General features: G+C 29.3%; 5 protein-coding genes across 7 annotated transcripts; 3 read left to right on the plus strand and 2 right to left on the minus strand.

The window, feature by feature from the left end:
* Positions 1 to 1609: 1609 nt before the first annotated feature.
* On the minus strand, positions 1610 to 3155 carry LOC148230304 (uncharacterized). Its single transcript, XM_088195191.1, has 2 exons — positions 2996 to 3155; positions 1610 to 2635 (listed from the first exon to the last, which is right to left on the minus strand). The coding sequence occupies exons 1-2, from the start codon at positions 3035 to 3037 to the stop codon at positions 1790 to 1792; spliced, it is 888 nt and encodes a 295-aa protein (XP_088051317.1). The 5' UTR covers positions 3038 to 3155; the 3' UTR covers positions 1610 to 1789.
* A 22624-nt stretch (positions 3156 to 25779) lies between these two features.
* On the minus strand, positions 25780 to 101314 carry LOC148230305 (neuroligin-4, X-linked-like). Its single transcript, XM_088195044.1, has 12 exons — positions 100953 to 101314; positions 45009 to 45165; positions 38140 to 38329; positions 37759 to 37877; positions 37539 to 37691; positions 35337 to 36196; positions 34170 to 34449; positions 33796 to 33942; positions 33304 to 33505; positions 28634 to 28794; positions 28463 to 28566; positions 25780 to 26178 (listed from the first exon to the last, which is right to left on the minus strand). Exons 2-12 carry the CDS (start codon positions 45121 to 45123, stop codon positions 26104 to 26106), a joined length of 2406 nt encoding a protein of 801 aa, XP_088051170.1. The 5' UTR covers positions 45124 to 45165; positions 100953 to 101314; the 3' UTR covers positions 25780 to 26103.
* LOC148230306 (esterase E4-like) lies at positions 84718 to 86484 on the plus strand. Its single transcript, XM_088195201.1, has 3 exons — positions 84718 to 84925; positions 84987 to 86245; positions 86306 to 86484. The coding sequence occupies exons 1-3, from the start codon at positions 84791 to 84793 to the stop codon at positions 86472 to 86474; spliced, it is 1563 nt and encodes a 520-aa protein (XP_088051327.1). The 5' UTR covers positions 84718 to 84790; the 3' UTR covers positions 86475 to 86484.
* On the plus strand, positions 88078 to 89952 carry LOC148230307 (juvenile hormone esterase-like). Of its 3 annotated transcripts, none has more exons than XM_088195046.1 (3): positions 88078 to 88237; positions 88299 to 89557; positions 89618 to 89952. In XM_088195046.1, exons 1-3 carry the CDS (start codon positions 88085 to 88087, stop codon positions 89784 to 89786), a joined length of 1581 nt encoding a protein of 526 aa, XP_088051172.1. In that variant the 5' UTR covers positions 88078 to 88084; the 3' UTR covers positions 89787 to 89952. The 3 variants fall into 3 exon arrangements, with proteins under 3 accessions (XP_088051172.1, XP_088051174.1, XP_088051175.1); XM_088195048.1 differs by having other exon boundaries at positions 88098 to 88237; positions 88286 to 89557; XM_088195049.1 differs by having other exon boundaries at positions 88104 to 88169; positions 88286 to 89557.
* Positions 91217 to 93165, plus strand: LOC148230308 (juvenile hormone esterase-like). Its single transcript, XM_088195045.1, has 3 exons — positions 91217 to 91497; positions 91559 to 92817; positions 92878 to 93165. Exons 1-3 carry the CDS (start codon positions 91345 to 91347, stop codon positions 93116 to 93118), a joined length of 1653 nt encoding a protein of 550 aa, XP_088051171.1. The 5' UTR covers positions 91217 to 91344; the 3' UTR covers positions 93119 to 93165.
* Positions 101315 to 141405: the final 40091 nt, after the last annotated feature.

Raw genomic sequence — 141405 nt, forward strand, 5'->3', positions numbered from 1 at the left:
TGACACCACTGTTTTAGAAGATAAAAACGATATATTAATAGTTTTAGATATTAAGTGAAATGTGCGCAAATTAGCACTATCGTATTTTTTCTTTATTTTGATTTTTTTACCTTGTTTATATAATATGTTTTTGCCTTTTAAATTATAACCATTAACATTTTTTTTAAATTAAATTACAGCTTATATTTATTTGTAAAAATTAAAATGGTTATGTAGTATATATGATTGGTATGTCTGTAAAATTATTTATATTATTAAAATCATGAACAGAGAATAGAAACAATAAAAGGGCATAAGTACATATGTACAACTTAAATAAAATAAATGAGATTTATTAAACAATTTAAAAAAAATCATTTATTTATATGAAAAAAGAGAAGATGATCAGCAAAATCTTTCTGATCCAAAAATTAGCTGTGTAACATAGTAAATTTCAGTTATGATTAAAAATATAAGAAAAGAACGTTTCAAAAAAATTACAAGCATTATGGAATATATACATAGAAATAGTTGCTATCACTTTAACCCAAAAAGTACACGTCCAAAATACAGATCGCCCTACAAGATTAAAAAACAATTTTGGTAAATTTATTAATTATCCACTAAAAATGCGACTTTTCAAAGCTGCCTTATTTTGATAATATTGTGCTTAAAAATAAATTTATTATTTTGCAATGTGATATTTCTTTAAATTCCAGGATAAATAATTTTTCAAACTTATTTGCAAAAAATACACAACTTGAAAAAATATGCTATGAATATTTTAATTCGTGTTTTGGATCTACGTATTTATGTGATTCAGCATTTTTATATCTTGAAAAAATAAAAAGTCACACGTAAGTTTCATAAACGTGGTTGTTAACTAACTATTCTCCTGATTTTTTTTGTCAAAAAAAATAAATGCACAATCATTTTATTGAATATTTCTTGGTTTTGTAAATTTTGTATTGAACTTTAACATAATAAATGTAGTACTAAAACTATTTAAAAATTTAATATATTTAAAAGCTGAAATTAAAATAGGTGACTAAAATAATATAGTTAATTGCAATCATGAACAAGTTGCCAATCCATGGTATTTATGATCTAACGAAGAGGAACAGCTGAAACACAATACCCTGCGGGACTCTAGCTGGATTTTTACGCAGTATCGGGATTTTATTATTAAGCGAAACAACGTAGCTTTGACGTTTTAGGTTTGAGCGTATTATGTGTAATATATAAGCAGGGATTTTATTTTTAGATAATAGAATGCTATTACTATGTGACCACTAATAATACTGTACTTTTTTCACGATGATAAAACTGGAAATGTGCTCATTAAGCTGATTAAGTTGTCAGTCATCGAATGCATAACGCAAAAACCACGAGTTCATTTATAATTTTAATACTAAAGATTATTTAAGGTGGGATAAGACTTTTTTTTGTTTTACTAAGTGAAAATAATGCACTAGTGGTAGGATACTTGATGAAAATGCTACGTTTATTCTGAGATTTTTCCAAATAGTTTTTATTCATATTTTTTAAATATACTTTTTATTGATTAAAAATATAAAAAAAAATAAAAGATAATAATAAAAGCACACAGAAGTAAATAAAAAATATGTAATATGGTAAATAAATTTATTAGGAAAAAAGAATATAAAATAAATAATATAAAATATTCAAGCCCTACGAATGCCATGATCAAATTCAATAATTTACTAAAATTAAATCATGAAACTATTTTTTTTATGTGAAACTATTGTATGTATGTAGTATTGTAACAATACTATTGTATTTAATCAGATTATATTCTGACATGCGCGTTTGCTGATGCTCTATGTTTCTCGCTGCTTCCAGAATCCTTTTCCTTGCTTTCTTTATGGAACTTTTTCTTTAAATTCTCATTTGAAGAATCATATTGTTCAGAACTTCCACTGTGTTTAGTGTGTTTTGTCAAATGATGGACCAAATCACCATAATCTGATATATGTAAATGATGTTCGTCATCTTCATATTTTTCATCCTGTCCACTGAAGTGCTTTTTGTGTTGATATAACGCAAAATATTTTTTTTTCCACAACTCGATTTCTTTGTTGTAGTGTGGTTTAACATAACACGATTCTGGCTGACAAATTCCTGGTGGACCTGGCGGACCCGGTGATCCTGGTGTTCCTGGATGTCCATGTGCTCCTGGTGCACCAAAAGCTCCTTGTGAACCCGCTGGTCCTGGTGCTCCTGGAGCTCCAGTTGTACCGGTTGCTCCAGGTGCTCCTGTTGTTCCCGGGACTCCGCTTAGTCCTGGTATACCAATGGGTCCATCTGAACCCGGCGATCCAACTGCACCGGCAGTTCCTTGTGAACCGGCAGGTCCAGCTGGTCCCGCTGGCCCTGTTGGACCGATAACCCCAGGATAACCGTTAAATCCATTTGCTCCAGGAGCTCCTGCGGAGCCAGTATCTCCTGGTGCTCCAGTAGATCCGGCTGAACCGGGAGCTCCAGTAGTTCCGGCAGGTCCTGCTGGACCGCCGGGTCCTGGTGCTCCAGGAGAGCCAGCAGGACCTGCAGGACCAGGAGCACCGGTATCTCCTTTGTTGAGTCCTGGTGGTGCCACAGCTGGTGTTCCTACTGTAGTTTCTGCATTAGCCCATACCTAAAAAAATAAAAACATACATGTATTTTTTGTATTGTATCAATATTCAAATTATATAAGCTTATATTTAATAATGAAATACTTATAATATATATTTGAAAATGATAGATTTTATTCTTAAGACTACTTTATAACCATTTTTTTTTTATCAAGAAAATATATAGCACCAAACTTTATTTTAGCTTAAATAATTAACACAAATGTCTTAACATGCAGTTAATTTACATTTAAATTTATTAAAAACCAGATCTTTGACTAATAATAACTGTTTAATTTTATTAAATGCTTAAAACGCATGTAAATAATTTTAATTTTATAAATTTCAATACCAATACGAATAAATTAATGGTTTATACTTACAAATAATAACGATAAAGATAAAAACACTTTTAATAGCCACATGGTTATTTTGCTTAGAAATCTATTCTTCTTTCAAATATCACCAGATGAAGAATGGATACTAATTGTGCGAAATTTTTACTTTATATAGTGAAAGTGCATCGAATACGTCATTGAAAAATTATCTTATATGTTTTTAGTGTTTGTATATTTAACGAATTTATTTTTAGCACACTGTATACAATATTGTAAATTCAACGAATAGCAATAAGTGAAAACCATTTTCAAAAAACATTCTATTTAAACAGTTGTATTTTAATTTTAACGTTAATTTGAATATGCAGATAATTTTTGTAAAAGATTAGTATTGTAGACTTTGAGAATATATCTTATAAGATCAGAAAAAGTTATTTTGTTATCTTCACAAGTATGATATTCGTTTTTTATTATGTTAAAATTCATTAGTTTTAATTTATTTTTAGTGATTTAAATACTAATGTTCTTAGTAATACAATTGCTATAATAATCTTACTATTTATTAATTTAATTTACAGTTCTAACTTATCATTATCAAATATACCCTTTTATACATATTACTATATATAATTCTTAGGAATAAATTAAATTCCTTGTATTTTTTGTATGTAAATAATTGTTAATATTATTCTTGAATCGAAATTTGTAAAAAAAATTAAACAATATTTTGTTTGTGTATTTTTAAAATTTTAATTTATATTGTTAAGAAATATATATTAGCAAATATTTTTTTTTATTCCTATGTAATTTTAATAATTGGATTATTACCCAGCAAAAATAGAAATGTTTAAAGCTATTTCATTTTTTTAATTACTTTATATAATAAACATATTTTTTTAGATAATTAATTTCATATATAACATTTTTAACTTTATGACTATATTTATTATATATTCTTATATTTTAAATATTTGCAAAAGTTTCCATTTTAAAATAAAATAGTGAATCAGCACGGCTAGTAAACATAATTTAATAATAAATTTCGACAATTTTGCAACAACAAAAAAATATAGAGATCTCATAAAGATTTTTCAAGTTATCGTACCACAAATACCACATGAACTTATAAATAATACATATTTAATAATAATATTTATCTTAATTTTATTTTATTGCGATTAGTATTACAAAATAAAATTCTAAGACAAATACTTTTTTTCTGCGTTTTTTTTATTGGAGTTAACTGCCATTTAAAAACATGCTAACAAACTTTGCCAAAATAGGAAATTTTTTAGTATTTTTTTTAGTATAGCTATTTGGAATAAATATTTATTGATATTATTTACAGGTTTTACCCTGACAAATTTACCATATATTAAAAAACTTACAAATATAAAATACAATTGAAAAAATTGTGTCTTTTAAAAAAAATTTGAAAATATATTGAAAAGAATGCTTAAAAATATTTTAGAAACAATATTGAAAAAAATCCAATATAAATGAAAAAACATATATTTATATTCATATATTATTTATTTAAATTTTAGTCATTTTCTAATATTAACAAATATTATTTAGTTTTAAAAGTACTACTTTTAAGATATTCCCCATTTTCAAACAAGTTAGCAGATTAAGCTAGTAAGTAAAAGCTTATAGTATTTTATAAAGTATTTCCATTAACAAAAAACAATAACAACCTTACACATGCTATTTTTGCATATGTATATAAATATTTAATTTATATAAATCTACCATTGTTTTTTTTTTTAATTAAAAAAAAAAGAAAACGACAATTTTATTCATTTTTAAGAGATTTTAATTGTTATTGAATATTTGTATGTTATTACTTAAGTGTACTTCTTAGTAAATTTTACGAAAAATAAATACGAAGAATTAGTTTACCATTGGCAAAAAAATTTAAATAAAAAATTTGTTTTGAAAACAAATTATTTTGCTTTTCTCAGATAAACATATATATTAATAAATTATAATATTGACTTTAAACCGTTTTTAAGAATAAATAATATATTTTTTTTAAGTTAATTTGTATTAGGTAAAAATAATTATACATTAAACATTGTTTTTATTGTATGTTAAGTAATTCTAAAATAAAAGACATATTTTTAAAAGCTATGATTTGGCAATTGATATACCTATTAGTGTGTTAGTGCAAATCTGGGCTCCATATTCTGATTAAAAATTAATGACATGAAGTTTATAATTATTAAATTTTTACAAAATAAAAAAATTATACTAAAATGTAAATAGATTTTTTAAAAATAAAAATGGATAACTACGGCCACTAAATACATTTTCGGAGCACTAGGTAATTTATTAGTAAATGGTTAAAAAAATTGAAAGGGAAATTACGATATGAAGAATAATCAAGATTATATATATATATACATAATTATACGTTGATATTCTGGCTGCAGGAATGAAAGCAAATCCTACTTAAACTAGTTTTAAGCTATATGTAAAACTAAGCTATAATAGTATGATTTAACAGTGCATTACACATTAAAAATATTATTGTGAATATTAATTAATATGGATTTCACACAAATCAGGAGAAAAAATAAAACTTTTAGACATTGATTCTGTTGTACGATAACAATTTTCGTATAATACAGTTGTTACCCAAAAGTCAATTAGCAAAACCTTAAAACCCTGGTCTCACTGAAAAAATATATTTTGTATATAGGGTGGTGTTACGAAACTCTTAAATCTAGCATAACAATAACAGCAAAGTCTTAATGTGATCAACTAGATCGTTTGCAAAAGAAAGTAAAAACAATTGGCATACATTTGTTAACATAAGTCATATAGTTTTAAAATATGACAATGCGTGACTGTCGATTTTATTCCCATCCAACTTATTTTATAGACCTTGCTCCTTTTGACTACCACTTATTTTGATCGATGCAACATTTCTTATAAGGAATAATGCCTATGATGTGAATATCAGAATATTTTGAATTATAGCTTTGAATAGATTGTGCTAATGGAATATTAATTATTATCTAAAGGTGGAAGAAGGTTATATTTTTAAAAATAATTTAAACGTAATTTCTTTAATTCATTAAGTGAATGATATTAATTTTAAGATATTAAAAAAATATTTATAAAATAATAATAATAATTTTATAAGCCTAATGATTTTAAAGTAGACATCAAATTTTTAAACTGATAAAAATATCGTTCTTATCAGTAAGTTATAATAATGACGAATAGGGCTAATCAAGCGCGTGATCAGAATCGGCGCCAACCTGTTCCGACCGCCTAATGAATGCTAAAAAGCTACGCTCTTGACTTAATTTTATTATCAATAAAAGCCGATCAGGTTAATAAAATAATAAATAGACTAAAAGTATACTATGTAATTTTATACTCTATGTTAAATTATATAAAAATATTAATAAATTATTTGGTTAATCAAATATAAATTCTTTCACTTATTTATCAATTAAATCATATATGTAATGGTAAAATTGAAAAATATTTTTTTTTTATGTAAGTTGCTTGTAAATTGATTAAATTATTTGCTCAATTTTGTTATTAAAATTGTAGAGCCAAAAAACAATTCTTTTTTAAATTGTTAATATATTATTAGGACTGATTTCACAAAACGATACTTAGTCACTGAAAATTGTACTGATTTTTTTGGTAAAATACACACCGTACGCAATGAGTTAAATAAAATATTTTTTAAGACTTAATTGTAGAAATTAGACAATAAAAATAAATTACTTATTTACATATTGACGAGAATACCTGCAATTTTTTACGCTGTTATAAATAAACATAAAAAATAACCTAATTCATATTTTTGTCCACAAAAATAGTTTATATTCAGATTTAGAATTTTGTATACAATTTCATTGGATGGTAAAATATGCTTTAGTAATTGCAACATTGTGATACAATAGTATGTAAAAAATACAATTGGATGCCTTTAAACTCAGCAATAAACTGCTTCTTAATCGTACGGGATTTTGTTTCGAAAATATGTGCGGTCTTTAAGTATATTTATTTTGTAGACAATATAAGTTGTTTTTTATTATAAGGCACTCTAAAATTTTGAATACATGTATGTAAATGTACCAAAAATAGACTGGCAAATAACTAAAAAAATAAAGTTGAATCAATACCTTAAATTATATAATTTAATGTTGTTTGCTAAATTATATATTTTTTTACATTTTCTATAACGGGTATATTCATCTTTTTGTATACATTTACTTAGCTGAGTTAACAATTATTTATTTACTGACATTGCTGATCGGTGATGCTGATAAATTTACGTAACTGCAGCTGGTCGTAAAATAGATAAATTACAAAATCATTAAGCTAATAATTAATAATTTAGGAGCTCAATCAATTATAGGTGCTCTTAAATAAAAAATAATCTCTTGAACGCACATATGTACATATGAATATACCTTTAGCAACGTCTTTGCAATAATAATTGTTAACTATTATAACCATAAACTAACAAGTCCCATTAACTTAAATCTGAGAAGCGGCAGTTAATATAGGTTGTAAAAGTATTGGAGCTGTCATAAATGAATATGTTTTTATTTAAAAGCTTTTATATAAAATATATACATCATTTTAATGATTAGTATAATAAAAGTATCTTAGTTCACCACCAACGTAAATACATTTATGAGATAGTATTCTAGGCATAAACATATTAAGGTGAAAGTCAAGAAAACTCTTTCAATTTAATTAACCAAAGTGCCGAGTTTAATATTGCGAGAAAATTAAAAGGGACTAAACAATTTCGCTTTGCTCCCTTAATCGCCGTAAGATTTACCTTTTAGATTTTGCATTTTAAATAAGGATTCCATATTATTAATAAATACATTGCGAGAGTGACGTGCATGCCTTATCAAATTTTTATATCCATATATTACGAATACGTGTGTTTTAAGATCTTAACAGTTTCCAGCTGCTCTTTAGTTGTTTTCATTCGTGTTTGATTTACTTTGGACCACAATGCACTCTTATCTAATAATAGAGACCCTTGATACGCGCTTGGGCCTCTTTGCAAACTACATAAAATATGAGCACTAAATGTCTCTCGGGATTTAAAACCGTTGTTACTTCGGAAACCTTACTTTATGGTATTACGATATTATTTTAAAATACATTACACAATACATATTTATACACCTTGTAATATATATCGAACATCTTTCTTTCATAAGAGAAAAAGCTCCTAAACAAGAGGACAGAAACTACAAAGGGATTCTCTCCGATTAGAATATGGAAAAAATCTTTTATGATCATATAAATTTTCGAAAAGGGCATGCGCATGCAAAGGAAATTGGGTAATATTGACTAAATAGCCATAACACGTACCGCTCTCAGATTTTCCTCCAACGGCTAACGCATTTTTTTCTTATGGGATTCCATTCGCTTTTTCGTAACATGAGATACTTTTAAGGGATGTTCAATAAGCAGCAAAAATTTGTGATATTCTTTTATAAATGCGGCTCTTCTTTACAAATATTTGGTATTTGTTTATATTTTTTGTCTAAATTTTTTTACATCACAAACTATGCACTAATGAAATCAATAAAAATATATTAAAACTTCAAATATTATCGTCTTTTAAATTATTTAAATAAAAATGCCTGAATAAATAATATATTAAAAGTTATTATATTTGCTTATTATTAAAGGAACATATTCAAATTGTTACCCGTATGTTTTAGGGGAGCGGGGGGGGGGGTTCTTTGTGTTTCCTCTTTGCGTATGAGTTTGACACCACTGCTTTAGAAGATAAAAACGATACATTAATAGTTTTAGATATTAAGTGAAATGTGCGCAAATTAGCACTATCGTATTTTTTCTTTATTTTGATTTTTTTACCTTGTTTATAAAATATGTTTTTGCCTTTTAAATTATAATTATTAACATTTTATTTTAATTCAATTACAGCTTATATTTAATTGTGAAAATTAAAATGCTTATGTAGTATATATAATTGGTATGTCTGTAAAATTATTATTATTATTAAAATTACCGTTTTATATTAAAAAAATGTATATATTGTCCTAATTTGGGTCCTAAGTCTGAATAATAATCTGAAGCTCCTTGCGATTGTGCATGAGTCCATTGGCGTTCCAAGCTATTATTGTTAGATTATTTCTGATTTTTAAATTTCCGACCTTGAGTGGGACGGCTTTCGATATTCTTCAATTGCTGGTCCATGTTGATATATTGATTTTTCAGACGGTCAAGTTTGTTCATGATTTATTTAAACATGTTTTTAAGTTGATATGCTACGGGTGTTCTTTGTTTTATTACATTTGTTTGTATTTTGGTTGTTGTTTTGTTGTTGGAACTCTTTTGAAGTTCTATAAAAAAATTCTATTTTATTTGTTGCGTATTGCTTGCAGTACTTTTGCAACTTAACAACCGCGATAGCTTGCAGGGTGACCTTGATTTATTACGGTTTTTATATCTAAACCAACTAAAAATGGTGAAATTTAGCTTTTTAAAAGTGGTGCAGCTTCATAGCTACAAAAACAAGGGTAAACAATTAGTTTCACCTGAATATAAATTAAGGTCGCCTTAGAGATCTAAGCAAAGGTTGGAAGTCTATCTATATAAGGCTGCTTTTCGGCTGACGCACATTTTTTATATTTGCTTTTAATATTTGACTGAATCTGAAAATAAACTTTTAAACAGTAATTTAATATTAAATGCATATAAGAATAATAAATAAAACCAGCTGTCGGTTACTCACTATCGTGAGGTACCGCAGCTAGTCAATGTGTGTAAATACCGGACACGCAACGACCTCGGTTTTTTTTAATATTTTATTGTTGAAATAAGATATTAAAACTTTTAAATGTGGTGAATTTTAAATAAGATGAAAATTTTTTTTTTGTGTTTTTTTTACTACACTTTTTTGATATCTGCATATTATTTTTAAGATGCATTAAGTCTTCAGATAGGGTTTGTCACTACTTAACATATATATTTGTGTCTCTTTGGAGTAGTATCTTTCTTATTCTGAGTTTCTCGCTCTATTAAAGTGCTAAGATTCTCGGTTTTTTAGTTAAGGTGGTTCCTTATTTTTCATTATACATGGAGTTTATTAATTTAAACCTACTTTTAATTTGGTTTACATTACGGTAAAATTATTTACTGTGATTGCTTTCTTTTAGTTTGTATTTTTGGCTTTGTAGATTTTTTCGCCTCAGCGCAATAATAAGTAGTTTTTAACAGAAATTTTTGTATAATTTTTTGCCGCATTATTTTATACGCCTGGTTTTTATTTCTGGTTGCCTTTTGACATTCTTTATTGAACCACGCTTTGTTTCTATTTCTCTGTGCCTGCTCTGAGACATTTTTCGATACTGACGTAACAACATGTTTTTTAATACTGTGTATACATATATTTTATAATACTGTCAAAAACATATTTTTGCCTTATTCAAATATAAAATATTAAAAAAAAACTATCACAATTTTAATAACTAAAAAATTGAACTTTACAATATAAAAATTTCACAGAAAGGTAAATATATCAATATATTTGACGCAATTGATATCCCCTTTGCTGATGACGTCACATCGATCTGTCTGGTCTTGTATTGTATTAAGTGTTAATTTAACGTCATACGTAAGACCTACGGTACGAAATCAAAAATACTTGCAACGTTGTCAATATAAAATTGCATAAACCAGAGATGTTGTATTTTTATTTCTTTAGAAACCAAACTATGTTTTACATGTACGTATATTTATTTTCTAATAAAAGCCCAAATTTGTTTATAAGCCTCACATTACTAAGCCCTGCTCTAGTCGATGAAACGACTCTGTACCCTACCTTCTTTCGAAGCAAGATCAACAAACATTCAGTATCAATGCGAAAACTCATCTCAATGTATTTATTTTTTCCGGAATTGAACCCACGGGTGTATTCTGCATACAAAGAGTAAAAAAAAGTATTAGGTATCCTATATAATAATTAGAGGGTCCAAAGTGTTAGCGTCGTGCGCTAAAATTACAAAGCGTCCTTGGCTCGAAAAGGGTTATACCCGCGGGAGTGTAAGTTTTATTTACTTTACCGCCGCGTTTATATCCACTTTTATGGCCTTTAATATCTGAGCGAAAGCTCGGGAAAATTCGCACACGTGTTCCGTGGGCGAAACTTTTCAACGGGCGATCAAATGCTCAAAGAGCTGAGGACTGTGTACCTTCATAATAACCGATGGTCCTTTAAAAATGGCGTATTTGAACTTTTTATGCCACGATGACAAAACAAAACACTCAAATAACCTCTTATTAATACAAGGGGTGAACTTAACTATAAAAATATTATTATTTTTAATATGATATGCATAAACCACTATATCACACATTATGTTAAAGTTATTCTATTACGTATTTTTTTCTTTCGAGAAGACTATTAAAAATAAACATTTTGTATTTAAATAATTAAGTTCTTAATACAGGGCACACTAAATGTATTAATTTTTATTTAACCAATCATCACAACCCCTTCAAACTATTCAGCATCTTTTCATAACAAAAAAGAGTATTTCTCCCGGGTGTTTCTTTATTAGCGAAATCATTAGGGCCGCTTCCTGATGCTATCACAAAATACAAGTAACAATACTATTACGCACTAAGAGTTTTAATTTTTTTAATATTACCATTATTATTGTGTTTTTGTTTGGTGCAGCACATTTTATTTAATGTCACTTTTTACTGGAAATTTATGTAAAAGTTTAACAGAGAAAATATATTCTGAAAATTAGCTCGAGTATTGTTTGTATTTTGTATATAAATAAAATTGTATGTGTAGTAATATATAGTAAAGTTAATTTAATTACGTTTAATACATTAATTAAATAAAAAAGTCAAAGTTCAACAAATGTAGTAATGTAGTAAATGTGCGGAATAATAAATTAAATATGACAAACAATTCTTAAAAAAACAGAACTAAAGTAATTTTATTAAGTATTAAAAAATAATAAGGAATATGTAAAAGTTCTAATTGATGGGTGTAAAATAAAATTTATTAATAGAAAATTAAGTTTTAAATATTTATTATGGATTTTAATTTAAATATATGCATATTAAATATACTTTTAAAAAATTAAAATCTTAACAACATTAAAATTATTTAATAATAATATATTAATATATTTATTTATTTAGATAAATAGAAATGCTAAAATATTTTAAATGGAAGTTAAATTTTCGTGGCGCCTATTAGTTAAATTTTATTATCCAAACATAGTCGTTGCAACATATTTGTTAAAGCTAATAAATACAGCTACACTGATTTTGTACAGTGAAATTATAAATAATTGTTTTGCTACATTTTAACTAACCTAGTCTCTCTGGGGGTGTGACTACGTAGCCAGTGAGACGCAAGGTAGAATCTGATGATAAATGGCGAGGTGTTTTCCCCGAGCGATGGTGGAGAAGCTGGCGCAGGGATGATGTCCATGGGAGGTCCTTAAATGTCTTGTAGCTAGTTTACTGATTTTATTTTTAATAATATAATTTATAAAAATGAAATCAGTAAATTCATTTTAAATTACTTTAATAAATGTTTACATTTATTGAGAATTGAAAATAATCTATAAGTAACGAATGTATCATGCTATGAATAAATTACTAGTACATATGCATATCTAACTAATGTTATTTGTATAAAATCAATACTTAGTAAAGCATCGACATAACTCGTTCCAATTTTATTTTATATATTATATTTTCGATGATGATATATGGGTTCATGGAAAAGCCGAATTAATATCAAAATCTATATTATTTTATATCCTTTCATTAGGTGTATTATTTATTGCCGTGTTACTTAAGTACTATGTATATGGCATATTATACGTGGCAGTGTGCGTATGATGTATAGTTTGAGGATAATTAATGGGATCCGTGATAAGTAGCCGTAATATTCCCAGGAGCTAAACATCCTATTAACGGTTATTGTGATCAATGATGCTTCAATTTGTTACTGTTATATATAATTTGGATACACTTTGATATAGATGTATGTACTTATATATGTAATGTATTGTAGTGGTGTGCATTATTAAAAAAATAGTAACAAAATATATTTGTAGTATTCTTTTTTTATTTAATATTATTTTCAACATAGAGTCGGCTCTGCTTTCGGATAGACTACGTTATGAATTGCTTATGATCTTTAAATAATTGTCGTTATAAATTTTTGACAAGTTTAGAAAAAAAAATTATAAGGATACATTTTTAGTATTAATTGTAACTGTTAATAAATTTAATTATAAAAATATATTCTATTCACATTTAATAATTGTAGCAATCTGAATAAATTAACTATGGCAATAGCTCATGAATTTATTATCTCATTAATGGTAGATAATATTTTAGAACACCACAGAATTGCATGTTTGTTAAATATTGCTATGCAAAGGTTATATATTACTATATGATTATTTTTGCCCTTGTGTAATAAGAAAATTTCTATACGTTGATTTATATTTACTTAGTTATATTGATTGATTGTATAGCCTAAGTGCTGTATATACATTGATAACATTCTAAATCGCCGTGGTTTTAAAAGCCCGCCCCGAATTCAGCTCAAAGAGGAAAATGTGTCCTGAATTTAAACAAAGTTAATCCCTTGCCCTTGCGGGAATACAAAGTGGCTAGTCGCCCACACCTGTTTATAATCACCTGCCTCCCCACAGGGACCAAAAAAATGCACACAACCCTTAAAGTTAGGGGCTTTCGAAGGCAAATTTTCATATTTGCCGATCAATTTTATCGTATTACAAGAGGTATATTTGAAAAGTAAAGATCAGATAAGATAAATAAAAATAAATATAAGCTCTTAGTCAAACATTGTTTGACATTTGTTCAATGATCATTTTTTTACCTATATAGAAAACGTGTATTTTTGAAATGACAATTTTTTTTAAAATGCTATCATAAAGTAGAAAGAAGTAAGGTTCATGACAATAAAGTAAAGATGAATCGGTGTCAGTAATTTTATTTATTTGTCAACTAATATTATGTTATTGGTTAGAAAGCAAATATGATTTTTTAAAACGACTTACAAAAATCAACTAGGAATAATTAAAAAAAAATAAAAAATATTTTTTTATGAAATTCATGAAGTTGTTAAATAATACATATATCAAATTGTTTTAATATGATATGCTTCATATTTTAAATTTTTTAGTTGTTGTTTTTAAATTTATTAATAAATAGTTTAAGTGTATTTGTTATATTTTCCTTTATGTATACGTATTAATTTATAACTTAAATGTATCAAATTTTAACCGCAAAATAATTGTTTTTTACTAATTCGTTATTACGAAAATAAATAAAAAAAATATTTCTATGCTCTCGAAGTCAATAAATTCGTATACATTACATTAACATACACAAACACTTAAACAGGTGTTTTATTATTACAAATGCGAAAAAAACATGTTGGTAATAAAAAAATGTTAAACAAATTAAATTACGCAGTACAAAAATAAATTTCTGTAGCTAACGCCAAAATAATTTTTGCGTTTGACAAGCTTGTAAAAGTCTGCATGGCTTAAATAAAAGGAGTACGATTTGGATCTTCAGGACAATCTCTTTAGGGCACTCAGTTAAAAAATTCTAACATCACCGGATTGTCAACACCACCCCTCAGGCGCTTTCTAAGTTTCTTTACTGAATACTGACTACAATATTACAATTAATTGTATCTCAACGTTCCAATCAAAAAGGTACTAGATTACAAATACGAATATTCTCCATATTGTAAAGATCTGAGAACGTTTCTCTAAACCCTTTAAAAACATTAACTCTGCTTAGCTATAATTATTGACAAGAAAGCAATATATATTAAGTATCTTCGGCTTTTATTGCAAACTTTTGCATTAAAGCCTAAGCTTTTGTCAAAAATATTTATGATTAAAACATTTATTATGCTAATCGGTAGTCGATTGTTGATTAATCATCTTTATAACAACTCTTGGTCTATTCGTAAAGTTAACGAATCCGCATTTGTACAAAAACACTAAAACACTTATTTAATAAATATTATAATCAGTTCTAAGTTATTAAATGTACATATACAAAAATATTTCTAATATAAAAAATAAAGAGTAGAGGACGCAAATTCGCTTCCTGCGGTATATTATATTTCACATGTTGAAGGTAAATATTTAAGCATCTTAAGTATTACATGTCTAAAAATAAATTAAAATAACAGTTTTGAATATCCCTTCTGTTTGTATAACCATGTGCGTATATAATCCACATTCACTTACCTGTAACTTGAGTAGTACTAAGGTTATATTAATTTGAATTTGTTATAATTGTAATTACAAGGCGGTTACGAATACCGTCGACAGACTCAAATTCACTTTGTATGTTGAGGGTTTTCAATTAAAACGACGCCGCAGGACGTCACGACTCAGTTTTCTAATAGCTTTTGGTCCATAACGATTATATTATAATTAAATTGGAAATGAGAATCATTTAATAAATTAAAATATCTTATTCAATTATAATCAAATTCTAGTTAAATAGCGAAATAAAATTTAAATATTAAAATATATACTTATCTATTTTTGTAACGGCAGCAAAGAGGAACAGAAGACCCCATTGCCGTCAGATGGCGTGCCAAGCGACGCGACGCATACCTCAAACTCTCTCAGTCTTTCATCGATCTACTTATGTAAGAACCGGCTTTTCAAATTTAGTTGACATTAAAACTAAACATTAATTACAAATGAACCTTGAGAAATATCTGCGGCCTGCAATTTTAAGCAAAACCCCTAATAAATAATTGATTCTTAATACTTTATAAACCTAATTAATAAAAAAAAATTTATTTTATATTATATTTATGCAAGAAAAAATGCGATTTATTGTTGCTTTTTTTTTGTTTACGTTTACATTTAGACGTGACCAATGATTTTTAATTTTTACGCAATTTTTTTTCACTAAACTTTAATAATAAACTAAAATGTTATTAACGATATTTTATTAACGATATTTTACTACTCTGAGAACAGATATAAAAATAATTATTAATTGCCCATTATTTTTATGAAATATTATTAATGTATTCTTTGAGAGTAAAAATTGTTATCAATAAACAAAATAATAATGCTTTCCATGTACATATTTTTACTATCAGGAATAATTATATTTTTATTTACACTAAATATTAAAATACTATATGCCTTTTATTTACTACTATTCCAGCCATTAATTTAATTTAGTTCCACAATAGTTCGACGTTAACTTATATTATCACAGCCATCGTTTTAAGTTTGCGCTAAGCAACGAGCATTTAAATTAGTTCAAATCGACATCAAAAGGCAGTCCCGAGCGTTTCCGCCTGCTCCAGAATGGAAACTGCATCTGACATAAGTAATTGCATTCAACAAACACCAAACTGGAACACATCGGGGTAAGATATTTCGATCGGAACGTCCGAGGAAATTATTATTCCCTCCAGTCCATAAATAATGAAGACGATTGTCGTTTTTATTTTTTCCTTCCCGTACATAAAAACGTCAACGCATTTTCACTCCATTAAACCTTCGGCACTCGGCTTCCTACGAAATAAAAAAAAGGACCCGGGAAGACCAGATGCATCAAATGGGATGCCTTTGACATCTTCCCGAGGAAAATTTACGTGACTGCGGGTCTTGTGAAAAAAAATGAATTTTTGTGGCGGAGGATAAAATATACGACGTCGTATAAAGTATTATATAATGTTCACAGTATGTATGCATATATGTTTGTATTTATGTACATGCTATAAATACACAGAGCCGTCGTATGTTACATGTAGGTATTTAAAGGGAAACACCTAATGTTGAACCAGAGTAAAATATCAATACCATGTATCTTATGTTATGACACGTAAATCTTATATATTTTATATACTAAGAGGTTAGCTTGACATTTAATAGGAAAGTATGTATGTTATATCTAGAAAGTAAAGATAAAGAGATCAAGAATTTGGAGAGTTTTTTATTTATTTTTCAATAGGGTCACTTAATAACTTTTTGATTCCACTTAATGTCATTGCTTAGAAAATTCATTAACCATTAACTAAATAATTAATGAAAGAGATTTCCTAAAAAAAAATTAACAAAAAACAATTTTAACAATATTATATTAATACACTTTTTAATAATTGTTCATTTAACATTTGTTGAAATAATCAGAAAAAAGTATTTCTATAACTAGTTTTAAAGCTGATCAACGTTTGCTATATGTGTTTAATAGAGTTTTATTGTATACTATTTAGTTAAAGCCATTATTAGGCACTCTATGATATTTGCAATATTATTCTCTAATCTGTAAGAACCTTTCAGTTGCAGCTTCATATATATTTCCATATTATTAGTGTTATATATTTTACTAATAATATGATAATATTTATAAATCAAATAAACCATCCTTTCACTTAACAATTGGAAACAGCCAATAGAGGGATTAAATTAAAAGGTCTAAAAATAATCAAAAACGCTTTTAACAATTTTTTTTCAAATTAAGACAAAAATATTCTTGAGTAAAATGGGACACCAACATGAGAAAACTTTTTTGCAAATTATGGTTTAATATCCGCTATGAATCAGAAAAAAATAAAATATTCATCGCAAATGCTTTGAGAAATAATTAAAATTTATAACAAAGTAAATTTGTAATTGCCATCTTTTCTTTAGTGTCTAACAGATTTTCTCTGACATCATGACATCTGAACTTCAAAAGCTCAGAAACTTAGACCCGTTAAGTTTGTACAAACTCTGACTCTAAAAAGGCTAACTAAATCTTAGACCATCGAAGATCGCAAAAACCGCCGCTTCTCTCTTCGTTTTACCTGGCCCAGCTCTACGACCGTAATCTAGAGTCACCTTGTTCCAATGACACATAGAGTCTACGGGCACACCCACTAAAAGCTTCACGTGTAACTATCATACATAAATTATTCGTGACGCTCTCCTTCATAATAATTCAAATGTAGCGTAACACAATTTACACAATACTGATCTTATGATAAGAAATAAGTTGTGTAACAAAAATACCGGTATGAAATATCCTCATTGATAAAAATAATTGCGATATTATCTTGCACTATACAAACTAATCTACATAAACTATTTTCATCTGACTGATAATGCACACTCTACTTAACCCTAAATCGCTCTATTAACAAACTAGGCAGCAAATCTGAAATTCAATTTCATAATCGCTTAATTCATCACACATCTCCGTTATGGATACGCCAGATTACCTATTTTCACACAACACATCCTCATACCTATAAAACCATTGTGTATCCATTTTCCACGGCGTGTTTGCGCGAAGCATTTCCGAAAGTTTACATCGTAGTCGAAACAATTTTCCATCATACACCGAGTATGTAATATATATATATATATATATATACATATAATCATAATGCGAATTTTCGCGATGGCATCACACCGCGATACGTTTCAGAAAAGCTTCGAGACATATTGCCTCGGCGTAACTCGATTTTCCGGAAAAACCGTTTCAATTTTCTTTCCAGAGTGCTTTCTTCAACTATTCTACTTTTCAGCGGCGATCGCTGTGCAAGAAGTGAAGTAAAAACGCCTTTTTGATGTTAGACCTTTGACATGTACAGTTGCATGTCACTCGGTATCGTGCAACGTCAATTTTAATGCTACAATGTTTTGGAAAATTTAAGGTTGCATAATATCAACGTTGGAAAATTCATGTTATTCAATATACAAAATTTCCGTAGCATAGTTTATGCAAAATGTAAAAATGTATCTATAAATTATATGACCCGTTTCGTCTAATATACTTTTTTTATTAGCAGTAGTAAAATGTTAATACAATTTTTATGTGAAGTAATTTAATCCTTCCTTACAAAAAAAACAATAAAAAGATTTTATATAATAAAGAATTCAGTATAAATATCTTAAGAAAGCACCCTAAAGCTTCATTTTAGATTTGAAAACACTCCTTTACTAAATTATTTGATAATTCCAACTATGTGTATTTATATAATTTTATCTCTTTTTTTAATTACTGCCAAAACTGACATGAAATATTTCACTTATCTAATATTTTAATTAATATCATATTAGCTATCTGCAACATCTAACATAAATAGCTTTAGGTTATTTAAAATAATATTGTATTATTTTTATTTAATACGCCTTTCGTTATGTATCTAATCCTATAATACCCTGTAATTCCAACCTTTTTTCTAAGACATTAATAAATTATGAGTGTACCTATCGATACATAATCGCCACTTTGTGACGTTTTTCTCTTTCTTTTCGACAATAAAAACACCTCAATATATACAAGGCTCGCTCGCAAAAATCCGACACAATGTCACAGTGGCTCACACGACACTGAATACGTGCCATTGTGGTGTTGTCTTTTTTTTATTCGCGCTGTGGCTATCGGGCCCGAAGTGAGCTTTATTGAAAAGCTCTCGTCCGGCCAAGCCATTGACGGGGGTTCTTGTGCTCACTTGTCGTCTTGAATAAAGTATGAGACGTGCCCAGTCGACGGACAGGGGGTGTTGCCACACCGCAACTAGGGGTGTTGCCAGACTTTGATTGAGTCTCCACATGTTGGCACTGGCCCAATACCTCAATTGATTTTTTGCAATCGGTTTTCACGGGTTAACGTGTGCCGATGTAGGGTGCATAATGGTTGTGATTTTATTCAATAAAGTTTTAGTTTAAAAAAAAATTTTGAATAATAATATTTAGTAGTATTTATTTATTTAATAATTAGTGGTTGAATTTGTACATTATTATTTTTTAAATTGTTGTGATGATTTATTCTTGAAGCTTTTTAGTAACTAACTCGAGGTAAAAGGTTTTAAAAATGTATTTAAAAAAAGTATAAATCTGCTCAGTCTTTGGTGGTGGAGGCCCTCTGGGCGTAACTGCTTATGGGGTTTTAATCACTCAAATGCGCATCTCTGGCAGTGCGGTGGCTTAAACTAAACGTGTACTGTAAAAACCGTAAAATCCGAAATATATTATTGTATCTATAAAAATCATTGTTGACGTTCTGGCTGCAACGTTAAAGAACATGGGACGCAATCATGACTCTCTATGGTACTTTACCGTATTTGGTTAACTTCTGCATTTAAAGGTTTAATTAACGTTGAATTATTGTTTACATTTAATTATACTTTTACAATACGAAGTTCATTAGTGATATTGAAAGATTCACATTGTCATAAATTTAAGTTTGTGTTAATAATAATTATTCGAATCTCAAAATACACGCTGATGTATTTTTTAGTAAATTCATTTGAATCATAGTATTGCAATTTTATTACAACCCACATAAAAATATATATTTTGTAATAATTCTTCTCTGCGCAAAAACGTGCGCAACGTAAATAACTCGTAAACCGACGGTTTATCACCGACGTAAATTTTATATCGTCACAAGAAAGCGTCAACTTTTTTCCATGCTGCGAAAAATAACAGATCAAAACACAAAAAAAACGCACAACACTACTTTTATTGCGTGCACTGCTAACAGGTGTAGTTAAAATACCACTAGAGCAAATTGCACCTGTTCCGCGCATTGTATTTTTTGATCATCCTGTACGTGTACGAGCGCAAAATAGAGACAGGGATAGACAACTCTTTCATGCAGAGAGACAAATGGAAAATTTTATTATTGTCCCGCAGCGTGATATACGTGTTTGTGCCCTTTGTGGCGGGACATTCCTTTTGTCGAGCATTTTGTTCCGATAATTTTTATGCAACAAAAATATATATATAAGTGTATGTATATATATGCACACTATCTAGTATGAGGGGCATTTAAAAGTACTTTAAATATTAAACATTTTTAAGACATAATGTAAATTCTTAGTAGAAAGCAACAATCGAACAAAAGTACTTTGACAAAATGTCGTCATAAAAAAATAATATTAAAAATTTTTTTAAAAATGTCTAAACTTACAATCATTACGCAAACTTTTGATTGTCATTAAGGGAGATTACTGTAAATAACACTGTTTAATCGCACGAAATACTTATACTCACGCCCCCGTTGTATGTGCCGGTGCTAATAAATAATGTACGCTTACATTTATTGAAGAAAAAAAATTCAACCATTGTTTTTTTATGTAATGGGATTTTTTAGATTTTTGCATATACAATTTTTAAAGATGTGCTTTAATGTTATTTTTGTATTGCTGCTATGATGCTATGTTATGATCACATTATTTTATCAGTCAGCTTTTTATTTGTTTACCTTTCCAAAACAAATTTTAATTCTAAAAAAGTTATGTTACTTTAATGTAATGTAATAAATATTGAATTTTTCTGATTTTAAAAATTAATATATTTTTATATTAATCTAAATATTTTTTTTATTATAAAATAACTCATACTGTGCTAAAAGCTTTAAGTGTATAGATATTATATTAATTTTTGTTTTTTGTAATTTTTTACAGAACCAGATTTACCATTTTCACGGTAATAGACGTTTTCGCATTAAATTTTTAAACGATGTCTCGTTAACCCTTTGAGTGCCAGAGTCACGGAGCTTATGTCGCGATGCACTTACCTTGAGATCTCGTTACGACGTCCATAAAAATCGTTCTACTATCCGAGAAACATCAAATTGTCACTTACTAAGTATACAATACAGCGGTTATAGCGAGCTGATGTTGTTTAAACGGTTATGAGAACTTGCTGAAGCTTGAAATGACCATGTGTTACAAAGTAGGTTGACGCAGAGTATATTATATAGATTCATTTATAATAAACATAGGTTCATGATATCAAAATATCCAAGCGAGATTATTTTAGGAACATTTGAATATGATTCTCAATGATGTAAACTTTATTTAATATTGCTTTTGTTTTTTTAACACGCTCTTGCGTTGCTATAGCGTTGCTATGCGTAGCATTATTATATTTGACTAACAATTATTATTGCTTTAATGTGCAAAGCTTATTGAATATGACAAGTAAATTTATAAGCATACAAATATATATAAAATTTAATCATTTACCAAAATAAATATGTCTTTATTAATAAAAGGAAGTCTGTGACATTTATAAATGTGAATAAATCATCGATCCGTGAAATTGCGAATCAAAATTTGATAAAAGAAAAATACACTTCAACACAAATATATGAGCATATAAAGCATGGTTTCTTTAACATAGTTTGCTTATATTTTTATCGCTACAGCTAAACTAGTAAACAATTCATTAAACATTGTTTTTTCAAATATACTTAAAATCTCAACTGTGTAATGTAAGTAAAACTTATATTTCACGAACCAGTCTTTAAAATAACAATTCATTTCATTAATGCTTTAGTTTTTGATTTACAACGGCAAATGTAAAATACATATATTTTGTTATTTTTACGTCTGCAGATGAGGCACGGTAGCAGAATTGAAAATTTCAGCAGCGCAGACATGACGGTTAAAATTTTGAACTATTTTTTTAAACACCATGTACCAACGAGAGAACACGTCTGAAACATTTATATTCCGAACGCAGCATTCCTCCTCGACTCTGACTAAACTTGCTACCAGTTACAATTTATAAAATGTATTTATTTTTATCAAAAAAATAAACTTTTTGTTAAAATTTTGTACTATAAGCTTACTATTGTGATTGTATTTTTACAAATACTTACCTTTTTAATCTAAACGCTTAAATTAAACACAACTTTTTCAAATAAGTAGGTACTTTAATAAGATTTTAATTTACATGATTACAGTTATACCACCACTGGATCTTAAACCGATGTGTGCTTTGCTGCTAGTCAAAAAAAAATAGCTCTAGGCACGGACCATTTAGATCCAGCTTATACAGAATTGAAGTTAATCATAACAAATTAATTTTATTGGTTCCCTTAACTGATAAATTTCACATCGCAAGTTCAAATTTAAATATTTTTGCTGTCAACGTGTAATAGTTATTATGAAATGGTGCTAAATTTGTGGTCACGAATTTACTTATATAAAAGGAAAAATTATTTATATTATAAATTTGCGTATTTTCTTTACAGTAAAATCTTTGTCTTTCTGCTTTTTTCAAAATTAATTGCTTAAGAATATTGGTTTAAAATATGTTTCTTAGACATGTGGCTGGACCAGAATTTGCGTTAAATAGAAAGCAGCTGCTTCCTCGTTTTTCTTAGCCGCGGTCGATGCTCGGCGTAACTTATGATGAACTCTCGTGTATTTCAAATCTAAAGTGTCTATTGAAAGCGTTGATAAAATTATGTGATGTACTCTATGTATTCACCTATATACACTTTTTAAAATAATGTTTTTTTAACTTTAGAAATTTAAACTCGTGCGACGATTTGGGAGTAGAAACATATTATTATTATAATATGTTAATTTTCTTATTATGAGTAGTGAATTAAATATACCTAGTATACACCTAGTATACACCTGGGAGTGAGTTAATTTTTCGTATTTGTTTCATAATGATTTTTATTGTTATTTATTTATTATAATTTTATATTGCATTTATAGTAAATTATTGAAAAAAATCAATGATTTTAAACGTTATATTGCTCAGATTTATTTTTTATTTTAACGCTTTTCTATTTTTAAATTTTACTTATTTATTTTACATTTTTTTAATATAATATTCGCTTTTTGTGAATTTTTTTATAGCAATTCAGAGGCTCTCAATATTTTCTATAAAATTAATATAAAATATTTTTTGTTAGGCTCATTTATTTTGTACTCTTTATTTTACTTATATTATTTTCTATAAAAATAATGTTTTTTATTTTGTATTTTTTTAGTTATATATGTAAATGTAGAACTATCTGGGCTACCTCAAAACAGTGAATGATCGATCGCCATACATATACGGCAATATCGCTCAAAGGGTTAAGTAATATCATAATTTGAGCAGCTAAAGATTTGCCAACGCTGTTATGGGGCACTTTTTGCCACTTGTCATTATATAAATATTTGTAAAGACAACGACTGGTCTTTGTTTATGGATCTTTTAGAAAACAATATCGTATGCACCCAAACCTACATATGTTGGCGTTACAAATACACTTGTTTGGCAAATCGAATATTTAATCTAATAATGTTTGGAATGTTTATTTATTTAAATCTATTTGTTGTCGTAAATAAGAGTAGAAACATATTAAGAGTAGAAATTTATTTTGTAATAAATTTAAACAAAAGTCCAATCATTTGAATGAAAGTGCCCAAAAAATCAAGACTAAAAAAAGCACGTCAGGTTTAATCGAATATTAAGGTTTTTCTAACTGTTTTTTTTTTCATTAAATTAATATGATATATTAAAAAAGAAACGCAAAACACAGTTTACCGCAAATTTTATAAAGCAACTAAAACAACAGAAAAAAATCTGACGAACAACTCTTATATTTTTTACCACAATAACACAAATCATTTTATTTACACGCTACTAATTTAATCGTAATCGTAAGGGCATTTTCACTGGTTTTACCAGTTCCTGTAGATAAGTTCACTAAGAAGATACTTTTTTGCAATCATTACAGAGATCGATGCAAAATAAAATACAAACTACCATCAAATTCGATTCCACAAATAATTTGCGATTTAAGATGGTTAGCCATAATGACTACATCTTCATAATTGTATTAAACGTATATAATAAAAAAAATTGTTTAATACTTTTGTATTATATTGACATTGTAAAGTTAACCTACTCTAAATTTGTATGTTAAGATTTTCAAGTCTGCGACTTGTTAAAAAATATATTCTTTAGGGATCAAATTATATTTATCGCTTTAGTTTTTCTTTAAAAAATATTGAGTGTAGTTAGGGCTTCCAAACCAGGTAGAGCCCCGGGTACCTGAGTGTTTTTAAAGGAACCGAGGACCAGATAATTTTAACAAGTACCCAGTTCTTTTTATTTCAATATAATGTTTAATATTTTTAAATTCAACATCTGTTGTCACACGGTCTTCAGAAAGCAAAATTCTCCGACTTTTTTTATTTATTGTAAAACCAAATTAGAGATTAGTTAAGCCCTTCCAGTCAACGATATATGTTTTTTTAAAGAAGTACGTTAAAATCACAGCTATATACAGAGTAGGTAGTGATAAGCGGGGTATCAAAAAGGTAAAATGAATTATGATTAAAATTCAAAATAATTCAAAATAAAGTCCAAGATATATATTATTCGTTAATTTGAACTCCGGGTCAGTATTTAATAGTTGACGAAAATTACCCGGAACCAAACCGGGTACCCGGTTCCTTTATAAAAAATCCCTAAAACCGGGTGATGAATTTGGGCGGGTATTGGATGCTTTAAGTGTAGTTTATATGATGAAGACGATCTTAAAGGAGACAATTACTTTCGTTATTTGTTTATTTAAGGACAGACACATATTTAATAATAAGTATTTCTTCGGCTCTAAAATTTAGATTCTTATTTTCGAAAAAATTGTAAAATAGCCTATGCAATATTAATTTTTTAGATATGATACTCATTATTGAGATTATGATAAAGAACAATTTATTTTTTAAAGCTGTGCTAAAATTTTATATAAAATATATTATTATTAATAAGCGTAAGGTTTTTTCTAATAAAAAATTTCAAGACACGTTATTGAAATCGATATTTCAATATCACATTATCAATACTCCCAAGTTATTTGATATACTCATATGTATATGATATACATACATATATGAACATATCATAACATAGAGGAATTCAGGCAATGATATAATATATATTCCTAAAGTGCGCACTTAAATATAATTTAATATAGGACTTTCGCTGGATGAATAAAAAGGATATATGGTGTTTATGTTTATAAAATCGTTTTTATTGTTTTAAACAACAAATTTATATGTTTTTCAGTAATATTATTTTCATAGAAAAGAATAATAGCTCAATACGTTCAGTACAATATTATTGAAGATATTTGATTATATTATTATGTATTGTATATTAATGTCACCGGAAAGTAATCCATCTTTTTTAAAGTGATTAATTTCCGGCATTTTCAATATTTTATTAAGTATCTATAACAAGATATAAGTTTAATATGTATCATTGGGGTATATTTATTATTTATTATTTATTACATACATATATTTTTTATTAATATCACATTATTCACACATATCACACGGATATTTCTTGAATCTGCACTCTCTTCTTCGCTGGTTTTTGAAGCGAGTCGTGACATCCAGGCCCCTGCTAAAACACATATTAGTTAAATTTTTTTAAGTAGTGAAGAAGATGAAAAATGCATAATATTGGATATGCAGATGACATGGTTATTTTGTCAGAAACCAAAAATGAATAAAATATTTTATTATAATATCAGATAAAAAATAATTGTCTAATAAGTGACATATTTTGGTCTATAAATTAAATAATATATTATTCAAGTTATCTATCTTTCTTTTGTGCATAATATAGAGAGAGAAATCCAGAAATTTGCCATCGGTCACGTAATTAATTCTCGAAGATTGAAATAGTGATATTTGTCGTGGAGAGGAGGGAGTTAGTCTGCGCAGTTGGCTAACGAGGAGTTCCATCGTATGGTGTTGTGATGAAAACTTTAATGCACGTAACCAAACTTCAATATACGCAATTTATCACGAGAGCCGAAAGTTTAACCGTTTATTCGTTACCGACGTTGCTGGGGCGAGAAAAGCCCCGTAAAGTTTCTCTTCTCGACTCGATATTCCTATTAGCGTCATATTGAGAGCTCCTCGTCATAATTTTCTCTGTGTTGCCCAAGAGAGGTACAAACTTGATCTCAACCTTTTATTTAACACGTTATTTTATTTTCTTTCGCACAAAAAGATGTAGTGTTAATAAAAAATAAATAAACAGATTAAGGACCAAATTCGTGGTTAAAATACATTCAGATTAGAAAAATATTATTGTGAACGAATCCATCATTATCGAGACTACTTTGCCATACGATAAATCAGTATTAAAAAAAATGTAAAATAAAGCCAGTATACATTGCAAATTTTTTCCCTAATCAAAGTATGAAATTGTCGCAAAATTATTCGTGCAGATCAGCGGATTTATAAGAGAACTTACGCGCTTTTAGAAATCCAATGGGAATCATAAGTAGATAGATTATTTATTATTTAAAAAGGACTGGCGATAAAATATGCTAGCGATCATTTGTAAGCTTTTGTTTATGTGATCAATTGCCGCGGCGGTAAATTGCTGGAAGTGAATTACGGGTGATAAAAATTCCTATACTCATAAAATGCAATATTTATATATGGATATAGGGCGGTACAATTGTAAAACGTGGAGCTACACCGAGGTTAAGGGGCAGTAAAAGACTGCAAAAAAAGAACGTTTTCTGGCAGTTAGCACCTTGCTGATCTAAAAAACCTAACATATCATATAATCATTTAACCAGTAAATATATATTTGCAATGACTTAACTGCAGATATTTATTTTCGAATCGTAGCCATACATTTGTTAAATTATGTTCAAGCTACAATACATACTAATTATTTTACTATCAAACATCAATACAATATTTATTTATCTAAATAAATAAAAATAGTAATACTTAATTAATTCCAGATTATTGATATCAGATCCGATGGCACGTAATTCACTCAGGTTGATGAATTAAATTTAAAAAACTGTTTTTTTAACATACATAAGTGTTATTTTTCTTCTTTATATTTTATTTTTTAATATAAAAATATTTTGTTCTTTTATGTCGATTTTTGTGCAAATATTTTTTTTAATAATAATTTTAATTTAATTAAATCTTGTATTCTTAAGCGTTTCACATTTTTTTTTTATTTTTTTTTTACAATAAAATTTGGACTTTTACATTTTTTACTAGCCTTTATTTTGCAACAAAATATTTACAAATTTTTTTTTTTTTAATTAAAAAATAAAACCAGTTTTATTTTTTATGTAAATAAAAATAAGTAAAAAAAATAAAACCAGTTTTATTTTTTATGTGAAAAAATGGAAATTTAATAATCGTAAAAAATTATTGCTACAGACAAACGTTTAACTTCTATAGAATATACAAATAAAGAGAAATCTTATCTTAGCACATATCAAAAGATGAATCGTACGAGAAGTTTCACGATCTGCGCTCAGGTGATTATTGCTGTGACACCAGTTGGAAGCACTAAATGTTTACTATTACTATTGAATTCGTGCAGGAGTCACTCTCTGTCAGATCCAACTCATTTTTTCAAGATTTTTTAAAGATGTGAACCATTCGTGTCGAGTACTTAAATATTTTTTTAAAATAAATGTTGATAATTAGTGTAAAAAAATATTGTACATATGCAATAAATTATTTTTTAAAGATGTTTTTATCAACATGTTTTTTATAAATTAATAGTAAATAATATACTTTAAAATATTTACATCAATGTCATACTAGTTTTAATTTAGCTGTATAATACGAAATCATAGTAGGGGTAATAAAAAAAAAATTCTTAAAAAATCACTGAAATATATTAAATTAAATACCTGTTTGTCTTGAATAATTGGCCTGTAGGTCGGAGGTGGTTCAACCACAGTATCTGGTAGCACTTGAGTGATTTCCAAGGTAACGTTCCTATCCATACCGTTATCTATAATAACAACATGGTAAGCTTATGTATTTCGAAACATATTATTAAGCGTAATGCTTTTGATTACCGTCTGCATTGTTGCCATTGTTAGTGGTTACAGAATTTCTCCTCCTTGGCGGGATATCTCTCCTCCTTCCTCTCTGATAATAAATGCCGGCGAATATTAGCATGTTGAGGACCAGCAAAAAGCATCCAATTCCGACTGTTACTCCTAAAGCCGCTGTGTAACTAAATAACGGAAATATACTTTGGATTAAACGGATTAGTAACGGTTGACGAGCCTCAGCTCTGTTTACCTTCATTTTATATATATTATAAATTAATCAAGGCTTTTGTAGGTGTATTGTAATTAATTTTGATAGAGAAATAAATATAAAATATACTTGATATAAATTTTTATCCTTTTATCTTGAAATAAGTCAGACTGTTTGCTGACAACCTGAATCTCGCGCAATATCAAAACAACAGTGAATTCGTTGCTTTTGCCAACAGTCAATAAGGAAACACTCGAGAAAAGCAAACACACGGCTCTGATGACGCTGTAAAGTTAAACTTCAGAGCACGAACAACGTTTCAGGAATACGGCCAGAATGAAACTCATATTTTAAATGAGTCTTGCTCTCTTGCTCTCTTTCTCTCGCTACTGATGTAAAATTTCCTTCGTCGAATATTTACAGAGACTGAAAATGTCATTTTTCGTATGCTAAAAGCCCTTAATTAACACACATGCCTATGTGGCGTATGTCTTACATAAATGTGAGACAATAAAGTGTTAAGAATATGCGATACCAACAAGTCTAAATTATAATTTATAAATTCGTTGAAAACAATTTATATTAAATTTTATAAATGTATCGATCGTTTCTGGGTATTTTCAAAGATTGAGATAATTCCTTTGAAGCATTTCTTTGCGTATGAAGTACTGGCAAAGAAAAATAAATAATAGGCTACCCATTGGTTTAAATCTTTATCCAATAAAACAAATTATATTAAATATGTTTTTACTTAAGTATGCTTTAGTGACTTTAATCTTTTGAGTAACGACAAAAAAAATTATATATTGCTATTAAATGTATGTAGCTTACTTTAAAAATAATTTAAATATTTTTTTTACATATCTAACATTATGATTTTTTTATATTACATATATGCATATTATTTACAATTTACCTTTATTGTTCGAATATCTTATAAAAGTCTTAATTATCGTCTTAGGATATATAAGAATAGTGATTAGCAATCATTATATTTAAACGATAAGAAATTAAAAAATATTAAGGAATATTTGTATTGCTAAAAGCTAACATAAAACATACCATTTGTTTTTACGTCTCTTTTTCAATTTCATCTTTAAAGTAATATATTTTTCAAGCAATGTCATTTATCACATAGCCGCTAAATTAATCAGTGACGAACGAAAATAATTGAAATTTAAGATACGCCCCTTGTTCCAATATACTTTTTTATGGTCGCCTTTTTTTGTACTTGGAAATAAACTGAAACCGCAATTCCACGAGGAAAGTAATACAACACCCAATTACACAGCAAAACGAATTGCAAAATCACTCTGGAAATTCATACAAATCGACGGAGGGAAACGAGGCGCCTCTAAATAACGCTTATTATTTTTAATGTATTTTTTCATCAACATAATACAGGACCGATTGAGTGTTTTAGATTTTTCAACATTTTTAATTTCCTAATAAAATAAATTCATTTATTTATTTGAAATCTAATGCTTTTAAACAATGCCAACACAATCAATAACCACTTTGAAAGTAATGAGACACCAGACTTAAGCTATCAAAATGCACAAGCTTACTCGATTTTATTTTAATTATTTATTACGATAATCATATAAAAGATTAGCAAAATCTTATCTGTTATAAGCGATCGAAATTATATCCATATAATAATCACTATTTAACTATAATTATATAATAATTACTTCCAGATACAACAAATAATCACTGACTTACACGTGCTAGTCAATATTAAAAACATCTAAAAAAAATCATATTATTATTTGTTTTGCAGTTTTTATACTATGGTTTTATGTTACCATTTTTTTAAAATACATTTTTATGTGATTTTAAATTTATTTAGTAATGTTTTTTATTTAATTTAATAAAATGCATAAGAAGAATATACATTCTTGTTATATTTATTTGCTAATAAACAATTACTTACAACTTGGTTGCAAAATAAAAGAGCCTATATGCAATAATAATTTATTGTTATTTTTTCGCAAATTGCAGTAAATTATAAGCTACCCGATTTAAGAACAACTTTTACGTCAGCTAACTTTTTATGTGGTTGGAAAATAAAAATAGACAAGAGGCAAGTTAATAATAATAAAAAAGTAATTAATAGCAGTCCGTGAAACGATTTTAAAGGATCTATTAGAAATGAAGTCATTTCCGGGGCTTAGCAATTGGGAAGTTGCTGAATAATATTTCCCAGTTTGTGAGTTGGTGAAGGATTTTGACTGGTAAGCTTTAATTTGTTTTGAAAAATATTTTAAGGTCTACTATACTTAACTGCAAAGAATATATTTGATACTAAAATACATTAAAATAACATAAAAAAAAATTATATCCCACTAGCTGATTAAGAAAACATTACGAATAAACCAAAAATGGACACTTCGAGATTGTTAAATTTTAAGTGTTTTTAATGCATTTTTTATGTGTTAAAAATTTTTGCTCCAAATATATTAACCTATTTAAATAGTTAAACTTAAATTAGAAAATCAATTTATTTTTCCTTGCAGGGACACTATGCATTAAGTTAAAATTCTTTATAGCTCAATTTAATATTTTTATAAACATTCCTTATGCTATTTTTTATATTACGTTATAAAAAACCTTCTGAAAATATATTTATTTTTTTAATATACATTTACACTTTAAACATTTGTGACTCATGTAAAGTAATTTATTGTTATTTCAATTAAGGTTTCACTACTCATTTCCTAATAAACACATATTTGTCCCAGCAACAATATCGAATCTTCTTTGCTCAAACATTATTTTATTTTTTTAATATTTATTTAAATTAATAATGAATTAACCTATAAATACTGCAATTTTAATTAACAATAGCTATTTTTAAAACATACTATTTTTAATTTTTTTACAACCTTTTAATTATCGGTCAAGTATATAAATCAGACTAAGGTATTTGCGTTTGAAATATTAGATTAGGGGTCGGAATAGCGTAATTAATAAGGCCTAGTCTAGTAACTGAAGGCCCATGGGTTCCGTTCCCCACAGCAGACTTAAATATATTTTTTTTAAAATGCACTTTTACTAAAAATCAGCACTATTAAAGTGACATAAATTAATTGTAAAATAAAATATACATAATAATTCATAATGAACTATATTCATGGACTTAGAGTAATACTATAAACTTGTTTTTTTATACTTCTTAAGTCTACTTGAATCATCCAGTTGGTACTGATTCACCTTGTAACACACTGGGCTAACATCCATCAGTATACGGCAAAAGTATAAATAATCAGGAATTATTAAATACCCTTTTCTGGCCAAGCATACAAAATGTAGAAGGTCTTGTGATATGTGTATTTATAAAATTAATATTTTTTGCAATGTAAGAAAAGAGCAAAATTAATATTATTTATGCAGTAAAAAAAGCCTTAAACTTATATTTTATTTTTTACTGATACAAATAATCTAGAGATAATTTTTCAAAAATAAAAATTATCTAGAGATAAATTATGTAAATTATAATTTAAATGTGACAGATATTATCTTTTAGGATAGCCTTGTATTATTGACTATTAAAAACTTTAAAATAAAAAATTCAGATTTACATTTGCTTTAAAATGTTAAGACTTCAGATATCTTCAATTAAGTTGATCCAATTTAAAATATTTACTAAAAATCAATGCCTTTTATTTTTTGATAGAAATATAGCTCTTTTATTTATCTAAGGTATATTATGACAGTATATAATATATGTGTAATACATACTCACATATGTATTTATTTCGGGTAGGCACGTGAAGTCGTTTTGACACAACGTCCAAAACAAATGATTCCTTTCTCTCAGCGTTATTTTTCCTGTCCGAGAGTCGCAGTGGGAGGTCCCTGTCTTTGTCAACCCTTTTTCCAAATATCTATATTTCTTTTTGTATAATATTAAGATATGAATTTCCAGCGGTTTCGAAGGGCGAAAGAATAGATTACGGCCGGCTCCCGGCCAGAATCCCAAAGGCTTAGTGGGAGCCTAAATGGGGTTCTACGCATACAATTGGGTTTTCCGACGTATTCGTTATCGATCAAAACAAACGTGATGTATGTGAACCCAGATCTGTGCCTAATGTAAGGGAGGGCTGGATCAAAAGGCGTCATGTAAGCTTACCCAAGAAATTGAGGCGTTTCTTTTATTCCCTGTGTATTCATGTTTTGATAAATAAATGTCAATAAATATGCTTCGCAGATAATAAATACGTAAAGACATAAAGACTCTAGAATTGACATATGGTGACATTAAGTCAAAAAAGTTGACTTCAAGACTCTTTTCAGATCTGCACCTTAAAGTTTTTTTCAACATTTATATAGCTTAATTAAATTGAAATTCGATGAGAATAAATAAGTATGTGGTAATTGGTTTTCACGCCGAATAGATTGAAAGTAATAAATAAAGTGCATTTGGCACCGTTTGAACCAAACCGTCTTAAAAAGTAGAGAGTAGAAGCTAGAGTATTACCTATAGTAATGTTTATCGGCCAACTTTTGCAGTAAATCGGCTTCTTTTTCCGCCGGAAGGGTCGTTTCCAGCTCTAACGAGTCTTCGTCCTCGTCGATCTCCAATTCGTCCATTGTTGGCTGGCACTCGGTCGGCGTTACTTTGCCAACGACCCTCTCGTTCCTGCTGTAAATCAGGGTGAACGACTCTGGCCGAACAGGACCTGCGAAATTACACTAGATATGCAAAATAGAAATTGAAAATGATAATAATATATAGCTCGAAATCCTGAAAAATTGCAGATACACTGCAAATTTCTATAGTTAATATTTTTGCATCTTTACCTAAAACATTTATATAAATCATATAATATTAAAAGAGCGTAAATATATTTGTGTTCAATTTTTATTTATTTAAATATGAAACTTTTTATCTTACTAGATCATGCACCTTAGATTAGTTATAGTCTAGTTCAGGATATCGAATTTATGACATACGCCAAACATGCATTACCAGCATAAAAATGCGGATCCCTCTCCCTGAAGTGGTGGTGTCTCATCGAAACGTCCGAAGCGCCAGGCTGATGTAGCTGTGGTATGAGGTTGAGCCATAAAGCCATTTTATGACCGCGATAGTGACTTTTCATCTTGGGCTTTAGTCCTGAAAGAAGAAAAAATTCACACCCCCTATTTAGTCGAATCATTCCCAAGTCGTCAATCTCGTTAGGGAGCTGTTTGCGAGATCGCATCTGCTTCATTATCACACAAACGAGCGAGAGACTCGGATTGACGGCTCTCGGACATTACTCGTTTTCCCTTAGTGGTCGCGTCATCCATTACCGAATGCCACACAATGTATTATTCATGAAGTGCAAAAATAAAACTCACCGAAAGATAAATATCTCTGCGTGCCCGGCTCATACGGCTGCCACGTAACTCCTTTAAACGTGGTCTTTTCTCTGCCGTAGTCGGTGTACTGAGGCGGAGCAGGATCTCCAGGACGACCGTTAGGATCACCCACTTTGGCAAACGTGACTATTAATGACAAGAGAGCCTCGGCTACCGTGGCATCTTGACGAGAATAATTAGCCGGGAAAAAAGGAAGACCACCGACTAAGGGTAAGCCGAGCACGTAAGCAATTTGCTCCCCGTGCACGCTTCCTAACCTCTGGATAAATAAAAAATCTTAAAACCTTCTTTGACAATACATATACAAACAGATCCAAAAGCATCCGGCTCTATTTAATAATAATATTTTTGTCGTTGAGCGACGACGATATGTGGTACGATACATGTTTTATATATTAAAATAAAGCATATAATGACAAGCACAAAAGTGATACAGTTACGTATTTATTCTATTGAGTCCTAATAAAATATTCTTTAATCAAAATAATAAAAAAATATAATAAAGCACCAAACAACTTAGACACGTGATAGACAGTGAGTGTTCTTTTGAACTTTCTTCGCCTATTATTCTATCCAATCTATCTTAAGGAAATGCATCTACATTTTCAAAGCATAATTAGTGAATTCGTGTAGCAATAAAGCACAGTAATGAAACGTAAACTTTACCTTTTTAGTTGTGTCTCATCTCTAGCCTCTATATTTTGCAGCAACAAAATCTGTGCCATGAGGGAGATCTAATAGAATATAAATATTTTCTTTCCTACCAATTTTTTAACCCATCACCTCAATAACAAAGAATATGAAGACGAAAGACTGTTTATATAAATGTAGTAAGATTAAATAATAAAATAGGTAAATAGTCTATTATTATAGATTCCATGAACCATTATTTTTATATATGAATATCTATTTATATTTTTCTATATTTTTGTAGAAGAATATTGTTGTAAAATGTGCCTAAAAATATATTATGTTACAGAAAAATATAGTTGTGGCTGTGTTGAGAGAGCAACAGAGCAATATGACACTTCCTAAATATGTACCGACCAGATCAAAAATGATTACTGAATCTTCTTAATTAGATTAGAACAGAACCGGATAGCTTTGGATCTATATATATATATAACACATTAGCATTATTATAACCTGTGGATAATCTCCTTCTTTGGTTTGATAGGCAAAGTGATACAAGTAAGTAGTAGCACCTCTTCTAGAATGCAAATGGGCTATCCTTAACAACGGAGCAGCTGTGTGTCCATCGCTTAAAGCTTCCATGGTCGAATCCCTAATATTTATAGGATGTTGTATAGGCTTATCCCAATCTGTATACTCATTCCTAACAGCTGCGTAAATCTCGTTCAAATGATACACATAACTGTTTCTAATAAAAGTCCTCAAAATTCTGTTTCTATAGTCTTCCTCAAATCCGTATTGTATGTCACTAGCACTAAAGTCGTAATAACTCTCAGTCGTGGCGATGCCCAACATTAAACTACTTGTTATAAAACTATCACTGGCAACCTCCATGGCGTGAACAGGGTCCATAGCGTCCGTTTCGAAGGGATGATAGGGACCCCATCTAGGCATGAACTTTGCTTCGTCTATCCTCACGTCCAACAATGCTTCCAAAGGCTTGTTCCGAAGACACGGCGTAACGTCGTCGTCTTCGATAGGCACACCCTTGGCTTCAAACTCTATGTTGCAACCCAACTGCTCGGCGACGGCCGCTCTCTGAGCGTCAGGATCGTGAACCATCGCCCAAGGACTTAGGGAGGCTCCACTGAGCAGCACGAGTCTATGGACCAAACCTTTAGCTTCAGTCGTAAGTAAAACTAGATTGGCTAAAGCAGCACCAGCACCGTGTCCGATGATGGTCATCCTAGAGGGGTCGCCGCCGAAAGAATGCAGGTTATTCTTTGCCCATCGTAGGGCGCAGATGATGTCTTTCAAGGCTAAGTTGCCACCAGTGCTGCTGGGACGGTTACCAGACCGCGTTTTCAAAAAACCTGTGAATCATATAAATATTTACAAAAAATAGTTCAAGCATTCAAAATATAGTTGCTGCATAAGTCTTGTCTTGTTATTAGAAAAAATGCTTTTTTTTAATTGATTTGATTTTATATTTTAATATAAATATATGCAAAATCAAAAATTGTTTTTCGTGAATAGTCGTTGCGTTACAAGACCAAAGGCCAAAGAGTGCTGCGTGGAAATCACTTCAGGCTTGCAAAAGTACAAGAAAACGTAAACTTTTTAGAGGATTTTAAAAAAATTTTAAAAGGATTTAAAAACAGCAGTTTTTACCCATTCTCCTCTCCCCGTTTCCAAGTGACTCACGAGCTATATCTATAAAAAATAATGATCAAAATTTGACCCACTTCTCAAAAAGGTTCGCCATCACTGTTCTAATTATTTTATTTTTTTATGAAAATTTATAATCAGACAATAATAACGATAATAGAGTCTAGCAGAGACGCTCCCCCATCGACAACACGATTATCGCAGCAAGAGAAACTGACCTTTACACACTGTCACTGCCACCTTCAAGACCCCTGAGGATCTTACACGGACATTATCCCTGCGCCAGCTTCTCCACCACTGCTCGAAAACAACGATACTCGCCATCATAGTAGCCGCAATATATGTAATTTAATCTAACAATATTTTCACTAGTTTTCAATTGCGTTTTACTGGCTGTGAAGTCACACCCCAAAGGGTTAGAATCCTTAACAATATTTAATTTTTATATAAAAAATGTAATGAATAAAATATTTTTTTGTACAAAAAAAAAAATTAGATTTATCCTTTTATAAAAAATGCTTTTTGTTACATTTTTTGTACTTCAAATAAGGTCTTCAATCAAGGATTATGCGATGTAAATGTTTCACAACAGTTTTTGACACTTTTTGACTCGCATCTTCTTGTATTTTAAAATAACGTAATGCCCAATAACTATCAACTTATCGCGATTAGGTTTCAAAGGTTACTTATTCACTTATAAAAAATCTTTGGACCAATTGTTTTTAAACCACCCTTATGTCAGTTGAATGTTAGTAGCATATTTTCCGTACACTTGTCACAGTTGACTTGATTTTTTCGACCGACATTTAAAAAAAATGTTATGTCTCTCTCGCCAGCTTAGCTAAAAATAAGCAGTAAGTAGGAAACAAATGTCTGTTATACAATGGAATAGTTTTAAGACAAATGTTATTTTATCAATTCAGAAAAAAAAAATGTTCGCATTTAAAAAATGTCAAAAATTTAGCGTCAACCCAATACGTACGTACATAAATTTCGATAAAAGTGACATAACTTATACAGCAACTAAATATGAATTAAAATCTTTACCTAATAATCCTAATCTAAAATTAAGAGTTAAAACAATAACATGGCCATGAGCTGCCAAAACCGATCCATCGTAGGGATTTCCAGAGCCCCACTCGTACGAATCCCCGTGTATCCAAGTTAAAACCGCATACGGCGCTTCGACGCCACGATTGCCTAAAATTTGCGCAAAGTTTGACAATAACGCTCATCAGTATAATCCCGAATATATTTCAATAATTACCGCTTCCTGGCACGTAAATGTTGAGATACAGGCAATCCTCGCTTTGGTTGGTTAGAAGAGGTACGATTTTCTTCAATTGCTGGAATCGACCTTTTGGCATTCTGGTCAGCGCTGCAGTCCTATGAAATACAGACAATATACAATATAGTTTGTGAATGAGAACTTAATTTTAAATATAGAATAAGTATGATATTTAATAAAATCAATTAAATGAAAGACATCAAAAGCTAAAATGTAACTTGAAATAATATTAAGTAAATTCAATGCGGTTTTACTGTATATTGAAATGTAACGGTTTTACTGTATATTAAAAATGTATCATGATTTTATTACTCGGGTGCAATTGGCTGCAAAAAAAACGAAAATGCATTTTCTAACTACCTGTTGGACACGTCGGGGTACTTTTGGGGGCAAACGGGTCCGAACGAATCGGCCAGTTTAGTGCCGTGCCAAGTTGCCGGGGGCTGCGGGGGTTGAAGTCTCTCGGCCATGCCGTAAGGTACCCCTAGGAAAGCTTCCACGGGCTCCAAGTGCCTCGAATTTGGCTCCAGTATAATTCCTCTAATAGCACCTAGCAATAAAAGAAGACATTATTCAATTTTGTGTACGTTTGTATCTTCTGGAAGTGAAATATTATTAGATTTAGGGTTTGGAGCATTATAAATTCAAGACTACTTTGCAGTTATTATTTTTTTCAAATATATCACTGCAGCTTGACATACATATATGCTTAGCCAAAATGTACATTACACATATTATAAAGTTAAATTTTTTTATGATATAAATTAAAGTGTTATAGTCAATTACAAAATAAAATTTTTGCTGAAAACTTGATTAAAAAAATGACCAGTTAAGAACAAAATGTAATTTGAAATAATTTGAAAGAAAAAGTAGCGCATTAATGACGATATTTATTTATGTAAACCGCTTTTCATCGTATTTAAATCGTAACCATATTTTAACCGTTTAAACGCCAGTGACTAACCGGTGCGTCATTTGTTAATTATTTATTTTTTACAAATTATTTTTCTAAAACAAGCTAACGAAATATTTGCAAATTATATTAACTTAATTTATCAGTAAACCAAGTATTTAATATTTATTTTTTAAAAAGAAATACTGAATCGTGAAGACAAAAAAGTCACTGGCGCTTAAAGGGTTAAATCAATTCCACGAGCAAATTTAACAATAGTTTTTAACAACAAAAGAAACCGTAAATACACAAAAAGCATTGAAATCGTCGCTGCAATAAATATTTTTTTCATTTTGGACCACCACATAAATCCAGCATGGCTTCTCTGCTCTTTTTGCTTTTCATCAATATGCGGCGATTGTGAATTTAGACTAGTTAAAACTGGCAAGTTAGATAGTAAAATGTAAATTGCTTTAATAATGTAATAATAATTAGACGTGTTCTTGTAAGCGAGCACATAATATTAGTCACAGTGTTAATTTTTCAGGATGTGAATTAACCCATTGCGATTTTGATGCTGTGCTTGGACTTGGAATCTCGATTATTTTAATCTGAGATCTCAACGATTGTTCCGGTGCAAATCAATCCAAAATGATTTTTTTCTAACTATTTATAAAATACAGATACAATTTTAAGCTTTTCGATATCTACAAACGCTGTTAATTTTATATTCTGTGCTTGTTAAGATTTCAGATATGCAATGTATCATTCTCCTGTGTGTTTAGACTTAAAGGCAAGGTTGCAGTTATTCTTAATCAATGCTGATTGAAAGGGTTTCAATAGTTTTAATAAGTTACGTCTAGTAGTTGAACACCAGAACTTCACTCCTTCTGATACTAAAAAAATTGATCAAAATAAATTGCAATATAGTAATAGCAATACCTACGTGTAAAAATATATATTATTAAATTTAACTCACTTTATTATTAAATAAAATTAGAAAGCAGTGTAAAATAAATAAAATTCTGCATTTTTTTAATAAACAATTACCATATTCGATTATTAAAAATGAATTCTAGTCGCGTCAATTAAAAAAAATTTAAAAAACAAATAATTTAATAAATATCTAAAAATAAACACATAGAAGTTCCTCCGTTAAAAGGACAAAAAAATTATAGCTAATACAAACCAAGAAAGGGTAAAAATGATAGCTAAAGTAATATGTGAAAAATATTAAAGCATTTTCAGTACATAATGATTTAATGAGAATTTAAAATAAGTCTGGTATCTTCAAATAAGTTTGTAAGTTGCATGTTTATAATGAGCAATAAACTTTTCGTCTTAATTATTTTTATTTTTTTGTCGCCGATTACTTCAAGGTCACATAAAAATATTACTCCAAAGATAAAACATTCTGTATGTATGTCCAAAAAGTGATGCAATTGGCCGCCAACATCCTCTTCTGCGATTCGTTAGAACAGTCTCGAACCAGCAATATAAAATATGTGACGCTTAATCTCAGGAGGGCAGATTTTCATGCAGATAGAGATAGAAAAAGGCTTTAGAGACTTGAAGCACATCAGAGGAGTAGTACAGCATTAACTGCTACTTGCTTTTCCGGTTTTTATTTGGGTGCAAAGTCACTCCCTCAAAACATGAAATAATATATAATGACCGCTTGATAATTTTTGATATAAATATTTTTATTTTAATATTTATATATTCAATGAAGATATAGGTATATACTACTTTAATAAAGTATCAAAAAATGCAAATTTAATATAATATATTTAACAAATATGTTTAACAGAATATTAAAATATAGATTTATTGTTTAACTGACCGCTCCTAATTTTGCTTGTAAAGTGTTAAATCTGAAATATACGTTATATCATAGCCAAATAATTATCGTGCAAGCTTTCAAATTTAATTTTACAATTTGCACGATTTGAGTTTAACACAGTCATAACTTTGAGCAACTCGAAGAGTTTGACGACGGTGTAACAAAGTTAAATTTAGTGCTTTAATGTGGCATTGGTGGTATTGACCGGTTGCTGAATCACTAACTATAATAAACTAATCATGATAAAAGTTTTCTTGTGTTTTGTTTCAAAACAAATTAAAAAGTTAACTTTAGTAACAAATTTCATAACCAGGATTCATTCAAGTTAAATTCAATATTATTTCAAGAAGCGGAAATAATGTTACGTTTTAAAAAGCTATCAATCAATATTTATAATTGTAAACTTTCAACTTATATCGTAGGCATTTCGCCGCTAACTTTTCCTATTTTCCCTCTAAACATTTTATATTTGTAAAACATAAATCAAGGCACTCTTGAACGAAATATAAAAAATTATGAGCTTTAGTGCATGAAAAATATTCAAATGCTATTATCATCCCAAAAAGAGTATTCGTTTTGAGCTTTTAAGCTAATTTTTATATAAAAAGCCAACATTTATCTAATTAATCGATTCGCTGGTCAAGTGCTCGCGCACGCTCGCAAAAAAACAAAATCGGCGAATGCGGTCGCCGTATTTGCATAACGACATTACATCCACGAAGTGAAAAGTTCTCTTTTTTGCTAAAAATGTGTGTTTTTCCCCTGTCGACGTTAATTTCAATTAGGGCGTCGGAATTGCGAAGTCGACGTCTATTTGATTTCGAGTTTGATTCAATTGAATTTTTGCCGCGTCTCTGACGTCCACGCTTTTGATTCAAACACAATTATGTAGCGTTTTCAGTTAAATTAAATATATATCTCATCTATTTGTAGCTGGTAGTAGAACAAATTAGATTTCATAATAATTCAATTGGGGATATTCTCGTCAGTACTGTAACTCAAAAGTCATATAAAAAACACCATTGAGATCTACAAAGAATTAAAATATAATATAACATTCCAATCAATTCCAATAAAAGATAAATTAATATGTATAAAAAAATAACCAGTACTTAACCAATTTTTTTAAATATATAATGAAAAAATCCTATTATATTTATCTATTGGACTAAGACACACATTTACTTAGATGATATATGTCAAAGTAATTTTTTTAAATAAAAAGTTATAAATTGTGCCTAACTCAAACCATATCATTGATTAATAATATTATATATTATAATATATAATAATATCAGTCTATGATATTGTTTTAATTAAGTCTTAAGCATAATTTATAAATTTTTAGTTTAAAAAAATAATTTATCTAAATAACTGTACTTGATGAGCTTTTAAAAAGTTGTATAAAATAAATCAATAATTATTTCTGTTTATTTTTTTTAAAAATGGTGTAAATTCATACCTTTTGTCAATATCTTTTACCCTATTTTTAGTAGTAAGTAATTCGATTCAGAATGCTCTCGACACGATTGCTAGTTGTTATTGTAACATTGTTGCGATTGTAACACAGCTGGAAATTTATCGAGATTGCAATAAAAATGTGCAACAAATGTAACGATATCTGAATTAATGGAAAACGACAAAGAGACGTTTTAAAGAAATGCTTTGTATATAGAAAATGCTTCGCTAACAAGGAAGATAAACTAAATCCTGGATGTAACTCGTTTGAGGACAAAGAATGCACTGCAGTGGAATGAGACAAAGAGAGCCAATTATTTATATTCGGTATAAAAATAAATACAAACTGGAATAAAACTGGTTCATAATAGTTCGCTACAAAAATAAAATAACTTGATTTATATGTAAAATCGCACTAGTTTTTTTGTTTTTTGAGTATTTATTTACATAAAATTTATTTACGTAATATTAAAAGCAATACATAGTATTTGCTAAAATAAAATAAGAGCAAAAAATTCGAATTAAATACAATAAGCTAAAGATCTATAACCATTTAAATGCATTTTTCTTTCTCTAAATCATTCATACTAAACCTTTATTTCATTAAGGCCAAACACAGATGTTTGCTATGTTACATGGGCCGCAGTATAATTTAATGATGTAAAAATAAGGGTACTTTATAGTTATCGGGTGGCAGATTTATTAAAAAATATTATTTTATACATACATTTGAAACTTTAATATTATTTATATTAGTTCAGCTTTCGAATTTGTTTGGAGACAAAAAGTCAGAGGCTGACATCTCATTTATAATTGTATATAAATTAATAAAATGTATAAATAATGTTAGAAATTTATTTTTGTGAAGGCCAACAACGTTTAGCTACATAAATTAAAACATGATAGCTGCGAACAAGCGGCAGCAAAAAAAGAACAGCCCAATATTTAATTAACTAATTAACTTGAAAAGGGATAATAATATAAATTCTTACTGGCTTTCAATGAGTCATTTAAAATGTATATAAATAAATTAAATGCATAACCTATGCAATAACTATTTGCAAAATAAATTTGAGCGCTGATAACAGGAAAGTACTAAAATAAAATTCTAATAATTTTATCTTATTTTTTAATTGGCACGTGCCGATCTACAGTTTTAAAACGCTATTATATATTTGTTTATTTAAAAATAAATGTGATTTTTGATGTGACAAGCTTTTAGCTTTTTTGAGATTTTTTTTTAAATGAAACACCGTAGGAGACCATTTAACAAATTAAAGTACGCGCCAAAAAGCATATAAAATTATATAGTGATCGCCTTGAAATTAAATAACATGCGCAGTCATTTTAACGACAAAATATATGCCTTGTGTTACTCCACACTGAGCAAGCATATTTTAAAATTGTTCTGAATTATTGCTCGTATATTAGGATTTTATTATTTATGTTAAGCGCACTATCTATATATTACATATATTGCTCTCCAGGCTGCAAGTTCGTAATTAATTTAACTTCTAGGAAATTTTTCGAACGCGAAATTTTTTTTTCAATAAATCAATTATAGTAGAATCATCTTGTCGTAAAATTTATTAAAATATTGTTTAATAAAAAATTAAATGCATTACTAGATTCCACCACATTAAAATAAATTAAATTTACTAAATTCTTGACCAGAGATTGCTTTTGATAGAATTTCACATATTTTATGACTTCAACCTATTTATAAAATGTAAAGTATTCTTGAACTAGGATTGATTCATTTGTAATAAAACATTTTATAAAAAGTCAATATTATATTTTATATGATATTTTTCTTTACAGTTTGGTTAACAATATTTTTTATTTTTTTAGCCATATATATTTGTCAACATTAAAAGAAAACATATTTTCTCCAATCATAAGTAATACATAACTAGTAAGTTATTGTCTAGAATAACTTGCCATTTGTGTTCATCATTAACAAGTTTGACGCTTTCTAGAAAGTCTGAATAATTATATTAAAACAAAAACAAAAATTTGTTGTTATACTTCTATCTAAAAGTATTATTATAACTCCATTTATGAGAGAACATCCCAACTTTTACGTGAGCCAATATTTTTCGTCGTTTGCTTTTATGTGCTTTCGCAGGAGCTTTTGCGCGATCAGCTCGATTTTGACACTCGCGGCGCAATAAACAAGGGGATGATTTCGGGGGGATAAAATGATAAATTATACATAGGAGCGATGTTCGTTCGAAGGTTTTACACGACCGTAACGTTTCAAAAGTTTCGCCAACTGTAATTAGCGAGTGTCGCCGCAGCTGCCTGCCAACAATTACCAGCGCCGTTCTGTGTCACTTGCTAAACTTACTACCACCTAATGTTTGGATATTTTGATAAGCTCGCCTTTTTAGAAGAGCATTAAACGTGAATTTTGCTAATTTAACAATTGAAAACAAATTTTTTTAATTGTCAAATTTAAAAAGCTCGGCTAACTTTCAATATTAAAGAATATACCAGAAATAAACTGTTTACCAATATCATGTTGCTAAGTATGCTTTAAAGAAAAAAGTATAAATAAAAACAAGATGATTTTAACGTACTTAAAAAAAAGAAACTCTAATAAAAAAAACACCTTTTAAAGGATGCTTGATAGACAATGCGTCTAACCTGCATAAAAATCTATTGTCATATACCGCTTTCATTAACGATATTTGCAACGTGAACATATTTCGTTGATTAAATATTCAAACGATGCAATTGGCCCACCAACATCTGCATCTGTGATTCGTTAGAGCTGCCTCAAATTCAAAGTATAAAATATGTGACACTCGTTCACATCGGCAGACAATAACACAATCTAAGACAAGACGATTAAACAATGCGAGACAAGAGAATTTATAACTTAACTGGTAATACAAATTTACTGTAACATATTTAAGTTTTTAGAATTGTTCCTGGCTCTTTAAACTAATTCGTCAGTCATTCACAATTATAAACTGCGACTCTGATTTTTTTTATTGTTTATATGTACATATATTGTTATTAACATCTCACCTGATTGAGTATCGACGATCCTAGAACTATATCTCGGTCCAGCCGCTGCGCGTGCAAATAGCAGAGGTACAAACAGGAGCGACCATGACAGCCTTCCCAAAGGCCTGCCTGCCATTCCGCCATCCTCACGCCTCCTTGCCACCCCTCACCCACTTATCTGCAAAAAAAGCATCAGTTAGCCGAGATAATTTATAGAGTAGCAGAATTGTCTTAAACATGGCGTAAAAACCTGTTGAACATACCCTTATGTGATTTAATGGTAATTTAGCTGGAAATAGTAATATTGCACAGAATTAATCTGTTAAATTTTTAATAAAATAATTAACGATTATAAACATAAAAAGAAAAAGTTAAAAGAAAACCTATTTTTTTGTTTAAAATGAAACACCGTTGGAGACCACTCAACGGATTAAATACGCGCTATAAATATGTATTGCCTTAAACAAACATATCGGCCAACGAAAATATATCTCAAATAAATGGATTGTATGAGAAAATAATCGTTGTTTGTCTGCGTTTCAGTATTTTTAGCGATAAACATATCTATAGAAAACTTTTTTCCACTCCTATTGGTTAATTGAAAAAATTACAAATGACCATTGGGTAGTTTTTTGAAACAAAGTGCTTAATCTTAAGAAAGGATTACACGTGCAATCCCAAATACACGTGTTATCTCTTCTTTAAGTGTTTTAGGCGGATACTTTTAATCATTTTGATTAATGACGGGTACTTTGACTTAATGTGTAGAAAGGATTTTTCACTGTGGTGTTTTATTTTAACAAATAAGACACGTTTAAACCCTGTCTTTGTAAGTCACATGCTAAAACTGATTTTGTCACCAGTGATTACAATTTAATAGCAAAATATTTAGATTCTCACGATTTTTAATTAAAAGGTAGTTTAAAAATTGCAAAAAAAATTTTAACTGATTTTTTTATACATTTTTTACTACTGGATTTTTTTTTATCCATATTCATTTATTTTGTTTTTATTCTATATATTGTTTCCATTTCCATACATTGTTTAAAATGACTTTTTAAATTTTAATAAATTAATCATAGATTTATACTTAATAAATTGTTTATAATATATATACAGATATTTTTTTATTACTTATATTGAATTTAATTTTTAAATATTTCTCTCACAAACCCAAAATCAAAATTTTATAATGCAATAAAAATAACAGTATGCAAAAGGTTGCATTTATTTTTACGCTTTTATATGTAAATTAAATAAATATATAGCGGTAAATTGAGGAGGTGCTATTTGGGTCTTAGCAGTAGATTTATCATTCAGTAGGTAATAAAATCATGTCTATGGAACATCTATATAAAATACCTATTGGCTATAAAATTGTTTAACTATTCCAGAAGATATACATATATTGAAAAATGAGCGTTACCCTATTTTTTCGTCTACGTTTATTGCCCATTATGGTATTAGAGATATTTTATACAACGAAACCCTTTCCGTTGAACGCCTCTTCCGAAAGATGCTAAGGCTCTCAAACCGTGTCGGCCACCGTACATCAATCGGGCAATTTTCCCCGTTCGGCTTTTCTCGGCTTGATTAAGCAATTTAGCAAATCAGATAAGCCCCGGATGTGCCGTGCGGTTGTTTAGTTTAGAAATATGGCCGAACCGCCCACCAACTTCTTGCCAATTTGGTCGGGTAATTTCATTACTGCGGGGTCGAGACCACCCCTGCCCGGGGCAACTCGCGGGGCGGATCAACCGAAACCGGATTACATCAGCAGGGTTGATTTGATTTGCTCGACGAAAGACCGCGGCCACCCCTAGAAATATTGTTTCTAATTCGTCATGGCCGAGACGTGCGAATCGCTTTTGGCACGTCTGGCAATCAAAGTTAAAGGCACACAAATTTACTTCCGGCCCTTTGAGGGTTAATTGTTTGTAGATGACCTGCAAATATTTACTGTTGAATCTAAACTTTGAAGCGCCAGGGTTGAAGGTTGATAAAGGTAGGCAAATCATACCTTTTGACTATGATATTGCGTAATTGTATTATATTTTCAATATAAAATCTCTTCCCCGGTGTTGATAAACCTTTAGAAGCCCTATGATAATATCACTATATCACATGTGATATCCAGATAATACACAAAAAAACAATCTGAATATTTTTCTTTAATGTTAGCATGCTAACTTTAAGTATATTTTTCTTTACCACTGTCTTAGATATACATGTAATAATATTTCAAAACTTCTGTTGAGGGTTCTTAAGGCAATATTTTATTTTTCTTTTACACTCTCTTCTATATTTTTCATTCATATATTTTAATTGGTAATATCACTTTGTCCATCCAACTAATACAGAGTCTCTAGATTCACATTTCAAAAGCTCATAAATCATCTTATTCGTGAGCACACTTCTACTTCGTATATAAGACCAAAGAACATCAGGTCTTACAACCTGAACGTTCTAAAATTAGCTTTGCGCATTTTTTAATATTTCTTTTATTACATATAAGATATTATATACAAGTGGAAGTAGCTAATTGAAAAAAAAATACCTAATATATACAATATATGTCTGTTTAAAATAATTATTATGCTATTTATCCGTGTGCTTATAAAAATCTAGGTGAAGCTAATCTGTCATAATCGATCAAAATTATAAATATATATATAAATCATTAATTTGTATACCCAAATACTCAAGAAATTGGGATTCGAACTGAAGTCTTTTAGGTCAATAGTCAGCTACTTATATTTTTTTGCTCAATAAATTTAAATGGTTTTAAGTATTTTTCCTTTAATTTAATATTTTATTATTTTCATCGCTGGAACTATTAGTACTAAAGTATAAAATAGGATAACTAAACCTAAATATTTTTAATTTTTTAAAGTTTTTTTTTAAAAAATTAAAATATTAAAATTATATGTTTTTAATATTATTATAAATGTAATTAATAATATATTAAATACAAAAACTAAAAAAAAATTACACATTGAAAAAGAGTCGTATCGATTTTTACGTGTACCCATGTCGGTGACAGACTGTCCAAACCGTTTATTTTGCCAGTTTAATTTATTTCCAGCATCTTAGCAATTCTTTCGTCATAAAAGGCACTGCAAAATGAATCGTTTACTTTTATGTTTTATGCCGATAAAATCTATTGTATTTCGTCAAAGGAAATTACGATCTCCTGGATTTATTTATGTTTTAGAAAAGAGAAACAAAAACACGACACACAAAAAAGGCAAATTTGACGCTATTTGCTGGAATCGAAAAAGATAAGCATCTAGCGTCACACAGCAGAGAAAAAAATCGTTTCCCATTTTCCTTCAACCTTATCCCGTAGCATTTTCCCCGGGCACCCGGGGGGAAAGTTTTGAATTATGACAGGAGATCCCCTCCGGGGCGGAAAATATTCGGGGTGAATTTTTATATTTTTCTCAAACATTTATCCCAAAACGATATGCATCTGGGTGAAAGATCTGAATGAAAAAATACAGGCGCCCAAGTTACGCAAAGTCGACCTTACGTAAATTATTCCGAAAGGGCGAATATTCGGCTATGGGTCTTTAAAGCTATTTCTAAGAATAATATCAGTGAGTAAAAAAATCAGCAGAAAATTGCCTTCAAAATTTGTTAAATTTTATAAGTTTTATAAGATATTAAAAAAAAAAAAATTTCAATTCTATATTGAAAGACCAAAATAGTGATTTAAATACATATATAAATACAAAAGCGTTTTGCGCCCTTCGAAAAGTTGCTTCAATCAATATCTAGTTTATATCACAAATAGCTCGATTACATCTCCAGATGGTGACCATATTAAAAAAAATCTGTATAATGCACGCCAGGATACAACTTTCTTAATTTTAAAAACGAAAGCGTTGTTTAACTTTTCAAACAATACAATAACTTCCATGAACTTAGCTGCCTGTTGCACACCATTAACTAATATATCTATATTATACTATCAAAGAGTGATAATAAAAATAGTATATTACAAATATGTAGCTTTAACGAACAATACTTATATAATTGTAATATTATACCTAAAAAAACGTTTCTAATTGCTTATATCGCTTTATATTAAATATAATATTTGCAAAATAAACATCACATTTGTTTTTAAGTAACATGTAATGAATTGATCATTTTTTACCATTCTAAAAAAAATATATATATATATAACATATTTATATTGTATTTAAAAGTGAAAACAATTAATTAGTCCATCATCGATATTTAATCAAAAATAATATATCACTGGTCAATAACCCCAATCGCCTTTAGAAAATACATTTGCTCCTAAGAGCTTTTTTACAGTTGTTTAAAAACTCATTGTGTAGTTTCAAGTGCTAGTTTTAATCCAATTATTAAATGCTCTGTAAACTTCAGTCCCAATGGACCAAAGCTCTTTCTAAGTTGTAATTTTATAAAATTGCTTTAATTTATTTAAAGTTATACATATTCTAAATATTTCATTACACTTAATTTTAAAATACATAAATACGTATATAAATCCATTTTTAAAAAAAATTTATATGTATTCACTCTTTTTTTTATATAAAAAGTTATATTTGTGTGAACTCATTAATATAAAACGTAACTAAAAATTGTTTTTAAAACTTTCGATGTTAATGTAAACAAATCAATTTATCAACATACATTTAATAGATTAAACAAGTAAGAATTCCATAAATTAACTTAAAAAATATATTGATTTATAAATAAATATCATGAAAAGAAATCGCTGTTTTTAGATTTCATGACAGATGATAAATATAATATATAATACATTATTGTAAGCTCAAAAAATAGCTAATTTATTTTAATATCCTTAAATTTATCAATTTTGTACATTCTCTTAAATTTAATAATTAAAATTAATTATATATAACACAAAAAAAATATTTAATAATTCACAGAAAATTAATTGTAAAATTATCAGTAAGCTTTAAATTACTTATCAAATTTTTAAATATAGAAAAACGTTTTAAAATTGACAAAAGTAAATTAAAATAACTGAGAAAAACTTAATTTGTCAATTACAGGTATCCTAGATAGTTTTCAAATCAAGGCTCACTAAAAAGTTTAATTTATTTAAAAACAGTAATTTAATACCATTTAATGAGAGCATATTAAAAAATCTGAAAGGTATATCTTTAACAATTAAATCTAAATATATATGCAAAAGTAAAAAAGAACGTAATTTTTTGGTTTAAATATATTTTTGAATTAAATACATATATGATATTTTCTATTATATTTTCGTGGTTAAATTTTTTAATAAATATATAAAATACATCTTATTTAAAAAATATTTTTTGCCACATTTTTTGTATTTTAATATTGCTTTTTTCTAGGAATAAAAATATTAATGTATAATATTTAGATGAACTTCATATATTCATGATTTTAATTCATATTTTTCACTTACATGTAAATTGTATTTGGCGATTATTGCGCAAACGAAAATTCTACTACAAAAAAATAGTGTGTGCGCAAAATTCTGGTCACCGTAAATATTAATGTTATGCTCATTTATAATGAAAATTAAAACAATTGTATTTTGTAGCCTCGACAAGATAAGAGGTGACTCATCATTAGTCAAAAAAAAATGGTTTTTCAAACCTCGCCAGATACCTGACAATAACAAATTTAATGTAAAGTCGCCGCCAGGGCTTGGCCTTTAAACAGTTGATCTCACCACAAAAAGCACCTCCCCAAAGCCTTTATCGATGCCCTTAGAGATTGCTGTCCCTTAAGCTGCACCATATAGCTTACTAAAACACAATGAAAATAAACTATAGCGCCCTCAGTGACCGCAAAACCTAAATGCCACGTCACCAGAAAGCCTGCGCTTTATGTATAAATAGCTGCAATAATTTTATGTCAAAATTACAATAAATATGTAACTAGTTTTCATTACTTTTCTAGACAAATTATGGGGTTATATTTTAAAACAAATCTAAATTAACTACAAATTGTTATTTTTGTGCAATAATTTTTGTAAAGCTAGAGATTATTTTTTAATTTTAAATATCGTATCTGGATCAAGGTTAACCTGAAGAAGAAAACTCAAATTTAGCTAGCTAGCTCCACTTTGTCATAATTCAGCGTCCCAAGCGTCTATTGCGTCCCAAATCATAAATATTTAGTGAAAGTTTTTAATGAAGTGCTGACAAGTGTTAGTATATGCGCTGTGTGTGCATTTTTATAGGCTTGGACTGCCTGGGGAGAAGTTTCATGTTTGCCTTTTTTTGTTTTGCCGGACGATTACTATGATTTCAGGAAGTAATTGAATTTTTTATTTAATTGTACGTGTAAATTAATAAATTTTTTGCGCGTGTGTAAATGCACCGAACAGTTTCTGAATAAATAATAATATTATAATTGCACTATTGTCACGCACGGTATGCACTAGTTATAGCATAGTCTGTAACGTTGTGGGTTTTAGTTTGTCTTTACTTTGTACCTGCTTTAGTCAAAAAAAAACCTATGCATTGTTCGTTTGTAAGACAATTACTATATAAAAAAAATTTAATTTGAATGATGACATTTGATTTGTGGTGCTTTTAACGCATAAAATGCGATAATTTTTTTTTCTACTATCTTTTTTTTGTATCTGTTTATTAAATACACGTTGCTAATATTAAATATGTAACTTATAAGCGATAAATTAATTATTTTATACATATTTATATTACAAAAATAAATAAAGAAAATTTTATATCTAATATGTTCTCTCGAAAACAAATCAATTTCGACTGAAAATCTGGCAAAAGATTAATGGTCCGAGTGGAAGACATAGCACGGCAAATTGTCGATGCACCAATAGACTAATGCCTTCATTTAGTTTCCTTCCCGGTAAGAGGCATCGCTGGAAAGAATAAATAAATTCCACGATGAAAGCAAATCGATATTCGATTAAAAAGGGAGTAGTCTGAGGGTGGCAGTTTCGTAACCATACTGTTCGAAAAGCATTCTCGTAATGTGAGCATAATATAATAATAAAATTTCGCGGATAATATGCTAGATGGGATAGAACTAGGAAAAAGCAGGTAATCATAAAATTTTCTCTCCGGAAGAATCGTAAAATAAAGCCATCGCACAGTAGTTGATTCAACGATTTTACGATGAGAAAATATATCCGTATTAAAAACATTGTTCTTTTTACAAGACATATTATTTTTCAACATCAATTCCATAAAAAATATATTTTTTTACTTTATCAAATAAATAAGCAATTTGTTTATAGTGACATTTTTATAAGACATGCCACTTACCACCTGTAAAAGTGACTAGTTAAATGCGGAGATATTTTATGGTGTCTTTCTACGTACTCTTTGAACATTTAGATCCAAGACACGGACCCGCCTCAAACGAGACCAAAGCAATTAAGAGCGCCGACATTTACAGTGAAGTCAGCGACCTTTTAAAAGTTAGCAGACGTAAATTTAGCGTGTAGGGTTGACATGTCAACGAAGGTACTGCTTTACTCCGTCCATTAAGCTTTCTAATATGAATCCTTGCAAACCGCAGAGCTGCATAAAATTAGTCTCGAAAGCACCATCGACCTCGAGCTTTACCACGTTTTCTACTCAAAGTGAAATTTTAAACGTGTTATACATAATTTATTTTAATTACACTAATCCGTATACGTGCCCGTTCACCTCTATACTTCCACACTACAACTCTATCTAACTCGTATTATTGTATAAAACAGTGGTAATATAATAATATAATTAACAATTAGCTTAAAATATGTCATATTATCCATTAAATGATTGTATTCTGATTGTTAGAAAAGGACTTGTAATTGTGTATGATAATCTAATATATAAACTCGTGAATAAGAAGTCTGTATAATTTTAATTTTAAACAAGAACCATAAAAATGTTAGTTTTTTAGCTTGTCAAGAATTCAATAATAAAAAATTTCAAAAATCATTACATTGTGTTAATCCTTAAAAAATGTATAAATAATCTAGATTTACTAAATAGTTTTTAAAGGGCTAACACTATTTATTTTTAATTAAAAATCGAAATTAATATAATGACTTAATATTCTTGCAAGTTGCAAGAAATTCTAAAGTAATAACTTATTATATTATGTGGCAATAAATATAATATATGCAAATTAATATTTGAGTTAATATTACGTATATGAAAATTAATGTATCTTAATTAAAAGTTAAATATATGTTATTATTATGAAATTTTTGTAACAGAAAAAAGTTTATTTTTTTAGATTTGGGCTGCATTGCAAGACAAGAAAAATCAAAGACTGCGTTTAAAACTATGGGTTTTACAGTACCCACATTACCAATTCGCCGTTGGCGGGATGATTGCTACATAATTGAACTGAACAATGAGAATTGACTCTGAACTTCGATGAGGAAAAGGCAGAAACCAGCACCCACTCGAAGAGTCAACATACTGTTATTGGCGCTCACATCCCGAGAGGAACTCCTGCATATCGAGCACCACTGTAGCAGAGAGGGATCAACTTCCGCTGCCACGACACGACCTACCACGGACATCACACATGCGCCAGCTTCTCCACCACCGCTCGGAGAAAACATCTCGCCATTTATCGTCTGTTGCAACGGTAAACAGACATTTGCTTTCGCGACAATTGCTCCTATGACAGTTGCTCTCACGGACACTTTTCTTCATGTTTTTTTAATTTACTGCATGTTTATCTAGACTATAAATATCAAGCTAAATTAGCATGTTAGAATTCAAACAACAACAATCAAGATCTATGGATTTAAAAAAAAATATTTTAAATCGATGTTTTGCGTATATTGTAAAAACCTAGACACATATTGTGAGCTTCAGGGAATTACTAAGCTAGTCTCAAGTAAATGTTTGTTTTCCGCATAGGTGACTGAAATTTTACTAAAATAGGCATTCAAAAGACCGCTATGATATAAACATAAACATTTTATTGGCAGATGATTTGTGTGGCACTTGATCGCAAATATGCGCGAATTTAAAATTTCTTATTGCTTGTATTTTTTAATACAATGTAAATATTTTAATGATTTTTTAAGACATATTAATATTGTAACAATGCTTCGATTTTAAAAAATATTCATTGATTTTTAATAAGTTGTTCTTAAAAAATAGCAATTAAATTAGATTTTAAAATTAATTATCTTTACTATTTAAATTATGAAACGTACAATTTTATTATAGATGCACATGCAGTACAATAAATAAAAACACGAGAGCAATTGTCCGTGAGATCAATAGTCCCTGAGTGCAATTGTTCCGAGAGCAATTGTCACGGAACATATGTAAATAATGTAATAACTAGATTCCACTAAGCGTCTTACTGGCTAGGAAGTTACACTCCTTGGGTTCTAAAACCATAAAATTTTATTAAAAATAAAAAATATATATTTATAGTGTACATAATAAATGGCTAATGGTTGAGTGCCCTACGTGAGATTTAATCATATAAGTATCAGAACTAAAATACTGATAAAGATGATAAAACCACGATTTTTTATACCATCACAGAAATGGAATAGAAATTTTATTAACGAAAAGTGTAAACAGATTTTTTTTTCGTACTCAGACAATTATTTTAACTTAAATCCTTGATGGGAAAAAAATATTTTTTTTTTTTTTGTTTTTTTTTTAGATTAAATTAAGACCATCGTGGCCTAACAGGTTACCCCAATGCGCCACAATGGTCAAAAACAAATTTTAAATTTATAAAACATAAAAAACGTATATATACATAAATATAACAATACTTAAATATAACAAAAAAATATAAAATATTAAAATTAAATGATATAAACTGGATCAGATCCTCGTAGCTAACATTGAATAAATCAATATGTAATGCCAGCGTATTAAGGAGCCGGATGGCCACAGCTATAGGCGAGTCGGCAAGTGCGGATGTCCTAGCCCTAACGGCCATCAGAAGAGGTCTTGATCGTGATTCTCGAAAATGTTCCGGAACCCAAAACTGGAATTCCTCGAGAATAGCTGGATTGTCGACAGCACCTTTTAGTAATTTGAAAAAATGCTTAGCGACATACAGCTTTCTGCGAGAACTCAGCGAATCATATCCCAACGCTCCTAAAAGAAAGGCGCTGGGATATAAGTACGGATAATAACCAAATATCTTTTTGTACAGGTATCTTAAATACCTTTTTTGAATTTTTTCCACTAAAAGGGAATATTTGGCTATTCGGGGATTCCAAATTATAGATCCCGATTCAAGAATGCTACGAACTAAGGTGTCATAGAGGATGCGAATAACTGACGGATCGTCAAAGTAAAAGGCATTCCTCATAACAAAGCCGAGCATCTTGAAAGATTTATCACAGACGTCGTGTATGTGTAGAGAGAACCTACATTTGCTCTCGAAAGTGATTCCGAGATCTTTAGTGGAAGTTTCTCTAGTCAAAATGTTACCACCGAGATGTTAGAAATAAGCTGATGGCGAACGGGATCGAGAAAATGACACAGTATGGCACTTTCCGACACTAAAGGGCAGACGGTTAATGGAAGCCCATCTCCACAAAGAGTCTTAATCCCTTTGTAAAGAGAAGGAGTCCACAACAGATCGAATGCATTTATATAATTTTAAATCATCTGCGTACAGAAGAAAACTTGAATTTTTAATTGCTGTATTTATGTCATTAATAAATAACACAAAAAGCAGAGGTCTCAGATTGGATCCTTGAGGAGCCCCCGAAGGGGTAAAATATTCTTTTGACAATGGTACACCATAGGTTACAAACTGTCTACGATTGCTTAAATAACTCGAGAATAACCAAGTTAAATTATCTGAGCAACCGAGGTTCGACAATTTTTTTAATAATAACCTATGACAAACTTTTTCAAAGGCTTTCTCAAAATTTGTATACACGACGTCTACTTGAATTTCCGCATCGAGAGAAGTTGTCACCGTTTTGGTGAACGACAGAAGGTTAGTAACAGTGGAACAACAGGCAGGACGAAACCCGTGCTGTTGGTCTACCAAAACTTGCCGAAAGTGATTATAGAGATATTTGTGAATAATTATTTCAAATAATTTAGCAGGAGCTGACAACACTGCGACTGGTCTATAATTCTTTATATATAATTTGTCACCCTTTTTATGACTAGGGGTGACTTTTGTGCATTTTTTATAGATCAGGAAATGACGATGTTTTGAGAATCAGATCATAAATACATTTTAGAGGAGCAGCGAGACTGACTTCGCCACCCTTCAAAATAAAATCGGGAATTAAATCAGGTCTAGAAGAACGTCCTGTCTTTAATTTAATAAATCCGTATTTAAGATCTGAGTGCTCAGTTTCTTTGATGGTCAGTACTGAAGACCAAGAACATGAAGAAGGAAGCGACTGAGCAGAAGGCGAAAAAGATAATACAAGTATATTCCCGTAAAGAGACATAAAAACAATATAGTCCAAGACAAAGAAATTTAGCCAATTAAGCCAAGAATAAAAAATGGTAATAGCCAAAACTTTTTACAACCTCATATATACACCTAGAAATCATAATTTGATTTTTTTATCATAATATTGTAAGTAACAAAACAGAACACAAATTGTTTCTGAATAGCTAAATAAATATGTTCATCAGTAAAACATAACAGATATTTCATCCGGTCAAAATAAAAATTGCAATTATTTTCCTAGCAACCTTCTATTTTTTGGTATCAATAATACCTTCACCCAAACTATATTTCTTCTTAAAAACAATTTATATTTCAGGCGTCACTCGACTACAACTTTATATGAATGCAGAGTCGAATCGAGCAAAGGAATCACGTTGTTGTCGCTTCGACCCCTGACTCCTGAACGTGCCGTGGAAAAAAATCACGTCCGCCAACAGGGACAGGGATACGTCTGCGACATGTTTTATTCATATCATAATCGCGTATGTAAAATTCACTTTTTTTGCCGTTTTCCAACCCCACCGTTCTTGCTGCGATAATTTCTGCTCAGCCGGGGGTTAAACGCACCCCATGCCAAGAACACCTGTCACAACCCGGTTGTTACGCACACAACAACAACGTATGGTTTTACCTATGGAGTCTAAAACCGACGAGCTGAATAATGGAATGTGTGGGAAACCGTGTGTGCTTAAATACGTGAGTAAGTAATGCGTCTTGTAAGACTGCGGAATGAATATGTTAATGACGCATGAATTTTAGATGAGGGTGAAAAATGGGCGAAAGGGCTAATCTTGAGATAAGTAAATTACAATTTGATTAGTGAAACGGGGGCAATGGGTTAATGCTCTGGATAACATGCATGAGTCGCAAGATTGATCACCGCAACGACAATTAATTAGCATTTATATACCCTTAGAGATTTTCTCTTAAATACCAGTAAACAATTTATAAACGCATATAGATAAAATTCTTTAATTAAAATTAATTTATATTTCGAGTGTTTAATCTATGTTTATTTATATTTAGAGAGCATATCAATAAGTAAACTCATTCAATAAAAAAAAACGTTCCTCGTACTTTTGCTGATTCATCGCCATAATGGAGAAAAACACATTAAAAATGAGAATTAACTTAAAAACCTTTTTGTTGTTTATTTTTTTATTCCGGTGCTATAATGCGGCACCGATAATTTTCTGGCAAAGTTTATTGGTTTATTTTCCATCTCGGTAATCTACCGCGAAAAATTGCTTATTACACGATAAACCTTTCATTATACAGCGTCGGTTACAAAAGCGATTTTTATCACTTCTATAAAAACGGGATAAAGAAGAAAAACATTACAGGTCCCTTTTATATTTCGCTTTGTTTGTTTATCTCGAAACTTGCGCCGGGAGAACGAGGAGTTTAAGCGCAGAAACGAATCCGAACGATTTTTTCTTTCGTTATTTTCATAAAAAAATTCGTACCACTTTGCTTTTAAAACTTTCCGTACTTAAAACGGTCGTTAACGATTTCCTTGCGGAATTGAATTACTCCTCTGGGCCAAAGCAGTCAGTTTTCTCTATTACTGATTTTAAATTTGAATAAAATAATACGTACTTGACAGGTAGCAACTCTCAATAAATAATAATATGGTATTTAGAAATAAATAATTAAATCAATAAAAATATGTTTTATAATACATATTTCCGATTGATATTAAAGTGAGAGCTGACAATCTATTCTCACTTTGACTATTTCTAGTGAATGTATTAATTTTTTTCATTGTAGAAAACCATCCACGCGTATGCTAAAATTAATTTTATTAAATTAAATACTTCCGATAAAATATCTTTTAGTTCATTTTTTATATTCAATTTATAGATTTTAAATGAAATTCTAGTGACAAATACATATAAATAAGTTCACTTTTCAACCCAATAAAATTTAAAAATATTCCATACGAGTATTGAAGTGATATAAAAAGCGGTTCTGAAAATTCTTTTCGTATTTCTTAAATTCAGAACACAATCATCGGGATGTAAAGTGTACGAAATAATTCACAACTGCCCAGCTATTAGTATGGGAAGCCAGCAGCTCCCACTGCAAAGCTGGAGAAATAGACAGATTCAAAACGTCAACCGCATGAACGGTTAATGACGGGCGACTGTAAACACGAGCACGAGTAACGGCTAAAGTTCTAGTGCACACGCGCGACTAATTCAATTCCTGATAAGCAATTCATGGCTCACGCGTCAGTCAGCCCGCCCGCGCTACAGTCGGCTTTAGCCGCTCTCTTGGTATCGTTGTCTTTAGCCGATTTTCTGAGTGATTATGTTTCATAATTACTTCAAATAAAAAAAAAAAAAATTTAGAATCGTTGTACAATCCCAAGGCATGCGCCAGAAATCATCATATTAGCCATACGAGATTGTGAAAGTATTAATATTTTTTTAAAACTTGCCTAGATGATATGTTTCAAATTATTTAAACGGTAATCCTTACACTATCTTGGCAACAAAAAGTGGGCAAGCACTGAGCTTCCTTCAGGCTAATTATATCAATAATTACGCTCAAGATAACAATATCTATATTCTAGAACATCAACCGAGCTCTATAATTTGCACTTGCTGAGTTTATTCAAACTCATACTAAGTGGAGCCACCGAGCAACAACAGATAGAAAAGATTGAACAATCAGCCGCTTCCCTCTTCACACCCACTCTAGTCCAATTAGATTTAATAATCAAGAATTCAACCTGCTTCAGAGATAAATAGTTCATTCGAACGAAAATACAATATGACTTCACGTATACATTGACATTAAAATTAATGTACAAATTTTTTAGTACGTGACTCAAATTTTTCAATAAAAATAAGCACTCCTGACATTGAAAAATTATGTTCATTCTTCGTCTTCTGATATTTAGATTTAATGACATTTTTTATTATTTCCATGATTTTTAAGAATTAATAGTTTACTATATCTAATGCTTTGCTTTAATATGTATTATTAAAGTTAATCTGAATATTACAATTAAATGGTATATGAGTTAAAATATTCTTAAGACTATTATGTGAGTGATTAAAACTAATGTTTAACAATTTTATTTTAAGATATAATTACATTTTAAGTAAAATACTATTGGAAAATAATAAGAATGCTTTGTATTTCAGCAATTTGAACATTATTAATAATATTTAATAAAAATAATAGTCATATATAATACATACAAAAATTATTGTAATTAATCCAGATCACCTCATTTACAAATTGTTTATAATAGAGTTCTAAACGATTGGAAAATTGTTAATACATTTACAAAACCGTGGAGCAATCGATGGGAAATGCTGCGGAGTATAACAAAGATTACTTTATTTGCCCTTTGTCGATTACAAGAAGCCTTTGACTCGATATAACCGCAAGTCATTGCTTCTTTACATACATGTATGTATGTAAAATTGATCAAAGATACTTGGAGCTGAATGAAGATGAATTTAGCTCAGCATACAAATGCACAAACATACTTGTAATACATAATATTACACCAAATCAAATATCTTAATCTCAAAAATAATTTTTATTTTTTGATGCTTACCAAAATGACCTTCACGGTGAATTTTGACATTTAAATGTTAATATTAATACTATAAGGCTGATGTCACATTTTGGTTACCTGCTAATATAAAACACAAAGATAATAAAAATGGGCAAACATCCAATAGAAATAAATAAATGAAATTTATGATACTGCAAGAATTGAACTTGAGAACAGATTCTCGAATTTCAGATTATTTAAATAAAGTTCTAATAATTTATTTAATTAAAGATCAACTTAATCTATTGATTCAAGTGCCTGTCACTGTATATACAAAAGCTAAACTGAAAACTCAAATAAATTTGATTACGTCTTTCGCGCTTTCGTAAGCTTTTCTCGCTTGAGCACTCCACTGTCAATTTCCATCGGATTGTTTAACTTTAGCCCGGAGCTAATTTGTATAATTCGACATAATACAATTTAGCTTCACACCGTACCTACAATACACAGCCCGACCCGTATTTATGACAAAAATATTCATATTCATGGACCGTGTGAAAGCAACGACGGCGGGGGGCAGGTTTTGAATTAATCGTCAACGATTAATTCAAAAGACTTAAAGGCGAGGATGTCTCTATGATAAAAGCTACCCCTAAAAGCCTAATGATTAAGTAAACTCTGAGTTTGGAAAGGGTGGATGAACAAATTGAAATTTATATTGTTTCACTCTGCGGCGCGGAAATCTTATTTAGAATAAGGCACTAATAGTGAAAATTCAATATTCAACTGTAATAATTTACTGCCTTCAAAGGACTTGAAGCGATGTACTAAAATCTGAACACTATTTATAGACTAGACTTAAGGATTTAATACAAATCAGAGCTCAGTAAGTACCTGACAAAAGGATTAAAAAAAAAATATGTTTTTGATTTGTGGGGGGCGATTTATGAACTGTACCAACACTGACGTGGCGGCTGCGATAGCAACACTGATACCGTACCACATAGTTTTTATTTAAACTAAAAATAGAATAAACTGCTGTTATAAGAATTTTTGTATATTAAATCTTGTGCTTAATTAAAAATAAACTTAATTTTAAAAAACTATTTTTTTAAATAGCAAATAATTAAAATATATATTTAACTTATTTTTGATAAAATGGACTACAATAAAAAAATATACAATAACTATTTTTGCAGTTCAATCGAGTTTTAAAAACACCTTTTATTTTGCATACAAATTTATGCAAAAAATAAAGTTTAATCATAAAAAAATACTTATATATTAATATAAAATACTTAGCTATTTAAATTGACTTAATTAAATAACACTCGAATTACATTTTCTTATCAAATATTAATTTCTGAATATATAGCTACTTTAAATAAATTACTATATATTTATAAACTTGCCATTAAACAATATATTTCACAAAGCTATCGCAAAGATTTTAGCACAAACTTAAAAATTTAGCATATGACTTTTATTATTGGTGATCTTTAAACGACCAGATCGCTGACAAGGCAAATATTCATCTTTGGTGGCTATAAAATACTTATTCTAAAATATTTTACGCAGCTGTTTACTTTTATTATATTTAATGTGCTTGATATTCAGTGAATAAAAGCAAGGTTGTAAATAAAGATGAAAAATAGTAACAAATATAATTTTTTACGAATCTCGCCAAGAGCTAGAAATAATTTTATAATTTAAATAATTCCATACTTCAAAAAGTTTAAAATAATGGTATTTGCAATAAAATAATACTAACAGTATTTTAGTTATAAATGTTACCAATAAAATAATTTGATAATTAAAAAATAATAATTATAAAAACATTAACAAATTAGTTAAATAATTCAGATTAATAAATCATTGATTAAAATGCATTTAAACATATGTAAAAAAAAATAAAAAATTGCTTAAATTAATAACTTTTTCTATAAATAAAAGTTGTATTAATATAAAGATAAACAAACATTATTGATTTGCAGAGCACCCTTAACTGCACAATAGCCACGCAAAATTTTGAAAGGAATCAATTTCTACTAAAATACTTTAAACCCCTAACTAATAAGCTTTAGAACTAAGCGGGAAGAAGCACTAATAGCGTTGCATCGAATAAGCATTGTTTGAACAATCCTTTGCAATTATCAGACAGTCGCTAAATGTGAGGATTTTAGAATATTTACTTTCACAGATGATTGGATATGGAAGTAAAACTAAACCTTAATGGAATGGACTGTTTTCCTATTCATCCAGTTTTCGGTAACACCATTTTAAAAAATCATTTGCAGGCAATCACCGCTCGCTTGTAAAAGTAAAACTTATTAACTAAATACAGACAGACTTGTAAATTTTATATTTTGTACATAAACTATAAATATCTCTCACATTGTCTAGCTGTCTGCAAAAAAAATACCAACCATGTTCTACAGTATTTGTTTATAAATATAGCAGAGTGTCGTATTTCTTAATACATCTTGCCAATTTTAAAGGTAATCATAAAGCATTAATTAAGTTAGAATCAATTTCTTCTAAACTTAATAAACGTTCATTAAAGAGGGTTCAAAGAAGGCGCCTCTTCGTCGCCTCGTGGAAAGGTCACGTTTCATGACTCATTTTGCACAGAGGCGATAACGTCGTAAATATTGAAAATTTCCCTAAATAAAAATCTTTTTCAGCTGAGACGTAACTCAGCTCTTCTTATCGTGCCTTATGCTAAATTTGCTTTACGTTTGAATAAGTAACGGGGGTGGATTTAAATATTACATCATATCTATGCACCCAGAAGTTATGAAAATATAATAATAAATAATACTATATCGCCCTATCAATATGTCTACAAAAACTTAAGTACCTATGTATATACAATAGAAGAGTAAAATACTTATGTTTTGTGACTTAAATACCACTTTACTAAGCTACGATAATCGTCAATTTTTATATGTTGAACAATTTACATACACATCCTCAACGTCCAAACAATTTTAATAGTGAAAAGAAGACTAGCTTGTGTATTTTGTATTGATTCTGTAACATATATAATACTGGAATATAAAATGATATATGTATTAACCAGTGAACATATTTAATACATATATTATATATCCAATTTACTTCGATTATATATTATGTATTTTGGGTCGCGAAGTAAGTTAAGGTTTGTGTTACAAAGTGGGTCTCTATAGTAATTAGTTTAAGAACCTTAGCTTTAGGGTGTCATTATATAATTTTCCTAAATGATTAGTGTAGTATTTAATACTACCATAATCATTTATTTACCGTAACATTAGAGTTTCATGAATAATATAATATAGTACCCCAGATCTTTTCTTCAAAAATAATTTTCTGCTGAAGAGTGTTTTTGACAATCAACATGAACCTTCAGATGAATACGTGACATCCAAATGTAAGAATAAACAAAAGTTAATAAGAAATATAAATGCCTAAGGTTGAAACTAAGCCGACGGTATATAATTTTCGCTCCATTTAAATTTGCCAGGGTCGGAATAATACAACAAAATCTTAATTAACCATCAGCGATTTTTGATCATCAACTGTAATTTAACCCGAAACGACACGGACGCGAAAAAAATATCGTTTTTCGATAGGCTAAATGGGCAATTTCGTGTCGAATTGTGCCGGTTCGTGTTTAATGTAATTTTCATCCGGGCGGCCGTTATTGCGGGTCGCCACTTTCGGCAACGTATCATTTTGATGTGTAATATTTTTCAAATTATCAATTTCGCGCTTTTCTGATACGTTAACGTTTTATTTATGCATGAGAACGAGTCACGTATACTGAAAATTAATGTGCACTTTCAGGTTATATGATCCACTGTCGATCACGTGGAAAGAGGTAGGTGTTATATATTTTTTTTATGATCGGATGAAATTTCATCAATTTTTTATTGGAAATTGAATAATGTTACATGATATACATTTTTTTATATTTTATAATTAAATAAATTTTAAATTCTAATATATTACAAAACATTATATAATTTATTTAAATGTAACAAAACACGCTACTAAAGACAATTTCAGAGCACATTATCTTAAGCCACAGACCCTTGACGACGCGCTACCTATTGACCGTTGTAAGCTCTTAAAAGAGGATGCCTTAATTAAAGTAATTTTTTTTAATTGGGGGCCTCCGGCCAAAGACGTGCTTCTGTTCTAGATTTTTATGTGGCCTGCATTGGCAACCCGATAAATCAAAAATCATTAAAATCTTAATGTCAAGCTAAGAAAAAAAGAAGAGCAGTGTCCACTCTATTGTGCTTGACGACCCAAAATTAACTAATAAGCGTGGCATATAACAGTTGCTCACCTAACGCCTGTAAAAAGGTTAAATGTTTTTATTTTTTAGAGAACTAACATTAAAAAAAAAAACACTTTAAAAGTTCTAAAAAAACGTTTGAAAACCAAAAAAAAATAGTTCTATGAAACGTTATCTTGTTTAGAAAAATAAATCATATTTTACTTAATTTTTTGTAAAAAGTGTCATCTTATTTCATTGCGAGGCAATGCAATGAAACGTCGCCCTTTTGGGGCACGTGATTATTTTTAAGAAATGTATGGACCATAATTATTTATTTATTATAAAAAATATTTTTTTATGATACACTTCTAAAACAGAAATAAATTTCAGGATCAAACTATCTGTCTATGTAAATATAAAACAAATCAAATCAAAATAAATCAAAACATCCCGTTTGATAGTATATCAATTAACAAAGTTTTTTAACCTAAAATTTTGTATAATATGTTATTGCAAAATTAAAATACACAGTAATCAATAAACTTCCAAAAAATATCATCCATTAACTCACAAATATTTTTACCGGATATTTGCTATTTTGAAATTTCCTCACTATTCGGAAAACCGCAATGATTCACAAATTAAAAAACCAGGAAAAAAAGCTACAACCTGGATCAATAATCGCTGTGTTAGTTTATTGTAAAATAATTGAAAAAAATAATTATTGCGCTTAAAATATTCTCTGAGGAATAAAATCATGAACGAATAAATATATATTTTTCATTCCTAATATTTTGTATAAATTGAAAATGCTATGGGTACAAACCAGTTATTTATAATTTAATAATATGAGTGTTTGAATGCTTCTATAAATTTTAGTATGAACGATTTATAAAAACTATCCGATTATAATAATATATAATAATTTGCACTCACCAAATTTTTTGGCGTCCTTTTTCTGCTTACAACTGTCACAGACACATTTATTTTAATCATTACACTTATGAACTACACTATATCTCTATTTATATTTATTATTATTATTTACACTTTTTTTATCTATTTCAATATTTTTAGATACGTATAAAAACACTCAATATGTAAAGAAATTTCACAAATTCTGCACATGTATGCTGTATCTTTTCTTATTCCACGTGCGAAATAAACACGACATTTTCTTCTCACATATATTTCCACACTTTATATTTTTATTGGCTAATGGTTTTTCAGCTTATCCGAAAGCTTTCCTGGTGGATCGACAGCACAGTCACAGCAAGATATCTTCAAAATCGATAGATTTTAATGAATTCTGCATCCATCCTTTAGCCATACTCAAAAGAAAATCTTTGAGTTTAATTTTGCCGTTACGATTCAAATTTTGATAGACACTGAACGAATAAAACAATGCGCATTAAAATAATTAAACAACAATTTTTTTGTATATTCAATTGTTTTTCAAAATACATATTAGGTAACTAGGTATCGATCGGCGCGATCAACGCTTCATATGCGAGATGTTTGCCGATGACATAAATTCGTTTCCGTAACTATTATTTCGAACAAATCATCGCCAATAAATAAATGGACCACTTCGATGCTTTAACTATTATTAAAAAGAATTGTTCACCTGGAATAACTTCGAAATCTTGATTATCGCTAGTTTCTAGGATAATATCACTATCACACTCATCACCACTGAGTAAAAATAATTTCATCACATGCGGTCTATGCTCACGTACACTTGAATTAGAATCACTTTTGCACATATCACTATATTCACAATCACTGGACAACACGTCTTAAATTTTTGCCGAAAAGGTTTCATCTCTTTCGATCATTTTGGGGTGATTGAAAATATTTTTTTGAATTAAAATTACAATCACAAGAGATCGCAGAGAGAAGAGCAATTTTTGCGATACTTTTGAGTCGATAGTTTAGAAAAGACTATATACTGTATTTCTTTAATTATAAAATGCATTTTTTATCTGTGTGGAATTCCCGAATTCGAGGTGCGTCATATACTTTTAATTTATGTCTCAATATATTATTAAAACTACTTAATAAATTTTAGTTATATATCTTAATTGTATTACAAGTTATAGGAAATTTACTAAAAAAGATAATTGTTTGCCATTATTCTGAGAAATTGCCCGACCACCAAGAAAAGTTTGGTAAACAACCCCGGGCGGTAAGCTGTTAAAAAAATAAATTTATTATTAAGGATAAAAAATATGTTTGGTACAAATAAAAAAATATAATAGTATTATATTGCCTCACTTTAATTATTGTGCAACAATATTTTATGTACTAAATATATAAGAAAAAACAATATTGCGAAAATTCGAAATATAATAAAATAAAAATATATTTACTGGTTGTAAAAGTATGATTGATAAATTAGAATGATTGGAAGTTCAATACATATTGAAAATTAATGTTTTAGTATTTATTTATAAGTTATAAAATAATATGTTACCAGAGTATTATATGTATTTAATAAGAAATAAAGAAAAACATAATTATAATGCTAGAAATAGCGACAAATTAAAGATATTTAGGTATGAGAGAACGGGTACGGCCAGGGGAATATTATACGGAGGTGTGAATTTGTATATTATTATTTTTAGGACATTTCCTAGAATTAAAAATGTAGCTGGTGTTCTTAATGAAACAGAGAAACACCTTCGTGCATAAGGAAATATTTTTATTTTGTTTATGTCTATTTAAGTTTCGATTAAATTTGCTTAGTATTTAAACAACATTAGCTTAATAATTTATTAGAATAAAATAAATATTTAAATAGAAAACCGAAGAAAAAAATTTACACGCGTTTCAATAAAAAAGAGACGATCAAGTAAATATATTTGCTAATACTTTTTTTTCCTTACTAAATAAAGTAAGGTAAAATAATTTTATAGGCAATATATTATATATTTAAATATATTTAAAGTTAAAGATGACAGAAATACCAGATCGCACAGCATCTCCATTAAGTTAGAGCTTAGTTTTCGGAATGCAGAGAGCCTGCGACCCCCAGAGGTGCCACGTCTTAGTAAGGGTCTTATAAAAATATGACTAGCGTGGCTTTAACGTATTAATATAAAAAACACATATTATAACACAAAAATGTATTGGGTATAATTATTAGCATTTGCTATCTGCACACACAATTTATCTTTTTTAAGGAACGATGCCTTCAAGACTGTTACATCATCAGATATAAGTGCATAATTAAAAACCGCCGAAGGTGCTCAATTAAATTTTAATTTCATCATCCCTGGCATGGCGTAATTGAACAGTCCGGAATTGGCTTATAAAAAGCGCCCGGGGCGCGTCTGTTAATTTGCCGATTCGTGGGGCAAAAACGTCCGCACAAACACAGGTTCGTAATGCCCTTTACGATGTGCAAACACAGAGACGCAGAGAGGGTCCGAGGTCTGGCAGCTTTACAATTTTCGATTACCACTCTTAGCCCCACTTAATTATGATCCTTTGTGCAAACAATCTTCGTTTCGAGTTCCAGGGATCGTTCGGGGTATTAGCGTTCGCTTATCTTCAGAGGCGACTTTATTATGTCGTCACAGATTTATCATAATTGATCGCTTTGTGTCGAGGCAAGAACGCAGTCTTTTCCGGATGGCTCTTGATCCCTATCTGCGGTCTTGTGGCGTTCGCTTTGATCTTCCGGTTCTTCGGGGACTGGACTGCGAATTTAGCATAAATCTCGTGGTATTTGCCGTATTTGTACGCTACCGACAACGGCTGTAATCTGGTAAGTTTAGAATAGAAAGCCCACATAATATAAATATGTATCAAGTTTATAAAAATACTATTATACAACCTAACATAAACTGGTCGAGCATATGAAAACCCCAAGCGGTCCGGTATTCGCACACTCGATAGCTTCGGTACCTCACTATAGTAAGGTACCGACAGCTATTAATTATAATAGTAATCTTTAAATTAATAAGTCATTTATTTTTCTAAAACTGCTTTACTTACTAGACAATATAATTTAGTACATCCAATTTATCAGTATTGCTTTTTTTTAATTCAAAATATATTTTGAGAATTTCTTCTAAAGATACTTTTACTTTTGACAAGAACTAAATCCATTGATGTACTCGTATTAATAAAACTTCAATAGTATTCTTTTACAAATACAACTTTTTTTATACATTTGCGTTATTTTTAATACTGTCGGTGCTTTTAAGTATGAGAAAGTGTCACTTTGTGGGTTAAATATTCTTATGAAACAAAAACGTTGGCGGTGATCGACGTACAAGGCTCTGCGGCTGTATGTATAATGCATTAGTACACTTTTCACGTGCGTCGTCTTGTACTCCTTGTCCCAGTGTTCCCAAAGAGGAATAAACAAAGTAGCGGAAAAGTGGGGCGGTGCGCCAAGGGGGGCACTTAACCGCCGAGCGCGGAAAATTACGGTCGTTATCAATTCATGTTTGCCCCGCACACAAAAATAAAACATGTCATTAAAGACCGACTGATAAATTTTTCATACGGTGGGAAAAATATTGTGTATTCACCGCTTCACGCGCCGCCCTTGTGCTGACTACTATGTTATTTTATTTAATGCGATACGAGGTTCGATTTAAAGGAGAGAAATTTAAGAGACTTACATAACAAGACTTTAACGATATATGCGATCACAATGACGATGTTTCTTAGAAAATTCTTCTTTGGCTATTCGCAGTCATAAATCTAAACACACCTATTGTGTTTGGTTTATAGCACGTACTGTATTATTACCTGCTTTATACCAATTATGTAGATATTATGGACAAAATCAGTAGTTCTAGACACGCTAAGTTATTTTAGACAAACTGCAGCGATATACGATATCAAAATAAATTCAAACATTATCAAATTTATGAAAGTTTTTAGGGCCATGAGGGAAAGTAAATAATAATGTACATGCGGTAAATTACTATTTTAAATTATTATTAATTCATGTAGTAGCATAATAAAAATACATCATTACTTAAAATAAAATCGCACTCTTTCTACATCGTATGACATTAAACAAAATTACTCATATATAAAACCCAATAAAATGTAGCACAAGTGACACACGAGAATTTGTTAGAAAAAAAGTAAATTTTATCTTAAACACCTATCTAGATTTCAAAGAGATTTTATGAGAAAATCTCTAAAAAGTTACAAACAACTAAGTAGATATTTAATATTACAAAGGGTCGGGTTCATCAAACTACTTTTCTATTTATAATTGAAGAGAGTAACTCATAATACTAAATTATAAAAAGGTACGCCTTGCGATAAAGCGTTTTAATCATTTCAAAAATTGAGTTTCTTAGTTGCAGTGGGACACGACCGTGAGAAAAATATAGACAGCAACAATTGCAAAGTACGCGCCATCACTCAAAAATAATTCAAATTGTCCGTCGCCTTGAGAAAAAACAACGCGTGTATTCGGGTTTGCCTTTAAAATTGCCATTTTAAATCTGCTATAACGGCAACAACGATTTGTTTTAAAAAAATTAGGACCCTTTTGAAATTATTCAGCCCCCTGAAAAGAAGAAAAAACAAAATATTTTATTAAGTTGGCAATGAATAAGAAAACAAAAACGCAGACAATCGAAAATCACTTTTTTCAGATACATTCATAGAACTCCTTTGAGACTTATTTTCGTAAATATTTTTAAAATTTTAAACAATATTTATATTTTTTTACAAAATAAACAAAATTATATTTTCTTAACCTCATTGCATCTAAATATAATTTATAGTTTTTTTAAGTATATTCTAAGCTATAATTTTTTTAAATATAGAAAAAAATATCATAAAAATTTCATTTTTCTAAAATTAAATTTTCAACTGGATTAAACTGCTTTCCAAGATAACATAAAACCACTTGAAGTTTTCAAAAATACCATAACCATACAGCAACCATGAAAAAAATACATAATTCGTTGTCTTATCACACGTTTCAGAGTGCTTCCGAGAATCCACCCCCTACAAGGTTACGACGTTTCTCAGAATTAAATTTAGTACTATCGTTCTATATTTTTGTTTGAAAATAATTAACCTTAAATATATTTAAAATAATTTCTAACCTTAAATTTTTGCTAGAAAGAGAAAAATATAAATATTACAATTATTATGTTTATTTAAAATAAAAATGTATAAATCAACAATTTTAAAATGAATTATTTATATATAATAAATGGTTAAGTGTAAATAAATAGGTAAATACACATATTAGTTTATTTAAGTAAATTCAATTGACAAAATAAAGGGAATAATTATAAGAATATTTTTTTAAACCTTTTATAGGAAATAAATGTACACACGTGCACAACTAGAAATAAAGCAAAACTCAATGGAAAATAATGACAAAGTACCTGAATAAAAAAAATATTAGGAACAGAAAAAATCAATAAGCAACTAAAATAACTAAGAATCGATATTGCAAAATTTTTATTTAAAAAATTTGAGCTTACATTTTTTTTAAATGAGATTTCTTATATGAAAATTTTAAATCCACTATAATGGTGTTCAAGAGGTGTGAATGACTAGCCAAAGTTGCAAGATTAATCATATATTTTTTATATAAAACATTTTTGTAACGTAATGTTTGACGTGATTTATTACATGATATAAATGATCAAAAATTGATTAAGCTTTAATATAAAAAATATCGTGATGGAAGATATTTTTTTGAATTTATTTTAATTAAAATTAAAAAATGGTTGTTGCTGTAAAATTTTGTTAGAATCATATATTTTCTGAAAAAATAGATTTTTCTACTACTATTAACAAGTCATCTTATGCACTACAAGGTTACCGTTATAAGCACGTTTGTTTTATTTATTTATTTTATTATGGTAAAAATAGGTGTAATCCACTTTTTATTATTTAATATTATTACACAACAATATAAAACGTGAGATACCTCGAGTCGTAAAGTGCTAATGAGAACGTAGATTAAAACGAAATACAGAATAAAATGACTATAAAATGTTGATTATGATATTAAATTTTAAATATTAAACTTTACAACGAGATTGTAATTAATTTAATAATACCTAAGTGAAGCGAAACTTTGGCTTAGTAATTTTCTTAACATTTTAAATGTTATCTTTATATACCGACTAATATTAAATCGTCAGCAATAAATTGAACATTTAAAATATTCATTGTGAGATATAAATATTATTAAATTTTATGCAAATTAATTTATTATTTAATTTGTATTTAAATGCTAATAATATACACGTTACTTAAATAATTTAGTAATAAAAATTATATCATGTAAAAATATTAATGTTAAATCAATATCGTAATGGTAAAATTTTTAATTGCTTTACAGATTTTATAAACACAGCCTTTGATCACAAGATAAATAATAACAAAAAAACATATGCACTGAACCTGATAATGACCCAAAGTTACAAAAAAAGGGAATCCCAAACCCTTGCATTAATTATGGCTTATGGAAAATATACGAAAGGAGATAAAACCCTTGAAAACCGTTTTGCTCGAAACCCAAACAAAAAGAGGGAACAAAACAAAAATTATACCTTTTTCTCAAAGGTATTAATACACAAAAAAATTATATAAAGAATATTGTTTGGTGTTACATGTTTTTAATATCCAAAATGTATTATGTCTCATCCCTTTTGTTTTCTCATTCTTATGGTAATGCTTCGTTATCCGCTCGTGATTTATATAGAGGAGCTAAAAAGGCGTATCGCTTTCAAAAACACACTATGGCGTGTAATAGCCCTAAAAAATGATTTTTATATCACAAAGTGTGACCCAGAGTCGTTTGCATAATGCTTTCGCTGGACCTTCATTAATTTGGAATTTTTCAAAAGGCGAGTATAAACATTGCTAAAGAATATAAATGAACGTTTTAACGATGTTGTTTCAAACTGGTATACGTTGCTATGTTTTATTACTTTTTTCGCGTATACTGAGGGTGATTTAATTGTTTTTTTGAGAAATGGTTAAGGCTGCACCGAACCTTTTATCATATATCAAATTTTGACGTGGGATTAGGATTTTTTAAACATTTATTTCAATATAATAATTCCCTGTATAATATATAATAATGCCGTGTATAATTATACTTTTAAATAAAATACATTTATTTTCTTTGCAATATAAAGTAAGAAATGTGGAAAATGCTTGTTTTTATTCTATTAATAAAAAACAATAGAAAGGTTCATAATTTAATAATCTAGCAAAAACAATAAAACTATCGCCATTTGTGTTACATTTTTTTAAATTTTGTAAAAAATAAATAGCATGATTCTCAGTTTTTAATGCCCGTAAATTATTTACCGGTTATACTGAAAAATAATTATTTAGATTTAGCAAAAACTTTAGCGCCATTGTTATGTGTAATTTTTTTCTAAAGTGATAAGTGGTAAATGAGTACGAGCTTATATTTTGTCATTATTATTTTAATATTTTGTGTGAGCTTCAGCGTTTCAAAATTTAGCATATTAGTATTCTCCTGGTTTGTAATTACTAATTTAGTTATTAGGTACCCTTATTATCTGCCGGTTATACTTCAAAATATATTTTTACATTTAGAAAAAAATCAAGAACTATTACTTTATATTTTTGTTATAATTTTCAGTAAGCTTAAACTATAAAAAAAAAACTATCTACAATACGAATATTCTCTATATTTTTATTACCTATATTATTTTTAGCTTTACCGACAGAATTTAAATGTGTTATTTTCAAGCATTTTTTTCTTAATTTAAATCTTCCGTTGTAACCTGACAGACGTATAGTATAAACCACCACACAAAAACTCTGAAAATCAGTGAAATTAGTTTTTTATAGAATGAACCATTTTGACTATCATTGAAAATCCTTAATAATACTGTCTAATTTGAACCATTAAATTTAAAAAAATATTTTTAAAAATCAGAACGCAGCAAAAATAATATTTAAAACCCAAAAAGTTGAGGGTCCGGTATCCACACACTCGCTAGCTTTGGTACCTTACGAAAGTGAGGTACCGACAGCTAGTTTTTATTAATTGCGCATTTTTATAAATAAAAATTCGAGACTGTTACCCGGAGCTGGAACCCGCAACCTCAACATTACAAGTCTGATACATAATGAACTGCATTTTATTGACCATAGTTCCCCTTATGAATTATCGGCTTATTATGTTACAGAATATTTTTTAATTTGTAAGAAAACAGTGCTCTAAAAATAATAAGCTAATTTTGCATTATATATAATTTAATTTATCAATATTTGTGCGATTATAAAAAAAGACGTGATACTGCTGAAAACATTTTTAACAAATCATCAAACTATATATGTGTACAAATATTGAAAAACATTTTATAATAACTTTGAATAAGTAAAATAAAAATAAATAAAATAGCTATATTTTTCTTTTACTTATTTAAAAAATAACAAATAAAAAACATTTTTTCGATAATTTTCAATCTTCATTTTAGCTATAATTAAAATCACTTGATATTAGAGAACTTTACTTAATAGTTTTGCAAAAAAAACGGTTTTAACCATAAAAAACAATAATTATTAAAGGTTTGAGAACCCTAGGGGGTGTAGCTTTGTAGTCAGTGAGACTCAGTGTAAATCTAGTTACAGTTTTATTACATTATATGTACATATGTTGCGACAGACGAAAAACGGCGAGATGTTTTCTCCGAGCTGTGGTGGAGAAGCTAGCGAAAGGATGGTGTCAGTGGACGATTCTCAGAGTTTGATTGGTGTGGCGGTGACAGTATATTCTCCGAGCGATGATGGAGAAGCTGGCGATGGGATGTGTGTGTCCATGATTGGATGTTATCCGCGGGCGGCGGGCGTCTGCTGGTCTAGGGTTAAGCATCCAGGACTGCAAGCTTGCTGCTCAATTACAACAGCGCCAGTCGACCACACGCCGTTAACAGTGTGGGAGAGTGAGGGACCTCTTTTGAGCTTAAAAAACCCCAGGCTCTTTAGAGAAAGTAAACTCTGTGAACACCCAACCGAGGTAGCGTCCTTTGGACTAAACAAAGCACTGCATTTCAAACCAGCAGGTTAATAAGGGCCCTTAAGGACCGGGAGTCGAAACTGGAACTGAGGAATCATGAAAGTGATCTTCAAGGATGAAGCATAGAAATGCAGGAGCATGCAAAGCTAATGCTATGCAAAAGCTAAGCAACAGATTGCAGGTGATCAGGAAAGCGTTTCCCAATAACATTTGGGAGAAACACTACTGAGACTCTAACAAATAACATAGTACTACGGGGTTCGTTCCCACACATCTAACCCTAAAAAAGCTGGATGCCACCCATTGGGTTGGATTCGTAGGGCCCTATTACCGTTATCGGCAGTGGTTTAAGCAATGAATCATGTAGTATCATTTCTGCTCAATTACAATTATGTAGCGATCATTCAGCCAATCGCTGCTTTTAGAACGGCGAAATAGGTATACGTCTTTAGAAAGCAACATTCGCTTGATAAGCATTGTCCAAGGTTGTATTACAATGCGACGGGATCTTGTGGATCGCAGTAAAGAAATATTCTCTCAATGACGGAGAATATTTATAGTAAGAACAACACTCTGTTGTTATTATGGGATTTTTTCTGGTCGTAACAAGGGTTGTGTGGTCCAAATCCTTTACGCTATTGTCGATGAATAATCATTTTGGTCACAGTAAATTAATATGAGCTTTAAGAATAAGACCATTTCAAACGTGGCATCTGTGTGTGGTCACCAAAACTATATATGTATATTTTAAAAATAAAATAAGTAAATTAGAATTAAGCAACAGATTATATTTTAATATAATAATAAATTAGAATAAAAATATTGGTTTACAAAGTATAATATTGAATTTAGAATTGTGTTAGAAAATATTTAAGCTAATTTATCGTAAAAGTGTTGAGATTCCAGGACACCAAATAATTACAACGAAGAGCTTTGATACGTTTACTTGAAATATTAATGAACATAGGTTTACTTAGTAATTAACAACATTTTGCTGCGAAATGCATCTCCTAAACCATTTAATCAGTCGATAATTGCATCTGATGGAATTCAATTGAACATCCAATGAGATTAGGCTTAGTCAATTAGGTCAAAGTCTCAAATTATAATCTTGTTTCGATACGGCCAGCCCCATATACGCTCGGACTTAACAGGCAATTACAGTCCGTCCCTGTCGGCTTATCTAATTCGGATTATAGTTTTAGAAGTTGTTAAATATACAATAGATAAACATAAGCTTGTGTTAACAGAATACTGAATAGATTAGTTGTCAGTAAAACTAGATTGTTTGAATATGAATATTTTAATAAGAATTAGAGTTTGTGAATCACATTATATTTTATTAAAGTCTGTAAAGAAAGAATCTATAGTGCTTGAATCACATTAAAAAAAATTATACTACTTTCTCGCTCAGTACTTATTTTCCACTATCAAAAATAGATTATATTATTTTTTTCCCCACAAATCTCAATACAAACATTGTGGAACCCCAACGCGCATTAAATTGACCAATTATATTTAACGGCCCTTGGCACTTTCACCTTCAGCTCTAAGGTGGGAATTTGTTTCCGAATTTCCTTTTTTTATCGACTATTACTTTTATTGCACAAGAAAGCGACGCCCTTACAATGGGCGTCGCCGCAAAGTTCTCCCATAGAGACGCTCCAAACGAGCAATGGTGCTTAATGAATTGATTCGAACCGAACCAAAGGAGAATCACCTTGAATTTATAACTCGGCCTTAACGATAATCCACCGGGGATTCGATTCCTATGCTTCTTCCTAATTAGTTTTCTCAGCAATTCGCCGTCTGTAAGGGCAATCTTGCCTGTCTGCGCAATAAAGTAATAAATAAATTAAACTGTTTGCTATTCCATGCTTACTACAAACGGTGTATTTCCTATGTTCAATGTTTATAAAGCAAAACTTTTTGGATTCTCAATTCAAGGATAGAGTTTTAAAAAGGATTTTTTCTAACTTTTTGATAATAGATATTGATTTTTTATTCAATTATCAAATTAGTGCGACTTGTGCTTGTTTCTAATGCTCAATAGCTTAAGAAAACCTTTAACCTATTGTACAAAAGCTAACGAATGACTGTTTTTTATTGTAGGATTTATGTTCATTATTATTTCTCTGTATCTCGCATTTAAATCTCGAGTAAGAGCGAGATAGATAGCGGCTTTTATTGCGAGTAACATGAACTACAAAGGATCAGTTGGATAATGTATCTCTTTTGAATGGTACATTTATATACTTTAATTAAAAAATATATAAACATCGTTGCAAGTAAAGAATCGAAACAATATTAATAAATATTTTGGAGCATTATACAAATATTATTTTATAATACTGAAAATATATTAACAAAATAATAAATTGCCTCTAAATTAAAACGTAAAAGTTTAGTTACATAATATGCTATTTATATTAAGTCCCATCAAAGATAAAGTTCGATTATTGATCTAATAGAAGTAAAAGCTGTTGTTTTTCTAGGGTTTCTGAATATATCCATGTATTGCGAGTTCGGCTGAATAATCGTAATTCCAAATCAGAAGCAAGAACTAGTAGTTCTGTAGTCAAATTTTACCATAAATTAGGAATTTGGGTACGACAGTGTTTTTGTTTATATACCTTTAAATTAATAAAACAAGAAAGTCAAACGATTTTTTATCATTGAGAATGACTTAGGGTGGAACCAGATTCTCTGTTTTGATCTAGTACATATCTAATAAGACTCATTTGCATATATAATAGCGTAATAAGTTATTCGTAATTGATTAATATGGCAAAATCGTAATTTAATAAAATGTGCTCATCAGAAATATTTGATACTGACCCTTGAATTTTGTTTAATTAAGGTCCAACGGTTTTTATACACATGCTCGGGAATACCAAAGGGAAGTTTATATATACGTTTATTTTATGTTTGTTACGCTGAGCCAAGAACTATATTTTAGTTGTGTGATCCATTTAAAACATAACATATGCAACATATGCAACAATTATAAATAGTTATTTCTTACTTAACATCGTTAGATTCTACTTAAAATGTAAAAAAATAAAATAAAAAATATTACAATATTTGAAGCATAACTGTCAGATAATTTATTAGGAAAATAACTGAGCTATTAAAATTAATATATTAAATTAATACATACCAAAAAAATACTAAGATGCTAGTTAGATAATTTAGAAATTATTTGGGCTCTATCAAAAAAACTACAACGTAGAACTGGTATATATAAACAAAGAATGAATCTTCTTATGTTGAAGTCTCTGTCAGCAAGTATTATCTTTTTATAAAGAACATACTATATAAGTATGATTTAACTAAATATCTTGAATTTGGCTATTTCGAAAGAGAAATGACGGCACAGAACAAAAATTGAATAAAAACTATGACGTATACATACATATTTTGCCACATTGAAATTAAAAATAACCTACTCTTAGATATTTTGGCTATCGATTATTCCAGGTATGCAATCACATATTTATAATCATTGTAAAATTACATCTATTAGATAACATCCAAGAAACTACACATTTATAAGCTGTCCGCTAGCTGATATATATATAGCGTTCCCACTGTGACGGCGCCGATTTGATCGACATTAACTTTCAATCCTCATACATACTAATTATATATATTACACGTTCACGTTTAAAACATACCTTGTTTATTTGCAATTTTGCAAATCTAACGAATATGTGCATTCAATCAGAAACAATGATAATTTTTATGTATTATAAAAGAAAAAACTCACTTTTCGGCCTCGGAGCCCGTCGCCGGGAATTCAAAATTTGAAGATTTCATTACGAAGATTCTTCTAATCCTCAACACATTATGTATATATTTAATTTTTATGGTTATAACACACCTAGTTAATTTGCAATCCGATTATTTATATTCAGTCAAATGACGAATTAATGGAAATTATTGTCATTATTAAATAATAATTATTTAAAACTGTTGTCACGGTAATGTCGGCCATCTTGTTTTATATTTGAATGCTTATTTCTCATTGGTCGAAACAACAGAACGCATTACCGGTGCCTCTGAAAGCAATGAATCAAATTCAATATTTATTTTTATTATTATATTTAAATTAAATTAAATTTCCTTTGTTTACGTGTATTATTTATTATACACCGTTGATACAAAGCGATACGATTTACAGAGTACAGAATTGAACTGAGAATGTTTCTTTTAAAGTTATGCGCATCTGGAACAATTATATATAAGATAATAGCAATAAATTTAAGTGTACAAAATAAATAAACATACCAAAAATTTATTTTCATAAATTTCATAAAATAATATTAGTATCTGTATTGATATAAAAAAATCCCAAAAGCCAAATAATATGTTATAAATATATAAATTTAATTAACGAATTTTGATAATTAATTAATAAAACATAGTAATACAAAAAAATAGTAAAATAAATCAAAGCAATAAGAATTACTGATTTTTTTCCCTATATTTTATTTTAAATGCAATATAAAATAATAATAAATAAATAAAAGTAGAAATAGAAATAAAAACATGTGTATATTTAACATACTCCTAGCTTTTTACTAACAAATATGTATAAATTAACTCATTACTCAAAGGGTTGATATAAGTTATTAGAGATATTTTGGATTTTATATGTCCATAGATACTTTTATTTAAATATGTAATATGTCTGCTATTTTAAATTAATTTACCATTCAATAGTAATATATTTATATTTTTATTTAATTTTAATTTGATTTATTTTTATTTTTTATATTATAAAATATCCTTACATGTTTTTTCTCTACGATATCTTGAAAGGTTTGCTCTGTTGATTAATTATTTAATTAAAAATATAGGTAAATTATTTATTTACAATATTTATTCTTAAGATGTTGCAAGCAGATTGAATCGATATCTAATAATACTGTAGACTGTTTCTTTCACGTTTATGCAGTAATTAAGTGAGAACAACATAAATGTAGCTATATCTTCTAATTAAAATAAATCCTTAAATCTTATGCTAAACTCGTTAAGCAAGATTGCTATGCAATTGGCATATTGATTAACCACAGTATTTTGCAAATCATATTATTAAATTGATTTAAATCACTTTTTTTTAATTGTTGTTCATACAATGAAAGTTTTGATTTAAATGTTTACACTTTATTTATCAAATCGATGAATGGCTTTTGCTTTCCTTGAAGTTATAAATTCACAGAAAAAAGCAAGGTGTTGTCATTATCTGTTTGTTAATATATTATTAATTTTATTGTTAAATAATATTTTATTTCAGATTAATTATCTCTTAATCAAAAAACCTTACACTTGTATGCAACAAAAATTCGCCATTTTTCGATCCATATTCTTCTTATAATGATCGAAATTATTTTCTTAGCAAAGAATGCTCACGAATTGAATTGACGGTTGTAAATGCAGTATATCTGGTGGATAATGCAACAATAACTAATAAAATTCGGTATTAGTTGACCGTATTTACACAAAGTTATGTAACCAAAACAGGAGCTCTATCAAATGTTATCAATACTTATTTTTGAGTAGGATATCGGGTACAATACGACTTAAATAATTTAAAAATGTCTTCTCTGGTACGTTCTTTCAATGGTATAACTATTAATAAAATTTCTGAAGCAGACATATATTCAAAAACACAATTGTACAATATCCGTGTAATCTGTAAACATGGTAAATTGCAGGGATACGAATTTATAAATGTTAATGTTTTACTGTTAATATTTAATTTTTTTATTGACAGTGACATGTCATTGATTCAAGACAATATTTAAGTTTTATTTTTATTTTTTTAAATAATGTCTTTATGTCTTTAATTAAACCCACTTTCCATATTTCACGAAAACATCTGTTGTTATCAAAGATGCCAGCTGTCGTGGATTTTTCTTCAAATTTGGTGAGAGAAGACTGTTGACAAAACAATTGTGACTTTAATTGTAGCAATTTATTTTTACGCAACTCAGTACCAGGCAAAAATAATCATAGTAGTGTTTATAAACGCTACCAGCGCTCGGAATAATTTCTCGCCGGCCGATATTATCAATGACAACGTCTTGCCCATGAACTGCCGTCTATATAACTAATGTTTTAAAACCTTTGGGCAGTATTTTACTGCACATAATAAAACAAATAATATGATTATGACTGACACTAAAGTTTTCCGTCTATTACTTTAATTATTTAATTTATATACAATAATAATAAATAAGTATAGCTTAGAGTCCCTTTTACGTTTATTTTTTATGGTTTTAATTTATCAAAATACATAATACAATGTGTAACATAAGCTTAAGTGACACATTGCTTTGACGGTAAAATTGATCTATTTAATAATGCAATCAGTTTGATGTTTGGTAAAAAAATATATATGGTATAAACCTGAAATTCGATATATAATATTTTATACAAAGCCTTGTTGTAATATATACAGGGACACCATATTCGACAGCTAGAGCATTAATACTTTTACTATGACTTTTTTCGAAGCATTTTTATAGGTCAAAGTGCCATCAATCGATAGACTACACACTCGAAGCTTTCAATATCTTCCATATTTCATGATCTCAGTTCAGAAATTCAAATTGACGTTACTCACGATATCTTTATTTTATTATTTTTATGGAACAGAACCGAATATTGACTTTCTACAGAAGCAAAAACATTTTTTGGAACTGCCTAACGCTCTACGGTAAAATAAATACATTCAACTATGAATTGTTGTGTATTCAACGTTTTAGTAATAATACATACCATCCATTAACATAAATGACAATTTAATCGATTCTGAAAATTCTCATCGCTTCAGCGTAAACACGACATTGTATAGGTACATTTTCGACGGTTTCCATCCACCCATTATGAATCGAGTGATTTTCGGAAATCGTTTCCAATAAAAAACATATATAGAATGATAATATATATTGTATATATTGCGTAAAAATATACAGTTAATATATTTTATAGCACAACAAATTTAATAAATATGATAATAGTACACCCTGACTACTAAATCAACAACATTACTTATTTTAAAGCTATTTAAAATAGTCTTATAGTCACTCTTTGAGTTATCGATTTAGGGAAGGCTTTTCTAAAAAAAATCACTTTAAATATTATGTTTGTGGATGATGTTATGCCGTTTTACCAAATACAATGTGGACTAGATTTTTTGTCATTGACGTATAATCGTTTTTACATTGACCAAAAGTCCTTGGAGATTTTGCCGTGACACAATCACAGACACATCTTAAGCATTAGTACACATATATAGATAAATTCACAAAGAACCTAATCTCAAATTTTGTATGTTTGTATTTGCCTAGTTTCCTATTCCTATAACGAAATCATAATCTCTACGCTATAGGGGGGTTGACTGTACTATTTAAAACACATATTTTGTGATCAATGTTTATAAAATGGTATGCAACTTTCAGCGACTGCAGGCAAAGGATCTTGATTTTCGTGTCAACAACAACGAATTGTATCAGGAGTCTGATGCCATTAAGTATTTTAAAATAAAACATCTCGCATCAACGACTCAAAACCTGCAAATAAATTGATTAACGGAATAAATAAATATATATAAACGCTCGACATCAATGACTGGTGCCGCGTGACTAATATTTTTTTATTTTTCGAGAAATTTTAAATATTATTATTTTTTTAAATATTGATCCAAGCTTTTAGAGAATTAAGAAATATTATAGTAATGCATCGCTTTATAATTTAAAAAAAATTATTCAGATATATATATGTGTATTAATTTAGAATTTATTTAAGTAAAAAATGGTATACAAAAAAATCCAATCAAGAAAAAGTTGGCTCGGCAGCTCCCCGTATAATGGCTTTTTGTGTAGAATAAAAGGTTGATTATTAATTGAAAATGTCGGACGGGCACTGGATAGGGTCCCGTGGGATCTTTGACCACAATGGATCGGTCGGAGAAAAATGATCGGATCGTACGTGCAGCGTGTTTCGAAAAGCGATTCCCAACACAATATACCCTATGTATTTGCCATAAAAAAACTTAGAAGAGGGTTAAAATATATTTAATAATAAAATATACATAATGTTAACAAATAAAAATATAATAAAAAGAGTAAAATATCTAAATGTTAAAAATATAATTTTACTTGTATTAGTTAAAACGATTTAATAAATAAATAAATTTGTATATTAAAATAGCATAGTAACTAAAAAAGTTTCAGTCTATGATTCAAAATATATAAAGCGATTCACATTGCCTCAATTAAATTATTTTTGCAACGATATTAAATTTGTTCAATGAAGCAGATAAAACAATATCAGAAAAAAGTATGCGAGTATTTTAATATATAAAGACATATTTAATAACTCTATTGTAAATACGCTCGAGCAATTGGAATAATTGGACGTTAGCAAAATATTATTATTGATTTTTATTTTCTTTGGTAATTTTAAATGACTTTTTTATTAGTATGGAATGTGTTTGATGGTGTATACATACATGTATTTATATATGTATGTGTTCTATTTTTATAATATACACTTGAACTTGTAATTAACATATGACCTTAAAATAAATAATATCAAGTTATTATGTAGCAATATAGATATCGTTTTATTTAATAACCAGATTCTCATTGCTTTGTACATTCCATGAATACCAAACCTTTTTTGCGATAAAATATACGATACGTTTAATTATTATTTATTGGGCTTTTAACACTTTGTAATCATATCAGGTATACGAGAATCTCAGATTTGCGGCCCATATAGGTTAAAATCGGGAGAAAAGGACGAAACATTTTTTTATCTCACTCTTTAAAATAAATATTCACAAAAACAGATAGGCGTATAATATACAAAATTTAAATCTAGTATAATGCGGTTCAAAAATGCTTATAAAATATGACTAAAAATATTCTGGTTTTGCTTTGGATGTCAGAACGCTCAAAAAATGAATCTCTATTGCCAAGATTTTTACCTGGAAGTTCATCGTAATTACAACTTTTCAACCCATATTTGACCTTTATGACTTAATTAAAACTTGTCACAAAAAGTTACTTGATAAAGACTTGAACCACAAAAAAAATAAAGTATGACAAAACTGGTTCCTCGAAATATCGAAAAATCATGAGAAATAAATTTACAGATATGCCTGTCTTTTAACGATATTCATAGTGCTTATTTTTTTAGGTGAGCAGGTATTAACACAGCATCACCGAATTGCATATTCCAAAGAATAACGATGCTGCCAATTGTGCCGATATTATAACTACTGTTACAGTTATACACAAGTATAAAAGTCTGATAAAATCTGTATTAGATAAAAACAAAGAATGTTCTGTCTCAAATCATCAATGATGGTCAAAGGATCTAGAAATAAAAATTATATAAGACTTCCCATAATTTATAAAGGTTTTATAACCAAGAAAACCACCAGAGTTACTACTTCTCTTTCGACTTAAAAAATCAAGATTCCTATTTAAATCGCAATAATTAGTGAAGCCGAAAATTAAAATGAAAGGCCTTGATCTAAGATCTCTAAGCTTTAATTCTAAGATACCAAAGAATCATTAAAAAATAGTATTACATTAAAAATATATTTTTAATATTCTTATTTGGGTGTATCATTCTTGGTTATATATATAAATATTATATTACAAGTAATAAATTATTTATTTTTCAGATGACTCAAAGAAATATAATTAATTAGAATAGAGTATAAAATACATATTTAATACAATAAAAACAAAACCTACAAGGGGCTGTGCCCCCTTATAATGTGATCCGTAAAGCGTGTCCTTGCTGAAGTATTTTTTTTATATTATTTCGCTATAATTTTTTTAAGAAATTCTCATACAAATTTATAATAGCTTAAATTGCGTTTTTTCACGAATATATTTTTAAAAAGCATACTAATAATATGTATATAAAACATGTTTTTAAATAAATCATTTATTTAGTATTGTGCTGGTAAATATAATAGGTAATACAATTTAGTTTTTATAAATATGTATGAATATTAATTATAAATTAAAATGTCAGCAATTTATTTCGTACTGAATAAAAAACTTAAGTCATCCATGTGACTGCCACCCGCTATATCCATTAAATAATACGCTTTCATAAATGATCAGCTTGGAGCCTAAGCTCCATTTATAACATCATCCAGAAAGGCTGATCAGAGAATTTAAAAAAAAAGATAAATTTTAGTTATTTATGAAAATTGAATAGGAATATTCACTAAAAAAATATAATATATTTAATAATAAAATATTTATTTATAAATTAAATAAAAGTTCACTTTTGTACACTTATAAATTAAATAATATATATGTATATAATTATTATAAATATAATAGTAATAAATTATAAATGTAGAGTAACAAATTTTTTTTAATTTAGAAATAATATCAAATTGTTTCAAACTCCACAGATAACCTGAGGTGACCTCTTTCTTATTCTCGAAGGCCACGCCAACCTGAACATTCACTCGTTAACTATAGAATTGATTTGTTGTATTTTTTCTCGTTGCTATTGTGTGTTTGACCAGCAAAATGAATGGACCTATTGTGAAAGTTAAACAAGGCCAATTACAAGGCAAGACTTTGAATACTAAAAATGGTAAAGAATATCACAGTTTTTCTGGAATACCATATGCTGAGCCACCAGTGGAACAATTAAGATTCAAGGTAAATAGTTTTAATTATACTGATTCAGCATGTTCTGAATTGTTTATGCACTAAATTTAAGGATCCTGTTTCTATTGGGCCTTGGAGTGGAATCAGAGATGCCAGTAACGAAGGGAGTGCCGCTATGCAGTATCAGATCTTCGGAAATCAATTAATCGGAAGTGAAGATTGCTTATATCTCAACGTCCACACGCCTATCATAAATACACTTCTTCTCTTGCCAGTTATGCTCTTTATCCATGGAGGTGGATTCGTAGAAGGATCTGGAAGTGCCGAGGAATTTGGTCCTGAGTATCTTATTGACCAAGATGTTGTGATGGTCAACATCAATTATAGATTAGGAGTGCTTGGATTTTTATGTACAGATTCAGTTAACGCGACAGGCGATATGGGGCTTAAAGACCAAAACTTGGCAATGCGTTGGGTCAAAGATAACATTAAGAACTTCGGTGGCGATCCTGATAACATCACGATCTTTGGAATAAGCGCAGGAGCTGCTTCAGTTGAATATCAAATTTTATCGCCAAGATCTAGAAATCTATTTCACAGGGCTATTATGCAATCTGGATCTGTTTTAAATCCATGGGCAAGGTTGAGAGGAGGGGTGAATTATACTGAAAGATTTGCGAGGACTTTAGGTTATAAACCAGATGGTGGTCAAGGTCTGTTTGAATTCATCAATAGCTTTGATAGCAAAACGCTTGTTGAAAAGGCTTTTACCGAGTTGCAATTAGAGGATCATAAAGAAGGATATTACTTCTCGTTCGTTCCAGTAGTTAATGAGCTTGAAGGATACGATGGATTCCTAAACGAAGAACCAATTGAAATATTAAGGAAAGGGACATTTACGAAAGTTCCTATGATATCAGGACTGTGTAGTAATGAAGGACTTTTAATGAAATGGCTTTTAAAAGATTTAAAGCCATCTTTTGATCAAAGCGACTTTTTTGAATATACGCCAAATTACCTTAAGAAAAAAGAGTTGGAAAATCAATTGATTCGAATGTATTGGAGCAATGATGAAAAAGAAAAATATGTAGAATTTCTTTCTGATCTTAATTTTAACGGAGGTGTTTTGTATTCCTTGGATCAGCGTTTAAAGCACAATATGAATAATGAATTTTTTTATTTGTTTAATTATGACGGAGGATTTAATTTGTTTAAGCAAAAACTAAATTACACTAATTCAGGGGCAGCTCATGGAGATGACACATATTATATTGGTTCTATAAATTTTGTAAATCTTGATACATTACCTGCTAAAGATATTAAAGTTAAGGATACGATGGTCAAAATGTGGACTAACTTTGCAAAAATAGGGTGAGTTTTTAAAATTTGTATTTACATTTAAAGTATAATTGAACTACTTTCATATTTCAGAAATCCAACTCCACAAAAATCTGATCTGATCAATATAAAATGGGAACCTATAGTCAAAGAACAATTTAAATATTTGGAAATCGGAGAAAATTTGACAATGTATAAGGATTATTATACACCTGAGAGAAGAAGCCTGTGGGTGGATATTTATTCTAAAATAAAAACATGATTATATTACCTGAAATTATAATATATATGTATTTTTTTATAATAAAGTATGCTACTCTGTGTTTCAGAATAACAAAAAAAAATACTAAAGTTTATTACTTTTAATTTATTGGTCATCTCTTAACTATCTATTTTTTTAATTAAATAAAATAATTAGTTAAAGTAAAATGACTAATAATATTATTCAACAATTAGCCGCCATAGGCTAAAAACTATCTACGATCGCTCAAATAACTCGAAAATAAGTTAAATCATCCGTAATTGATATTTTCTTAAAACTATGAAAAGCGATATTATTTTTACAGAAATTTTACTTTCACACGTTTCTGAGTGCTACCTAGAATTCTTCTTTTTTCATCGGGTTACAGGGATAACAAGAGTTTTGAACCCTACTGACAGTTGATCTTAGCTCGTCGATCAGAGCATACTAGAGGACTGTTAACTTACTTTTTTAAAGCATGTCGCTTATTGTTCCCCTTTGCTCGATTTTTTCGAAGATCTTAATGCAAATGGACTGACGCTGAACTTTCGATTTGGCCTAATTGCGCCCTATTTCTTGTTTAATAGTGATTACATATAAGTTATTCTCTGTAAACTAAGATAGCTCAATATAAAATAATTTTCAATGCCTAATATGAACGACTTGGTTCAGTTTTAATTAATCATCACAATATTTATCCGTGAGTTTAGAAAAATCTGAGTTAACCTAATCTGTAATCATTATATAATAATCACTAATTTCGATACAAATTAGAAAACAATAAGATTCATTGATATGAAATTCAAACTCAGGTCTTTCAGGTCAACAGTCAGCGATTTATTTCGTGCTTGGTAAAAAAACTTAAAGCTTACACCGAAGAGATCTAAACTGAACATCATCTAGTAAGGCTTACCAATGGTACTCTCCACTGAGACTGCAGCCTCCACAACATTCATAGAGTGCAACTCTCCTTAGAGGGTCATCTCGATCTTCTGAGAACGATGACACAAAAACAGCCTCGGGTCTGTGCCCCTGGATAATATACTATGTAAACCGTATTAATACTCTTTATTTTTCATATATTATTTTAATGTATCTTTTTCATCAGATCAAGTGCCTGTTACAAATTTTGGTAATTTAAAAATCTGAACAAGTACAAATTTGAAAAGTATACTGATGAGAGTATTTTGAAAAAATATATAAATTTAGGTGAGTCATAAAAATTTAATAGGAAGTTTAATAGTTTAGTGTAAAAATATTTACTAAGAAATAATATAATATATTTATTAATAAAATAGATATTCATGAATTAAATAAAAGTCCACTTTTGAGCTCTTACAAAATTAAATTGCTCATTCGCACTTAAATCTAGGATAATATTTGTATACAAATAGGATGTAAGTGAGTTATTTTTGGTTAAAAATATATATATGTATAATGAATACACATGATAGTAATAAATTATTAATGTAGAGTATCAAAATTTTATTTATTATAGAAGAAATATTAAATTGTTTCATACTCCACAGATACCGTAATCAACCTCTTAATTATTCTCCAAGGCCATGCAAATCTGAATATTCACTCGTTGATTATAGAACTGACTTGTAATATTTAATCTTGTTAATATTATGTGTTTGGCCAGCAAAATGAGTGGACCTGTTGTGGAAGTAAAACAAGGCCAGTTACAAGGCAAAACTTTGAACACAAAAAATGGTAAGAAGTATCACAGTTTTTCTGGAATACCATATGCTGAGCCACCAGTGGGAAAATTAAGATTTAAGGTAAATAGTTTTAATTATACTGATTTAGCATATTCTGATTTGTTTAAGCACTTAATTTAAGGATCCTGTTTCTATTGGGTCTTGGAGTGGCATCAGAGATGCCAGTAACGAAGGGGGTGAGGCTATGCAGTATCAGATCTTCGGAAATCAATTAATCGGAAGTGAAGATTGCTTATATCTCAACGTCCACACGCCTATCATAAATACACTTCTTCTCTTGCCAGTTATGCTCTTCATCCACGGAGGTGGATTCGTAGAAGGATTTGGCAGTGCCGAGAAATTTGGTCCCGAGTATCTTATTGACCAAGATGTTGTAATGGTCAACATAAATTATAGATTAGGAGTGCTTGGATTTTTATGTACAGATTCAGTTAACGCGACAGGTGATATGGGGCTCAAAGACCAAAACTTGGCAATGCGTTGGGTCAAAGATAACATTAAGAACTTCGGTGGCGACCCTGATAACATCACGATCTTTGGAATAAGCGCAGGTGCTGCTTCAGTTGAATATCAAATTTTATCGCCAAGATCTAGGAATCTGTTTCACAGAGCTATTATGCAATCTGGATCTGTTTTAAATCCATGGGCAAGGTTGAGAGGAGGGGTGAATTATACTGAAAGATTTGCGAGGACTTTAGGGTATAAGCCAGATGGGGGTCAAGGTCTGTTTGAATTCATCAATAGCTTTGAGAGCAAAACGCTTGTTGAAAAGGCTTTCAAAGAGTTGCAACTAGAGGATCATAAAGAAGGATATTACTTCTCGTTTGTTCCAGTAGTAAATGAGCTTGAAGGATACGATGGTTTCCTAAACGAAGAACCAATTGACATATTAAGGAAAGGGACATTTACGAAAGTTCCTATGATATCAGGACTGTGCAGTAATGAAGGACTTGAAATGAAATGGCTTTTAAAAGATTTTAAGCAATCTTTTGATCAAAGCGACTTTTTTGAATATACGCCAACTTACATGAAGGACAAAGATTTGGAACAGCGATTGATTCAAATGTACTGGAGCAATGATGACAAAGAAAAATATGTAGAATTTCTTTCTGATTTGAATCTTAACGGAGGTGTTTTGTATTCTTTGGATCAGCGTTTAAAGTACAATACGAATAATGAATTTTTCTATTTGTTTGATTATGATGGAGGATTTAGTTTTTCTAAGCAACAACTAAATTACACTAATTCAGGGGCAGCTCATGGAGATGACAAATATTATATTGGTTCTTCAAATTTTGTAGATCTTGATACATTACTTGCTAAAGATATTAAAGTTAAGGATACGATGGTCAAAATGTGGACTAACTTTGCAAAAATAGGGTGAGTTTTTAACACTTATATTTACATCCAAAGTATAATTGAACTACTTTCATATTTCAGAAATCCAACTCCACAAAAATCTGATTTGATCAATATAAAATGGGAACCTATAGTCAAAGAACAGTTTAAATATTTGGAAATCGGAGAAAATTTGACAATGTATAAGGATTATTACACACCTGAGAGAAGAAGTCTGTGGCTGGATATTTATTCTAAAATAAAAACATGAATATATTACCTGAAATTATAATATATATGTATTTTTTTATGATAAAGTAAGCTACTCTGTGTTTCAGAATAACAAAAAAAATACTAAAGTTTATAACTTTTAATTTATTGGTCATCTCTTAACTATCTATTTTTTTAATTAAATAAAATAATTAGTGAAAGTAAAATGACTAATAATATTATTCAACAATTAGCCGCCATAAGCTAAAAACCATCTACGATCGCTCAAATAACTCGAAAATAAGTTAAATCATCCGTAATTGATATTTTCCAAAAACTTTGAAAAGCGATATTATTTTTAAAGAAATTTTACTTTGACACTTTTCTGAGTGCTACCGAGAATCCTTCTTTTTTTATCGGGCTACAGGGATAACAAGAGTTTTGAACCCTACTGACAGTTGATCTTAGCTCGTCGATCAGAGCATACTAGAGGCCTGTTAATTTACTTTTTTAAAGCCTGGCGCTTATTGTTCCCCCTTGCTCTTTTTTTCTTAATGAAAATCTTAATGCAAATGGACGACGCTGAACTTTAGATTTTGCCTAATTACGCCCTATTTGTTGTTTAATAGTGATTACATATAAGTTATTCTCTGTGAACTAAGATAGCTCAATATAAAATAATTTTCAATGCCTAATATGATCGACTTGGTTCGATTATAATTATTCATCACAATATTTATCCGTGAGTTTAGAAAAATCTGAGTTAACCTAATCTGTAATCATTATATTATAATCACTAATTTCGATACAAATTAAAAAACGATAAGATTCATTTATATGAAATTCAAACTCAGATCTTTCAGCTCAATAGTGAGCGATTTATGCTGGGTAAACAAATTAAAGCTTACACTAAAGAGAGCTCCACCAAACATCCTTCAGATAGGCTTACCAATAGTACTCACCACCGAGACTGCAGCCTCCACAACATCCATAGAGTTCAACTCTCCTTAGAGGGTCATTCAATAGTGTGGTCATCTCGTTCTTCTGAGAACGATGACACAAATACAGCCTAGGATCTGTGCCCCTGGATAATATACTCTGTAAACCGTTTTATTACTGTTTATTTTAATTTATTTTTTTCGTCAGATCAAGTGCCAAATTTTACAAATTTTGGTAATTTTAAAATCTGGACAAGTACAAATTTGAAAAGCATATTCTTTATTGAAATTTTATAGGAATACTTTAGTGTTAAAATTTGCACTAAAAAAACAATAAAATAGATATTTATGAATTATATAAAAGTCCACTTTTATGTACTTACAAAATTAAATTGCTCATTCGCATTTACATTTAAGATAAAATTTGTATGCGAATAGGATGTGAATGAGTTTTTTCAGTTAAAAAAATATATATGTATAATATATAATGAATACACATGATGGTAATAAATTATTAATGTAGAGTTTCAAAATTTTATTTATTATAGAAGAAATATCAAATTGTTTCAAACTCCACAGATAACCTACTTAACCTCTTAATTATTCTCTAAGGCCATGCAAATCTGAATATTCACTCGTTGATTATAGAAATGACTTGTAGTATTTAATCTTGTTATTATTATGTGTTTGGCCAGCAAAATGACTGGACCTGTTGTGGAAGTAAAACAAGGCCAATTACAAGGCAAAACTTTGAACAAAAAAAATGGTAAGGTGTATCACAGTTTTTCTGGAATACCATATGCTGAGCCACCAGTGGGAAAATTAAGATTCAAGGTAAATAAATTTAATTATACTGATTCGGCATGTTCAGATTTGTTTATGCACTAAATTTAAGGATCCTGTTTCTATTGGGCCTTGGAGTGGCATCAGAGATGCCAGTAACGAAGGAAGTGCCGCTATGCAGTATCAGATCTTCGGAAATCAATTAATCGGAAGTGAAGATTGCTTATATCTCAACGTCCACACGCCTATCATAAACACACTTATTCTCTTGCCAGTTATGCTCTTTATCCACGGAGGTGGATTTATATATGGATCTGGAAGTTCTGAAGAATTTGGTCCCGAGTATCTTATTGAACAAGATGTTGTGATGGTCAACATCAATTATAGATTAGGAGTGCTTGGATTTTTATGCACAGATTCAGTTAACGCGACAGGCGATATGGGACTCAAAGACCAGAACTTGGCAATGCGTTGGGTCAAAGATAACATTAAGAACTTCGGTGGCGATCCTGATAACATCACGATCTTTGGAATAAGCGCAGGAGCTGCTTCAGTTGAATATCAAATTTTATCGCCAAGATCTAGGAATCTGTTTCACAGGGCTATTATGCAATCTGGATCTGTTTTAAATCCATGGGCAAGGTTAAGAGGAGGGGTGAATTATACTGAAAGATTTGCGAGGACTTTGGGTTATAAACCAGATGGTGATCAAGGTCTGTTTGAATTCATCAATAGCTTTGATAGCAAAACACTTGTTGAAAATGCTAATAAAGAGTTGAAATTAGAGGATCATAAAGAAGGATATTATTTTTCGTTCGTTCCAGTAGTTAATGAGCTTGAAGGATACGATGGTTTCTTAAACGAAGAACCAATTGAAATATTAAGGAAAGGGTCATTCACGAAAGTTCCTATGATATCAGGACTGTGCAGTAATGAAGGACTTTTAATGAAATGGCTATTAAAAGATTTGAAGCAATCTTTTAATCAAAGCGACTTTTTTGAATTTACACCAACTTACCTGAAGCACAAAGATTTGGAACAGCGATTGATTCAAATGTACTCGAGCAATGATGAAAAGGAAAAATATGTAGAATTTCTTTCTGATCTGAATTTTAACGGAGGTGTTTTGTATTCTTTGGATCAGCGTTTAAAAAACAATAACAATAATGAATTTTTTTATTTGTTTAATTATGACGGAGGATTAAATTTGTTTAGGCGTATGCTAAATTATACTTATTCAGGGCCAGCTCATGGAGATGACACATATTATATTGGTTCTTTAAATTTTGTAAATCTTGATACATTACCTGCTAAAGATATTAACGTTAAAGATACGATGGTAAAAATGTGGACTAACTTTGCAAAAATAGGGTGAGTTTTAAACACTTAAATTTACATTTAAAGTATAATTGAACTACTTTTATATTTCAGAAATCCAACTCCACAAAAATCTGATTTGATCAATATAAAATGGGAACCTATAGTCAAAGAACAATTTAAATATTTGGAAATCGGAGAAAATTTGACAATGTATAAGGATTATTATACACCTGAGAGGAGAAGTCTGTGGGTGGATATTTATTCTAGAATAAAAAATGATTATGTTTTACTAAATCATATGATATATTTATACTATATATATTTTTTTAAATCACATGAAATAATTATTTAATGCAAAATCTCTTTAAAAGTGTTATTAATTTTTTTCCTAGAACATATTGTTTTTATAGTAGTATAACTATTCTTGTTTTTATTTATATATAAATAATATTATATATATAATATATTTTTAAATACATTTTTTTCTTTTAATCGAACATTATAAATAGTTATTACAATAATAGAATGCTTAAAAATATTAAATAATGTTTTATAACATTGCATGTGTAATGTAAAAGTGCAATATAAATTTCATATATTACTTTAAATTATAAAATAACTTTTCAGTCACTCTATACCCGTGCCTCTATTAATTTATCATCAGTGCCGTTCGTTATGTTTCATCTCCCACCCTTTCCTTCAAAAGCCACCCTAGAGATGATGAATAATGGGCTTGTAATTATGGACGCTGCTACACGCCAATCTAGCTCTTTCTCCGATAATGGAACTTTTTTCCGATCGCTTCTTTGAAGGGTGGAAATCACGAAAAGACCCTGTCGACTTTTTCCTACGAATATATTCGAAGCGTCTGAGGATATCGAACCCTGATTGATTCTTAATAGTCTGTCGTTTTTATATTAATGCTTGCTACAACGATCGATAAGAATATTGGATTCAATCTTTGTACTCGTGTTTTATTTGTACAAAAACAAGGTGGCGCAAAAAGTATGACTCTATAAAGAACGGTCGCTATTTTTGCAAATGCCAATTTTTTATACTTTCAGCGCCACCTTGTAACAAATAATAAAATACCTATCTCTTTAAGAATTTATTTTACCATACAATAATTCTAATGATTCATAACGCAATAAGCTGCAGAAATTTTTATTAGGCTACGTATTTTATATCAAATATGTATTGGAAAATTCGAATTAATTTTTAAGACATATTTCTAATAGTCGTAACTTTGGAAATAGGTTTAAATATTTTTTCATGTCTTTTTAAAAAAGAAAAGAAAATAATGCTTCAGGAATATAGTTATCAGGAACATAAAATATTAAAATATTAAGCATCACCCATTTGGTCCTAAAACCCAAGAAAAATTTTAAATTATCAGTTTTATATTTACTATTATATATTACCTACATTAAAGTTCTATGTAAAAAAATATATGAATTGCACCAGCTCTACATAAATACTGCCGAAAACATTTGCGTGTTTTTCTCTCTATCAATCTTCGATTTTTGTATGATAAATTGACTCAAACGTTTCGAGTTGTGGTTCAACATAAGTATAACGAACATTACATATGCCACACAACCGCAAAACATTAAAAAGTATAAATTCAAGAAGATTTGTATCAACATAGCCTTTACGACGGCATAAATTACACGAGTGTGTACCGCTGGCAGCGGTTGTAAATCAGCGGGCCGCGTGCCTTATTGTGCGCCACACTCGAATTGATAAAGTTATCCGACAAACATATTTCATCCCATTGTGTCCGAAATTCACCCCCAATGTTCTCGATCGCTGCTTTTTCGCCATTTGTCGGATAAAACGCGCTAAAGAAAGCAGGTATTGTCGTTTAACGCTCACCACTCCCAACCCGCTGGGCGGCGAGGAGTTCCCTCTATCAAATCGAATTTATGTGGTATTAAGGGTTGAGTTATTACAGCGTATCAACGATTTACCCCCTCCACCATTGATATTAAAATGTTTTTGCAGTGTTACACAATTTATAATTTACGACCGGCAATTCATATGGGAGAGATTAGCGGACGGGTACAATGATCGAAATTTTATTGTGGAGAGGGATGCGTGACGCATGTGTGAGTAGAAAGGGTTAAATATGCCGTAGGGAAAGTTTTAAAAAATTATACTATTGACTTCAATTTTTAAATGTGTTCGAGTGGGTTAAAAAGAGACTCCCTAAATAAAATTGGTAACGAGCTTTGGTAAGACAGTGCACGAAACATTGTTTAAATATACTATACTTCTAATCAATATATGGTGAAATACTAATCCTAAAAAAGTTTGATTTCGATTCTAAAATACACTAACTATACTTAAATTTGCGAAAGTCATATTTTTTTTATTGAAATAAATACGAATATATCTTAAATGACATAATTATATAAACTTTTATTACTCAATTATTAGCATAGAAAATATTCAAGCCTGAAATGTAAATATGTATTTATATTTTACATAAATACACTAATAATATTTTCACGCGTCAAAATTATTTAGGCTGATTTTAAACATTTGTTTCAAAACTTATATACATTTGAGAATATAATAATTTGGAATTAAATTATATAGTATTAGTAAAAAATATTTTTTACTGTACTCTCAGCTAATTTTCATTGAATAAAAGTACACGGACAGACAATTTTCATATCACTCGTTCATTTATACTCTTACATAAACAAGCACACGGTATCGAGCCAATATCGTTTTATATGTATGAGCTTTCCCAAATGTTTTCCCTACAGTGTGTTTTTCTTTGTTCGCGCATGCGCATTATAACTGCGTACGACAACAAGTATTAATAGGGTAAATTTAAACTCGCGAAACAGTTTAACCGATAGAAACTCAGAGAGTATATGATGCGGAAGTAATGGCTTTGATGGCTGATTACGATAATGATCAGACTTAATCGGATGTATGGTCGTTTAAAACATGAACCGAATCGGTTATTTTAATTAGCCCGATTAACTGGCAAAGTATGGATTATTTAAAGTACAAACCTGTGGATTTGTAATCTCGATTGCTACGAACTAGTTACCGTACTGATACTTAATCACTTATGACTCTTTAAATAATAGAGTGAATTTATTTGTAATAAATATTGATTCAACTATGCGAAGCATAAAATAAGTCAGATCGTATATTTATATATTTGATTAAAAATGTCAGAGATGCATTAACTAATAGAGGTACAGCTCTATGTACAAAAGCTACATAATACACTATAAAGTTGGCTCGATTCACGTGGAAGAACTAAAGCAGTGGTTTCATGTTAGACAGAAATCTTTTCGTTTCATGAAAAGAACCAAAAAATCATAGTAATGATTGTTACTTTTGCTCTAGTAATGTGGAAGGTTTTAATCTGAAGAACAGATAGAAGATTTCCTATCCTAACATTCCATCAGCAATACGACTTTTCCTACGTATACCTTGTTTTTTTTTCTCAAGAAAGTGATAATGTTTTATGTTAAGAAGTCTCTGGGCTCATGGTAGCTTTCAACATTAAAACAAACCTTCTGACTTGTTTTTAATGAATCATTAAAACTTTTTTATTGATTTAATAAAAACAAGTCAGAAAGTAGTACTCTTACATAACAGTAATAAGTATGCATCTTTGCCTGTGTGACATTTAGTTCATTTAAATAATGCTAATTAACGAACTTTCATATCCAGATCATAAATAGACAATTTGTGAAGACTTAAAGGTTAAAGATTTAAATACATTACAGCCTGGAATCAAAAACATTGAGAGAGAATGCCATATTGATCCGAAAAAAGTTCTACTTCACATAAAGCTGGGCCTGATGATACAATTTTTCAAAGTTTTGCCAAAAGAATAAGAATGTTTTAAGTATCTCTATGATCCATTCCAAAGTTTGTTAAAGGCGAAGTTTAAGGAAGGCATTTCTGTTGGACTCGACATTAGAAAACTTATAAAGGATGAAAATTTATGAAACAAAAATAAAAAAAATGAGAAAGAGGCATTGAAAGCATTTAAATTTGTAACCAGCTTTCACGTAAATAAAAAAAGAACAACAAGTATTTTTTTGAAAATATATTGAAAAATCTTGGGCTGTAACATGTGTTTAAAACTACATTTCTCCATTCACACCTGTACTGCTTTCCTGAAAATTTGGATGTAACAAGCGAGAAGCAATGTGAAAGATTTCACCGGAACATTAAGATAATATAAATGAAAAACCAAGGAAGATGGAATGTGAACATGCTAGCAGACAATTGTTGGATGTTAAAAAAATATGTTCCTCAACAAGTTTATAAAAGGAAAAGCGAAAAAATAAATTTGAACGAAAAAAATAAAACGTTGTAACTGTTTTTTGTATCTATTAGAAATTTTCCTAATTATTTTAGTTTTTTATATTTGTGTGTTTATATTATATTAAGTGTCAAGAATAAAAAACAAATATCTTAAAATTGCATATTGTATAATTAAAATTTTTTTGTGAAATAACCATACGTTAAAAATAATATCATTTTAGAATCAACACTGTATTAATTGCATTAAAATCATTCAACAAAATTTAAACAATTTTTATAAAAGTAATTTTTTGCAGGCCTGTGATAATTATATTATCTGTTACCATAGTTATTAAGTAAATTCGTTTTGTTAGTTAGACCCTTTGGTAAAACGAGTTGGTATTTCCTTTTTTTTAAATTAGAGATTGTTTGAATGACCGAAACGTTAACTGCGAAGCTAGGTGGATTACAAATTTATTGTCAATATTTGTTCTGTACGATACGCTAGTTTGTAGCATCCTCGAATATGGATTCATTTTCTGTATTTTAAGTGAAGTAAGGATTTGCTTATTATTGAAAATAATTAAAAATATATTTTTGAGATATCTCTACAAAAACGACCATGGATCATATGCGTTTTCGTATCCAGCTGTGAATTTTAGAGTGCCCTAGAGAATCGCGATCGCGTTCTTTATTCCTGCTGTTGCGACTAGAACGTAAGTGCTTGAGAACGCTCTTCTTGCACGGACCAAATAGCTTGGCAAACACAAAAACACTTTTGCCAACAAAGAACTATAAAAAATGGTACTAATATTTTTTAGGTATGCGTCATAACTGTTTTTTAATTTAAAATATTGTTCACACAATGGTAATAACGCACAGATAACAAATGGAAAATACATCAAGGGGGAACAGTCTTTCAATATAAAGTCATGGAGGAAATCCGGTACCGTAGACGTTCGGACAATTCACAGAGCTTATATTTAAATCAGGATGAAGCTTCTCTTAATTTTCTATTACTAATTGGATTGAATACAAGACAATGTACTTCGCGAAAGATACAATAGAATGAGAAGAAAATAAAAAACTCGTTTCTATTTAACTAGCTCCAGACGTCCCAAGGACGAAGAACTTTAATCATGAGCAACAAGAAGTTATTGTTCACTCGGAGAAAAAGTTCTTTGAGCATGCCATAAACCCTCCACTCTTTTTACGACTACACCACTGCTTGCACGTAACGAGCGAGGTTCCCAAGTGGCTAATCGCAGGGTTCGAAGGCGTTAAAAAACCCATACCTTGAATAAACCATACACAATCTGTGTGCATGTACCCAATTTACATACGAGAAACGAAATGACGTGCTCCTTATACAATTTGCACAGAGAGAAAGGGAGCGAGGTAGGAAAGCTCAAAAGTAGTCTCGCCAAAGGAGCATAAACAACGTGAACCCAGGACAAATATGGGCCAAAGGGCGTAGAAGGGGATTGGGGTGTGCGCGCAGCTGATTTTAGGGTTAAGTCCTATTTGCATACAGGCAAAGTCAATATCGCCTATCTTCATCTAAGATAACACTTAAACGACTCAATTAATAATGCTAATTGATACGAGCTTCGAATCGAGAGTTTTATGTTTATGTTGCGCAGTAATCGTTTAATATGGAGTTATGATACTTGGGTTTCGAATTACAATAAGAACGTATATCACAATATATACATTTTATCTGATTTTTCAGTCATATTCATACACAAAAATATTTTTAGATTTAGAGCATATAGAATTAAATTTATGTATTATTTTTTTATAGATAATATAAATGTGTATCAATAGTCACAATATAGATAAATATTTATTATAATTTTTCTCCTAATCAATCACTTAGTCATGCGTAGCTGGTTAAATTCGGTCAATTGATTATATTCTGCAAATCAAATACAAGAGATACTCAAGGGATATCCTCGTGAACTAAACCTAATAACCTAATTACATTTTGGGCAAAGCGACATGAAAATTCATAACAAAACTCAATGAAAACCGTAATTACAAAAAGTTTTTAAGACCTACGTAATTTTTATATAGCTACCAACAATTTCAATACAGACGCGCATGCCTATGATTCAAATCGTTATAAAAATTGTATAGTATTATAAGAATAAAAGCGTTCTATAATTTTTTTTATTATATATATATATGGTGTAACAACACTAGAAAAATAGATTTCAAAACAATCAATCAAGTAAATAATAACATCAAGGATTATAGTGTCTCAGTGTCGACCGTTACCCAAACAAGACAACGACGTTTCTAAGAACTAAATTACAAACAGCTTTTTGAGAATAGAATGTGAAGTTACTAATCGACACTTATAGTAAAAATAAATATTCGAATTAACATTATTGTAAGCAAACTCTGTTCCAAATTATTTTTAACGGTTCAAGCTTTTTAAAAAATTATCCTGAGAATGCTGGGACAATCTCCGGCGAAATATAGAGGGACTTATTCAAAATACAACGCGAGAAAATCACGTAAATAAATTCTTTTTTAAATATATATATATATATCCATGGTCACGAAATTTCAGCAACAGTTGACTGGATCGCGATAAATCCCGAGATTTAAATGATTTACTTTTCTATAGTGATGGGCCTCCCATGATCATGGCTTGCAAGAAACTGTATCATTTATAAATTATGTTGATTGTTTTTTATCTTTTTTTATAATGCAAGACACAGCAATAAAATACAATGCAACGATTGCTAAAATAAGAAAACAGTTCAAATAAGTTTAATTAACTGCTTCATATAAATTCTGCCTACTGACTGTGATTTCTGAACATAATGTTTTGGTAATCATGACATGGCCATCGCTTCCGTAACATTACCACAAACAATTTCTAATATTCAAATCTTATTACAGGAATAAATATACAGTTGAAACTTGTATATTTATTTTAATTGTGAATTGTGTGTAATGTAAGTAAATTGAAAAAATAGTAAATGCATTATTATTTTCTTGAAAAGCCATAAATATTTTTATTTTACACATTCCAATATATATTTTTGGCACCATTATTTAATTTAATAATTATATTATTTCTAGGATGATTTAAATTTATTTTGCATAATTATCAAGGTGTGTAACGCATATAGTTAACCTCTAACCATTTATGTTTTTAAATGAATTTCAAAATAACATAAATTTATACCATTCACCTGTTTTAAATAAATAATTAATATTCGTTATTTTTTTAATATATACAATAATATAAGAAACAAAAGAGTTTTCAAATTCTATATAATGAATAAATTATAATAATTATACAAAACTTTTACTCTGTTTTTTCAATATCCATGAAACTATTACAAGATTTGTTTACATTGCTGATAAATTAGTTACCACAACAATGAAGCTATTATCTTAATCAGAATATAAAATCAAAATATATTAATAAAAACAACGGACCTAAAACTTCATTTCCCTAATAAACCTTTTATAATTATTAAAGTAAATGAATATTTACATTTTAGTATATATTTTTTTAAATTTTATTATAGAGGCTTATATTGAATTACGAAAAAATATTTATATGACAGGATCAATTATTGTTTGTAAAGGCAAGCTATTATATTATTTTATAATTTCTGAAAAAGCAATTTGCATATTTAATATTAACCCTAACACAATACAGTATAACTAGTTGTTGAATAATTATTAAATACATGGTATTTTATATCTATAATACTTTTTTGAGAATTAATAAGACATGATAGGTATCAAGCAACATATTGATTAAAAAATTAATCTTTTTTAATTTATCGATTATGTTCAGTTAGGTTTAAGTAAATATTTGATTCATGCCACCGTTTACATATTAAATATGACATAATATAATTCTCATAACTCACCCCTCTCAACGTCATCCGGCGCTCGATATGTTGACACATTATTCCGCTCGAAACCTCTAATGAAATTTTCTAACAAAAAATTCATTCTTTACAACACAAATACATATAAATATAAAACTCTATTTTTTGATTTACGATATATATAATTTATTATTATTATTCAGTACGAATCGTGCGCCTTTTTAACGTGTACATACACAACGATATTTCATGTCACTGTGTCAACGGTTTCGGTGTCTATTTTTCGATTTTTCGATCGATTATCGACGCGGTGATTTAGGGGTGCGATTTTTGAAGGTTTCGCAACAAAAATCGAAACAGGCGCCACGACAACCTCCCGCAACAAAGCTCCCTCGTAGACTAACCGGCGTCGGTGCGAGCTTTTGGAAGCTGGAAAAGAGACAGCATTATCCAATAGGGCTGTCTTTTTCGTAAGCGTCGAAGCCTCCACGCCCAGCTAATGTTGTATTACATTTAATTAACAACGTTTTATAAGCCAACTTGAGCCTATTCATTAAAATAGCACTAAATAAAAAAAATGCTGCATAAATAGGTTAATGGGATTTGTATGTTAAATTATTTGAGAATTTTCAGAACCCGAATCGTGAGTGCTATCATCACACAAACGAAATAAATTTTACGTAAAAAGAAAGAGAAATGAGTCTATTTCACTGGGTTTAATTAAATCTATTGATTTAATGTATTTTTTATAATTTTAATTTAATCAAAATAGGCTTTTCAATAAGAAAATACACCTATGTATGTACAAGCAAAATCACATCAAATGTAAATCGTTAAAAGTGTATCTGAATTTAAAATAATTTACAATAGTATTATATTTCCCCACTTCAATTATTGTGTATACTAAATAAATTATATAAGACGATGCTGCAAAATTTATATTGAAATTAAAATAGTTACATAAACTATCTAAGATGAGAAATATGTATAAATAGAAAAAAATAATTCACAATTTTATTATTTCTCTTCGCTTTAATTATTGTTAAACAATATTATATATACCTAATAATTGAGATGAGATGATGTTGCAAAATTTACAAAATAGGGCAATGAGAGTAGTTATAAATAAAAATGGATTTACTAGTAGTAAAAGAAATTGAAAAATTAAAATGCTTAAATATTCAATTAATATTGCAGATGAATGTATTAGTATTTATGTATAAGTTACAAGAGTTGTAATATGTTACAAGAGTATCTTAATAAGTATTTATTAAAAAATAAAACTCAATTAATATTTAATACTAGAAATAGAGTTAATTTAAGGATAGTTAGATACAAGAAAACGAGTACAGATAGGAGAATATTTTACCGAGGTGTGATTTTGTATATTAATATGCTTATAACAATCCAGATAAATGCACAATGCAATAAAAAAATACATTTGTGCACTAGAAAATAATTTAAAATATTGAAGCTAATATTCTTTTCCTTATATTTGTTTGATGTATAAGCACTTAGCAATATTAGGAAAATAAATTAATAAAATTAATAATAAAACTGATATATACATAACAGTAATACATCAAATTAATATATATTAAGTAATGTTGTCATTTAGTATTTTTTTAATTTATCTGCACGTTTCATTGAATTTTTCACCACTAAAAAGTGCATTTAGTAGTGGCGTAATTCTCAAAAGTTTTAGCTTAACAACAACTACAACCATTACTTAGTCGGGTGTCTGAGTCCAGGTTCTCCTACCTAGGCAGTTAGAAAAGCGAACCGTTACGGACTACGCTATTCCATCCTTATCTTATAATATTTCTAATCTGTCCAAATTTCTGACTGTAAAGACAACAACTGGGTCTAAAGCGCTTAGCAGCCAACTTTCCTTCAGTAATTGGCTCATTAGCAAATTCAACCCGTACTTAGTCGCGCAGAAAATTATGTGACCTCCTACCTGGGCTTTTCCAAGTGATCTGGCGTTATTGAATTACTTAGCATCACTAAATAATTTAATAAAACAGAAAATATTTAAAAGCACCGACTTCAATTTGCTGAGCTCCATTTGAAAGGTGGATTTTCAAATGGTCTTAATCCGTCCAAATATTTGATCAGCACATATCTTGTATAGCAATATATAATATTTGCTTACAGTTAAGTCATATCCTTTATAGACTTTAAAAGGAAAATTATAATGTCGACAACAGTTAATATATACATAACTATATACGCACGATAAACATTTGGTATAAATGCTGACTATTGACCTGAAAGACCTGGGCTCGAATCTCATATGGACCTTAATGTTTTTAGATTTGTATCGTATCTGGTAAATCAGAATATAAGATTATGTTTTAAAACTTATAAAGCTTAATAATTAAATTATTGAATATTACCAATTAAAAAAATTAACTTACACTATAAAACATAAAAAAAATTGTATAAGTAAAAATGTTTTTTTTGTTAAAATACTACACAACTATAGAAAACCACCTAATTTTTTAACATTTTTTTTTAATTAAAAAGGCACTTTTAGTTTGACTGTGCAATGCTTCTATTTAAAAAGTTATCATTACTAAAATTTTAATATATGTATAAATTGTGTTTTAACATTTAAAATTTTATGTATTAGTAATTTATTGTAGCTTTATTAACTTTAATAAAAAAAAAATATATGAAAATTTAACCATGATGACCTGACAGGTTTACCCAATGCGTAATAGACGTTAAAAATATAATTACAAACAGTTATGATGTACACCTAAAATAGATGAGTACCATCCCACATATTTCTTTCCAGCTCCTCGTTCTTAATTGTCAAGCTTGGTAAAAAGCTGGAGGGCTCATGCAAGAGAAACGTTCATAAGCGCTGATGTTTTGGCCGCAACGAGTAAGAATAAGGATCGCGATCGCGACTCTCTAAAACATTTTAATGCTCACAACAAAATATCATACTCTGTATTGTAGAGTCTACAATATAGCGCACAGCTACACAATCATTTAAATATTTTATTTTACTAAATATATACAGAAAAAAATATTTTTAAATAAAAACGAATGAAGAATAATAATTTTAACCTAAAAAGTTGGTGGTACGGTAATCGCACACTAACTAGCTGCGGTACCTCACGATAGTATGGGACATGGAAAAATCAATTTTAATAAAGTAAATCTTATTTACAGAAAACTATGCTATATTTACTAATTACAATTTGAAACAACTACAAGGTTACTATAAAAATAAAGATTAATTTTAAAATGTATTTATATCTCTAACAGTGTTTTTCATTTAGTGTGTTTTAACTTTGTGTTCCAAAAATATTTTTTTTGTACTTTATTACTTAATTTGATGGTTTTAAATTTCAGTCTTGTAAATCTTTTATATTTTTCTCCTATTTTAAACTAAAACCCTAATCGAAATATGGAAATAACCTAAATATTAAATGCTATTGATATAAGCTAAATGATGTAATATCATTCTCTGTATTAGATTGAAAGACTATAGAATTATTGTTATATTTTAATTTTTTATACATTTTTATGTCATGTGTAAAAAGATGGATATACCTTTCATGCAGACGACATGTAATATCGTTCACGTATAAATTAAAAGGCCACAGGTGAGAGCCCTGTAAATTTATGTTTTCCAATTTTAACATATATTTTTTCCCGGAAATGTAACTATAAAACTTTTGCTTTTGAAATTAGACTTTAATATGATACTTTATATTTTACGAGGAATATAAAATATGAAATATTATATAGAAATCAGATATTATATATAGTAAATTATAGTTTGGCAAAAACTTTTTTTCTGGGAAATGCAATGAGTCTAGTTTGATTATCCTTCCATGTCCCAAGTTGTGAATCAGGACACGTACCTTACCGACAGATATGAAAAACCTCATTTTCTTCGTTATTCCAAAATATCATGCTACATGGCAGGTACGTTAGTATTTTTCGACGTTAAGCGATGTAGAAACGTCTGACTAGGTGCTACTGATAAATTTGTGGCATTTGTGTCTTATTTATTTTATGAGTATATAAAATTATTTATTAATATACTGATATATACATAAAATAAATATACAAAGTAATAAAATACGTGTTTAAAAATAAACATGCTTGACATGCAAGTGTTTGAAAGGTCTCGCTTCAGAAAAGGTAACTTTAACGAATCCATTAAGCGATATTTACTCCAGTCAAAACACCAAATTAAGAGCGCCTCAGGCAACCGTTAAGGTTATTGAGTTAAAGACAGACGCGATAAGCAATTTCCGCGTTTTTTATACGATTTTTCCGAAACATGTTTCTTGCGATTAATGGGTTGTTAGTGAAGCGAAGAAAAATCTTGAACATTTTAATGAGGGATTTTAAAATGAGAAAAAAGCGAAAAAGAAGGCGCAACTTTTACAAAAGACCACGCGGGCGAGCTTTCTATTGATTGAGGCTGATTTATACATGAAAAAAAAGCTCCGCCCAAAAGCAAACTTGGATAAGCTCGGAGGAAGTTAGCGTCATTAATATCCTGACGTTCGTTAATTAATTACGTTCTAGCAGGATATTATAAATATACGCAGGCTTAATTGCCTTTTTCTATATGGATGGAATTCATTTGAATGCTGGTAGTAAAACAGGCAATAAGTGCTTTGAAATCAGTTTTATTATACTCATGAATATGAACTACATATTTCTAGACAACTATAACAATAATAGTACAAATAAAACATTTACTTAGAACCCAATGAAAAACTATAACTACTATTCTTATTGACATTAGTAAAAATATATTTAAATAACACAATTGTAAAAGCAACTTAAAATTATGCTTTTCTATTTTTTTTAATAAAAAAATGTTCAAAAATATAATTTAAGCTCACACGTGCACACAAAAAAAGCAACTCACTGCATGGACAATAGGAGAAGTTCCAGGTGTAGGTCAAGTGCAAGAAGTGGGTGAACGTACATCACCGCACTACTCGTATGAAACCAAATATTGAATTAAAGTATTTGAAAAAATTTAAGCATGAAAATACCATAAAATTTCTCAATCGCGCTTTTGAATAAAAACATTTTGAATATTTTGACGTGAAAGTCATAGCGCTTTATACTGTAAGGACTTTTTATTTTCTGTATTATTTTGCAGCTTAGATGAATAGTAAACGGGTTTATTTTAAGCAATTAGCGCTTATGGTTAATTCCCAGTCCTATTAAATTTTCAATATTTTTTGAGTTTGCAGTGTTTTTATGCGAACAATAGTCTTTGATTTGCATGAAAATGTCATAGATCATAATTGCGAGATAATTAGATTATTCAGATTTTGCTGAAATTATACACTTTTACCTCATTATTTGCTCTATCTAGCAGCTTTGATAAATAGTAAATGGTTTTATTCTGACCAATTAGACCGTGTGACTAACCCCACACCTCCCACCTTATAAATTGCATTGTATCAAAGTATTTTATTTTATAACTAATATAAAAATAAATGAAAACAAAAGTTTTTGTCTTAAGCATGACAATGCGAGCAGCTTTGACAAATAGTAAACGAGCTTATTGCAGCATTTATGCCTCGTGTTTAAACTCCGCTTACTATAAATTGCATATTTTATCTAGTGACTTTTTACTAGTAATTTTACGTTTACGAAAATGGATAAAAACAATTTTTTTTGAGCTTTAAATATGCTTTATTTTTTTTTAACCGCGTGTTTGAAATAAAATCAACTATAATATATGGTCGCGACATATGTAAAAAATACATAATTTGAATTAATTTATTATACGTAATTGTAAATATTTTAATTGCCTTTTCATGCAGATTTGACTTGTGGTAAACAGTTTTATTTTGAACAATAAGCACTATTGAATAATAAATTTGAAAAAAAAACAACTTAAGTTTTGATTATATAATTTTGATACATTAAAATGAATTTTATAGTTGAGATTAAAATGTAAAAAAAACTAATATTTTGCTACGATGCTTTTTAAACTTTCAATTTAATAAAGACGATTATGTGCTACTGCAATATGTAAAAAAAGCCGCTAAAGAAACTGAACAACGACATGCTACTGCATTGCGTATGAAAATAAATTTGTAATAACAGGATGATTAAAATGTATTATGACGAATAAAAATATGTATTACGTCAATAAGACAAAATCATTTAATTATAATTATAAGATTAATAAGATATATTGTATCATAGATATAGTAAACATGTAGTACTCTAGATATATTAAATTTATTCATAAGAAAGTACAAACTTTAATGTAAAAAATTAATAAATTTATATTATTCAAAATCAACACATAATTTCTCATAATTTTTTAAAAAACGTAGACGTAAAAAATGTTTGAAACGTCTATATGTTAAAAAGCATAGAGACTTTTTAATGCATAATTATAAAAATAGACTATAAATAATATTAATCTATGAAAAAATTAATGTATTTTTTTAATCAATAATTTATAATAACAATTTTAAGCTTCAAACTTCCAATAGTAAAAATTAATATTTTTTATCATGATATTAAATAGAAGCTAAAAAAATAAAATAAAAAAACAATAACAGACAATTTATCTTGTCTGTGTTAAAAAATATTATTGTACGTTGTAAGCAATATATTAAAATTAATTCTATAATTTTAATAACATGTTTTTAAATATACGAATGCAAAATCAAATAATAGTAACCCAAGCTTATTGATTCTGGAGATTACCTAAAATAAAAATTGCCTATAACCCCAACAACAAATAATACGAAACAAATCAAAACAATCCCATTGTTTGTGGCCTTTGTAACTCCATAACAATTTCATTTCTATTATAACACATTCATAAAAGAGTGCCACGTATAACATAATACACATGCGTTACACTACCCGTTAATATCCTTTAACGTACAAACAATATCACATTTTCATTATATAGGACAAATACGCCTGAGTGAAATTTCATTAAAATAATGGAAAACATTATGTGGATTAACTAATTGGTAATAATATTAATTTAATATAATATTATTATATATACACACATGCGAGATATAATTTTAATTACATAGAGTTTTAGCAGTGTCTGTGATTCAATTTGGGAACGCTGTGTTAATTGAATTAGACCTGGCACTACCGAAATTTAAACAGTTTTAAGCGCTTGCGTTGTTTAAGAGAACTTTGTTTAACCTTTTAAGCAACAGAGTGATTTGAAAGCGGGAATAAATATTTAATCGTCAAGATGGAAAGGTATAGTGCATGCGATCTAAATTAAAAATGCGATTATATTAATATTTAATATATAGAAGGATAATAAATCACATTCAAATTTAATACAAAACTATAATATATGGTGTTATTAAACGCTATTATATCAAAATATTCATCAACAGGTAAATATTCATATGAATGTATCAAAATTGCTAGGAAGGCGGTACCGTGGGGCCAATTTGTTTGCTTTGCCACGAGCCCTGTGATGACACACTGGCAATACTTTGACGAAGCGATGGCGAGAAAACAGTATTTTATTGTCACTTTAAGTGTTCCTTTACAACTTGGCAATTAAAAAAATCATTTCAAGTTATTAAATGTCCACTTTTTTGTTACAGCGTACGTAATACAAAGTCTGGAAAATATACTGAAAAAATATTTATCTTATAAAGTTTTGGGGTATTTGGCTTTTTTCTCAATGTACGGGTTTCGTTTAATCGCCACCCAGGGAGGGTTAAATTCGCGATTTTGAGATTAACGTCACCTTCCAAGGCTCAGACACCAGAGTCCTTTTTATTCCGCCGCTGTGTCATTAGAATTTGTTTGTTCCGGTAATTTGAAGGGGTGAAATATGCCGAGGCCGAAGAAAAAGCTTTTAATTATGCAATTTATATGAAGGGAAGACCGGTGTTAATTTGCTTTTTTCCCAAGAGAATTTCCTCTGGGGACGCACGCGCGTGACGTCACACGTGTCTGAGATGAAACTCATTTGCCAGATTGGCCGTTCCTTTTGCTGAAAAACCTTAGCTTGATAATAACGTGGGGGCCTTTTAGCGGTGCCTTTTCATTAGTCGCCAAAGCAATAAACCCACGACGTTAGTGTGCCTTTGGTGTCCAGCAAAATCCCTGAACCTATGCGAAATACAAACAGCATGGAAAAGCCCTAATTGAAAAATGTCACGCAAATTCAAAAGCTAAATGAAAATATCTTCAGTTAGGATTATTGTATTCTCTTACATTTCTCTAACAAACATATTTTGTTCTACAGTATTTATGAATGGGTTATAGGTACAAAAGTAATCTTAATTCACAAAATTGCTGTGGAGTTGATCTATCGATAACCGACTACCATTTAGTAGGGCAAAGTGTCACGTTACATTTTTTTTTTGCTTGTCAGATACCAGCAACTCGGCGCCGGGGCTTCGCCCTTGGCTCATCACACCCACATAAAAGGCATTCTATATAGAAATCTCCCATGGGCGTCTCTATAACTGCATCTATACACAAGCTTGTTCTGAGGCAAGAAATTCAATGTGTGATGTTCTGGGGCAAAGCAAATGATTTAGATAAAATATATATGCTTCAAGACATAAATTTCTTTGCATTTTTATTTATCCTCAATAAAAGATTGTAATTCTGTATTTAATGTATATATGATATAAAATGCAATGTATATAATTTTGGTACCTTAAATTTTGTATCACAAACTAGCATTTTTAAGCCTTATTGAAAATTAAACAAAATGATGAATCGTTTATAGGATCTTTGAATTCATCCAACATGACATTTATAACTACTAAATGATTACGAATCCTAATTATTTTTCAAATCTTAAGATGATTTTTTTATATAATAGTAGTATTTTAATATCTTTAAATCGTCAAAAATTGTCTTTAGGTAATTTATAATTAGAAAAAAATTTAGTAATCCAATAATTGATCCTTGTGACATCACAGAACAAATTGTTAACCATTCTTGAAATAATTTGTCACTTGAGCTTTAATACTTTGTATAAATTATATACATAACTGAAAATACATTAAACTAACATTACATCAAAAAATAAATTACTCAATAAAAAGTCGGGACCACCCATAATAGTTACTACCTAAGAGCTAAAAGTTGTTTTTTAAATAAAACTTTGTGATTTATTTATATCCCTTATAGTTTCTAAGAACAAAGTTTATTCTCTTAGGGGCAAAATAAACATTTAAATATCTACATAGATATTTACTAAACAGTATCCATGCACAGTTTTAAAATCACTCCATAATAACTGTAGACCTTACTCAAAAAATCAATCCCAATTACATAGGTTATGGTCAGTGCATATTTTATATTTAATAAAATGACGACATTTCTGATTTGTCCTATATCAAATATAGTTTTGGTTTAATAAAAATACGAATTATTGAAGTTAATCAGTTGAGAGCCTGAAGTGTATTACCAATGCTATTATATTTTTACTGACATTTCAGTGAAATCATATCTGAATCACCGATTGATATTTATCGACCCAAATGAAAATATATTTTATCTTACAGGTACTAGTAAAAGTATAGGCTGCTGTAAACTATCACTTAATAGAAGTTAAAGGTGTAAAAAAATAAAGTAAGTTCCAAAAATAATTGTAGGGCGACACATTACCTGCTAAGGCAAAAATGTATACCGAATCATCTAAGCAAAAAATAATGAAATTGCATAAAGATTGTTAAATACATTTTAAGTGACCCACTTAAAGATATTATTTTTTTGCTGAAATATAACCTAAACATTCACTATAAAAGTTGCAAACGTACATTTATTATTCAAATTAAAATCTAACCTAAAGGAAGTAAGCAAACCCAACCTGACGTAATGAAAGTTCTAAAACTAATTAAATTTATTAAACTCATTAGATCAAGTTGGGTTTAATTAATTTATTAACGTCAGGCTTAAGTTTAAGCAAATAAATATTTCGTAACTGTTAAATTGAGTTTCATATACTTAGACATAGTGCAGTATATAACTTTACTAGCGTCTACCAACTAAATTATATGTTTGCTAGTAGAGATATATATTTGCTAATGAAAATAATTTTAGATGTTCTATCACTGAAATATTTAGTGAAAATATAACGTTACTGAAAAATATAAATTTCCTGTAACAAATATAAGCAAAACAAACAGCAGCATTGAATCATGACTTAAAAACTATTTGACGCAATAAGTATGCGTTTTTAATATTACACAAATTGTACAGGTTATTTAAAAAAAAATCAATATTCACTTTACTCGACGTTGCCAATAAGATTACAGTTACTAAAAACAAATAGTTTTGAGTTGTACATAAAAGTAACTTAATAAGCTACTTGAATGTAATGATCACCTATGACTCTTACGTTGCAACTAATTTATACAAAATCCATTAAAAGGGTTCAATAAATGATTTTTCAGGCACTTGAAGAGACACGTTTTTAAGTGGTATTTAAAAATTCATTATTGCCGGATTAATGCAACATAATGCACAATTTACTAGAAGTACTAGCGTAGAATTTGACTAAAACATACGAGCTTAACGAATATTAAATCGACACAACCGATACGTTTAAAGACTAAAAAACAGCGCTTACTTTTTTATCGTCAGATCTGGTTCATCAAAGCAGTCACCTTTAATCGCCATGAGCTTAACTGGATTTTTGAGAGAACCTGAAACGTATCATGTATTTATAATAAATTATGCATTTATAATACAATTTATGCAACCGTATTTCAAGTATTTGAACCAAAAGATGTTCTTTAAAAATCAATGGCATATATTTTATTAACATCTTACCGCCCATGGCTTTCTTAGCAAACTTTGCTTGGTGGCCTAGCGATTTTGCAAAATAATGGCAAACAATTATCTTCTTTAGTAAATTCCCTGTAACATGTATAAGATATTTTATTTAAATTCAATTTGTAGCTTCCGTATGATTTTTCGCATAAATACATTGAGACATACCTTTTTAAAATTCATCCATTAGAGTATATGACGCACCCCGAATTTAGGAATTCCACACATTTATAATCAAAGGAATGCAGTATATTTAGTATCTTCTTAACTATCGACCAAAACGTATCGCGAATATTGCATCGATCATATTGCATCATAAAACAAATATTTTCAATAACTCCAAAATGGATGAAAAATATGAAACCTTTTTTGATAAAACTGTGATGTCCCCAGTGATTTTTCAATCCAAAAAATAGTCTGCCAGAATCTCAAAAATGTAAAATTGAATGCTCTACAGATGAAATATGGCAGAAAATGTGAAACGCTAATTCAAGTTTGGTAAAAAAATATGAAAAGAGATATCAGAATGATATCTACTTTTCATAACAGCCAGATGATAGACACTGAAAAAAAACAGAATGACCGGCATTACAATATATAATATAAACCTCAATGTATAATGGACTTTAATAAATATTTAAAAAACCTGAACGACGGGCCTTGCGACTTATATATAAGCCGCAATGTAATAATTATGAGTTGTTGATCGCACCGATCGATATCTACATAGTTACCTAATATTTCGAAAAACAATGAAATAAATAAATAGGTTGTTATGGTATTTATTTCAATGCGCATTGTTTTATACGTTCAGTGTCTATCAAAATTTGAATCGTAACGGCAATATTAAATTCAAAGATTTTCTTTTGAGTTAGGCTAAAGGATGGGTGCAGAATTCAGTAAAATCTATCGATTTTGAAAATATCTTGCTGTGACTGTGCTGTCGATCCACCAGCTTTCGGATAAGCTGAAAAACCATTAGCCAATAAAAATATAAAGTGTGGAAATATATGTGAGAAGAAAATGTCGTGTTTATTCCGCACGTGGAATAAGAAAAGATACAGCATACATGTGCAAAATTTGTGAAATTTCTTTACATATTGAGTGTTTTTATACGTATCTAAAAGTATTGAAATAGATAAAAAAAAAAGTGTAAATAATAATAATAATAAATATAAATAGTGATATAGTGTGGTTCATAAGTGTAATGATTAAAATAAATGTGTCTGTGACAGTTGTAAGCAGAAAAAGGACGCCGAAATATTTGGTGAGTGCAAATTTTATTATATTATAAACGGATATTTTTTTATAAATCGCTTATAAAAAAAATAATAGAAGCATTAAAACATGCATATTAATAAATTATAAATAACTAGTTTGTACCCATAGCATTTTCAATTTATACAAAATATTAGGAATGAAAAATATATATTTATTCGTTAATGATTTTATTCCTCAGAGAATATTTTAAGTAGAATACTATTGTATTATTTTTTTAAATTATTTTACAATAAACTAACACAACCATTATCTATCCGGGTTGTAGCTTTTCTTCTGGTTTCTTAATCTGTGAATCATTGCAGTTTTCCGAATAGTGAGGAAATTTCAAAATAGTAAACATCCGGTCAAAATATTTGTTAGTTATTGGATGATATTTTTTTAAAGTTTATTGATTACTGTGTTTTTAAATTTTGCAATAACATATTATACAAAACTTTAGGTTGAAAAACTTTGGTCATTGATATACTATCAAACGGGATGTTTCGATTTCTTTTGATTGGATTTGTATTATATTTACATAGACAGATAGTTTGATCCTGAAATTTATTTCTTTTCAAGAAATGTATCATAAAAAAATATTTTTTATATGAAATAAATAATTATGGTCCATACATTTCTTCAAAATAATCACGTGCCCCAAAAAGGCGACGTCTCATTTCATTGCGTCATAATGGAATAAGACGACTCTTTCTACAAAAAAATTTAGTAAAATATAATTTATTTTTCTAAACAAGATAACGTTTCATAGAACTATTTTTTTTTGTTTTCAAACGTTTATTTGGAACTTTTAAATTTTTTTTATTTAAAGATGTTGGTTCTCTAAAAAGTTATAAACATATAACCTACTACAGGCGTTAGGTGAGTAACTGTTATATGCCACGCTTACCAATTAATTTGCGTCATCAAGCACAACAGCGAGGACACTGCTATTATTTTTTTCTTAGCTTGACACTAAGATTTTAATGATTTTTTTATTTATCGGGCTGCCAATGCAGGCCACATAAAAATCTAGAACAGCAGCACGTCTTTGGCCGGATGCCCTTTATTAAAAATTGACCCAATTAATACATCCTCTTTCAAGGGCTTACAACGGTCAATAGATAGCGCGTCGTCAAGGGTCTGTGGCTTAAGATAATGTGCTCTTTGCAATTTACACAAAATATTAGGAATGAAAAATATATATTTATTTGTTAATGATTTTATTCCTCAGATATTCTTTTAAATGCAATAATATTATTTTATTTTAATTATTTTACAATAAAATAATACGGCGATAATTTATCCGAATTGCAATTTTTTCTCCTGGTTTCTTAATCTGTGAATCATTACGGTTTTCCAAATGGTGAGAAAATTTCAAAATAACAAGCACCCGGTAAAAATGTTAATAAGTTAATGAATGATATTCTAATTTTACCTACATACAAAATTTTGTGTTGAAAAACTTTGTTAATTGAAGTACTATCAACCGGGATGATTTGATGGATTTTATGTTTACCTAACCAGACAGTTTGATCCTAAAATTTATTTCTGTTTAAGAAGTGTAACATTAAATAATATTTTTTATATGAAATAAATAATTATGATTCATACATGTCATAAAAATATTCATGTGCCATAAAAAGGCGACATGGGATAAAACGACTCTTTTTACAAAAATTTGAAGTGAAATATAATTTATTTTTTATTTGATAGTAAATAGAAATAGTATACTACTATCTCTAAATATCATGTAGAAGCAAATTTAGTAACACTTTCCAAGCATTTTTATTTCGTTAAAAAAACATTTTGGATCAACCAAATTATAAAATTGAGCAAGCCTTTAATTATTATGCATGTAACAACTAGACACAGATTAAGCTGCTGAAGTAGTAGTTTTTTTTACTTTTCTGAATGATAATTAAATTGTTTTTTACAAATTATATGAATAATCAGCAAAGAAGGCCCCGTTATAGTCATGATCCATCAAATAATAATGTTTCCAGTGTTTTCAGAGTGTCGCCTCGATTTTGGCCAAATAAATCGACTCCCACTTTATATTGAACTTGTTCGAGTCTTTTGCGCTATATATTTTATACCTTTACAGCTTGTCTCTTAAGCTTTGAGGTTTAGTCAATTCAATAGCGTTTCATGAATGGTTAAAATGTGAAGTAATAAATTATAAATGTTTGATAAAATTCAATGGCGCTCTTTTGACGCAATCATTATAGAAAGCAATGGGAATTCATTCCGCGTTCACTTGCACGCTATAATAACAGTATCCTAAATATAGAACGAGCAAAAGATTGTGTAAAGATAGACGAAAGATGCTAATTAACCACAAAATATTAGATTAGACGCCCCATTCCGTAGTAACGGCGTTAACGACGAGCGTTAAATTTTAACGAGCGCTTTAACCCATTTTTTCTTGTTCTTCAGCCTATTAGTTAATTCATCATGATTACGTTGCAGCCGCCTTTCGTCGCGGTTAAAACGGCCAATTAAAAATGATTCATTCCGAAACGAGCGGTTAAACAGCTAACCGCTTACTTTGTTTTCGAGGGATGTAAAACAGTCATTGAGTCATACTCCATATTATACACACGCCGCTTTTGTTATTCACACGGAGGAGCAATTTTGTGGAAATAATGCGAATTAACGGAGGAAGAACGGATTGCCTCCGTGTTCTTATTCTCTTGTATTCTGCTTCATTACCTTAGGAAGAGATTTCTTGGAATACGTTATGTGTATGAGCCATTACTCACCTGAGTCTCTCGAGCGGATGCACACCTACGTGTTTCTTGATTTTGAGACTTTTTAGAAAAATAAGATTTTTTTTCAACATAATACATTTATAAAAGAGTACCATAATAACACTATATGGTCCATAAAAATTGTCTAACGCTCTGGAACCAAACACTGCAATGGAATGCAGTTCGTTGTTAAGGCTGACAGGCACTAATTTTCTTTTAGCTTCAATAGATTTTAATCTCTAATTTGCTTTTCTTTTACTATTTAAGACCGTAGCTTATGATTATTATTGCATAAAATATTTTAGAAGATTATGAACAGTTATTTACAAACAAAAATATTTTGAACATTTCCCCACAACTCGTCATAAAATATTAGGGTTTATTAATTTATTTTTTTGTCAATCATAGAATTTGCAATCATTGTTCCTGGTCAGGCACCTGTTGAATCCTGCGGCCTTTCTAAATATTTTACATGTCTAAGACAATTTTAGAATTTCGAGAGAAATACATTTTTCCGAAACGTCCTATATTCTATTTTTTAAGCTAGTCCATTCATCCATTATCAGGTTAAAGCGAGCATTCGCCTCTTTTAAATATTTTATTTTGGCAATCATTCATTTTCTCTTTCTTCATAAATGTTCAATATCAATTTTATGTTGTCTGATTGATTTTTTAGCAATGTTAATCCATTTTGCGTAATATATTTTTGAATAAAATCACTATTAAAAGTCCCTTTTATGAAAAAACCTTATTGAAATATTTTTTAAAAAATCTTGATATCTAAATCTGCAATTCGCAATTACACGACACTCGCCAGAGACCAATCGAGACAAGAATAACAAACTTGCTTAAAGTCAAGCTTATTTTGATTTTTTCTAGGATTGAAATAGTCCCTGCTGTATTTGGTAACCGATTTTAATTCTAGTTTAGGGGGTGTAGCCCTAGGGGTGGTTGACCTCGCGGCCAATGAGACTATTCGGTGAATCCTATTAGATTGTTTATTAAGTTATAATTACAATTTTGACTATGGACGATTACGGCGTGACGTTTCTCGCGATGAAGGTGTGCAGGTGATGATGTCTCAGGGCTGCGTACCGCGAGGGTCAGGTGTGATCTTCAGGTCTGTCGGTAAAGGCGCGTGGCTGGTTCCTCCGGATGGCTAATGGTAGATCTTGACTCTCTGGTCATCTGCGTCGCTGGCTCTGCTGTCTGGTGACGTCTGATGCACGCTAGCTGGCCAATCGTAATTGTGCATCGATCTCCTAGCCCACCACTGCAGTAGCCTCTTAGAATTTGAGAAATCGGATCTGTTTTTCTGGAAGCGAGTTTTTTGCTTGGCTCCAGACTTACAAATTCTTCGGAAAGGGTTTGCATTGTGGTGATTGATTGCGTCACAAAAGGGATTCTCTTAACGACTTGTGTTGTGTGTGGTCAAAAGAAATCTCTCTTGTGCCATGATGATTGTCTCATTGTTAATGAATGAACGTTTTTGGTCACGGTCATTAACAATAAGAAAATCTCCTTTTTGAATGTGCTTATATGTGTGGTCGCCGCACTAATATTATTTTCTGTGAAGAACTACTCTTGCGTATTATTTGCTACTATTTTTTGCAGAAATCTCATACAGATAATATCACTTGTGTAAACATCTGCTTAAATATACATTCATTTTATCTCTTCTTACAGTACTATACCTGCTTTCATGCAATGGCAATAAGACGTTTCAGGAGCTCTCAACCATAATAATATTATTTTTAACAAATAAAATGTAAAATATAATACGCACATATTAAATCAAATCTCGAGTCCTAGGATTATTTTATTAATAGTTCCGCAACTTTAAACAGCAAAAAATCCAGTCATTCTCAGAAAAAAAAATTTGTGATATCTCGACGCAGAATCCCGAATCTCAATTCTCTTAAAAGAAATGCTAATAGCATATAATAACAAATTATAATTAAATATTAAATATATTATTTGTTGCATATTAAATATTAATTTATAATTCCTCAATAATATTTATATTTCGTATACTTATTTATTTCTACTCATATTAAAAGTAACAATAATTTAATTTTACTTATAAATGTCTATGTTCATTTTATAGAAAACAAATACGTAAATACTGCATAACCCTTTTAATCCCAGACAATTTGGCCTAACATATATGATTTGTATATTTTTTTTAAACCATTAAATTGCAAATCATTTATACATATGTTTTCAATTTTTTGTGTACTCTAAATATTATTAGGTAATGAAAAGCAATAATATGTAGTTGTAATAACAATAAAAATAAATATATTTTTCATATTTATTTACTTAAAAAAATAAGATATTAAGTTTGATTTTAAAAAGCACCCGTCAACACATTTTAATTATTACTTATTTTAAATATATAATCCAGTACAAGCAATCTTTAATTGATAACAGAAAAAAATTGCATTGCATTATTTCTAAATAAAAAAGTTTTTTTTTGTTAAAGAAAAACGATTTTTTTTATTTAAATATAATTTATTAAATTAAGGTTAAATGTGTCTTAGTAAAGATAAAAATATACAAATAATAGAAGGAATGTTGTGTATGCTATACCTGCTTTGTTTGCACTTCGCCAGCCGTCCTTATCATAAAAAAGGCGCGGTCATCTCTCTTTTATATTTTTCATCCGCACTGCTAAGTACCGTTATATTTGCTTCATATAAAGTTTTATATTCGTCGACACGTCGCGCATATCGTACAAAAATATCGAACATGTTTAATTAAATTTTTGCCCAAATATTGCTCAGTGAGATTTTTTGCATAGGTAGATTAGGCCGTTCTGAGACTAAAATAGATAATATTATTCTACTTTGATATCTGACAGATATTTTCACATTATCACATTTTCTGACAGATAAAAATAATTTAAAAAAAACTTTGTTGAAGGATACGATATAGCTGAGAACATATGTATACAATAATAACGAGATACTATTTTAAAAAATTACCCAGAAGCTTCAACCAGAAAATGAGAAAAATACATACCTACATGTATCTGGGTTTAACGTAACTAAGCCGCGTGCACATCTCCCAGCAAATCCCCGTATAATATAGAATCTCATTTTGATTTATGGGTCCAGCTAAAAGGTGGTTTATGATATGTGAACCGTGTGTGTTGGTTATGTACAACCCTCGACTGGACAGAGAGTATGCCGCGGGGTGTGTATGTATTAAGTTGTGTATTCTCACGGAAGGCTCCATTGAAACAGAATTGTTTGCATAGTTGGCACGGCGCTTCCGTTTACCTCAAGGGTCAAATATGATTTACACGATTGTTAATTATGTCGGAGCCGAAATGCCGCTTCTGCTACACAATATTTCATGGTACGGGCGAGAATAAATGGTTTTCTTTTCTCGCGACCATCGGGTGAAAGCCAAAGTTGTGCAATTCCACTCGATGTAGATAAGATAGCTTCAGGGCGTTGGGTGACCCGATTCGTGGATTGCTACCAGTCAGGCGCAACAGAATGGGGTAGATTTGGATGTAAGATATTTTTGTTGTGGCGCATTTTATAAGCAATATTCCAGATTGTATCCTCTCTCCTATATGCTAGTTGCCAACGTCACAATGTGCTGCATATGCCCCGATCAAATTGCTAAACTGCCTATAATTGTTATTGTTTATCTATTTAACATTTCAAGAATGAGAGCTAAAGACATCTTTAATACAAATTATCAACCTTAAGTTGCTTTGTTACATTCAATACACTAGATAATGTGAAATGATTATAAATATGAACATATAAATGTTTAATCTCTTAAAACATACAATAATTTTGAGTTTTGTGACCAAAGGAGTGTGACTCACTTTATTCTGTTACAATTTATCAAAGCCGAAATATTATTGAGTTGTAAATATGTTGTAGACTGAGCGCTGATAGACAAGTGATTTTTCAGATGTCTGCCGTTTCAAAATGGTCGTCTGCTCTCGTTGCGCTTGATTGTTTTTGACCCTCTCGTCTCGAATCGCAAGATCGTCTGCTATGCGAATCGCAATAATGCAGAAATCGGTTGACCATTATATATTCGAGCAACGAAATATGTTCACGTTTTGAATGGGTAAAATTTTCAAAATAAACAAATTTCAGTGGACGTTAATGCAAAGGTTATATGACAATGGTGGTTTTTATGCTTGAAAGACGCATTGTCTTTTGCATACTAATACACAAAATGAGTTTTTTTTGGTCAATATGAGCATTTAATGGACGTACTAATGAAATGTCTGTCTAGTTACGCAATTGTGGTATTTAATATTGTCCTTCTGTTGGTTTGACCTTTTGTCTAAATGAATTGTTATTTCCTATTTTAAGTTTAAAAGTGTCGTTTAAATTATCTTCGCGGTAACTGCGAAACTAGGTGGAACCTTCACAATAATATATGTTATTATTATTTTTATGTATGTATTATTACAAATTGACCAATCATGACTTGACAGATTTCCCCCCTGATGGAAATGTTCAGTCGTTTTTGAGTCCATATGACACACACATATGAATATTGATTTTTATTATTTTTTCTCTAAATTCTCCAGAAGCCAGCATTGCCCACCAAGATTCGTCCATCGCTTACCGGTGATCGATTTTGCTCTCTTTGAGAACCAATGATCTATATCGATTAATTATAGATCGTATTCAAACAGTTTTTTTTCTGAACTACGTTTTTCATATTTCGAACAATTTAAAAACAGTAAACTTTTATTGAATTATATTTTTATAATTTGCAGATTTTAATGCAAATCAATATATTTTTATCAGGTTATTATTGTATTTTTTAAATTATCAAAACAAATATGAGGCCGATTATAGTAGTTGAAAAAATCGTAATCAATTTTTTGCCATTCAAAAATCCAACCTTGTTAAAAAAAATCATATTTTTAAACATTTGGCACAGACCCACCCTTTTTATGCAATGGTATTAAAAGAATCTGCGGTGCATTTTAAAATATTTGTAGAAATTGAATTTAAAAAACAGACTTTATGAAAATTATCGAGAAATTAGCAAATTTTGACGATAAATAAATATTCTCGATTTATCATTTCTTTTAGAAAAATTCTCGAGAAATAATTCCCGAGAAGAAGCATTAGTCGTACATATTACATAAGTAATAAAAATACTCTTAAATGAGCTACTACAGGACATAAAATACCTTACATGTATTAAAAAATATATAAAAAATATCCCAGCATACTAAATAAAAAAACTTATAGTTATTAATTTTTATTATTTTATTAAATACTTATATTGTTTAAGTAAAAAACTATAAATATTTTTTTTTCAAAAAGTAATAACATCAAATTATTAGGTCTTCTTTTATAATATAATATATAAAAGTTCCAATTTATATAATAATAAAAAAATATTTCAAGATGCATGGCTTTGTTATGAGAAACGCATTTCACTTTGACGGTTTGTCAGTTATTCGCGTTCTCTTCAACAGGGGTGGCCAACTTGTTTGATGTCGGGATCGACTTTTAAGATAAAAAAATAGTCACGATCTACCTATCAAATTCCTGAAATATTATGCATATTTAAACCATCTGGGATAATCGATAACAAAAAAAGGGGATGGGTTAGGTTGTACTAATTCCAGAATTAGGTTATGTATATAAATTCCCGAAATATCATCTGGGCTGAACGATAACAACGAAATAGGGGGGGTAAGAAAGAATCTCTACTTGCAAAATTCGTAGAGAATCTTGCATCTGAAAAATGCAAAAACGTCTCAGGTGACCTTCTTAGCTTACATTACAATCCGTATATAAACAAAAATGTTTAAGGTGACATTTTTAAGTGTAAGAAATAAATTTATAGTAAATTTAAAAACACTTTTATAAAATTTGCTTTTGCTACTTTTATCAATCTTGTATTTGGTTTAATGTGAAGTTAGTACTTTTTTTTTTCTGTCAAATAATTAAAATCAGGAGATTCATTCCCAACGATTATTCTTAAGTTAAAAAAATTCCGAAAAAACATATTAATAACAAGTATTTATTTATCAATATCACCTACATCAAATTGTATAGGAAATGAATTCAATCACATTTTTGGCAATTTTTCTATACGTCTTATAACTGTAGTTGTAAAAAATTGTATTTATAGTATATTTTTTTTAATCTGCTTCAGGTTTTTTTAACAATCTTTTCATATATAAACGACTTACATTTTTTATCTATTAAATAACACGCTAAAAAATAAACAACTGTTGCAGCCTTTGATTGCTTGATTAAATTTGAAAACATATTTTGTTGCATTTTATTTTTAATTTTAGTTCTTGCAACTTATTTTTGCTTATTTTTTTTATCAATAAAAACACTATAAATATAAGGTTAATTCGTGTTGTTTTAATTTAACTGAGATAGCTTGACATACAGGCACTAGGCTACAGCGGGCAAAGCGAACTGTCAACAATCTGATCCTCTTTTTACTTTTCACATGAGCACTTTTTTTATATCGTAACGCTAAATTCAAAACTAGCGTCAAAAGCATGATTTACTATGTCAAATTTTTACTATTAATAGGAAAATCAGATCAAAATTTAGCGTGAAACGTGCTGAAATGGCACTGGAAATTTGCTTTAATATGTAGTTTTGTCCGATAAAGGTTAAAAGTATAGAATGATTAATACTTCTTTTTTATGCTGGTAATGCTTTTTTCGTGATAATAAATTTAAAAAATCTTTTATTCTTTGCCTTCATAAATAATTTATAGCGTAGCTTTGTGTGCAGCAGAATCTCTGTTATTAATATGTTTTTTTTAAGTGAGCTCAATTGTAGCTCTCTATTTTTCCCGGAAATTTTCATTCTTATCGTTGTTTAACTTTCAAGAGTTCCAGCGTTTCTGCAAGATGTGCAGCCAAGTTTAATTTTGTGTATGTTCAACCATTCAATTTTTATCAAATATTGTTTTCTTAATCTAATAGCTAGTAATCCGGTCAATCATTTCAAGTTCGGTTTTGCTCCTCAATTAACCTTGAAACTCAATCAACTTGCATCGATATTTTCCACTTTTTCTGTGATCGTTTCTATTATTGTTTTTGATGTTTTATTAGTGGGACCAGCGATTGATAAGTAACTAGATTTTTTTTAAATTTTTTAACTTGGAGTTGAACTTTTACACTAAAAAATAAATTAAATTAAAATACGTAAAAAAAGGGTGCCGGAACCCCGTTCTACTACGTTACATGACAAAAAATCACTGGTTTAAATTAAATTAAAATAAATAAATAAATGTAAAGCTTGTGGCAAACCAATACCATAAATTTTAACCCACTGTTTAAATCCTCGAAAGCATTGTTCGTTCGGCTACGCACTGTTTAAAGCATTCGGCCCGAATACTACTATGGCTATAACCTAATTAATTCATCTCATTGTTCCTTGTCAGGCAGTAAATATTGAAAATTGCACCGCAGTGTGGATCGAATCAGGTTGTGTAAACGTATCGGGGGCATGCCGTACGTGTGTACAGTGCGACACAGTTTGCACGACAATGTCCCGGCTAACGCCCCGTCTAATTTGGACAGTTTGCGCTCGGTGAACCGCACGTTATCATATTAATATGCGGGCGATGAGATCACCGACCGCATCAAGGAAATGGCTCTAAGAAAACCCATCAAGTGTAAAATCGCTAACTACATCCCGGCCCACGCCCGGAGAGTAATCGCTACGTAAGATAATGTTTGGTGGGTAAAGCCGAATTCGAGCGTGTCGTAGTTCCAGGTGGAGGTCTGAAATGTTTAACTGCCACAATGAAACTATTTTCAGATAAAATTTTAATAGATTTTCACTACTAATCCATTTTCAAATACAAATCAAAATCTAGTATTTTTTTAAAATTTATTTTAACTAAAATAAACATTATCCTAATGTGTCACGTTGGTACATTTTTTTATAAAAATTAACTCATAACCCATATCAGGAATTTATAAATGTTATATATCTGAATGAATATAAAAATGTACAAATAGGAGAAAAAATTTCGTGTATTCAATGCTTGCTTTGTATTTTCTTCGCCAGCCATCCTTATCATAAAAAATGAGCAAGCCGTGGTGGCGCAGTCGTTCCTCTGTGCCATAACCTAATTACTGGTTACTGCTTACGTACTAAATTTTCTTGAAATAATGTAAATGTATTACTTTTATTACGACACATAAACAATTTGTTTTTTAAATCTACCGGTAAAATTTTTAGCATAGATAGGGTGAGCCCATTTATTTTTTTTCTCTCTGCACTAAAAGGGATAGTTTTTGATATCCTACCCCGATAAAACTACTCACTACTCCGCTATCTTTAATATAGATAAACGGGAGACCATCAATTCAATTCGTGACTAGGAACCAATCCGCTTACTTCGAAACAGAGGTGATGCACTTAATTGACGCAAAGCCGACTATGCAAAGCCTACAGGATATTAAACTACTATTGGGTTGGTAATGTGACAGTGCTCAACCATAAAGAGCTCGTTAAAACATCTGTGCATTTTAGCTCTTAAAAATCATATGCCTCAAACTCCAAAGTGTTAGATAAAATTTTTAAGTTACCATTTTAATACCCATAGTGCTCTTAATAAAAGTGTTTTGTCCCTTTCAGTAGGACGTCCAATTACAAAAAAAAACTTTAAGTGGGTTTTTAAAAATTGATAGCCGTTGGCCGTTAGAGCAAATGGATCGTTTGGAACGGCAATTTAAAATTTATAATGTTATCCTCTCTCAGTACATTTGCGATAATCTTTCTGACTTATGGCTAGTATTTTTTTCTAATACATTAAAAGTTTTTCTCACGGTGGTGTCCCATTTTAACAAAGATGACTTGTCTTTGTATCAGTGGCGAAACCAGGATTTTGTCAAAGGGGGGGTTTTATCAAGAAAAAAGGCAAGAAAATTTTGTAACTTATATTTAATTAACATAAAATGCCGCCAAGGGGGGGGGGTCCAGATCCCCCCTCCCCTCCTTTTAGCTACGCCACTGCTTTGTATATCAGATACTTAAACTGCTTTTATCACCGTAGCTTATGATTTAATAGCATTTAGATTCTCACGCCTGATTTTTTTTACAATTTTTAAACCTATCAATTAAATTCTTTCATTGTGTGGTATAATTATAAAATAAAAGTTGCTTAATTTAAGAATTTACCAAGAAAATATTATTTTTACAACTCTCCAAAACAAAATCAGATACATTTTTATTCTTAATAAACTCAAATTTCATATCAGAAATTACAACTTTAATTCTTAAAGTTAGAAAGCAAGTCTAAAACATTTGCACAATGCTGCAAACGCTACATTTTAAATTCTCTGCGAATCAGATTGCAGTGCTTTTTGACCTTTTTGACCTGTTATAGTCACTGTTTTTTATTTCTTATTTCTCTAATTTGGCTCTAATGGTGAACAAAAATTTATTTAAAAAAAAACTACTGAGTGGTCACTTTTTGTATTTGGCCGTCCCACTGAAAGTGACAAAAAACTAAAATTTTAGAATTTGTCACATATTTTAAATTACCATAATTCTCGAATTGTTTTCGAATATTAATTAGGGAATATTCACTTTTATTTATATAGTTAATGTGCAATTATATTATTATGCATTTAACTTAGAAGCGAAGTGAATAAAATTTGGCAACAGTCATGATATTTTGCTTCCTTGAAGTTTTAAAATACTTATTTATTAAATAAAACATTTAGAATAGACCGTACTTTTCAAACAAGAGTTATATGTTATAAAAAGAAGCTAAACATATTTATTGTATAAACTCTCTATAAATCAGCCATTGACAATAAATTACATTATATATTATTATCTTTAAATCTTAACATTTATTATCACAAAAATGTGTTATATTTTTATTTCACAAAAAAATTTCATTGTATAATATATTAGTAACATATTTCTCAATATATTTTAACTATAAATGTAATGCTCGTACATTTTCAAAAAATAATATGTTTTTATTATACAGAAACTTACGCTATCCTTGAAGAGCTTCATATAACTTTATAACACAAACTGCCAATAACATTACCTGTCTATAGACACAGTGACTAGAGAAAATAAGTTAGCTTTTAGCAATTTATAATAATTTAAATAGAAATCTGCTAAGTATTACAGCTAAAGAATATAAACAAAACTCTCGTTTAGGGAAGAATAATACAAATAAATTAAAGCAGTTTATTTTCCTATAATATTTCCTAAGTACATAAAACAACACAGTAAATTTACATTTAATCAAAAAACGGGCAAAGACAACCTGCGACCGCTCAAATTTTACAGTACCTACCCAAAAGGTCAAAAGAGCTACGAGCAAAGTTTCGAACGTGTCCATAAAACTTCATTAAACGATCGGGTTACGGAACAGAAAGGGCTGCAACAAATTGCTGATACAGGAAATGTTCAAACAACTTCCTCGAAAGCTAATGAATGTCTAGGGTCAAGTCTAATTATATTAAACGACAGTGACGTTGTAGTTTTTTCAAAACAAATATTATCCTTAAATCAATTTATTTATTAAAAAAAAAAATATTTTAAAGAGCTTCTGACTTTTGGATAATTTGGATAACGTTAAGATGCAATGGGATAGTTTGTTACTAGACCTCAGATCTGTTTTAAAAAATGTCGTACACCTGAATACATTGTATATTTTTAATTAAGATAAAATAAATTAGTCAATCTAAATAGATGGTAATATATTTATTTTTCTATTTGATTAAAATCAATATAAAAAGTTTATATTATTATAGATACATTGAAGCGATTGATTACAAGAATAAGACAATTAATTGATAAAAATCTACTGTTATTAGTACAAATTTATATTAAAAACATCCTCTTTATTATTACAAAAATTATATATTATACATAAAATTTTTCTTATTAAATTACTTTACCGAATAATATGTCAGAAATTCTAAGAAAGTTTCATTATATTCTATGTTAAGATATTTTTAGATATAACCATTCATGTCGACATATTCCAAGAATGATGTTTAAAAAGGATGTTTTCCTTCTCATTTTTTTGTTGAGAATCTATATTCAATTAAAATCAATATAATATTTGCTGATATTATTAGATACAATTTAATAAATTATAACTGAAATATTCTATCGTCGAATAAGGAAAACATAATACCCAAAAGTAATATTAAAATTATTTTACAGTTTATTTATAGTTTGTTATGTAAATAATAATACAATATGTACAATTTTAATATATAATTTATTTTTAACATTTATTTTAGAGTGTTTTAATAGGTTTAGAATTACTTAACCTCAACAATAAGCTATAAATTTAACTTTTACATCTTTATATATTATTCAGTAAATTCTTATGAATTAATAACTTAAAAGATCATTATACTTTTCGCTTTTATAGTTTAACAGAAAACGCGTTTTTAAGTTTTGGAAATAATACTGAATTTCTCGAAGATAAATCATTATAACCAAAATACATATATTGTAATTTTACAAATAGGATTTAATGTTAGTAGACCTTTTTATTGCCAATTTACATTTACGTAAAAATAAGTGATTAGCATTTTGCAATATATTTATTTATTTTTAAATATTCCGTTATAGCCTGAGCGTAGAGCCAATTCGTTACACCTGCACCAACTAAGTCTAGCAAATATGTATGTTAAAAAATACTTAATATTTAATGTTTGTGGTATGTAATCCGTGGTCCATGACTTTTATCTAAGTAATAAAAAGGTTAAGCATTTTTGCTCTAACAATATAATTAAACTCTTTATATAACTAATTACATTCTGATTAAATCAAAGAAGACCTTAACAATCAGTACGAAAAACTTTTGTCCCTCTATAAATTTTGTGCGTAATATTAAAAGTATTAAGCTTATAATTAGTTAGCCAACTATTTATTTGCCTTTTGTGTTCCATTCTGTAAAACTGAGCATTATTTGATGCATACATTTATATTTTATATAATAATAATAAAGCAAGCGTGTGTAACGTCAATTAGGTTTAAATTGACTAAAATGATTGAATCTGCATTCTGAATAGAGTGAAAAATTGCTTTTATTTACCCACAATACATTTTCACGAGGTAAATTTTTTCCACGTTTTAACTTTTTCCATAAATGGTGTACAACGCGTGTAGGCACGTTTACCTTTAAATATATTTATATCAAACTCCCTGGCACCTTAACCGTACATTTTTTTAACCCACAATTTCACGGATACAGACATTTTTTATTATTCTTTCAAAAAACCAACAACACATCCACACTCCGTGTCCAATTAGTTGCAACGATGTTGTTTCTGCATGATCGTTATAAACGAATGAACAACGAAGCTGCATTGCGGTTTTGCGGGAAATACCGGCTGGGAATTTGTGGAATTTTCATTTTTCCATTCGCCACCCGGTCTAATGGAAAACGGAGCTCGCTACACCGTGAGAGCTTTGAGGTTTGTCGAAGCTTTTCCTCCCGAGATTGATATTTCCTTAAACGTTTGCGGTGAATCGTTTTCCCACTGACGCTTAATATTCTACAAACAGATATACAATTTCCTAGAAGAATTTTTAGCTAGTAGCAAATATAAATTTCTGTATAAGCCTAATTTTTTAAGAGCTTTTTCTCAGACTATAGAATATTGTCAGGATGCTGCATATTAAGCGCTTTAATTTTTTATTTTTTTTTTGACAAAAACTCAGACCCATCAAGTTAATTCTGTCTTAAACTATATCTCTTATCAAGAGTTTGATTCAACCTTTTTTTGGCTTCGCCTGTGATAGATTCAAACTCTTCTTTTATTAATTATAATTAATTTTATTTATTCTGTAATTATTTTAATACTGTGCTATATACATTTTTTAGTCTTTTATCTTTACGTATTGCAGTAGCACGTAATCGATCATCAGCACGTCGTTGTACAGTTTCTTCAGTGGTTTTATTGGCACGTATTGCAGTATATTACGTAATAGACCGTCAGCACATCGCTGTTCAGCTCAACTTTTAACTTTGAACTTAAAAGTTGAATGGTAGCAATAGCACAATTTATCTAAAAATGGCAGCTAGAATGATATGTGCTAATGTCACGTCGAGTTATTGTGACACATGTATTTTCTGTTTTGTAGTCACTTGTATTAATACTGAATCATAATTAAATTAATTTAAAAACGCAATAATGTAAATTAATTTAAAATAAATTAATACTTGCGGTGAATATTTGATATTTTTAAAATTAATGAATACCAATTAAATAAATATTTTAACAAGTTTGTATAAAAGCATTTACATTAAGAAATAATATAATAATTATACTTAAAAAATTATACAAATTACAGGCATTATTATATGAATATGTTACAAAAATATTTGTGACGCTAATTACAATACTTATGGATAAGGTAAGGGCAATAATAGTTGTATGCATGCTATATTGTCGTGTGTCACGATATTCGTTTTTAATGGTTTCATGAGGGTTAAAAAATATGTGTTATTGAAATAATGACGTTTGTTTTGCATAATATTTATAATTTAATCTGTAGATAGATTGTTACGCTTATTTATCACATGTCAACCAGACTTAAAAAATATAACAACAAATCAAGCCATGTTACACCATAAAAAAATATATTAAATATTTTTTAGATATGTTATGTATCAAGTTGCTTAAAATATTTTATTTTAAAAATATTTTTCTTGGCTTATTTTAAATATAATAATTTAAAAAAAACAATAATAGTGAAAAATTTCAGTTTTGTAGTTCTCGAAATGCACTTTTTTTTAAATCTTTTGTCGAGATGATAGATGAGTATAAAAAATGAGCCAATATTGTATAGACTTGCAAGAGAATTTAATCTTTTTGATCAATAGTTACCAATCACTTCGTTAACTACCTGTAGAATCAAATATTAGATTATATATTTTATTATATTATTTACTTATTTTTCAACCACCCAATTAAAGTAAAAATAAGAAAAAAATTAAGTCCGACCCTATTTTTTTAAAACCTTTATCTAAATATGTAGGTTAAATTTAAATATAAAAAATATATTAAGCATAGCAATAACGTTTATTTTAATTAATTTAAAACAAAATTGTAGCTCACAAATAAAATTATTATTTTTTCGCTGAAACTAAATTATTGCTTTTTATACTTTAGAAAGAAAAAAAAAATATTATTTTATTGCTTAAAAAAGTATTTTTAAGCTTAAACTTTCCTATATAAAAAATAAATTTGTAAGAGAATTTTTAAGAATATAAAACAAAGAGTTTTGGTATTAAAGATAATACTATTGTTTGACCAATTGATATAGGCTTAAAGCAAAAAGGGTATGACTTTTTCATATACTTTAAAATTATTTCAGAAATTTTAAAGCGAATAATTTAATAGTGTTGCCATCAAATTTATTTTGTATCGAGTCCAATAATATAGATTTCGAAACACATTCTGCTACCGTTTCAAAATGCTTTTAGTTGCTTCTTTGTGATCTGCATTTATATATTATAGAGTACGCTCGGGATAAGGATGCCGGTTTGTTATTGTGTGCGTGTACATGTATATGAGAGGTAGAAGCGATGTAGCGTGTACTTCGTTGTCTCGCTTTCTCTTTTAAGGACAGTCGCTGATTCGTCAACGCTGGTATTCGTCATTAAAGTGCAGTGTGGCACGGAAGTTCGATCTTCTCTAGTGATTCATTTTAAATAATTTTGTGTTGATATTGGTTTAACCCATATGCCCAGAGTCCTATGGGTAGGTCACTAAACTCGTGCCACTGTTTTTTATTTATAAATGAAATTTTAAGAGAACAAAATTTTTGGGCATATCTGGGTTATTTGATATCAAGGCTTAAAATATACACTGTAAGTTATTCGTTCTCTTACCCGTGGATTAAAATATTTTAATTATTTTTCCATTAATCCGTACGTTGTTGGTTTTTTTTACACTATTTAAAAAAGTTATTATTCTTATCGTTGCGCCAATGATAATTTTTTAATTTATTCAATAGATTCTAATGATTTAATAGAGTCGTCGAGCCATTAAACAATCTGCGAATAATTTCTTTCCCCATTTTATATCTTTTTGCTTTTGAAGAATAGCTAAAGACTTCATTATTATTTTGACTAGTAAAAGATTTTGAATTTCGCAAATATTTAATTAATGACATCAATGTCTGGTTTCTTCGATTATATAATATATGTTTAATTGTCCGTTGAAATTTCCAACTTAACTCAGATGTATGTTAAATAAACATATATTTTCTTTTATAATAAAAAAAAAAAATATTCTGAGCGAAATTGTTTTGAGCCACACAGTTTACGCACACAATAACAAACCAGAATCCTTATCCCGAGCGTACTCTAGTAAAATCTGACTTTCAATTTATATTTTCAGTACTACAATGAAATATTATTTCGAATAAATAAAACTAAAAGTAAATTTTTTTCGTTAAAATATTTTAAATACACATTCTTGTTTACATTTCACTTAAAAAATATACACATGGTGGGATCACAGCATGCGAGGTCGTTTTAATAAATTGTTCGATCCGTTTAAGGGTTTAGCGGCGGTGCATATGTCGCGAGCGTTTTAATGGGACGAAAGCGTTTTATGTACGATGTCCCAAAAATTTTAACATTTTAAACATGGCGTCGCATAAATATCGCCGGGTCGTAAAAGTGCCTTGCGAAAATTCTAAATCAACATTATCGCGAATGTTTGTCCGGTGATAACGCCGAAGAATTCGCTTCTATGAATTTAGAGATTTTAAATTAAACCTTCCGAGCTAAAAACAAATACTTAAATTCTAAATTTTAGCAATTAATTTTAAGCGTGTGTGAATTTTAATTTATAGTATTAATAATTACACATTTCATAAATATATAATGATTCTGTTAATTTACACTGGTTAACATTTAGTAATAGTAACTAAAACTATTTAACAGTAATTGTAGTAAGTTTGCGGAATATCTACTACATAATAATTAACAATTATCTTGCGAGATTGTTGTTACTTATATACAAATCAAATAACAAAGTTCTCGAGTAACATCTCACAATTTCATGAGTTGGATTTTAACTCTTAATGGTTTCGAACTAACAATTAATATCAAACAATACGGTTTCAAACTTTGTATAGACACTTGCAAGTTAGACATGCATTACATATCAATTAATACTAAAAAAACTATTTAAGTACTTTTGTTAATTATTTTATTACTAATATATTAAAGTTGGTCTTAGTTTATTTTTACTTATTGTGTACTTAAATTAACAATTGCACCACCCAATAGAGAAATTAAATCGGTAGATCTATAAACAGTCGAAACGCATTTAGCTCAATTCACTCGCATAAAATTCAAATATAATGCTATGAAATCAAAAACCTTATGAATAGGCTTCTTTGTAAAAATCGGACATCACCATGAGAAAACTTTGTTTGCAGTCTAAGTCAAAGTACACGCAATGAATCAGAAAGATAAAAAAAATCCATCGCAAACATCTAGAAAAAATTCGTTTTCGAGGTGCTTGACGTGACATATCTGTATATAATTTTCAGCTGAGATCATTTCATTTATGAAACAGATCGGAACGTCTGCTCATACGGAATTTCAGTCATAAATATAGCGTGTTAGGTTTCTGATGATTTTCTATCATCACAATTATAACAAAAATTGCCAAAAACAAATTATTAATGCTGCCAAAACGTTCTGGAAATTTAATTTTTCGATTCACAAAATATTGCGCAATATTTTCGTTCTGATTTGAAGAATCTTTTTTGCTTACCGCTTCTTCTTGTAGTTGGTCTTTAGTACTGACCATCGAAAAACTAAGTACTTAGATCTTAAATACGGCTTTGAGAAGTTAAAGACGGTGTTTTTCTGGACCTGAAATCAGTTTCGCTGCTCCTCTAAAACGCATTTTTGATCTGAATTTCAAGACGTCATTATTTTCTGATCTTTAGAAATACAAAACAGTCACATTTATTCATTAAAAATGTGAAAAATTGTGCATATTAGACCATAAACTAGTAGCAGTATTATCAGCTCTTACAAAATTCTTCAAAATATTTATCCATAGATATGTTTTCAGTCACCTTCGGCAAGTTTTGTTGGACCAACAGCATGAATTGGTTCTGTCCGTTTTATTGTTAGTAAACTTTTGTTTTTCACCAAAAAGGTGACATAATCTCTCAAGGAAGAACAACTTATTTCGGACTGCGATCGACCATATTTTTACTGACACTCTGCAATTGACTTTTAATGAATGAATGGATTTTTTTGCGTTTTTTTATAGTACAAAATAAAATATAAATATTATTTATTTTAATATGAAATAAAAATAGAGACAATGTAAGGATAGTTAATAATAGATAGGGAATAATATACGGAGGTGTGAATTTGAATAATATTAGTATTCCTAGGACAATCCACAAAAATAAAAATGTAACAGGTGTCCTAAATGGAATAAAAAAGCACCTACATGCATTAGGAAATAAATTTTAATTTTAGTCTTTTTTATATTCTGTTTTATATGTGTGTTTTTATTATATCTGTTTGTGTTAAAACAATTAGCTATAATAGCTAAATAAATTTAAAAAATATTTATTTTCTTTTGTGCTATTTAATTGGCTATTGATGTTACTCACAGTGTGCTCAACATTTAGCATCAAAAGCTTGAATAATTGAAATAAGGCTACAACAGTCATACAAAAATAAAAATATTTTCATACATTAAGAAATAAATTATAATATTAAGTATTTTTTTTATTTTCTGCTTATGTATTAGATGATTGTTTCGTTAAATGTTGTTAAATGTAAAAATTAGCAATGTTAGCAAAATAATGAAACTAAACAATAAATAATAACCAATGAGTATTTAATAGAAAATTGTTTTAACTTTCATTTTATGCCAAAATTATAAATTTTTAAGTTAGTTTTAATGCTACTGAATCTGGAAATCGATGTAGAGATTTTTTAATTTTGTTTGATGATTAATACTAGAGGGAGCCATGGGTATTATACTGGAACGTGGGTAACCAACAATCACTTACTCAGACACTCCTTAAGAGACTTTCTCTGATCTGATATTCACACTTAAATTCACATTCTTAAATAGTTCAATACATCTGAACATTAAGAGGTCTTCCACTTGAACTCATTTTGCACAAATTTCAATTAATGTGAAATCGAAAAAAACTTTGGACCATCAAAAATTACAGAAAGCACCACTTCCCTCTTCGCATGGTCCAACGTGACGTCCGGAATCTAGAATTTAACCCGCTTTTGAGACTCCTGGAGCCTATACCCATATATTACAACACGTTACAAACTTTGCACAACAATAATTTTGCCATAAAAAGTAGCACTTCTGACTCTAGAACAGGAAAAATCTATAGATTTTGAACTTTTTAAAACTTAAGTCTCCTCCTTATATGTGCAAATTATTTGAGACGTCTTGTTAATTTTTTAAACAAGTTCTACGGTCTCAATAAAATCTCAGATTCAACATAACGGTACGCCACACTCCCAAAACGATAATGCTTTCAGAGCCCACAATCTAAAATTTCATCTCAACTATTCCAACCGCAAAGGGTTAAACGAACCTCCTAAGCGGCCATTGTGTCCCGGCAGTCGGTTTATAAATTCCGCCCAGGAAACTTCAACCGAAACGTGCGTCTTAGATATTTCCCGTTATTAACAAAGAGACGACGCTATCAATTCATCTTGACGCCGAGCCAGATCCAGATGTGAAAGCAGTAGACTATAAGTTTTACATATATGCAAGTACTCTGGCGACTTTCGAATTCTTATTCAATAGCACGCTCATATTATAAAGAAATTCAAAAGCGTCTCTCTGGTCTTCCATTTTCTGGGTGACATTAACGTGAAAGCTCGATAAGTACCAGGAAGGAAGAAATGATATTTTCTGCTAATCTTGCCAATTTGCAAATATTCAAAACGTAAGCCAACTTGTCTCTGGAGTTCTCTAAACCGCCATTATTTACCAAAGGGCTCTCAAGAGGTATCCTTGTTAAATTCATAGAATCCTATATAATCGCCACAATTATGGAGCAGCATAATAATATTTTGAATTGATTTGATGAGAAATAAACTGGAAACAGACTCCATCGAATGATGTGATAAAATTTAGATTTCATTTAATGTGCACTTATCTCTTTATGTAGCATCCTTATTTGTATTAGATATATTTATTTTAATATAGTTCATGCTGATATAAAAGATAAAAACTACTATAGCCTATATTAAAAAAAAATAAAAATAGCCTTTTAAATGTATTGCTTTTTTCCAAATTACCATATGAACACAATAACGTGTCAAGATTTTCCCTGCTTATCGAACGACCCTCTTCAGCATTTGCCGGCTGACAAAGACATTCGTTTCCCCAAACAATGGAAATGCACAAGTAGTAATTTTCGCTGTCTGCATAGTGGATAAAAATCGTCAGAAAATTCGTTCGTTGAAACGAGTAATTTAATAGCTTATTGTTCTAAACTATTGTTTCCAACACTGAAACAATTCACTGTGTAATGCTTTGAGTTCGGTTCAATGTTACTGTATATCTCACATAGTATACATTTCAGTTTTAGTCTATGTTTGACACGTATTATAAATATAATATATAGTCGTATATAGGCGGACCGGTTGGATGATTGACATGACAAATTATAATATTCGACGCATGTTAGGGCTGCTTAACATCATAATCGACATCGTGTTTTAGGCTGGTAATCGTTTGTAACGATCAAAATATACCATAATTATGAATATGTATATGTATTTCAAGTAAATATATTATAACACAAAGTGATTAGAATCAATACTATTCATTTTCAACTTATAAATTCCTAATAAAAGTACTTATTTAATGCACTTTTGGTTTAAAAAACTTCATAACAACAATAGAAATATAGTTTTTGCCACTGTGTTATATAGATTGTACTATTAACGATTAACTTTATCTAATGTATTAATAAATTATAATAATATATTAGGTAATTATTAGTTGACTTGCTCAATAGTGACCATGGCTAGAGTATCACAGACGAAATATCGAATATATTTTTTATAAATATTGACTACGGATGCCATCGCGATCTTACTTTTATGTGAACGTCTGTATATTGCAAATTGTTTATTTTTACGCGATAAATAAATTAAAAAATGAATATATTTACGTGATTTAGATCGCGTTAATGTCCTTGGAGTCTTAGTCTCGATATATTTCGACAAAATATTTTTGGCGTCATCAGGAGAGTGTTTTATTTTTGTATACACTTTTTACAATGCACAGATAGAATTTTAGAATTTTCACTTTTATTAATTTATTAGTTTTTATGTCAAAAACACTTCAAAAAACAAGATAAACGCGAAAAAACCACGTAAATATTTTTTTTATAAATATAATATTGCGTAAAATATAAACAATTTAATAATAATAACAGTAACGTGTTGTATATCGTTGATTCGTTGTGTTGATTCGACATTTGTAACAATACGACAAACGATCGATAAAAAAATGTTCAGTATGCTCCTATCCGCGGAGCAGTGAGGGTAATAATATATATATATATATATATATATATATATATATATATATATATATATATATATATATATATATATATATATATATATATATATATATATTAAATCTCGGGATTCATCGCGATTTATGCTTACTTGTATTCTATATTTCGGCCGTGATTTTCCGGCCATGATCACGAATTTTTTGCGACTGCCGCTCTTGTCCTTGACCTTGTCATATATACTCTTTCCGGTGGGGTATTATTAATTATATTAATTAATTGTCCATTTGTCTTGGATGAGTCATTTGTGTCTGTGTTAATGTTTTTGTCTAATGGTGTGGCAATTAGGCCGGGGACATTTTTTTGTGATTTTATTTTTCGCAATGACTCTAAAACCGGAAGCCAAGATTTCGATAATATGCTACTATCATCCCTTTTGTTCATAGCGATTTTTTTGTGGATTTCTATTTCGAGTGCTTTTCGTTTCGTACGAACAAAAAGGTTTTTTATATTAGCTACAGTTTTTGTGATCAATAAAATAAACTAAAATCAATCTTATGGTCTTCTGTAGAACTGTGTTCGGCTAAAGTAGAATTGTTCTTGAATTTTTTTACATAATTTTTATGTTCGTTTTCTCTGTGTGCGATGCGTCTGTTAGATTGTCCAATATAGATTTTTTGGCAATCTGCACATGAGATTTTGTATACCCCTTGGGATTCATTTTTTAGATAATCTTTCCCGTTAGGAAGCATTGAACTGATTTTGTTTTTGGACTGAAAAATAGTTCTGATTTTGTGCTTCGTTAGGGCTCTTCCGATCTTTTCTGTTACCCCTTGGATGTATGGAAGACGTGCATGTCCTATGTAATTTTTTTCAATTTTCTTCTTTGTTTCTTTCAAGTTTTCTTTTATAAAACCATTTGATTGTAGTGCAATTTTCACGGTTTTGAGTTCATCGTCGATATGTTCTTTGTCGGCTTACATTTTAGCTCTATTGAATAGAGAGGTTGCTACCGATTTGATCTGTGCCGGATGGTGGTGGGAATTTGCATGTAGATACCTATTGGTGTGTGTACTTTTTCTGAATACTGTGTGTCCTAGATAGCCGTCTTCTTTATTATGAATATTGTGTCCATGAAGGGTAATTGGCAATTTTCTTCAATTTCTATAGTAAATTTTATTTTCGGATGTTAAGTGTTGAGAAAATTAAGGAACACATCCAAGTCCTCTCTTCCGTGGGTCACTGCAAATATGTCATCTACATATCTTAACCAGATTTTTGGTTTTTTCATCGATTTTTCTAGGGCTGTTGTTTCAAAATATTTCATAAATAAATTAGCTATTACTGGTGATAGTGGTGCTTTTAAATCCCCTTTATAGATAAAATATGTGTAGTTCAGATTCCATAATCTGTTTCGGCGGGTTATGTTTCTTAATAATGAAATTAAGAGTTTCCACAATGGGGATATTTGTGAACAGCGAGGACACATCAAAGCTAACTAGGAGATCTTGATCGTTCACCTTTATTTTACGAATTTTCTCAATGAAGTCATAGGAGTTTTTTACGTAGGAAGTCATATTTTCGGCTAGTGGTTGGAAACTTTTTGCTATGTATTTTGCAAGTTCTTGGGAGGGTGCATCAACTGCGCTGACAATCGGTCTTAAGGGTAACCCTGTTTTATGTATCTTAGGGAGACCGTAGAAGCGTGAAAAAATAAAGGTACCATATTTCCACATGGAAAACCCCCGATGGTGGAAACTTAAGCCAAATTGACCAAGTCCTCATTGACGCAAGGTATATATCCAATTTAATGAACGTTAGGATCTCTTGAGGTTAATGATAAATCGACCTATAACTTAACTATTACGAAACATATCTCGCATTTGCGATACCAAAAATGTGAAACCAACGCTTATTAAAAATATAACATGGAACTACTAAAAAATGAAAACGTGGCAATACAGTATAAACAAATAAGAAACCAGAGTTTTCTACGAAAACAATGCTACACAATAAGAACCTTAAGCATATTGGAATCAGTGTAAAAAGTGTTGTTAAAGCAATGGCAGAAAATGTATTAAGGGAGGCTATAAGAAATAGAATCAAGGAATGGTTTAATACAGAATACAAAGAAGCAAACAGAGAGAAAAACCTGGCATATGGAATAATGGAGCAAATAAATCATATAAGATTATTACAAATTAAAAAATAATTCACAAGATGTAAAAACGAAAAAATTAAAAACACACCCTGAACAATAATAAAAAATAGATATAACCATCTTTAAAGAGAAATTTCCCAAAAAAACTTCACGAAGAACATTTTCGGGCTAATAATAGGAATCGCCAATATGATAACCAACCTCTGATAGAATGTGGTACAAGGAGAAGAATATCGTTGTTGCTAAAAGAATGGAGGAGCATATGATTAAAATTGGATCACTGTAAATACTACAAAACAAAGAAAATACTTGTCAGAGCAACGAGTATCATAGACTACATACAAGTTTTCTGGACATTTTCTGGAGAAAAATGTTTTTCAAAGTTCATATATACTACGTAACAAAAGACTTGAAGAAGCATAATAAACAAACGTAACCCGCGTTACTGGTCCACTAAAGCATACCGACAATATCTATGAATTTATTTGTAAAGAATGAGTTATATCATGAAACTTAGTAAGTACTGAAGTTTTCGGCCCGATGCGTTGGCCGGAAAAGGTTAAACGACTCTGCTCTAGACGAAGCATTGTAAAACTATAAAATCGATTCAGAATCGCCATAGATATTGTGTTTTAACACAAAAAGCCGGCCGGTACAAACTGATATTAAATCCGATCCATTTATATGAATAATAAAAACAAAAAGCGTCTGAAAACGACACAGCGGATATTGAATGCAAGTTCAATCGCAGATTTTATCATGCGAACATTTTGTTCCCGTCGTGAAAACGAACATTGCCGAACGCAATCAAAACGACACCGGAGAGAGCGCATTTCCGCTCCGTGAACGTACACGTAGTACACGTGACTTTGAAAAAAACATCCATCCGCACACACAGGTATAACGTATTCACTAGTAGGTATGTACCTTGTAGCGGAAGCGCAGACAGGTGGAAATGCATCCGACGGGAGAGTCCTGTTCGATTCAGCAACTCCACGCTAAACTACACGTGAAAAGTGATACGTTCAAGTGTGCATTTCGCAAATTGACCCATTCATGTTCAGGCGCGGTTCTTATTACGTACGCTGAAAAATGCTACACATAAATCGTTGGAATTTGATACCTGATATTGAGTGTTAGCGAGTGTCGTTAGATCGTAGTTTAAAGTTCTAAATTGTATCATATACGTCAAACGGGAATGTTTATATATTATAGCGCAGGAAGTATATAAATATTTATATACATATATAAAAAAAATTATATGTATTAAATTTTTCAGATAAAAAAAATCTTTTGAGTCCAAATGGCGTGTTGAGTCGTATTATTGTAGACTGTGATTTCGTTGGAACAGCTGAGATCTATCGTGATGTTTTTTTGATGATCTCTAGATGATCCGCTGGTGTTTTTTATGTCGATACAGTTTCCCTTACCATATTTTTTTAATGCTGGTTTATGACAGATTAGAATGTTTGAGAGATAATTGCCTCGCTTTTTTAACACACCCCGGAGATGTGTTTATGCCTTTAAAATGGTCCAGATGGCTACTTGTGCGTAGGAGAAATATATAAAAGAGAATATAAGTGATTAATGTTTTCGAACGGAAGTGCTGTTAAGTGGTCTGTGCAATCACAATATATGTATTTTATTGTTGTGTGAATTAAATTTATTGTAAGTGGGACTTTCAAAATGGGTCGGGCTCTCTTTCTGTTTATTCAAATGCTCGTTATAGTGACTTCTAAATTATAGCATTTTTTCAGATGGTTGAAACTACCACCATTCTATATATATTTGAAATTAAAATAACTAACAGTAATTATATATAATGACGAAATAATGTAGTCCGTAACGTCTCAGACTAGCAACTTTAAGGTTACGGGTTCGAGTTCCGTCAGCGGCACTCGAATTTTTATATATAAAATGCATTATTTTTATAAAAATTGTGTAGGTCATAATAATTTAATATCAGCAATTCCCAGACTTTTATGTGTATAATTATTTAAACTTTGAAACTTACTATAATTTTATTTGAATGGTAATATCAAAAATGAATATATTATTTATTATTTATTTATTTTATTTTATTAATTTATTTAGCTTAATAGCTAATCTTTACATCTAAAAAATTTAGTAAACATATATAAAAATATATAAAAAATACATAACAGAAAGAAAAAATAAAAATATACAATAATAAAGTCTTAATATTATAATTTATTTCTATATGTACGAAGGTGTTTTTTTATTCCATTTATGAAACCCGTTATATTTTTGCTGTTTCGGATTTCTCTTGGAAGACTATTATATAAATCAAAACCTCCGTACATAATTCCCCTAGCCGTACTCGTTTTCTTATACCTAATTATCTTTAAATTTTCTCTATTTCTAGTATTATATTTATGTACATCTTTATTTCTTATTAAATACTTATTAAAATATTCAGGTAACATATTATTTTCTAACTTATATATAAATACTAAAACATTCATACTCAATATTTCTTGAACATTCAACCATTCTAATCTATCAATCATACTTTTACAATTAGTTAATCTATTTTTATTTAAGATTACTCTCATTGCCCTATTTTGTAATTTTTGCAACATTTGTTTATCTAATTTATTTAACATATTTAACAGTGCTGCACAATAATTAAAATGGGGCAATATTATACTATTGTAAATTATTTTTTTTGTATTTATACTTAATATATTTCTTAATCTAGATAATAAACCTATTTTTCTACTATTTTTTTTTAATATGTAATTACAATGTTCTTTAAAATTTAATTTTGTATCAACAATTACTCCTAAATATTTTATATTATCCACTATTTCTATACTAGAGTTATTTATTACTATTTTGGTACTATTATCTAACACATTTTTATAATTAATAAACATACATTTAGTTTTATTCTCATTTAATTTAAGTACATTATTCTTTAACCAAATTTCTAATATACTTAATTCATTATTTAAATT

The sequence above is a fragment of the Plectrocnemia conspersa genome, unplaced genomic scaffold, assembly GCF_051122295.1.
Source record: "Plectrocnemia conspersa isolate PC_06_02 unplaced genomic scaffold, ASM5112229v1 ptg000010l, whole genome shotgun sequence".
Taxonomy (NCBI): domain Eukaryota; kingdom Metazoa; phylum Arthropoda; class Insecta; order Trichoptera; family Polycentropodidae; genus Plectrocnemia; species Plectrocnemia conspersa.

Excerpts from the sequence above, each read along its gene's own strand:
- LOC148230304 (XM_088195191.1), bottom strand. The coding sequence starts at position 3,037 with ATGTGGCTATTAAAAGTGTTTTTATCTTTATCGTTATTATTT. Across the intron at positions 2,636-2,995 it reads TATCTTTATCGTTATTATTT|GTATGGGCTAATGCAGAAAC; the intron begins GTAAGTATAAAC and ends TTATTTTTTTAG.
- LOC148230305 (XM_088195044.1), bottom strand. The coding sequence starts at position 45,123 with ATGGCAGGCAGGCCTTTGGGAAGGCTGTCATGGTCGCTCCTGTTTGTA. Across the intron at positions 36,197-37,538 it reads TTTTAGATTAGGATTATTAG|GTTTTTTGAAAACGCGGTCT; the intron begins GTAAAGATTTTA and ends TATGATTCACAG. Across the intron at positions 33,506-33,795 it reads GGATCCGCATTTTTATGCTG|GTCCTGTTCGGCCAGAGTCG; the intron begins GTAATGCATGTT and ends GTAATTTCGCAG.
- LOC148230306 (XM_088195201.1), top strand. The coding sequence starts at position 84,791 with ATGAATGGACCTATTGTGAAAGTTAAACAAGGCCAATTACAAGGCAAG. Across the intron at positions 84,926-84,986 it reads TGGAACAATTAAGATTCAAG|GATCCTGTTTCTATTGGGCC; the intron begins GTAAATAGTTTT and ends ACTAAATTTAAG. Across the intron at positions 86,246-86,305 it reads ACTAACTTTGCAAAAATAGG|AAATCCAACTCCACAAAAAT; the intron begins GTGAGTTTTTAA and ends TTCATATTTCAG.
- LOC148230307 (XM_088195046.1), top strand. The coding sequence starts at position 88,085 with ATGTGTTTGGCCAGCAAAATGAGTGGACCTGTTGTGGAAGTAAAACAA. Across the intron at positions 88,238-88,298 it reads TGGGAAAATTAAGATTTAAG|GATCCTGTTTCTATTGGGTC; the intron begins GTAAATAGTTTT and ends ACTTAATTTAAG. Across the intron at positions 89,558-89,617 it reads ACTAACTTTGCAAAAATAGG|AAATCCAACTCCACAAAAAT; the intron begins GTGAGTTTTTAA and ends TTCATATTTCAG.
- LOC148230308 (XM_088195045.1), top strand. The coding sequence starts at position 91,345 with ATGTGTTTGGCCAGCAAAATGACTGGACCTGTTGTGGAAGTAAAACAA. Across the intron at positions 91,498-91,558 it reads TGGGAAAATTAAGATTCAAG|GATCCTGTTTCTATTGGGCC; the intron begins GTAAATAAATTT and ends ACTAAATTTAAG. Across the intron at positions 92,818-92,877 it reads ACTAACTTTGCAAAAATAGG|AAATCCAACTCCACAAAAAT; the intron begins GTGAGTTTTAAA and ends TTTATATTTCAG.